The sequence below is a fragment of the Lontra canadensis genome, unplaced genomic scaffold, assembly GCF_010015895.1.
Source record: "Lontra canadensis isolate GAN:19392208 unplaced genomic scaffold, GSC_riverotter_1.0 scaffold67, whole genome shotgun sequence".
Taxonomy (NCBI): Eukaryota; Metazoa; Chordata; class Mammalia; order Carnivora; family Mustelidae; genus Lontra; species Lontra canadensis.
In genome coordinates, this window is record NW_022631061.1 from 11,527,916 (window position 1) to 11,672,094 (window position 144,179).

The window sequence follows — 144,179 nt, forward strand, 5'->3', positions numbered from 1 at the left end:
TCCCCTTAAACTTTTACTTCACTTGGCTTCCCCAAACCCCAATCTTGTTTTCCCTCCCACCCAACTGGCTGCTCCTGTGCTAGATAGTTCCTTCTCATCTTTCTGGCTCCTAAATGGTGAAGCGACCCGGGGCACAAGCCTGTTTCCTTCTCTATCTACATCACCCCATATGGGATGTCACCTGGGCCCAAGTCTTTTTTTTTTCTATCTTTATTGTCTCCTTCCCAGCTTCATCACCTGAGTCCCAGTCTCATTTCCAAGTTCCGACTGAATGTCTCCACTTCTGTATCCAACAGCCATGTCATATGACTAAACTCAGACTGCTGACCCGATCTGCTTCTTCCCCTCCTCGGGACAGCAGCTACTTCTATGAGTGGCTCAGCCAACAAAACACAAACCTGGGGGCACCTGGGTGGCTCAGTGGGTTAAAGCCTCTGCCTTCAGCTCAGGTCATGATCCCAGGGTCCTGGGATCAAGCCCCACATCGGGCTCCCTGCTCAGTGGGGAGCCTGTTTCCCCTCTCTCCCCTCGACTCTCTGCCTACTTGTGATCTCTCTGTCAGATAAATAAAAAAAAAACAAAAAACACAAACTTGGAGTCATCTTTGCCTTCCTTCTTTTTCATCCCACACCCAGTGCATCTGAAAGCGTGCCAACTCTGCCTTTAAAACAGATCCAGCATCAAGCACATCCGACCATCTCCACCATCTCTCCGAACTACTCTTCATGTGACCACTTCTGACGAGTCAGTCTAATTTCAACTCAGGAGCCAGAGGAACCCTTCTAAAATATAAATCTGATTTACTGCTGCTCAGTTCAAACCCTCTCCTGGTTTCTGAGCTGGGTCCTGGCAGATCCAAAGTCCTGATGATGGCCTAGAGAATCCTAGGTGACTCCCAGGAAGTCTCTGTCCCCAAATCCTACCCTTCTCCCAGGTCATCCCCCTCCAGCTCCTTTTCTCCTGCCTTAGTCTTCTCACTGTAGCCTCTCAGGGCTCTCTCAGTGCATTCCCCTGTCAAAGGCCAGTCCTCCGGGAGACTCTCCTTGCACACTTGATCTACATGAGCAGCCGGGACAGGCACACACTCACAGGCATCACAAGCACTCTCTTCCAGCACTCCACCTGGCTTTCCTGCATATTGTTTACCTCACCTGACATACTATGAATGTGTCTGCTGGTTGTTGTTGCTGTTTATGTCCTATCCTAGTCCATTATGAGTTACAGAAGAGCAGAGACATCGTATCCACAGCATCCAGAATAGAGACTGCCATAAAGAAAATTTTCAACAAAAACTTACTGAATGAATGAATGAACATACTGTACAGTTGAAATAACTGATGGTTGGAGAGTTTTCTTTTTAAAGATTTTATTTATTTACTTGATAGACAGAGACCACAAGTAGGCAGAGAGGCAGGCAGAGAGAGAGGAGGGGGAAGCAGGCTCCCCGCTGAGCAGAGAGCCCAATGTGGGGCTTGATCCCAAGGGGGATCATGACCTGAACTGAAGGCAGAGGCTTTAACCCACTGAGCCACCCAGGTGCCCCTGATGGTTGGAGAGTTTAAGTAATGTTCCCAAGTTCTCACAGTGGGTAAGGGGAAGAGCTGGTGTTCCAGCCCAGGTCTAACTCAGCCTCTCAGAAATCATGACACATAGGGCAAGCCTGACAAACCAAGCCTGGAGCCATTAAATACAAATGCTTGCAGATATCAAATAGCACATTCAAGGCCCAAAATAGTTACTTCCTGAGAGACTTCACCAAAGACACTACCTTAACAGACGGCACAGACAAGTGTCTCCTACCCGCCACTTCTGTGTCCTTTCAACATCAGAAAGTATGTCCTCACGTGATCCTTCTCTGAAATGCCTGGAATTAACCAAAGTAGACACAGCCCCTGCCCTTCGGAGGCTCCAAAATCTAGAACAAACACTGATGCACACAGGGCTGGTCTCATGAGCTGGCAACCACATGGTCTGATTTTAGAGGCTAGGAAAGCTTAGTCCAAAAATATCTACCCCTCCCAGATGCCACAGTGCCTGGAATTCCACCATTAGAGAGATATTTCTGGGAGCTTAAGCACTATCTCTGATTCTGAGTCACTCTGTTTTAGGTATATATATATTTTTTAAGACAGTACATAGTTGTGTTTGAGGTTTTTTTTTTTTTCCCATTCTGTGAGTTTATTTCTTTTAATAAATGAGTTGATCTCATTTACATTTATTATTATTATACATTTGGCATAATGCTATCATCTTAAATATTTGTTTCCCTTTTTGTGCTTCACTTTTATTTTCTTTGTTTTCTTTTACCATATAGTCTGAACTTTAATACTAACAGCGGTTACCTTTTCTAACTTAAATCAGATACTTAAATTTCTATTTCTCAATTTGCGCCAAAAATCAAATAGTATCTATTATCTCCCAATGAAGAAAGATGAGAAAACTAATGATTTTATCTTTCCTCCCATTTCCCTCCTGCCTCCCCAACACCTACCCTCCCAGTGAACATGAAATTTTGTATTATGTTATTGGATTTTCCCTTCCTTTCGGCTATATTATTATTGTTATTATTATTAATTATTTGGCATTTCGTAGTTGCCAGGAGGTGGGGGGTTGGGGAGGTTCTTTATGGACTTCTTTTAATGCAGTAACTTTCTGTAAGAGCCCAAGGGATCAGACAGACACCAGGATCTTTAGATGAAGGAAATGTTCAAATTACTTTTATTTATGTCGAAGGTGTTCCTACGTTGTGTGACAAGGAAGAGGGTGGGGAAAATACAAAAAGGGAAACTGGATGAGGATGGGGAAATACACAGAAGGCAAAGTCTGTCTACTTCTCTGTTTTGCCTTCTGTCGAACATATTAAAAAAAAAAAAATAGTGGAGATGAACTAAACCTGCCCACAGGGCACAGGGAGGCTGGTGCTTTTTGGGGGTAAAAGGGGACAGAGGTCAGCCACTGCTGAGCACACCATCAAGGCCTGGCACCCTGGGGATTGGCTGAGGAGAAGAGGGGGGCCTGCTGCACTTCCCAGGGAGTCCTACAGACCTGCTCCTTAACATCCCAGGCTTCGAGAACTCTCTTGGCTCCAAACCCTATCCCACACCACGTCACGTCCTGTCCATACTCTGTCTCTGGCCGGGCCGGCCTCTCCTTGCAGAGTGGGGCCCCGTACACAAAAGAATTGCCTCATGCTCATTCCAGGCTTGATTCTTTCTGAAACTGCCCTGGGTTTCTTTATCTCAGCCCCTTGTGAGAACACAGGAAACCCTGCTTCCCCAATCCTGAAATATCTGCCTCAGGAAGGAAGGTATATCGTCTTTCCAGGGCCTCTGTTTTGCCTGTGAACCAGTTTGATAGCCTGCTTTGTAAACGCGCTGCAAAAGCAAACCAATTCAGCTCTTCCTTGGAAATGGCATGTTCTAAAGATAATGCCCAAATCCATTTAAACAATGGGGGAAATGTTAGGTCATAAAGGCAGGTACGAACTTTTGCGCAAACTGGACTAAACACGATACTGAAGAGGTCCTTTTGTTGCTTTTAGTTAGCCTGGTTCCTTGGTTTGGGGATGGGGGGGGCGCGTACCAAGAACTGTTTAGGAGAAAAATCATTCATTTCTTCTTCACCATTCTTACAGAACTTAGGGAATAGTCTGTTAATTCACCTTCTATCAAGTCCGAATGAAATTCCTTTGTTATGCTTTATAAACACATACAAACCCTCAGCTAGCTCAACATTTTATAATCAATTTTTATAAACAAATAAACTAAGGCAAGACAGCTTAAAAGGTGACTATAACTGACTTAGAGAACTACCATGCTCACTATGAAAAGATGTCAGTTACAAATGTTTGTCAGAGATGAAGGGTAGGGTGGACCTAGGGATTGCCTCTTGGTCCCAGAATGCTGTTTCTATAAGCACAAACAGTATTTGTGCTTGACAATGATTTCTGGGCCATCACCCATGATTTCCAAGCTGGGCTCCAGTATTAATCACTTTCACATAAGCCACAGATGGCCTTTATTTCAGAACTGATTACAGACCCACCTTTCGGTGAAAAATCGTCAGTTAAGGCCTGGGGGCGGGGGATGGATATATATATATATATATCACTCTATCTTTAAGTCCCTAAATTCCAAGGCAATTTCTCCTTCTGTCTGTTCCTGAGGACCACGGCCGCAGAACTGAGGTGTTATTTGTATACCAAACAGTGCAGTGCAGCTAAAAAAAAATTAAAATTAAAAAAAAGGACAGGCGCTCCTTGCCTCCAGCCTCTGAAAGTTTCTCAATTCTTAAACGCTCTTCCTAGGAACAGGCTCCACGTTTTCCAGACGCCTTCCATGCCCGGCCCCCGCCTTGCGTTCTCCTCTTCCCCAGCGGCCTGGCCTGCTCCCTCCTGTTGCCCACCCAAGTGGTCCTGCCTCAAGTGTCCTCCAGCTCACACTGGGCCTCTCGAACGGCTCCCCGAGGATGTCCCCATTGAGGAGCATGAACAAAAAGAGCCTTTTACAGGATCTCCCAGGCGCAGCAAGAGCAAGGCAGGCTTTGAGGAACCTGCCAAGGAGGGCAAAGGCCTCGCTTTGAAAACGCTTCTCCAGTTTGCTGACTCGTGGGACTTGGCAAGCGCAGGGAACAGAGCTGCCGGGAAGAAAGCCCCTGGACCGGCCTCCCTGGCGGGCACCCCCTGCTCTTTTCATCAGGCCCCATGTGACGCCCGTGAGGGAGCCGGCGGCAGAGCCTGGTGAATGAAGACTGTGTCAGGGCCCCCTCCCCCGACTGCAGCCCATACGTCAGGACACACGCCTCCCGACTGCTAAGTAATGGCTGGGAAAAGGCCAGCACCCCGTCACGCAGAAGGCCCATCCATCCTGCAACTCTGGCCTTCTGATCGCTCGTCTTAGGCCCACCTGGCTGTCAGTTTCGTGTTTGTACAACCTGCTGGGGCCAGGCAAAGACAGGGAGCTGTCAGAATCAAGAAAGTGAGAAAAAGAAGTAGGAAAAATCCACCGACCACAGGAGACCGGTGTCCTTAGCACTGGCACAGCAGTAACGCCCCACAATTCAGCACAAGAAGTTCTCCGTGGCAGTCCAGATTGACTTGGGCTCTGGTCGACAGCAGCTTCTATGCTGTCACTCAGCTTTTCCATCTATAAAACAGGCCGAGAAGACACGGGCCCATGGGAAGGGCTCCATAAAGCCCCATTGTTCAATCGGTCGACAAACTACAAATCCAAATTTTAAATATTTCACCCACTGACCACCAGGGATGGGTGAAGCAGAGCAAAAACTCAGGGAAGGCCACCTCGCCCATCTGTTTACTTTGCCTGTCTGAGTCTAACGTGGCTTCAAGGGTCTGGTCTCACGCTGGATTCACAGTGGCCATGTCTCTTTCCGTGGCGGCCAAAGGAGGCACGGACCTACCTACCACAAAGGGCTGCTGTGAAAACGCAGATGCTCAAGAGCAAGGATCAAGGGCAAGTTCCCACACAGGAGGCAACCCAGGGCAGCCCCTTGCTGAGATTTTAGGAGCAAAAAGAAAAGGTGGTCACTTACAGAAGGCAAGAGCACACGTCAAAGCCTCTCTGTGGATCAAAAAAAAGGCGTACCATGCAGGTGGAAGTTACAAACATCCCCTCTGGGCAGACAAGTTCAGAAGGGGGTGCCTAGGTCGGCAATCCAGGTAGGACCTGGCATCTCTTTTCCCCAGGCGGGGGGTAGAGTGAGGGCAGCCCTGCCTGGAGGTCTGCCCCAGCTGGCCGTGCCTGTCTGGGCACCCTCACACACCCTCCCGGACCCAAGCTCCACTGCTAGAAAGGGAACGGTCAAGGTCACACCAGAGCTTCTCACAGGTGCAGGAAGGAACACCAAAGCCATCTTCTTGAGAAGTAAACAATGTTGCCTGATTTAGCTCTAATTTTTTTTCTGAATGGCTTTGAAGTGGCAGTTTCTAGAGAAACCCACCCCCATGCCCTTTAAAGGGGGACAGCAAGGACTCCAGCGTGTTGCAGACAGTTACGGAAGCCATGGCCAGACCGAGGAGCGCACAATGAGCGTGCAGTCAATGCACAGACGCACAGGTGAGCTAGTCCAGCCCTGGCCCCCTGGGAGCTGACAGTCCAGTGCCTTAGAGAGACTGGCAGTCATACACGGCAAAGGGAAGTAAAGAGGGGGGAAGTGCTGACAGCCATCCCAGACTGAACGATTCATTGATTTTAGGAGAACCAAAAAAGGCTTCGCAGGGGAGTTGGCGTGTGCTGATGGATGAGAGGCTTCCCAGGATGAGAACAGTCAGGTTAAGGGGAAAGCACAAGCGAAACCAGGAGCCAGGAGAGCTTGTGATGTGGCCAAAGCACGGGGTAGGTGGCTGGAAGCCAGGTGGGCCAACCTGGGAAAACTCTGAGAACAAGGAAGGGTCAGAACATTGCTGCCGTAAGAGAGGGAGGTAATATTCGACCCGTGTCTGAAGATAACTCTGACCAGACTGTAAAGACTAAAGATACTGAAATCATCTAGAAGACTCGCAATGACCAAGGAGGGAGGCTGAGGCATGATGGCCAGGCCAGTAAGGATGGAAAGGGGGATGTGGGGGTGGGGATAGGGACAAGGTGACTCTGTGGTCTCTCTACCTGATAGGCCAGAGGCTGGCAGTGGATAGTGAGCACAGGAGTGAGAGCAGGTTTGGAAGAACAGCCTGGATTCAGTTAAGGAGAATCCCAGTTTGAGAGCTAACAACTCAGTCTTGTAGAAGTGTGTAACAATTAAGGAGCCGTTTAGGTCATTTTAAAACTGAAAGGCAGGGGCACGTGGGTGGTACAGTCAGGTGCCCAACTCTTGGTTTCAGGGTTGCGGGATCGAGCCCCATGGCAGTTTCTGTGCTCAGCATGAGGTCTGCTTAAGACTCTCTCTCCACATCTCTCCCTCTCAAATAAATACATAAATCTTTTTAATAAGTACACAAATAAATAAATAAATAAATAAAACTGAAAGGCAAAAAGGCGCCTAGGTGGCTCTGTCGGTTAAGCATCCCATCCGACTCTTGATCTTAGCTCAGGCCTTGATCTCAGGCCAAGATCTCTGGGAACAGAGTCTACTTTAAAAAAAAAAAGAAGAAGAAAGAAAGAAAGAAAAAAAGAAAAGAAAAAACCCTGAAAGGCAAAGAGATTGCTTGTGAATTAGGGAGCTGCATGTAGGTCCCTGCCTCGTTCAGGTGGCTGTGGAAGTGACCAGGTCAGGGCAGTGGCTCTCAGGTACATCAGGATGGCCTGGGAGCACAAGGACAGCACAGTAGCCTTGACCTTGCCCCCAGTCATTATCCAGCTGCTGGTGTCGGTACATAGAGAGGGGAAATGGATTCCACCCTTAAAAAAATTAAAAGTTGAGGAGATTCCTTTCAACTTTTAACTTCTTTCTCATTAATTAACTAGAATATCTTCATCTGTTTACTTTTAGCCCAATAATCTCTTTAACTGATTAACTGAAGTTAATTCGCAGTGGCCAGCAGGAAGGTCAGAGAAATCGGCCTCAGGAGAGAGCATCTCAGATCACAAAGGCTATTTTGTCAGAGCTGAGAGTTGATGGAGAAACGCAGAGATAAAAATATCAGGAGTGCATGGCTAGGAAGATTGGCTGATCTGAGTGTAGTGGGCAAATTCAGCTCAGCAGTTGTGGGTGGTCACTAGAAAAGGCTGTAAGGAGCCAAAGTAGAAATAGGGGAGCCCTAGATCTTGTCGTCAGGGAAGGAGCACACAGCAGGGAGTCCTTCAGCTCCCAGATCAGGGGCTTCCTGCCAATCCCCAGAGCCGACCCCCAGATAAGGCCCGCTTGGGGTGGTGGGGCCAGGTGCTCCTGTCCCAGGCTGTCTCAGCAGAGGGCCCCTGAAGGCTTTGCTGCTGTTAACCTTTGAACCGGAGACCTGCATGACCTGTGCAGAATCATTTCAAAGTGGACCAAGACTTGCTAAATTATCACATAAAGAAAAGACAGCAAGGCACAACTGGAAAACAGAACAAACGCAAAAACCTTGAAATCCTACTGGTCACGGAAAAGGAATATCTCAACCCAAACAGGCTTGGAATCAAAGGCCAAGTTCTACAAAATTCCAAATATTGGCATTTAGTATAAAGTGTCATTTAGAAACAAATGACAAAAGAAAAACACATGCATCTTAAAAGCTGATTAGCTAAGGGCTAGGGAAAGAAAAAAAAAAAAGAGGCTCTATTTTCTTTTTATCTGGAACCCAGGTGAGGGGTGAACCCAACTGCCCTGATTCTAACATCTCTGACTATACAGGGAAGCTGACAACCGTCCCAGGGGCCCCCACTCTGCCGGTCACCTGGGCCCAGGTCTCAGGAGAATCAGTGCCCGCAAAGCCAGGCTTTTGGGGCCATGGAAATAAGGGTTTGGGAGTGAGCCAGACCCTCTCCCAGTTCTCTCAGCTCCCGGACTTCCCCTTCTTGGACAGGGTCCCAGCATAGGGTGCACAAGTCCCCAGAGCTCGAAAAATGGGGCTTCAAAAACCCACTGGGCAGGATTCAAATGGAAAGGAACCTAAGGCACACGGTGTTTGGCGTCCAGGGAGCCCTCCACCTGCGTGAGCCGGCTGCGTCTATGCGTAGCTGTGCCGTCAGACGGGCTAACCCAGGGGCAACGGCCCACAGGAGGCAGGCAGACATGCCCACCCACGCCGCCTCCGCTGGCCCACAAGCAGTCCCTGTGGCACAAGGCCCCAGCTCGGGCTCCCGATGGGAGGTGCTCAGGGCCCCGGGCAAACTTGAGAGCCTCTGAGCAGGCACGGGAAGTCACTCAAGAAAGCCACAGCCCCAGGCCACCGTGGGCTGAGCGGGCAGGCAGGCAGGGAGCCACGGAGAGAAGCAAGCGGCAAGGGTTTCTCAGTGCTCAGTGGTGAAGAACTGTGTCCTCCAGGGGAATGCTGGACAGCACCATCAGCGCCCACAGTGGCTCCCCTCCTGCCCACCACTGTCCTCCCGAGCCTCACCGGCCAGGGGCAGGGCACAGGCGGGGTGGGCTGCAGGGCACCTGCCTCCTTGGGGGGTGCGCACAGAAAACGCTGCCCCTGGCACTGCCCTGATACTAAGGAGATGAAATAAGACCCTTTTATTTTCAGAGATTTTGTGAGTGCCCTTGAACTGCTCCTGCTGCCTTTTTCGGCGGCTGTGCAACACTCACGGGCGCATGACAGAGGAAAGATGCAGAGGGACTTGCAAATGCAACGGTTTTGCTCACTGAGCCATGTTCACTGAGCTCCTACTACGTAGCAAAGATGCCCACATGGTAGACTCCGCTGTCTTCTCACCCCCTCCCCCTCCAGCCCCACCTGGGAAGGAGCCTGTGAAAACTCTTTTGTAGTCAATACAGTTATTATAAGGTGTGGTCCCCAGACACTGGCCTCTCTGTATTTTGACAGTATGACTTCCTGTGATATTACTGAGGCTCTCCTGTCGTCCCAGTAACAAATGCTGATACCTGGGTGGTTTTCTTTTTTCTTCTTCTCTCAACAAAGTGCTTGACATTTAATGCATCATCAAAAAGTTTCTGAGGTTTTGGGGCTAAAACTCTGCAAGCATTACTTCCTGTCCCGCCTGTAGCTCAGGTACCCGAGCAGCCCAGAGGCTCTGAAGGAGGGCTGTTGCTGTGCTATCGGCTTCAGCAGATGGTCTCAAAGATCTCAAAACCCATCCTGCCCTCAGTGAACCCTCTCAAAGCCTGAGCGGTGTGCTCCAGACTGGAAACCAAAAGGGCCACTGGGTCCTGTCCCTTAGGTCCAGGGTCCTTATGCAAGTCACTTAATCTCTCTGCTACTCAGGAGGGTAGAGTTGCAGAGTTGTGCAAAATGATCTCCAGGGAAGAGTCTGGCATCCAATTCCCTGGTGTCCAAGGACAGACTTGAACAGCTATAAGGTGATCTGCGGTAGAACCACACATGTTTCCTAGAGGTAGGAAGATGACATTGGTCTCTCTCAGAACGATCCTCACTGGCCCAGCACCGTGGGAATCTGCTGGACCCGCTCTGTAGAAGCTGCAGTCACATCGTTTATGTGACTCCTCATTCCTTCCACAGGACTCAGGGCGCCCATGCTCTTCATCGTCAGATCCAGTGCTAGGCTCAGGGATACAAGGTTGTAGACAGCAAAGCCCACAGCCTCTGGGAGGGCACGCAAACCAACAGCTACCCACGGGGTGGTGCTGGGAAGGGCTGAGGGCCCCAGCAAGGGAGCCCGGAATTATCCTGAGTGACTGGAGAGAGCGGCAGGGAGGGAAGGCTTCCCAGAGGAAACAACACTTGAGCTACTCAAGAGTTCAGCAGCGGTTGAGCAGGTAGACATTCCAGGCAAAGGCAGAAGAAGTGCCAAGGCCACAGCTCTAGTGTGGGGCACGGTGGGTAGTGCCACGCCGATCACTGGATCAGGCCATGGGGTACACGGGCAGGGCTGGACCCCAGGCCGAGGCTTCACCATCTGCTGAGCAGTGTGGCTCTTTCTTGCTTCTGGGTTTTAAGTGGGGAAGGGGTAGGGGGATCAGGGCACTGGTTTTGGGGGCCATCCAGACTTCACATGGAATCCCTGCCCTTACTAACGGTATAACCTCTGGTGAAATACTTCATCTGTCTCTGCCTCCATGGTCTCATCTGCAAAATGACATAATGATACCCATCCTCGGGCTATTGTGAGGAGGGCCGTGCAGAGCACAAGTGCCTCACGTGCAGTTCTAGCAGCTGGCTAAACAGAGAGATGAGGTCTCGATTTGGGCTTTCAGAATTCTCACTCCAGCACTATCTGGAAGAGGGATGCGAGGGAGCAAGACGGGTGGCCGGGCTGAATCCGATGGGCAAGCTACATACCACAGAGAAGAGGTGATTTGACAGGGAAAGAAGGGAGGAGTCAGGAAAGCATTCACAGGGAGGTGACCTAGGAAATGGGTCTTGTGGGAAGAAATGAAGAGAGAACAACACTGATGAGAACTGAAATCGTGACAGTTCAAGGTGTATAGAAGCAACGAGAACCATCCAGAGCCAGTGCGTCCACACGCGGGTGGAGGGACAGGGATGAAGGCTCTTGTGGCTCCACACTCAGGAGGCACACAGGACATGACTACTGTGTGTGTGTGTGTGTGTGTGTGTGTGTGTGTGTGGTGGGGGGGCAGGGCTGTCATGGTAAGTTGGGCCAGATCCTGTCCCAGTGAAGACCTCGCTTGGGTATGTGGAATGCATTCAGTAGGTAGCAAGGAAACTACTCCTTTATTAGAGTTATGTTTTTCTTGTCCACTGATCCACAAACAAGTTTTTGAGAAAGGAGGGAGGCAGCAGTAGAAGTCTTCCAACCACCCCTGGCTCTCCCGTGCTCCAGGGAAATGAACTGAATCTCATCATGCTCCCTTATAACCAAGGCAGAGTGTCCTCTGTCTCCCATACGTGCTGAAGTTAGTAAGAACAGCCGACTTGGCTCTGCCTGAAGTGCTTTCCCTGTCCTCACTCATTGGATCCTCATACTAGGAGCAATATTATTATTTTCCCACTTGATGGATAAGGAAACGAGACACCGAGCCATGAACCTAGCCAAGATCACCCAACTAGTAATGGGCCAATGGACAGTCCAGCACAGGAGCCTACAGAAAAAGGACCATTGGTTTCTCTGCTAGCACAGGAAAGGATCCCAGCCCACAAGTGACCAGTGGGCCCCTAAGGGAAGTCAGATTGCCACGCCAGGACTGTTTATCACCTCCAACCTACAGATGGGGAATAGGCATGAAGAACCATTTTCCCAGTAACTGGAACGGCCAAAAGCCCATTTCTCCCCCTGCGGCCCTAATACGTGGCAAGCCCTTTTCCCAACATGCACTCACTTTCTACCCAAGAACAGGCAGGCAGTTTCATCAGCACCCCTGCTTCCTGACCCATGGGGCTGAGAAACAACCCAGAAAGCGTGTGCCTCATGACAGCGCTCAAACCCGTACTTTGTGTCCCTCCCCTCCTCCATTCATAACCATAGGACATGTGACCAGGAGCAAGCCTCTTCTATTTTCAAGGGGGTAAGGGCCCAAGAACAGTGACCTCTCCCCTTTGTTTCCAACTGCCTGATCCTCTGGCAAATCCAACTTCTTCCCACAGTGCTAGGCAGATCTCAACTCTATCTAAGAAGCCCTCAGGATATTAGCTGTGGCAGCAAGGTACACCCCGGGAGGAAGCCAGACACATCCCATTGAAAACCTAACTCTGTCTAGGCGACCAACTTCCCCCAGGTCCCTGGGGGAGTCATTAAATGTCTGTATCTTCATTTCCTCCACGGTAGAAAAGGGGTAATAATTCTGACCTACCTCACCAGAGTGCTCTAAGTAGGAATAACTAATTAACGCTAGCGAAGCACTTTAAAAGTAAAAAGCACTTTGCAATAATTAACGTGGCTTCTGCTTTCATCTCCTGCAGCCTCATAAATAGAAGCGAGGTCCCAGATAGCTACAGATGGCAAGGAGCGTGCCCAGGCAGCGGCTTTCCCGAGGAGGTACAAGGGCGGACCTGTCAGGGCCATCAGAGTTGTCTCGGGGCCCCCAGCCACTGGAGACTGTTCCAAGCTGACAATTCTAAATCCATTTGCATCCACTTAGTTTTCTAGAGACGGAGGCCTTTTTCAGTTACGGCAAACAGCCATGAATGTGAAGCTCTGAGCAGGGAACGCAGGGCAGAAAGGATTGGGGAGTCTCTGGGGCTGCTGCCGACTTGTCTTGAAAAATCAAAATGAACTTTTTTCTTCAAAGGCTTTGCTTTGATTCATCATCATTATAAAAACAGTCAAGTCCTTGAGGTCTGCAGCTGCAGTGAGAGCATACAGAATGAGCTTTTCACGAGACACACACACACCCCCCCCCACACACACACCCCAATGCTCCAACATTTCTTCTAAGCAACAAGCAACAGGGGAGTCTGGCTTTGGAGCACAATTTTCACCTCCATTGGGCAAATTTTGCCAAACAGGGTGTTGCCCTCCCATAAAAGGTACATCCTTTATAAGAATGTTCATTATCTGGTGAGCAGCCTTACCTAAGGGAGAAGTTTCTTTAGTAACTGTGCAAAGGACTGGTCCCTGGAGGACTGTACCACTTCTGTGAGCTGTCACTATCACAAAGATGTCATCAACGCATCACGGAACTTGTTACAGATGGGGCTGGATGTTGCTAACTTGCTATATTAGTGTAACACCTCCAGTCCTGTGTGGTCAAAGAGCGTCTGTGGACTGGGCTGGGAATCACCATGCCTAGCACTATTACTTAGGGAAGGTAAGTTCTGATATCCAAGAAGCTGCCTTGGGATCTGGAATGCAAGCCATCTGTAAGGAGGAAACTACCCTGAAATATTAGACACTGTTTTCCCATTATTTCAGAGGTGAGGAATGTGGTTATCTTGAATTTCCTCTGGATAGACGGTGTTCCTTTTCTCCTGCTCCCCTGCTTCCTCTTTTCCTTCCTCCACGCCATTTTATTAGCTGATAAACCATCAGTGGGTCACATGGATGTCCCAGAAGGAAGTTAGGGATAAGCCCTACCAGAAAGGGGCTGAGAGCAGATGACGGGCGCCATGGTCCTGACTTGGGCACAGGGTAGACACAGAGAGGGGCAAGGCTAAGCGCAGGACAACACGGCATAAGCACCCCCCCCACGTCCCCCTCCCCTGCCCCAGTCAAGGGCTTGAGAGAGATACAAGGAGATAGAGAAAACCTTGAGGGGCCCTTCTGATAAGAAAGAGATAAGCAGACCCAGGGGAAGCCAGACTCTTGCAGAGACAGAAATGGGAAAGAACAACAGTGGACAAGATAAGTAGACAGTAAAATTACCCAATAGTTTTGTATTGGCTCCAGTGACAGGACAAAGTAGCTAGCATATACCAAAGGCATAAAACATGTGCTTGATGGTAAGGATGAAAAGGCCACCCCGCCCCCTCCTGTAGGGGAGGAGAGAGTTCCCTCCCCAGCTCTCAGGGAAGGAACTACCTCAAGACTCCCCTCACCCTGCATGCTGGTCCCAAGGGAGGGCTCCCAGATGGTAGCTCTGGGGGAAGGTGGCGTTCAGGCAGGGACGTCTCAAGGCTGGGCTCCAGAGCCGTGCACTGAATCTCCCTGTAGGGAGCTGTCCCTCCTCACATGGTGAAGGCCAGAACAGAGCAAGAGGCAGGAGAAGACACCTGTCTTCCACTCTCATTAGTTGTGTGCAGTGGGGAGGCTGGAGAGCACCCCTCATTCTCAACAGCGGAGGCCCTAGCCAGCCCGAATGCATGCAGCTATGGACAACAGGCCAGACTGTCCCTGGGCACATCAGCTGAAGATCAACTCTTTGGGGCATAAGAGAGAGCAGTAGCCAAGCTCTTTTCTTTTAAGACTAAAACAACAAAAAAGCGTAAGTGAATGTATATGACACCTTATTGTTATAGGCTCTGCATTAAGTCATTTTTACAGTCTTGTATGGGATGGGCTTCCTGGGGGTACCTGTGTGGCCACAGAGGACTCCACACAAAAGGCTACCATGCTTGGTTTCAGGCTCTGCCATCACCGCCTTTAGATTCTTACTCATTTTTTAACAAATAGATCCACGTTTTCATTGCGCGCTGGAGCCCGCGAACCAGGTAGCCAGTCCCAGTCCAGTGAGGGAAGAAAAACACAAGTAAAACATGACCGTTTTACAAACCAGAAGACTGAGGGTTGGGCAGGTCCAATGGCTCCTCTAACGTCACTCTGTTAGTAGGCAGCTCACGGCAGCTCCCAGGCATTTTAGCTCCCAAACTGGTATTTGCTCTGATTCCTCAATGCAGTGTGCACAGTGCTGAGCGCCTGCCCAACTCGTGATGATGACCTTCTGTAACTGCCCCCCACCTTCTGTGCAGATCCCTCAGCCCTGTCTTCATGACTCAAGATCACCATCCCCAGCCACAGCTGATGCCCAGGCTGGGCCATCGGTTTGTCTCTCCCAGGAGTCTGGAATTGGCACCCAGAGGGACAGCAGATGGGGGTCAGCAAAAAGGGGAGTCAGGGCAATACTTGGCACAGAGGACTGGCAGGCCCAGGCACAGGAAGATCATAGGAAACAATGTGCACCTTCTACTTTTCCCTGTCCGAACCCCTAGAGTGTAAATTCCCAGAGAGACACAGTCTAGAGGAAGGGCTCAGGTGCTACCATAAGGCCCGGCGATAGTCATCCAGGAAGCTTGGGGGAAAAGTGCCTCCTGTGACCCTACCAATGGCTGAAAACCTGTCACACCTGCTGGTCATTGCAGTGACTTGAGGACGGCAAGTAGTGGCTGGCAACATTTCTTATTCGTGCTGCTACTCTTGCTTAATATAGAAAAACAAATACAGCATTTACGATGTTCCAGGTGCTGTTGCGAGTATTGACAGATACCAACTCACTGACGCCTCCCCACAGCACTGTGAGCTAGGTATTATCATCATCATCCCCGTTGTGCACGCAAAGAGAAGTTATGTAACTTGTCTGAACTCACACAGCTGCTATGTGGATTTGAACCAGGATTTGAACCGCAAGGTCTGGCTGCAGAGTCTCAGTTCTTAGCCCTCTAACAAAAGCTGCCTCTTAGAAGTATTATTGTGGCCAGTCTGAGAGAAGCAAGGCCATGTGCAATTGCTATTTTTGAGTTCCGTTTTACCTTTTCAAGAGGCAGCCCCACAGAAGTCTTGGCTAACTGGAACCGATGAGGGCTTTGGGCAGTCAAAATGGACGTTGCCCAGACTACACACCACGGGGTTAATGAATACCGGGTCCCTCACTCTCTCTCCTGCTCTCTCTCTCTCTCGCTCACTCTCTCTCTCCCTGTCTCTCTGAGACACACACACACGTCCCAATAGGTTCTGTTGCCCATTTTCCAAGCACACAATAAATTAGAAGGAAATGAAAGTCCACGGAAAGCCAGCAAGCTGACAGTATTAAGAAAACATTACCATGAGCCCAGCAGTAAAAGAGACATGAAACATCGTAAAAGCAATCATAAACATTATAATGAATGGCAGCTGCACTTTACGTAAGAACATCCAAACAGCCCTAAACATTTTGACCCTCCATCCCAACCCCGTACACAAACAAATACCCTTTTCCCGGTGCGTAAGACATTCTCAGTGAGGTTATCTATGATTTGCACATGAAGGCATCCTGCTTCCAGGAACCATTGCGATGATTTTGCTATATTTGGCATACTATGCTTAAGAAGGCAGAGGACTATGTAATATATTTTAATATATTTTTTAAAGACAACTAAAATGTTTTGTTTTTTTTTTTTTTTTGATAGCTTAAGTAGGTAGACCAGGGAGCAGACATTTTTATTTCTTTGTTGTTCGGTTGGTTGGTTAGTCTGGGAGCAGGTGCTTGTCATTTTGGGTCTGCACTGTGCAGCAACATTTTTTTTCTCTCATCACCATTTAAAAGGTCATGTGCTCTATAGTTCCCCATGGTTCCCACCATTCCTTCTTCCAAATGAATTTTTATTTGAAGATAATTGTAGGTTCACATGCGATTGCACAGAACAGTGCAGAGAGATCCCACGTTCCTTTTCCCCCGTCTCCCCCAACAGTAATATCCTGCCAAACTCTAGTACCACAACACTACCAGGATATTGACATTGATGGAGACAAGATACTGACAGTTGAGTCACCACGAGTATCTTTCATGAACGCCAGCCCCAGCCCATCACCATCCCATCCCTGACCTCTTGGTAAACTCCCGTCTGTTCTCCATTCCTCTAATTTTGTCGTTAGTAGTGGTCCATGGTCTGGAAGGACCACAGTTACTGAAGGACGTATCCACCATTCTTTTTTCCTTTATACACAGATTGTTTTCCTCATTTACATGACCTGCCTCACCCTGTGGGCATCTGAACTTGTGACCTCTGGGGTAGAGTATCACCTGAGATCTTGAAAACTCAAGATACCGGTAATGACTAACTTCCTCTCTGCTTTGTCTATCCCATCCGTGGATTCTACAGGTCCACAAGTTTGATCCTGGGAAGGAAAAGTTCTCCAACACAGAGCTGGCTCTCATCTCTTACTCCTAGCTGGTATATGCTCAGGAAATGCAACACGGGAACCAATATAACCAGGACTATGGTTATATATGGTTATGAATATATAACCATATATGAATGAATATATGGTTATATATGGATATGAACTAAAAGAATCATCCTATAAAACTGAAAGACAAATATGGAATTCTTTAGCGACCTTGCTTTGTTTTTGCCTTCTGGTAGCTCCTCTCATGAGCATAGATAAGAAGGGTTAAATCCATTCCGAACTCTGAAGTTCCTTATTTGGTACCGTCCCACCTCTCCCGGAGCCCCTGTATGAAGTACTTCACTCTTTCTCAGTTAATTTCCACTTTTTCATCTGGTTAACTTCTGTAGCACATCTTTGTTTTCAATATCTCATTCTTATATGATGAAATATCTTAAATATCTCATTCTTATATGATGAAAGTTCTACTAGCTCTGAGATACTTAACAGCTCAAAGTGTCTCACAATATACGTTATTCAATAAATGTTTTTTGAGAACCGATTCTATGTCAGGACTATATTTAATGATTATATATGGCCTTTTCTCATAAAATAAATTAGTTAAGCCACTAACAGAGTTGAATTAGGGTCCACCAGAAATGTCAGGTCTTTCCCCAGCATCTCTTTCATAGCAAATGCTTTAAAATGTTCTTAATAGAATTGACACACTAGGATATCAATCAGAAATTGGAATACATGTAGTTTGGATCAGTTCACTCATCTACTAGCAGCAATAACCTTCTCTTTCTTCCATGATATACTTTCCTCTTACTCTTTTTACTTCTTTCCTTAATTTCTGAACCCTGGACTATTGCCAGTACCACCCTAAATGACGGCTACCATCCGTGTTGCTCACTCATCATTCCTTGACACCCACGGAAGACCTTTCGGTACACTGAGCACCAGGAATTAGAGCAAGAGCAGCCATTTCATTTGTCCCCACAACATAAGTGTGATGTAAAGTGAGCATGACTGCAAGGTAAGTATGACTTTCTGTGTTACAGATGAGGCACCAGATGTGCCTTTCTCTAAATCTCTGAACTGATAAGAGCAGGATTCAAACTCTGGCCTGTCTGATGTCAAAGCTTGCTCTCTGAGGACCTGGCCAGACCACTTTCCAGGCTTCAGGACCCCAGACCTTCATCCACCTCAACTGATAAGACAAATTCTTACCACTGATTTTTCTACAAGAGAAGAACTGGGTTTTGCTCCATCCTCCTTCCATTCACTAGGTTTCATTTCTTTAATGCTGCAGATCAGGTTTCCAAGAAACAGACTTCAGATGGAGACTTGGATCCACGAGGATTCCTAAGGAGTGCTCAGTGGATCGAGACCTGTGGAGAAGGAAAGGAAGTAGGGCTGAGTGAAGAGACATTGAATTTCAATATCATCAAAATCCAAGCCTCAGCTTACCCATGAGGGGGCCAGAAATGTCCCAGATTAGGTCAAGGGGGCCATGCCCATAACAGTCACTCATTGGGTGCAGACTGTCCCTGGAGGTAGGCATGAACTTGGCCCTGGAAAATCCCAGAGAGGGACTCCGTGAAAGCCGTCAGCCACCATCACTCATGGCAGCTGGGGCAGAGCCAGCTATCTGAGCAGCCACCCTGGAATCTTTACACACAACTCTGTCTCTAGTCTCCTTTTCAAACCTCTCACATCTCTTAGTAGATTTCCAGATTAGGTCTGAGGAGAAGGCCAAGCCAGTTTTGTGCATTTTTTCTGTGCTCTTTTTTCAGGGACACCAGTATTATTTTTTAATTTATTCTTTCCTTTTTCCCAATGAAGGTAACAAACTTTATCTCCATTGCCTTGGCTCCCCCGAGCACAAATGCAGAGGATAGCTTCCTGGTTCTTCAGTACCCTGCTGAAAGGGTGGTCCCAGGTGTCAAGTCCTGCTGCTGGAGCTCTGGGATCAGACTCTTTTCGTTGGCCTCAGCTGCCCTTTTCCTGAAACCTTTGCTTTCCATTCCAGCCTTCCACACCATCCCCAGCACTTGGCTCACCTGTGCTCCAGCCCTGGACTCTGACCCAGTTCTCCTCTGTGCCCCAATCTTGCCCTCTCAGATGCACTCTGCTCAACTCTTACTGCCCAGGTGATCTTTCTAGATGCAAACCTACCATGTGAATGCTCTGCCCATTGCTTCCAGGCTATGTGTTAAGTTCTGGACTCTCACATCCCACCTGATCCAGCCAACCTCCTCAGTTTCATTAAAAAAAAAAAAATGTATTTATTTATTGGAGAGAGAGAGAGAGCAAGAGCATGAGCAGGGGGAGGAGCAGAGGGAGAGGGAGAGAATCTCAAGCAAACTGGCCACCTAGCACGGAGCCTGATGTGGGGCTCGATCTTATAAACCGAGATCAGGACCTGAGCCAAAATCAAGAGTCAGAAGCTCAATCAACTGAGCCCCTCCTCAGTTTCTTTTTTTTTTTTCCTCCTCAGTTTCATTTGACAGCTCCTCTCCCCCTCCCTCCACTAAACACACACACATACACACACACACACACACACACACACACACACACACATATTCTAGCAATACTCAACTGTCTGTGGTTTTTCCTCATCCACCACATTATTCCTACCTACATGCCTTTTTGTACACTGTTCCTTCTGCCTGGAATCCTTCCTACACCAGGTTAATTCCTTCAAGACCCAGTTAAGGTGTTTTCTCCTCCAGGAAGTCTTCCCTATGACCAAGAGCTGGGCTAGAGTACCTGCCCTGACCCTCAGCCTTAGCCCCTCCCCTACCCCCCCTCCACCCCCATCCTCAGAAGTTATTAGCCATCACTGGCCTGTGAGACCCAGTGAACAGGTCAGAATGTCTCCTTTTCCATGCATGCCACAGAGTAGGAACTCAAGATAAGCTTGCTCAAATGAACAGATTAAACCCCTCCTCAGGGGGCGCCTGGGTGTCTCAGTGGGTTAAAGCCTCTGCCTTCGGCTCAGGTCATGATCCCAGGGTCCTGGGATTGAGCCCCACATCGGGCTCTCTGCTCAGCGGGGAGCCTGCTTCCTCCTCTCTCTCTGCCTGCCTCTCTGCCTACTTGTGATCTCTGTCTGTCAAATAAATAAATAATAAATAAATAAATAAACCCCTCCTCAGCATCTACATCATATATTTTCTTCATGTTCTACAACTCCTTGCTCCTCAAAGACTGCTTGTCCCAAATGCACTCATTTCTCTGTTTTTACAAGGCGATTATCAAGTGTAGGTTGTGCTCCACATTGAACAAAGTGGTGTTAGGAAAAAATCTGTGTTGTAAATGAAAATTTGGGGGGATTATTTGTCTTCATAAAAGGGGGTTAGCCTAGGTTTCTTTAGCTAGGAAGCTCCAAGCATCTACACAAAGAGCATATACATGACAGAATGCTGACTGCCAAACTATGAATGCTGATTACCTCAGGATTCGTTTACTTCCTTCTTTATTTTTTGTGGGACGGGGGAGGTTATTTATTTGAGAGAGAAAGAGAGAGAGAAACGTGGAAAGACAGCATGGACTGAGGGGCAGAGGGAGAGGGAGATAGAAAATCTCAAAACTTCCTGCTGAGTGTGGAGCCCCAAGCGGGGCTTGATCTCACTACCCTGAGATCATGACCTGAGAAAAACCACTATCAGACCCTTAACTAAATGAGCCACTGAGGCTCCCCTACCTTCTTCTTCATATTTATATATATTATTTGAATTTTACATAAATGATCATGTCTTATTACTGAAGAATCAGAAAGAATACAGAAATCCATGTTCATTGTGGAAGAAATAAGGAAAAAATAGTAAGCTTCTAGGTGATTTTTTTCTCTTTTAAAGAGATAAATAAATAGATAGAGTTATGAAAAAACAAACAAAACACTGCAAGTGCGTTCAACTCCAGGCTTATTAGCAAGAATAAATTGTACGTTTGTAGGACTTTATGCCAAATGCTTTTTTTATTGTGAAAACGTCTAATCATATTTTTTATTAACATAAAATGTATTATTCGTCTTGGCTGGATGTTCTTGTTGATCTTCTGGGGGAGGGCCCTGTTGCGGTGATTCTCAGGTGTCTTTGCCCGAGGCGGAATTGCACCACCCTTGCCAGGGGTCATGCTAAGTAATCTGCTTAGTTTTGCTCTCGGGAGCTTTTGTTCCCTGAATGCTTTCTGTACAGTTTGGCGGACGGGAATGAAAATGGCGGCCTCCCAATCTCTGGCCCAGAGAAGCCAAGAGCTCCAGGGCCCCACTCCTCAGTGCACCCTCAGAGAAAAGCCGTCAGTCCCTCCTGTGTCCCTGGTCTCGCTCGGGCCACGCTCTGTGCCCACCCGGCCTGTGACCGAGCGTTTCTATCTCTGGTGCATGGCCCTATTTGGAGTTGCCAAATGAATTTTGAATCATTCAATTTGGAAACGGTTTCTTTCTCTGTAGCTTCTGGAGGGTCCGTGTTTTAGAAACAGACTTTGATAGCAGGGCACTATTGTGACATTAAAGAGACAGACCACAGGCTGTGGAGCAAGTTCACGGTCGAGAGGCCTCAAATCCCAGTTCGCACCATAAACTAACTCTTGGCAAGTCAGTCAAGCTCCCTAAGCCTCCACTGCTTCAGTTGTAAAATGGGATAATCACGGCAACATCCACTTCACAGGCATCCAATAAAAAGAGGAAAACCAGACAATGTGTGTACATTTGCTTTAGAAAGTAAAAGAGTGAAGACACCATGTTAACACCAAGTGTTAGAAGGGTGGTGATTAATAATAATATTCAAATAGCAACCATTTCCCATCCCTTGGAGTCCCTGCCTGGTTCCTCTTCAGAAACAGCCACTTATGTGAGAGTCTCCTTCTCCCTTCTGCGATTCTCTCTGAGGGCTATTTTCCAATTTCACCAGGACCAACTCCCAGGCCATGATTTTTTGCCCAACCCTCCCTGAAATATTAACAACCCCCAGGACGACACTGAGAGTTCACAATGGTGGCCAAATATCATCAGCTGAAAAGGAGTCCTGAAACCACGTACTCCTGCCTAAGCATGTCCAGGTTGTCCTTTTTCATATTCGTTTTTTAGGGAAGAGTGTCTCAAAAATTAATTTAATGAAGCATTTGGTTGCCCAACCTGGAGAATCTTTTTCTTACCAAGTTTTAGGGCAGAAAGAGCCATACAGCTGACTGGCTTACATCATCTAATAGAGAAACTAAAATCACTGCTGCCTACGTTACAGGTAGGAGGCGAACTGTCTGGTCTCCATTAGCTTGCCGCATGATAGATGGTCAAGTACCTTGGGTTTACTCACACAGTCTGTGAGTGAAGGTGCTCAGGCCAGACCTAAAGTCTCCATACCAGAACTGCTTGACTCATTAGTATTTCTCTTTTTTTTCCCCCAGGAGCTAAAAGGAGGAAAAAGAAAGAAAAGAAAGGAAGAATGAAAGGAAGGAAGGAAGGAAGGAAGGAAGGAAGGAAGGAAGGAAGGAAGGAAACCTGTCTGTCAAGGACTAAGTAAGCACCATCTTTAAGCTGCTCCCCAGGACTTGATAGCAAATATTCCACTAAAAGAAGACTGGATTCCCAATTTGGCTTTCTTCTCTTTTCTTTTTTAATCTCTGACTTACATCCTCTAAAGCAACAATAGCATCTTTGTTTTGGGGGGGGTAATCAAGTTTTATTTTTATGGGTTGATAGCTATCTGGTAAGGCTAGGAGCAGAGGGCAGTCAAAGTTCATTAGTATCATGAAGTCAGGAGAATAGAACGATTGAGAGCTTAGGCTTTGGAGCCTGAAACATTTGGGTCCCTTCCCCAGCACAGCCACCATGCACCGTGTGAACACAGACTACTTACTTATCCTCTCACTGTCCCAGACTCCTCACCTGTGGAATGGAGCTAAGGACACCAGACTCGCAGAGTGCCATTGATTAAATGAGCTAATGAGCACAGAGTGCCAAGTGGAGAGTCCGTGCATGTCTGAGAGACCACAGAGGTTATTTATCAAATGTGACAATGAATTTAAACACATTCTGGAAATGCCTATACCTTTCTGAACTACAAAGCAAAGTGTGTAACATAAGTCATAACTTCTCACCGTAACAATGATCCAACGAACTAGTTTAAAAACAGGTAAGAGCAAAGTAGGGTCCATCGGCCTGAATAGTTGTTAGCTGGGTGCTCTGTGCTCACATTGGTTCTTTCGTAGAAGCTGGCCCACAATCCCACTGCATAAGAGGCTGAAAACCACAGTAGACTCACTCCTGCGACTCTAATTTTAAAGTTCATAAAGGCACTGCTATAGCTCCATGGTAGTCCCTGTCCAATCAACTAAAACTTCTTATGGAACTTTTGTTCACTTATCTGGTCCTTTGTCTTAAGATGTGCTCCCTTTTTCTCCGAACATGGGAGTCACGTCAGCTAGTCTTGCTGACCACCCTACAGAATAGCCCGTACCTTGTAATGTAAGAATGTTCTTCCCTAGTGGTACAAGCCATTAAAGTTTAAAGCACAGACTAGCATTAGTGTTTCTAGCTTTGGAAGAAGATAAAGCACTGACTTCATGGCCATTTGTTTCAGAATTTACTCACATTACAGCCCTGAAAACATTCCACTGTTTTGGCCCAACCAGCTTTCTTGAGGGAGGCGCATATGCTTTTACAGCAGAACCACTGTGCAAATTCTCAGGGTTAACCCAAGTACACTCTGGTTTGGGCAAGATTCCCAACAGCTGGTGCTACGGTCCCCAGATTAAGGGCCATTACTGTATCAGCCATCTTCGCCATCCATGCGGCAGTGGACCAATTTGGAAGGAGCCACTGGAGGGCTTTGTACTTAATAGATAGTTACAAGATTAGTAACAGAGAGTCGTAACCTTTACTGAATGCTCCAAGTACTTCTTCTCATCCAGAGACCCACGAGGCTGCCGACCTCGATGTGCTGAAAAGCAGAGTGAAGGGATAATAGATTTGTTATGAGACAGAAGGTCTTGGAGCTCACAGTTAACTTACTCCAAACATCCATCTTTGTTCCCAGTCCAAAATTCATTCACATAATTCAGCCAACACCAGCTTCCAAAGAATTAATGAGTAGCTGCCAGTCCCTGCTAGGTCATTCTTTGTCAGAACATAATTCCATAACCATCACCCCCCATTAAATTTACAAAACCCAAGGGGCGGTGGGGGGGCGTATCTTCTGTGCCTTTGTGTTTCAGTTCCTTGCACAAAGGGCTGGCAGAGAGCTAGCTCACGGTGCATGTTTGTGAGTGAGTCGTGGAAAGGTAAGCATCCTACCCCAGGGCTTTGTTTTCTGAGGAATCCCTGGTCTTTTGAGGAATGACCTTACAGCTCAGTCACACCGTGACTAGAGATGAATATTCAGCCTCACAAACACACACCCCCTTCCCTCACCCCGGGCCCTATTGTTTCCCTGTGCCAGAAGTCAAGGGCTGGGATGCAGGTTGCCTGGAATGCAAATCCCTGGAATTCCCAGCAAATGTTGATTCAGTGAGTAACAGTCAGACACTGGCTACCACTATCTGTCATCAGATAATATCCTTTTCCTCCCACTCACCAACTGGATTTTGAACCTGAAATACCCTTAGAAGGATATTTTCACTTCAGTTCGTAATCTGGCTTGCAATCTCAGCCAGGCAGGCAGGCGGGCAGGAAGCAAGGGTCACCACACACTCCTCCTGGCTTTGGGAGGCGAAGTGCAGGCCTCTCATGGTCAGGAACTTGCCAGCCGGCATCCACCCATCACAACAACATCCATCTCTCTAAAGGCCTTACTCACCAGCCAACTTCCTCTTAAGCCTATTATTGTGAGGTAGTCGGCTCTCCTTTGTTCCTGTGGGGTCGCCCAAGTGGGTGGCTATTTTCTACACGTCACAGAAAAAGCGCTTTGTTTTCTATGGTCCCGCATCTAGCTATATGACCTGGTAGGCCACTCTCTCTTCAGGGTGCTTTACGAATTTCTTTCCTGAACGTGCTTTCCAAATACCGTTCCCCAGTTTGGGGCAGCAGCTTTAGATTTCATATCAAAACTGTTCCACTATTGAAAGGCAAGCGTCCCCTTGCTCTCCAAGGACTCCTCACCCTTGGAATGGGCAGAATGGGAAGAAAGCTAGAGCGGGGTCCTCTGCACCGAGGGCCTAGAGCAGAAGCCCATCTTGCTGGGGTCTGGGGTCACACTGGATTCATTCCTCTTCATTAACTAGACTGCTAAGAATCCAAGAGTGTATCCATTACTTCTTTTCAATGATTTTATCTTCCTAATGCATTGTTGTTTTTATCATAATTTGAAATTTTTTGTTATCATTGGATATGCTACGTCATCAAGTATATACTGGATAGAACCATTTTGATGAGGGATTGATAAGAATTGAATCCTCAGAGTAAATTTTACAAATCTGTCCATCGGAATAGTTTATCATAGAATAGCTTCTGGTTCCTTCCGTTTAAAACCTTGTTTATCTCCTATCACCCACATATCTCAAGTTTCGGTGCCTTCAAGTCTATTTACATCGAATATTAGCTCAGTCATGGTGCTGGTTGAGTCAATACAATGGGCATTGGCAGTCTTTCTGGAAAATGGTCCTAAATAAAAGTGGCTAGAAATATATAGCTGTATACAGAAGTGACTGGGAACCTCATAGGTAAATCTCTCTAACCTGAACTGAACATTTACCTAACTCCACTTCATTTAACCTGATCCCAAAATGACTGCAGCCCCCAATTCAACAAGTTTAATGTAAGGAAGTCACACTGGAAAGAGGCAGAGGTCTTAACCAACTATAGTTCATTTATCTTAGATGTACAAATTTTACAAAAACATATGGCCATATGAATGAACCCCTTCCTAGGGCCGTCACACAGCTGTGAAAGTAAAGGGTTCTGAAGCTGAGGCTTGATTATCTTTATGTAAATCCATGCTGGTACCAACGAATCCCAGCAGATGCTGGGCGTGAGCAAGCAGGTCCATCATCTGGCACACACCAGCTGAATGAGCATCCCTGAAAGCTCACTACTGACATTCACAAATATCTAGATATGATACATACCCGTAAAGACCAGATTCTTGTTCAAGCTTGTTAAAAGCTCTGCTTTGCCATCCTTTTCTTGTGTTAAACAGTTCATCCTTGCCTTTAAACTCTCATTTTCTGTATTCCTAATCTTTCATTTTTTTATGCTACTGCAGCTTGATCTGATTATAGTAGATGTTTAAAAATATGTGTTGTATTAAAGGGCTTTATAAAAGTAGGCTCGCAGAACAACCTGTCTCCAAAAGAGGACATAAGAGTGGCTTGAAGTAAAAAGCAAAACATGTAGATTGGGCAAAGAAAGGTATAAAGCAAGAAATCGATGACCCCAGCCAACCGCATTATGGGAAGTCCTAGGAAACATTCACCAATCCATTTCCCACCCACAGATCAGGTCAGGAGCCAGACGTAAGTGTCACTTTATTGGGGTTTTCCTCTGCTGGAGTGTAAGTGTGTTGAGACAGGGTCTGTGCTCTTCATCTCATGCGTTCAGCCTGGTGAGAGAAGCTCCATTACTGGTGAATGGACACCCAGTTGAGCATGGGAAATGGTCCTTCTTTGTTGGTGATTAGGAGCCATTGGAAACTTTGGCAAGTGTGATTCTGGCAAAGGTGAAGCAGAGGAAATCAGATCAGAGAAATTCTGGAAGAGTATTGTTTATTAAGGAAACTCATTGTGGATGCATGCTGCAGGATGTGGGGGTGGGGGAAGGAAGTACAGCTGTAAACAGGACCAAACATCTGGGTTTTATTGTATAAAAGAAAGTATCCAAAAAGAGGGGCTAGAACCCAAAGTAGAGAAGGGAGCTGAGGGGCAGGAGGCAGGAAAGAGAGGTGTCAAGATGATGGGGACAAAGGGATCCCACAAAGCCAGTGGCTGAAGGGGTCCATAGGAGGTAGAGCCCTGCATCATTTCACACAAGCCTCTGGGCCCCTCATAGTAAAATGCTTACGTCATGGGCCACAATACCAACACAAGTGAATGAGTTTCTTGATGAGAAGGAGTGACATCATGAGAGAGACACTCTCCCACCTTCCCCTGGAAGGGGAAGTGAAGGTTGTCAGAGACACAAGGTGATGGGAGAGAAAGCAACACGTAGCACTTACGGATGGCGACAACAGGACTGGAATATTCAATGAGGCACGGATGGGTCACAAGAGGCATTCTGGCTCAGCCAAATTAATTAACACAACACAATTTCTTTCAGTCTTTCCTCTAACCACAAATTGTGCATTACTTTCTTCAGTGTTCTCCAGGATGACCATCCCCTCATTTCCATTGAGGTTTCCTATACTCGATATAATTACCGAATGGGTTAGAACCATGCTGAAAAGCAGTGAGGGAAGACACATCCTACTTTACTCCATTTTGAATTTGTAGTTTACTCGCATCTGATCTTTTCCTACCCTTCTACTCCAAAGTCCACAAGAGACCTTCCTTAGATGGGTGCATATTTTACTTAAGTGAAAACCTTGTGGTTATAACCTTTTAATTTCATCTTAATTAAATACATTCCCTTCCCTGATTAGCTAGGACTATTTCAAGTTTTAATGTAACTCTCCAAGGTGCCAAGTTTCCCACCTAACACAGTGTCACATGCAAACTGAGTGTCCACACTAAACAGTTATTCAGGTATAAGAAGCAGAAAGAAGGATCCTCATATCCTCTTAAATTAGCACTTTCCACTTTTTTTCTTTATGCCTATTTGATTCTTTGACCTCAACACAAAGTGAACGCAAATCTAGAAGGAGTGAGAGAGAAAGAGAAGTTCATTCTGGAAGCAAAAGACAGAGCCCTTTCTGTCTCATTAGCTGACAATAAATCCTGAAATGCCATTGCCATGTTGCCTGGTAACCTAGGAAATATTGTTCTGATTAAACAAAAAACTATCTGGAGTAAATTCACAATGAAATGGCTGACAAGTATTATATCATTCTGCATTCCACCATTAATGCATGAGTAGCAGACACTCTGGGACAGTTCACCCCCAAAAAAACAAAAACAAATATACTGACATCACCAAGAGGTAGTCTGAGGACCAGGGAAAAAAGTCTGGGTAAGTCTCATAATCTTTGGGGGGCTCAGGGGTTTTTTTATCTGCAAAACGAACAAGTGGAATTAATAGACTCTGACATTTCATGATTCAAAAGAAAGAGTAAAAAGGGAGAGTATGATACCAGTCACCTTCCTGAACTGTACCATTTATTATACTTGTGTAGGCCATGAACAATGATACACGGGTTTACAGGGTGAAAATCATCCATCTTACTTTAAAGAAAATCTGCAGTGAGGTTTCCTACAGACTATCGATGCCCTTATTATAAGAAACTTCCTTAATTTAGAAAGGCAGGGGGCGCCTGGGTGGCTCAGTGGGTTAAAGCCTCTGCCTTCTGCTCAGGTCATGATCCCAGGTCCTGGGATCGAGCCCCGCAACAGGCTCTCTGCTTAGCAGGGAGCCTGCTTCCTCCTCTCTCTCTCTCCACCTGCCTCTATGCCTACTTGTGATCTCTGTCTGTCAAATAAATAAATAAAAATAAAATCTTTAAAAAAAAAAAAAAAAAGAAAGGCAGATGCTCAGCATATGAAGACTGCTCATCTCATTAAGACAAAAATACCTCCTTGAAATTTCTTGAAGGCTATCATAGTGAGCAACCCCGGAGTCAAGGAGCCCTGGCAAATTTAAAGCAACTTGTCTACGGAAATCGCAAATGAATGAATTATAAAGCTATTCAACAAGAGAAGCGGCAGTTGAACACTGAAAACTGCAGCAACAAAGCTTTGCAGAGCATACCATGGCAAGTAAAAAGCAAACTCTGGGGTTCAAGTTCTAGCCCTGCCACTTACTGGTTGTGCTGCTGTTTAAACTCTCCACATCCCAGTTTATCCATCCATGTATAGGTAACACACAACCCTATTATGGTTACTGTAGGAGCAAAATGATTTAGCAGTGAGCTTAGCATAGTGGCTGACACGTAGTTAGCTGCCATTGTTATTTCTGGCGTGAGCCAGTTGATTGTTCATTGGAGCGCTGGAGCCAGATGGGCCTGGATTCAGAGCCCAGCTCCACTGATTATTAGAAATGGCCCTTTGGAGAAGCTTCTTAACCTCTCTAAGCCTCAACTACTTCACCTATGAGATGGGAATAATCATAAGCCACCTCATAGAGCTTTTGTGAGGATTATGGGACAGAATGCTTATGACAGGCACAGTACAATGTAGCTGCCACGAATCACTATGGTAAGAAGATTCATCAAGAAATTTCTCTGCAGTTTCTTCAGCTTCTCATTGTTGTTGTTGTCTTCCATGCCACCAAAAATAACAATGTTCAGTAGTCCCCTCTTCTCCATGGTTTCACTTCCTGTACTTTCAGTTACCCATGGTCAACTGAGGTCAACAAACAGATGATCCCCCTTCTGACATGTTGCCACACCTATCACCTCACTTCATCTCATCACAGAGGCATTTCATCATCTCACATCATCACAAGAAGAATAAGGATGAGTAAACTGCAATAAGAGATTTGGAAAGAAACCACACATTCATGTAGTTTTTATTACATTATATTGTTATAATTGTTCTATTTTATTTTTGTTGTTAATCTCTCACTGAATCCAATTTATAAATTAAACTTTATCCTAGGTGTGTGTATATATATATATATATATACATACATATATATATATATGAAAAAAACATAGTATATATAGGGTTTGGTACTGTCTGTGGTTTCAGGCATCCACTGTGGGTCTTGGAACATGTCCCCCATGAATAAGGGGGAACTACTGTATGCTAAGACCATTCAAGAAGGAAAAAACTCAACAAATGGATGCTTGGAAAATTGGGTATCTACATGGTAAAAAAAAAAAAAAAAGACACTGGACCCCCTCTTCACACCATATACAGAAATTAACCTAAAATGGATCAAAGACCTACGTATAAGAAGAAACCATAAAAGTTTTAGGAAAAAAACATAGGTATAAATCTTCATGGCCTTGGATTAAATAATAGTTCCTTAGCCATGGCGCCAAAAGCACAAGCAATAACAATAAAAAATAAACAAATTGGATATCATGAAAATCAACAAATTTTGCCAGTGAACTGACACTATCAGGAAGGTGAAAAAAACAACCCACAGATGAGAGAAAATCATTGCAACTCATACATCTACTAAGGCACTTGTATCCAGAATACATAAAGAACTTCTATAATTCAATAATAAAAAGACAACCCAATTAATAGATAAGGAAAGATTCTGAATAGACATTTCTGCAGAGGAGATGTACAAAAGATCAATGAGCACATGACAAGGTGCTCATCAGGGAAATGCAAATCAAAACCACAATGAGATATCACTTTATACCCACTAGAATGAATAGAATTAAATTAAAAGGTCAGGAACAACAACAAGTGTTGGCGAAGAGTAGAGAAATCAGAGATCTCGTCTACACCACTAGTGGGAATGTAAAATGCCAAAGCCACCTTGGAAAAAAGTCTGGCAGTTCCTCAAAGGGTAACATAAAGTTCCATATGACCCAGCAGTTCTACTCCTAGGTATAGACCCAAAAGAAATAAAAACATGGCCACACAAGAACCCGTACGCTAATGTTCGTAGCAACATCATTCATAATAGTCAAAAGTGGAAATGAGTGTCCATCAACTGATGAATGGAGAAAGAAAATGTGTCAAATCCATAAAATGGAATAGTATTTGACTATAAAAAGAAAAATACTGACAAATGCTACAGCATGGAACAAATTTGAATACCTTGAAAGAAGCCAGTTACAGAATACCTCAAGTTGTATAGATGGGCTCCCTATATAAGAAAAGTCCAGAATAGTGACAGGTCCATCAGTGGTGGAAAAGTGATCAGGGGTTTCCTAGATGCAGAGGCATGGAGGAAGGCAGTTAGGAAGAAATGGAGAGTGAACGCTAATGGGTATGAGCTTTCCTTTTCGTTGGTGAAATGTTCTAAAATTGATTGCAGTGATGGCTACATAATTGAATAGAGTAAAAACTACTGAACTGTACACTTCATATAGGTGAACTGTGTGGTGTTTGAATTTTATCTCAATAAAACTGTTATACAAAATAACAATGAAAGTTTCAGGAGCCTCCTCAGCTTGGAAGATGAAATCTGTAGCACTCCAGATGGGCCCCAGAGTCATGTTCCCGCAGAAACAGTAGGGTCTGTCAATGGAACAGTCTAGAAAGCCCCAGAGATAGAAAGCAGCTGGAGTAGACTCCAGAGCCAGTAGGGAATGCATGCAAATTCCCTACACCCCTTTCTTTCTTTAGTTTCAACGTCAGAAGTTCTGCAGAGATGCGGACCAACAGGACAACGGCCCTCTTCCCCACAGCAGAACAGAACTGGCTCATGCCGAAAATAAGAAGCTCATTTTCCTTGTTCACACCCAATCACATGAATCCCATCTACCTATAAGAACCCTCAGGAGAGAGACCATGAGGTAGACTGTGCTTTGGAGGATGTTGTTCCGAGGAGCTGGAACTAAGGAAGCCAGAGAATGAGCCCACTGATCAACAGTGTGCCTACTGGGAGGATTCTGTTGTGGTATTTGAAGTGGTGCCTCAAAAAGGGAGTCCTGAGGTTTTGAGTTCTTTAGATTAAAAAACATTGTCTTGGGGTGCCTGGGTGGCTCAGTGGGTTAAAGCCTCTGCCTTCAGCTCAGGTCATGATCTCAGGGTCCTGGGATCGAGCCCTGCATCGGGCTCTCTGCTCGGCAGGGAGCTTGCTTCTCCCTGTCTCTCTCTGCCTGCCTCTCTGCCTACTTGTGATCTCTGTCTGTCAAATAAATAAATAAAATCTTTAAAAAAAAAAAAAAAAAAACATTGTCTTCTGGGGCACCTGGGTGGCTCAGTCAGTTAGGCATCTGCCTTAGACTCAGGTCATGATCCCAGTGTGCTGGGATCAAGCCCTACATGGGGATCCCTGCTCAGCAGGGAGTCTGCTTCTACCTCTCCCTCTGCCCTTCCCCCCTGTTCATTCTCTCTCTCTCCCTTTCTCTCTCTCAGATAAATGGGTAAAATCTTAAAAAAAAAAAAAGCCAGGGCGCCTGGGTGGCTCAGTCATTAAAGTGTCTGCCTTTGGCTCGAGTTATGATCCCAGGGTCCTGGGTTCGAGGCCCGCAACAGGCTCCCTGCTCAATGGGAAGCCTGCTTCTCCCTCTCCCACTCCCCCTGCTTGTGCTTCCTCTCCCACTGTGTCTCTCCTTGTCAAATAAAAAAAAAATCTTAAAAAAAAATATTGTCTTTGCACACTAATATTGCAAATTCCTCCTAAGAACCTAGTACTTAAACTTTTTGGTGTATGAGATTATAGGGAAAGAATGCAAAAGTTATATTGCAGCAGAAAAATAAAGACTCGTGCAGAAATGAAAGTTTTAAAAAATCTTTTCATCCTTTTTGTTTCTCCTTGATTTAATCTTATTTCTTCTCCTTTCTTCCTTTGTCCCTCTTTCCCTCCTCTTCCTTCCCATCCATCACCTTGCTCTCCCTTCTCTAGTCACCAGATTCTTCAGTAAGAAGTTGGTGCCCATGTCACTACAGGAACTTTGAACTGCCTTTATGCCACTACCTATTGTGATACCTCAAAGCAATGAGCTTCAAGATAATTCTTGTTACTGGAATTCAATGCTGCTGCACAGTGATTGCTAGACAGACAAGTTGAGCCCAGCTTCTGTGGGTTTATGCTGTTTCCTTGGTTTTTAAAGCAGGAGAGGTGTATCCTAGACCCCAGGCCCAGATGTCTGACTGGTTATTTTCCAGGCCAGTATTCTTCATTTGCATATTTCTATTCCTTCTCAGGATCCTCCTCTGAAAACACAATAAGGCATTTCATTCTGCTAGGTCAGGGTCTGTGACAGACTGTATTTTCCAAAGACGGCCATGCCATACGTTCCACACGTACAATGTGATGTTGACACTTCCCAATAAGAGATGGGGTCTATGTTCCATCCCCCTGAACCTAAGTGGGTCTTTGTAACAATTCTTCCAATAGACTATGGCTATATGACATCTGAGGCTAGGTCATGAAAGGCAACACAGCTTCCATCCATCTCTCTTTCTCTTGGGACAAATACATTGGTATCCGTGAGCCACCATATAAGACGTCTGGCCCTCCAAAGCTGCTATGATGAAGAGACAATGTGGAGAGACCACACAGAAAGACTACATAGAGAGTAAGCTGCCCCAGGAGCCCCAACTGTTTGTCCCAGCCTCCCACTGTTTGAGTCTTCCCAGCCCAGGCACTAGAATGTGAATGAGTGAGCCTTCAAACGGTTCCAGCCTCCTACCTGCCCCACTCAACATAGAGTGGAATAGAAAAGGGATATCCTTGCCCAGACTGAAGATTTGTGATCAAAACCAATGTTCTTCTTGTTGTTTTTCAAGCCAGCAAGTTTCCTTTATGGAGGATCTTGGCACAGAATGTGTTACTATGATGCCTTCTCCTCTGTTACCATTAGGCAGAAGCTGCTCGCCATGGCTTCCATAGAACAGAGAGAAGCTTAAGCTAGCTCCTCTGAAATGCCTTCCAGAGTGGCATTCAAGGGACTACACATCTCCTTCCCGATGTCTCCAGCCAGAGGTACCTTCTGTCCATGAAAGGGAAAGGTCCAAATAGTATTCATGGCCTTTTCTATTTCTTTAAAAGGCAAAACCATTGGCAGTGGATGAATTTTCAAAACACAGAGTTAAATTAAATATAATAGATAAATATGGGAAAGAGTACACACAGCACACCATTTTTATAAAGCTCAAAACCAATAAAATAAAATAACATTTTATGGATACAAACAGATAGGGTAATATTCTGAGAAAAAGGCAAGGAAACAGTCAACGTGAAATTAAGGGCAGGGCAGGGGATGAGATCAGGCACACTGGTGTGACTGTCAGTGAGTAAGTGGTAAGTGGTAGGTTCAAGGGTGCTCATTTGACTGTTATGCTTCATAACTTACATGTACATTACCTATGTTCCTTTGTGTGTTAAGTACTGCATAAAGAACGCGATTTAAAAATGGATGTTAGGTTAATGTTTCCAATTCTAAAAAACAAGACACTTGGCATCATCCAGTGATTGTCCAGTCCTCCCCTCACTACACATTATGTCTCATGATTATTTATGTGCTCTTACCCCATTCACATGGTTCTGTCCAGTTTCCCATCCCGCTCCCCTCTGCCCAGAATCCTTGCTGTGGCCTCCTAATTGGCTCCCTGTCTGTTTCTTCCTCCCACCACACCCACGGCTTGTCCAGTAAGCCTTCTGAAAGCATAATTCTCATCCTGATTTCTGTATGTAGCTCAGTTCCCTTCCGTGACTCCTCGTGGCCCTTTCATTAAAATCTAGTGCCTGGCATCCGAGGCCCCTATAGTATCATTGCTTAATGCTCGGTAGGCTCCAGCAAGACCTTGCCATTCCCATTCATGCCACAGATCCCCCACCTTGGTGTCTTTGTCTTGTAGTTCTTCTGGCCTCTTTCCTATGTCTCCACACTTCCATCCTTGAAAATCTAGTTCCAACACCTCCACCATCATGAGGACTTTCCTGACCCACCCCTGGGACAGACATACACATGGCTGTTCCCATGTCTCAACTCTGCTAGGGCTCTAGGTGCTATCAAATGAGACATCGATCACTTTTTGCCTCACAGAACAAGTATGTTGGGTCTGTTCACTTCCCTTGTGAGACCACAGGTTCCTTTAGAGTAGAGACCATATCTGATTTGTTGTGTTTGCGTTGTTTTTGTTGTTGTTGCTTGTCCTCACATCTCCTTACAGATATCAAACATTCAATATTGTTGGAATGACTGTATCACAAAATGAATGAATTCCACATTAAGATCCCTCCTAGGCAAAATTATAAAGTGGAGAAAACTTATCTTTGGTGTCTCCAGCCTTCCTGCTCAGTTGTCCTCCCCTGCTAGGAGCTTATGTCCTCCCCATGGAGGTACCCAGAAACTTCACACCCACTGGTCCAAACAGAATCTTCCTTTAGAAGAAGACCTGATAAATTTGCGCACACTATGGTACAAATTACTGTGAAGCCTTCTGATGTTAATGCTCTTTTACTGAGAAGTCCTTGTTTTGTTAACAGAAGACAAAATCAAAGAATATATCTGCTCTGGGCTGAACAACATCTCCCAAAAATTCATGTCCCCCTAGAACCACAAATAGTGACCTTATTTGGAGATCTTTGCAGCTCTGATTGTTAAGATGAGGTAATTCTGGATTGTGTTGGGTCCTAAATCCAGTAACTGGTGTCCTGATTAGAAGTCCATGAGAGATACAGAGACAGAGGGAAGTCAGTCAAGTGAAGAAGCAGAAATGGGAGTGATGCAGCTACAAGGCAAGGAACATTACACAGTGCCAACCACCAAAAGCCAGGACAAGGGCCCTTTCTTAGAGCTTTCAGAGGGATCATAGTCCTGCCAACACCTTGATCTAAGACTTCTGGCCCCCAGAACCGTGAGGCCTCCATTTCTGTTGTTTTGACCCACGCAGGTGTGCAGCTAATTTGTTAACCCAGGAATCTAATACATCTGAAATGCCAGATGACCAGGCACCACCTCACCACTTAATACTCAGAGAAGGTATCAGTGGCCCAGGCGAGACCCACACCACCTAGTCTACCTGTCCCAACCATGGAGCTTGGCAAGGGAAAATGAGGAGCAATACTGAGGTGGGGGCAAACTCTTGGTCATCCTTACCGGCACCTTGCAAACATGTGAGGACAAGTGATATCCACATCTTTCTGCACTGGATGTATTCAGCTACCTGCTGGGTGGGCTGAGGCCAGAGTCAGGAGCATGGCCATGAAAACACCAGCTAATGCAGTGGCTATCAAACTCTTGGTGTCATTAATCCCTTAGAGAACACCCTATGATCTAAGGACCCTCTCCCGAGAAATACAGGCATGTATTCCCTAAAACTTGCAAAATGTTTCAGAAGTTTTGCAGGTTCCCAGGGATAAGAACCTTTGCTCTTCTAATACATACAACAATGATGTGGCTAAAGTGAACTTACAGAAGAACTGCACTTTCAACAATGGTGAGAAGTTTTGTTTCCATATATATGCATTGAACACAGGGTAGGAGGACACCAGGTCCTTGGCATTAGATAGATCTCGAGTCAAATGCCAGCACTCCCCTTCACTAAGATATCACCTAGCTTCTCTCAGCATCAGGTATCTTGTCTGGAAAGCGAGGGACAGCAACGCCTGTCTCCCAGGGCTACCATAGAAAGGAGGAAGTAGCATAATGTTAGTTACAGACTCCAGAGTGCCCTGGACATCCCCTTCACCAGGCTTCTCTCCCTTGTAATCATTTAAATAAGCAGTTGTTCAGTGGCTGTTGCCCCCGAGGGATTCTAAGCTTTGGGAGAGCTTCATTCACAGCTTCAGCCCAGGGGCTCTATAATTGTTGACAGGAGGACTATTTTGCTCAGCACAGTGCCCGATGCATGGTATAGGCTTAATAAATAATGGCTCCTATTAACATCCAACTCAAACTCATAAAACCAGGGAAGAATAGCTAGTCAACGAAAGGCTATCTGCTGAGACCTTCAACCTCAGAAATGTATTGAGAAAGTAAGTGGGAGAGGAACAAGTGTCATGTCCTCTGTTGCTATTCCCAAACAAAGAAGTAGGGGATTTAGAGACTCAGAGTTTACCACTCCCACAGACTACCAGGAAATGAACTTCTTTCCCTAGTTCTTTCTGGTCCACACAGCAGCTCTTAAAACTCAACATGATCTTCGAGTCTGAATGAACATGACACCAACTGCTGAGTGGGAGGAAATATCATCTGTGGCGAGAAGCCTAGCCCTTTCCCAAAAAGGTGTTACTTTTGATCTCCTTCAAGTATGATCAAGGTGGGTGAAGTGGTAGCTGTTGGAAGGCTGGGTGAGGTGTGGGTTGGCTGAGTCAGTGCTGGCCAGGTTCCCCTTGGGAAATTCCCATGGGGAGGGGAGCGGGTGGCAGTTGTCAGCTGGGAAATTAACCAGGTGTGACTTCAAGATCAATGGGGAGATTATACTCTGCCCGTGGAAAAGCCTGGGTCTAATTAATGGATGGACGCTGGAGTGGAAGTACGATCTTGTGTTTGAAATGAAATCCTTCACCTTGGCCGTCTTTGTCTCCCAATGATATTATTTCCTACCTCCCTAGCTCACAGGAATATGGTTAGGATAAATACAATGAAATGATAAACACATACTTTGAAAAGGTACTTGTGAAGTAGACAAATGAAAAATTATATAAAATAATTGAGTGGATTTTCATGTTGTGTTACTTTTATAAGCAAAAAAAGATTAGAATAAAAATACAACTGAAATATCTTATTGAAAATCTTCTGCTTAAAAATAAAAAATATTACTGTTGCTGTTAATGTTATTATTATTTGTCCCCACTTTGCACCAAGGAGCAGATTCCCTCATTTTAGAGAATGGAGCCCCAGCCAAGGAATCAGGATTGTTGGGTGATCCCTGTGGCCAACAGATCCCAAGGGAGCAAACAAATGTGAGAGGCCAACCCAACAGCAAAAAGATGTCTTAAGCTTCCTCCCGTATCTTCATGTTTAAAATAAACACACATTTCAAATTCTCAACCTTGGTCCAAAGCACAGACTGGAAAATACACCTGGATAAAAGGATTAAAGGGTGTAAGTTCAGGGTGATGTGGGGACCCTAGGGGAGAAATCTAGCAACAAGGACTCACTCCTTCCAGACACAGGTAAACTCCCAGGGTCAACTTATCCCACAACATGGCTCTTTGCCTTCTGGTTAAGTGACTGTAAGACAAAGGACAAGTTCCCAAGATGGGAGAAGGAGCAGCTTTACATTAATAATGACTTTCATTTTACCAGCCACCAACTATGCAATAGAGACATTCAATGCGCTATTTCTAACCCTCAAAACAAGTCCCAGTTTACAAATGAGATTGAGAGGGCACAGAAATTATATAGAAGATCATTCTCCTTATGAAGGGTGACTCAGGGTTAGAACCCAGGCCTTCTTGCTCTGTAGCTCACCCTTCCTTCAGCCGCGCTTGCAGCCACTTACAGGGAGACCCAGCACGCCTGGGAGACTGAGCATATGCAGATGGGGTCCAGCCGGGCATTTTTGCAGGCTGGGCTATGCCTCTTCTTTAAACTAGGACACTTACACTGCCAGAAGTCCAATATTGAACTGGACAGCCCCTTATTTAAGCTTCTAACCAGTAAGATGAAAATTTAAAAACCAGACCTGAAAAAAATTTTTTTTAACTTTTTATTATGGAAAAATTTCAAACACCCACAAAAGTCAAGAAAGTGGTAGAATTGAAACCCCTTGTCCCATGACCCGGCTCCAACTATCACCAACGTGTGGCCCTCTTTGTGTCATCCAGTCCTCTTACTTTCTGGAGTATTTTTAGCCATTCCCAGACCTTACGTTATAGTATCTGTGAATATTTCACTATTGATCTTAATACATAAAGATTTGAATTTAACATGACAACAGATCCTTATCACTCCTAAGCAAAGCAATAATTCCTTAACAGTGTTTCTTAATGTATTTGATTTTCCCCAAATGTCTCCAACATGTCTTTTTCGGTAAGTTAATGCATTCAGTCCCCACTTAACAAAATCTGGTTGCTCCAGTCCTATACAATTTCTTTTTTGTGAAAAAAAAATTTTTTTTTCATAGGTAAGGCAACATTACTGATGGGTGGTCAAAGACATCCCTTTCACAATGAGCTCAGGAAGAGAGACGCCCCACACACACTTCCCAACCCCCCCCCCCCCATCCCCCCCCCCCGCAAAGCAAAGCAAACCGCTTTGGATACATGCAGGGCACCGCACGTTGGCTGAAACGACTTCAGTGTTAGGAACTGATTCCCGTCTCCGCCGCAGGCACAGAGCAGGTTTTCATTGTACCGAACAGCACGGGGACGGACGAGGGAAACAGACTGTGCGTGGAGCGGGTGAGAAGTGAACTCCGAGACCCGCCTCAGGAGTCCATGCGGCTGCTCGGAAGTAAGAGAAGTGTTTCTTAAAAATAAATAAATGAATAAATAGATGCGGCACTCAGAGTAGCTGCAAACTCTCGGCTGGAATATGCAAATACTTTATAAACTGAAGACGAAGTTTGAGTCTCTCCTTCCTTTAGGAAAGAAGGCATGTGGTGAAGTCATTTTGTGTTTTGTCATTAACACAAGACAAAATGAGTAACAGATAAACAATATTTGCAATCCCTCGGGGCCTCCGTTTCTATAGCTTCAAAATGGTGGTGTTGAGGACAGGCATGGTGACCCTCAAAAGTCTCCTCTGACTAATCTTGGGTAGAAAGTAGAGTGCTAATGTCACCAGACACCCCCTTCAAGACAGGGGTACTCATTCCCCAGGCTGCCTGGAGTCTTGGCTGTTGCCGATTCCCAGCTGACTTCCTCCCCAGAAACTACTCTTGACCCGAGTTTGTATTTGTTTTCTAGGGTCCACCACCAATGACAATCATTGACTAGACGATGAAGAAGGTATGAAGGCCCAGGCCACAGCCCTTGGTGGGGAAAACTCTGAAGAGTCATCCTCTTTCATGATGGCCAAGAGCTCTGTTGCAACTGCATCACAGTCCGGCATCTCCTTCTGTCCGTTCCACCACCACCCTCCCCCACCTTGTCTCTAACAGGTTGTGTCCAAAGGAGCACACCAATAAACTTCCCCCATGCGGTTTCCAAGTCTGGTTCCTGGAAACAGACCTAGGATAGTATCTGTGATTCCATAACCTGCAGGTCATCAGCTGGGACCCTAGTGCCCCCTACCTGACTCCTAAACCCCAACTTTTATGTCTGGAGTGCAACTAATGACAGTCAGAAAGTAGGTGGTTCTCTTTTGAATACAAGAATTCTGAGGGAAAAAAACAAAAACAAAAACAAAAACTGAGAAAACCACACTCAGACCAAGTTAGCAGCCAAAATTCCTCAAGGGTTAGGTTATTTTCACAATCCTACACAGTTAAAACTGTCATCCACAGTTGTGAACTCAGAAAGAATGGTTAGAAAACTACTGGAAAATGATAAAGGCAACAATATTTCCATGTAATAATCAACACAGCAGCCTGGGTGAGCTTGGAAAATGAAAGTCAGGTCATGTCTTCCCCATGCTCAAAACCCTTCAATGGAAGTCATTCTTCCCATTTCACTCAGAGTATAATCCCAAATTCCTACCTTGGATTCTAGGCCCTAATATGCTGATTGCCTCTCTGACCTCATAACCTACCACTTTCTCCCTTACTCTCTGCAACAACTAACCCTGGCCTCCTTGCTATTGCCAGAACATTCCAAGCCCCCTCCACCTCAAGGATTTTGCCTTTGCAGTTCCTTCTTCCTGAAGTGCTCTTCTCCCAAATAGCTACGTGGTTCCACATGACCTCACTTCCTTCAGGTCTCTCATTAAATGTCACCTTATTAAGGATGCCTTCCTGCCTCTTCCATAGAAGGGTCTTCAAAATAGGTTACATGCCTCCAGAAACACAAAGTCTTTCCAAGGATTATCTAAGCACATACATAGTTTTAATGGAAGTGCCTCTAGCTCTACCTGCATCTTTTCCCAAACTGTTCAACTTGAATTTGACCAGGATCAAGGATCCTACAAATTCCTACACTCACCTCGTCCTTCATAATAAATCTTCCTCTCACTTTACAAAACAAATATTTACCTCTCCCTCATCCCAAATCTAATAGTGATGTGTTGCCCCCCACCCCACCCCCACCACCTGCAAAACTTCCCGGGTGTCATGCAAAGAACTATTTGAAATGTTGAGGTCGCGTTTGGGAAAGTGCATGACGCTGATGACTAAATAACATATCTTCTTGCAGTTCAGGTAGTTCTAATTCATTGCTTTCGACAAAATGGAAGGAGTTCCTAATAGAGTTATTCACTCTAGATATCTAAAAATAATTTTTGATGAAAGATCACCAAGCGATTTTTGGCATTTAACTCAGAAGAACTGAGTGACATTGCTCTAACAGAACCCTCCCACTCTTATCTACTTAGGTATGCAGACAAGATTTCTTAGCAATTACATCTATAAAAATAAAAAATAGTAACAGAATTGATGTCAACTCTTGTATCATTCAGCCACGAGTATTTGAACTAACTGATTTTGAAAGAAAGACAAAGTCTGTTTTATAACAAGATAAATTGAAAACAAAAATTTCTGCTTTTTCTTTATAAGAAAGTATTAAGATTTTAAGTAGTGGGTGGGGGGATGGGGAAATTGGGTGATGAGCATTAAGGTGGGCACTTGATGTAATGAGTACTGGGCATTATATGCAACTTATGAATCACTGAATTCTACCTCTGAAATTAAAAATACACTATATGTTAACTAAATTGAATTTAAGTTAAAAAAGATTTTTAAGCATAAAAATATGTTAAGATAAAATTCTGAGATAAAAATATAAGTTCAAAGAGAAAAAGAAATGAACTATTTCCAACAGTTAAAAATGAGCTTGTTTATGTAGTTTTGAAATGGATAATGGTAGATATCAAATTAATATGGTATTCAGATTCTAATAGATGTATATTTAAAGTTATATAATTAATTTTTTAATAAAAGTAGTACTTTTCCCAATATGCAGGGAGTTATATTGTTTATAACTACTAATAATAATATTTAGAAATCCATTTATGGGTATCTGGAAGGCTCAGTCAGCTAAGCATCAGACTCTTGATTTTGGCTCAGGTCATGATCTCAAAGTTAAGAGATCAAGCACCACATCATGCTCTGTGCTGGGCCTGGAGTCTGCTTAACATACTCTCTCCCTCTCCCTATGCCCCTCCCTCTTCTCTCTCAAAAAAAAAAAAAAAAGAAAGAAAGAAAGAAAGAAAGGAAAAGAAATCCATTTAAAAATAGTGAAAATCAACAGTACCCACCCTATGGACATGAAAAGGAATAAAGGAATATTATATACAATCTAGGCCAACAAATTTGATAACTTAGATGAAAAGGACCAATTCCTTGGAACATACAAGCTAACAAAACTCACACAAGGAGAAAGAGAGAATCCGAATCTATTTTAAAAACTCAGTAGGGGCACTTGAGTGGCTTGTGGGTAAAGCATCCAACTCTTGATTTCAGCTCAGGTCAGGATCTCAGGGTAATAAGATCAAGCCCTGAGAGGGGCTCTGTGCTCAGCACAGAGTCTGCTTGGGATTCTCTCTCTCCCTCTCCCTCTGCTCCTCCTCTCACTTTTGCATTCTCTCTCTCTCTCTCAAATAAATAAATAAAATCATTTTTTATTTTTTTAAAGCTTTTCTATTTTTTTAAATATTTTATTTATTTATTTGACAGAGAGATCATAAGTAGGCAGAGAGGCAGGCGGTGCAGGGGAGGGGGGGCAGAGAGCCTGCCGAGCAGAGAGCCCAATGTGGGACTCAATCCTAGGACCCTGGGATCATGACCTGAGCCAAAGGCAGAAGCTTAACTCATTAAGCCACCCAGGCACCCCTAAAATCTTTTTTACAATTGAATAAATAATCAATAAGCATTAGGCCCAAATGTTTCACTGGTAAATTCTATCAAACATTTAAGGAAGAAATATATCAATTCTGTACAATGTCCTCCAGAAAATAGAAGCAGAGGGAATCCTTCCTAACTCATTCTATGAGGCTAAGATTATCCCAATACCAAAGCCAAATAAAGATATTACAATAAAAGAAAAATATAGACCAATACCTCTCATGACCATAGGCATAAAAATCCTCAACAAAATGTTAGCAAATCAAAACCAACAATGTATAAAACGAATTATGTACCACTACCAAGTAGGATTTCTTCTAGATATGCAAGTCTGTTTCAGTATTCAAAAATCAATCAATGTAATCTACCACATCAAAAGATTACAAAAGTGGGGCTCCTGGGTGGCTCAGTCAGTTGAGTGTCCAACTCTTGGTTTCAGCTCAAGTCATGGTCTCAGGGTTGTGGGGTTGAGCCCCAGCTCAGACTCTGTGTTCAGCATGGGGTCTGCCTAAGATTCTCTGACTCTTCCTGTGCCCCTCTCCCTGCTCACATGGTCTCTCTCACTCTCTCTCACAAATAAATAAATAAAATCTTAAAAAAAAAAAGAACTACAGAAGAATTATTATATGATTTTATCAGTTGATGGAGCAAAAGTATTTGAGAAAATCCAACACTCTCAGCAAACTAGGAATAGAGAGAAAATTGCTCAACTTGATAAAGAGCATCTACAAAAATCCTGCAGCAATTATATTTAATGGTGAGAAACTAGACAATTTCTCCTTAAACTTGGGAACAAGGTGGGGCACCTGGGTGGCTCAGTCATTAAACATCTGCCTTCAGCTCAGGTCATGATCCTAGGGTCCTGGGATGGAGCCCCCCTGCTCAGCAAGAAGACTGCTTCTCCCTCCGCCACTCCTCCTGCTTGTGTTCCCTCTCCCGCTGGCTCTCTCTCTCTCTCTCTCTGTCAAATAAATAAATATAAATCTTTAAAAAAAAATTTTTTAAAAGATCGGGAACAAGGTGAGAATGTTCCCTTTCACCACTCATAATCAGCATTATACTAGAAGTCTTAAAAGATGCAATAAGATAGGAAAAAGGAAATAAAAGGTATACAGATTGTGAAGGAAGACATAGAACTTTGCAGATGACATGATTGTTTACATAGAAAAATCCCAAAGAAATGCCAAAAATTTCATAGAATTAATAATTGAATATAGCAAGGTTGTAGTACACAAGCTTAATATGGAAAAGTCATCTGTTTTCCTATTCTAGCAATTAGCAACTGGTATTAGAAGTCTTTAAGGGGCGCCTGGGTGGCTCAGCGGGTTAAAGCCTTTGCCTTCGGCTCAGGTCATGATGTCAGGGTCCTGGGATCGAGCCCCGCATCAGGCTCTCTGCTCAGTGGGGGGCCTGCTTCCTCCTCTCTCTCTGCCCGCCTCTCTGTCTACTTGTGATCTCTGTCTGTCAAATAAATAAGATCTTTAAAAAAAAAAAAAAAGAAGTCTTTAAAAAATGCCATCTACAAAAACACCAAAAATAAGAGAAACATTAAGTGTAAATTTAACAAACTATATGCAAGATCTATATGCAGAAAACTATAAAACTTTGATGAAAGAAATCAAAGATTAAGATCTTTCATGAATTGAAAGACTCTACATTATAAAGATGTCAGTTCTTCCCAAACTGATATGTGAGATTCAATGCAACCCCAACCAAAAACTCCAGCAAGTGTTTTTGTAGATATTGACAAAATGTTTCTAAAGATTATATGGAAAGGCAAAGACAGAATAGCCATCACAATATTAAAGAAAAAGAACAAATTTGGAAGACTCGCACTGATTCCAAGTCTTACAGTAAAGCCATAATAATGAAGACAGCATGGTATTGGCGAAAGAATAGATACATATATCAAAACAACAGAATATATAGCTCAGAAATAGACCAATACAAATATAACCAACAGACCTCTGAAAAAGAAGCAAAGGTAATCCAATGGAGAAATGTAAAATGCAAATGTGCAAAACTGCTAGAAGAAAACATAGGAGAAAATCTAGGTGATCTTGGATTTGGCAATGAATTTTTAGATAGATAACAAAAACATGATTGATGAAGGAAAAAAAATGAAAAACTGGATTTTATTTAAGTTAAAAACTGTGAAACACACTGTTAACAATATTGAAAGACAAGCCACCAACTGGGAGAACATATTTGAAAAATACATATTTGATAAAGGTCTTATAAGCAAATACACACAGAACTCAAAATTGGACAATTAAAACATGGGCAAAAAATCTGAACAGATATCTCATCAAGTAAGTATATAGATGGCAACTAAGCAAATAAAAATGTGCTAAACAATGTCATTAGAAAATCGCAAATTAAAACAAGATACCATTATACACTTATTAGGATGGCTAAAATTTTTTTTTAATCTGAAATGATTGATGAGGAGGTAGAGCAATAGGAACTCTTCATTCATTGCTGCTAAAAAATGCAAAATGGTGTGACCACTTTGAAAGACAGTTTGGTACTTTCTTACAAAACCAAACATACTCTTACCAAATAACCCAGAAATCACACTCCTACGTATTTACCAAACTGATTTGAAAACTTGTATCTACACAAAACGTGCATGTGAATGTATGTCTTCACAATTATCTGCATTCATAATTATCAAATTGTGTATTCAAAATACACAATTATATATATTCACAATTATCAGCTGTATTCACAATTATCAAAAACTAAAAACAGTGTGCCTGGCTGGATCAGTGAGTACAGCCTGCAACATTTTTTTTTTTAAGATTTTATTTATTTATTTGACAGAGATCACAAGTGGGCAGAGAGGCAGACAGAGAGAGGGGAAAGCAGGCTCCCCGCCGAGCAGAGAGCCCGATGTGGGGCTCGATCCCAGGACCCTGAGATCACGACCCAAGCCGAAGGCAGAGGCTTAACCCACTGAGCCACCCAGGTGCCCCCAGTCTGCAACTTTTGATCTCAGGGCTGTGAGTTCAATTTCCACATTGGGCCTAGAGCCCACTGGAAAAAGAAAAAAAAACCCTGAAAGCAACCAGGTTGTCCTTCAATAGGTGAATGTATGAACAAATTTTCACATATACATGCAATGGAATTTTATTCAGTGACAAAAAGAACTGAGCTATCAAATCACAAAAAGATATGGACAACTCATAAACATATATTCCTACATATACCAGTCTGAAAAAGACCAAACCAGCCTGGGTGGCTCAGTTGGTTAAGCGTCCAACTCTTGGTTTCAGCTCAGGTCATGATCTCAGGGCTGTGAGATCAAGCCCCATGCTGGGCTCGATGCCCAGGATGGAGCCTGCTTGGGATTCTCTCTCCTCCTCTCCCTCTGCCCCTCCCCACCCCTGCTCCTGAACGTACACTATCTCTTTCTCAAGAAAAAAAAAAAAAAAAGAAAGAAAGACAAAATTATAACAATGATAGAAAGATCAGTGGTTGCCAGTGATGCAGGTTAAGAGAAGTAGGATTGGTAGGTGATGCACAAGGGATTTTATCTTGGGGTGAGTGGTGAAACTATGGGTATGATACTTGTATCATGGGTAATATGGGTAATTGTGGACATATTACTACGCATTTACCAAAACCCACAGAGCGTAACAGCACAAACAGTGAGCCTTAATGTATGCAAACTTTAAAAACATCATTTAGGAGGTTGGGGGACAACAGAATGGAATACAGAATGTGACAAAACAATCTAACTGTACCATGAATGTATAAAATGACCTCATTGAAGGGGATGTGGGAAGATGTTGTTGTTCTAAGTAACTTTGGAAATGAATGGAATCTATAAGACTAAAGACTAAAGACAAAAGAAATTGCATAAAAGCACAGTACTCTAATGGTTAAAGTTGTTTCCCACAGGGGTAAAAGTTAACAAATTTGGTACTGCTATACATGTATACTATAACTAAACAACTAAGTAAATGAATGGTGGATGGTGGGAGACAGGTCTGTTAGAGTGGGAGGTTACAGACAAGCAAGGGGAGTGATACATGTGGTAATGGACTACAGCTGGAGATTTCAATAGGAATTCATGTTGGGTTTAATCTGGACATATATGGTTATATAGAGAATTGTTTATTGGTACGTTTATATACACTGACTAATATACACACATATATTTCCCTTCTCTATCACCTGAGAGAAGTAACGACATACAAGTACAGCAAGTGCCCAGATCCTGGCTTCATTTTTTTAAAAATTAAAGTATAACTGACAAATAAATTGTAAAATATTTAAAGTGTACAATGTAATGATTTGGTGTATATATATATATATATATATATATATATTCCCCCTCACTGAGCCAGTTAACAATTCCTCACACATTTTGTGTCCTTTTTTTCCATTGTGGTGAGAATATTTTTCTACTCACTCAGAGAATCTCAATTATATAATACAGGGCTATCGATTACAGTCACCATGTGATACATTAGATCCTCAGGCCATATTCATCTTATAACTGAATGTTTGTAATATTTTACCAAATTCTTCCTGTTTCCTCTAGCTCCCATCCCCTAGCAACCACTTTTCTACTCTCTGCTTCTGTGAGTTTGACTTTATTCAGCTTTTAAGATTCTACAGATAAGTGATACTATGCAGTATCTGCCTTTGGCTAATTTCACTTAGCATATGCCCTTCATGTTGTCACTAATAGCAGTGTTTCCTTCTATTTTAAGGTTGAATAATATTCCATTGTAATCATAAGAAAAAATTTTGTAGCTACATATGGTGACAGAAGTTAACTAGACTTATTGTGATCATTTTGCAATACATATAAATACCAAATCATTATGTTGTACATGTGAAACTAATGTTATATGTCAATCATACCACAGTAAAAACCCTTACCTTACACCATGCACAAAAATTAAAACTAAAAAAAACAGATCCAAGAGATAAATTTAAAGCTAAAATTGGGGTGCCTTGTTAAGCATCTGCCTCCCACTCAGGTCACAATCACGGGGTCCTGGGATCAAGTCTCTAGTCAGGTGCCCCATATCAGGCTCCCCGCTCAGCAGGAAGCCTGCTTCTCCCTCTCCCTCTGCCTGCCACTCTGTCTGTTTGTGCTCTCTCTTTGTTGAATAAATAAAATTTTAAAAAATAGATATATTAAAAAATAAAAGCTAAAACATTTAAAAGTTCTGAAAGAAAGCATAATAGAAAACCTACATAACCCTGGGGTAGGCAAAAATTTAGAAATCACACCAAAAATATGATCCATAAAAGAATTATTAAAGTTGACTTTATCAAAAATTAAAAATTTCTGTACTTCAAAAGACACCATTAAGGAAAAGAAAAGACAATCCTCAGTATGGGAGAAAATATTTGCAAATCATATTTCTGATGATGGATCTATATCCAGAATATATAAAGAACTTATAAAACTCAATAATGAGAAAAAGACCCAATTTTTTAAATTAGGCAAAAGATTTAAATACATATTTTGCCAAAGAAAATGTGCAAATGGCCAGTAAGCACTTGAAAAAAATGTTCAACATTGGAGAAACGCAAGTTAAAACCAAAATGAGAAAGCACGTTACATTCACAGAAATGGCTATAATCAAAATGAGAGATGGGGAACAAGGCAAAAGAAATGTTGGCAAGGGTGCGGAGAAACTGGAATTCATATACATTGCTAGTGGGAGTGTGAAATGGTACAACCATTTTGGAAAACTGTTGGACAGCTTCTCAAAAGAGTTGCTTAAAATTTTAAATATAAACTTATATGACCTAGCAATTCCATACTTAGGTGTCTGCCAAAGAGAAATTAAAACATATGTTCATAGAAAGACTTGTAAAAGAATGTTGATAGCAACATTATTCAAAATGGCCAAAGTACAAAAATTACCCAAATGTCTATAAGCTGGCAAAAGGATACACAAAATATGTTATATCCATACAATGGAACACCATTTGTCAAGAAAAAGGTTCATACTGCTAGGAGGTGCTACAAAATGGATAAACCTCAAAAACATTATTTTAAATGAAAGGAGCCAGATGCAAAAAGTTACCTATTGGGAGGAGCAAGATGGCAGAGGAGTAGGAGACCTAAATATCATTGGGTCCCAGGAATTCAGCTAGATAGTTATCAAAACATTCTGAACACCTACAAACTCAAGAGGAGACTGAAGAGAAGAAGCGCAGCAATTCTAGGAGCAGAAAAACGACCACTTTCTGGAAGGTAGGATGTGCAGAGAAGTGAATCCAAGGCAACATACAGAAAGAGAGACTGCGGTGGGAGGGGCTGGCTCCCGGCAAGCCATGGAGCAGCAGAGCACAAAATTGGAACTTTTAAAAGTGTGCTCCACTGAGGGACATCGCTCCAGAAGCTAAGCAGGGAGTGGAGCCCTTGCGGGGACAGATGTCTGAATGCAGAACTCCTAGGTACCACAGCGGGGAAACTGGCTACAGAGACAGAGCTGAGGAGTGACCTCTCAGCTTGGGGTTACCTTAAACCATGATCTGTGGCACAGTTGGGCACTACTCTTCGAGCAGGGACACCACAAGTGGCAGATGCGGGGAGACTTGCTCCTTCCTTCTCCAGGAGGAGTGGTACGGGAGTGCACGGCAGAAATCTGCTAGGTTTGGAGACTCCAAATGGGGCCGTCTGCCAGATACAGAAATGCTCCGTCACAGGCTGGGTGAGTTCGGAGTGCAGTCAGAGACCATGGAGATGGGAGGGATTGAAAGCTTTTCTCTGAGGGTGCACTGAGGAGTGTGGCCCCAGTTCTCGGCTCCTCCGGGCTGGAGATTTGGAGACCGCCATTTTCATTCCCTCCCTCCAAAGCTCTGTGGAAAGCATTCAGGGAACAAAAGCTACTGAGAGTGAACCCAAGCACATTGCTTAGCCAGGCCCCTGGCAAGGGTGGTGCAATTCCACCTCGGGCAAAGACATTTGAGAATTATGGCAACAGGCCTCTCCTACAGAAGATCAGCAAGAACACCCAGCCAAGTCCAAGCTCACTGATCAAGGAGAACAGCGGAACTTCAGAGCTAGGGGAAAGCAATGCATAAAATTCATGGCTGTTTTCCCATGATTCCTTAGTCTTTCAAACTTAAATTTTTTTAATTTCATTTTTTTCTTATTCTATTTTTTTCTCTTTACTATATTAACCTTTTTAATTATTTTATCTTATCAATATCTTTTTACAAAATCTTTTTAAATTTTCTTTCTTATAGTCATATTCTATCTCTTCATTGTATTAACCTTTTTTTTTTTTTTTTTTTTGTCTACATATATGTTTCTCTTTCTTTAAAATTTTGGGATATGGTTTCTTCTAACAGATCAAAATATACCCTAAATCTAGCACATGGTTTTGTTCTAGTCTCCAGCCTGATTAAATTCTTTCCTCTTTTTATTTCTTTTTTTCAACCTACTTCCTATCTTATCAATTCTTCTTTTAGAACTTTTTAAATGTTCATCTTTGCAGTCATATTCCATCCCTTCATTGTGTTTCCCTTATTTTTGTATATATATTTTTCATTCTTTAAAAATTTGGCAGGCAGTTTCTTCCAACAAACCAAAATACACCCAAAATAAGTGTGTAGCTCAGTTCTATTCACCAGTCTAATATATGTGTGTATATATATCATACATACATACACATATATGTATATGTACACATACACACATATATTTTTTTCCTCTCTTCTCCCCCCTCACCCCAGTTTCAGGTCTCTTCCAATTTGGTTAGTGTATATTTTTCTGGGGACCTTGCTACCCTTTTAGTATTTTGTTCTCTCATACATCTATTCTTATCTGGATAAAATAACAAGGCAGAAAAATCACCTCAAAAAAAGAACAAGAGGTAGTACCAATGGCTCAGGACTTAATCAATACAAACATTAGTAAGATGTCAGAATGACATTTATCAATGACAGAATGACAATTATCAAGGTGCTAGCTGGGCTCAGAAAAAGCATGTAAGATACTAGAGAAACCCTTTCTGGAGAAATAACTTCCTTTTCTGGAGAAATAAAAGAACTAAAATCTAACCAAGTTGAACAAAAAAGCTATAATGAGGTGCAATCAAAAACGGAGGCTCTTACTGCTAGGATAAATGAAATAGAAGAGAGAATTAGTAATATAAAAGACCAAATGATGGAGAATAAAGAAGCTGAGCAAAAGAGAGACAAACAACTACTGGACCACAAGGGGAGAATTCAAGAGATAAGTGATACCATAAGACAAAACAATATTAGAATAATTGGGATTCCAGAAGAAGATGAAAGAGAGAGAGGGGCAGAAGGTATATTGGAGCAAATTATAGCAGAGAATTTCCCTAATATGGCAAAGGGAACAAGCATCAAAATCCACAAGGCACAGAGAACCCCCTCAAAAATCAATAAAAATAGGTCAACATACCATCACCTAATAGTAAAACTTACAAGTCTCAGTGACAAAGATAAAATCCTGAAAGCAGCTTGCGACAAGAGGTCGGTAACATGCAATGGTAAAAATATTACATTGGCAGCAGACCTATCCACAGAGACCTGGCAGGCCAGAAAGAATCGGCATGATATATTCAGAGGACTAAATGAGAAAAATATGCAGCCAAGCATACTATATCTAGCTAGGCTGCCATTGAAAATAGAAGGAGAGATAAAAAGCTTCCAGGACAAAAAAAACTAAAAGAATTTGCAAACACCAAACCAGCCCTAAAGGAAATATTGAAAGGGGTCCTCTAAGCAAAGAGAGAGCCTAAAAGTAACAGACCAAAAAGGAACAGAAACAATATATAGTAACAGTCACCTTACATGCAATACAATGGCACTAAATTCATATCTTTAAATAGTTACCCTGAATGTAAATGGGCTAAATGCCCCATTGGAAAACACAGGGTATCAGAATGGATAAAAAAACAACACCCATCAACATGCTGTTGGCAAGAAACTCTTTTTATACCCAAACACACCTCCAGATTTAAGTGAGGGGGTGGAAAACAATTTACCATGTTAATGGACACCAAAAGAAAGCTGGATGGCAATCCTTATATCAAATAAATTAGATTTTAAGTTAAAGACTATAATAAGAGATGAAGAAGGACACTGTATCATACTTAAAGGGTCTGTCCAATAAGAAGATCTAACAATTTTAAATATCTATGCCCCTAACATGGGAGCAGCCAATTATATGAACCAATTAATAATAAAATCAAAGAAACACATTGACAATAATATAATAATAGTAGGGAATTTTAACACCACCACCCCCCATACTGAAATGGACAGATCATCTAAGCAAAAGATCGACAAGAATATAAAGGCTTTAAATGACATACTGGACCAGATGGACATCACAGATATATTCAGAACATTCTATCCCAAAGGAACAGAATACACATTCTTCTCTAGTGTAGAAGGAACATTCTCCAGAATAGATCACATCCTGGGCCACAAATCAGGTCTCCACCAGTACCAAAAGATCGGGATCATTCTCTGCATATTTTCAGACCACAATGCTTTGAAACTAGAAGTCAACCACAAGAAGAAAGTTGAAAGGAACTCAAATACATGGAGGATAAAGAGCATCCTACTAAAGAATGACTGAGTCAACCAGGAAATTAAAGAAAAAATTTAAAAAACTCATGGAAACAAATGAAAATGAAAACACAACTGTCCAAATCTTTGGGACACAGCAAAGGCAGTCCTGAGAGGAGAGCATAAAGCAATGCAAGCCTTTCTCAAGAAACAAGAAAGGTCTCAAGTACACAACCTAACCCTACACCTAACGGAGCTGGAGAAAGAACAGCAAAGAAAGCCTAAAACCAGCAGAAGAAGAAAAATAATAAAGAACAGAGCAGAAATCAATGAAATAGAAACCAAAAGAACAGTAGAGCAAATCAATGAAATTAGGAGCTGGTTCTTTGAAAGAATTAATAAGATTGATAACCCCCTGGTCAGACTTATCAAAAAGAAAAGAGAAAGGACCCAAATTAATAAAATCATGAAAGGAAGAGGAAAGATCACAACCAACACCAAAGAAATACAAACAATTATAAGAACATACCATGTGCAACTATAAGCCAGCAAATTTGACAATCTGGAAAAAATGAATGCATTCCAAGAGACATACAAACTACCAAAACTGAACCAGGAAGAAATAGTAGAAGACCTAAACAGACCCATAGCCAGCAGGAAAATTGAAGCAGTCATCAAAAATCTCCCAACAAACAAAAGCTCAGGGCCAGATGGTTTCCCAGGGTAATTCTACCGAACATTTAAAGAAGAATTAATACCTATTCTCCTGAAACTGTTCCAAAAAATAGAAATGGAAGGAAAACTGCCAAACTCATTTTATGAGGCCAGTATTAGCTTGATCCCAAAACCAGACAAAGACACCACCAAAAAGAAGAATTACAGACCAATATCCTTGATGAACATGGATGCAAAAATTCTCACCAAAATACTAGCCAATAGGATCCAACAGTACATTAAAAGGATTATTCACCATGACCAAATGGGATTTATTCCTGGGCTGCAAGTTTGGTTCAACATCCACAAATTAACCAATGTGATACAATACATTAATAAAAGAAAGAACAAGAATCATATGATACTCTCAATAGATGCTGGAAAAGCATTTGACAAAGTACAGCATCCTTTCTTGGTCAAAACTCTTCAAAGTGTAGGGATAAAGGGTACAAACCTCAATATCATCAAAGCCATCTATGAAAAGCCCATAGCGAATATTATTCTCAATGTAGAAAAACTGAGAACTTTCACCCTAAGGCCAGGAACATGGCAGGGCTGTCCACTATCATGATTGCTATTCAACATAGTACTAGAAGTCCTAGCCTCAGCAATCAGACAACAAAAAGAAATAAAAGGCACCTGAACTGGCAAAGAAGAAGTCAAACCCTCACTCTCTGCAGATGATATGATACTTTATGTGGAAAACCCAAAAGACTATACTCCAAAACTGCTAGAACTCATACAGGAATTCTGTAAAGTGTCAGGATATAAAATCAATGCAGAAATCAGTTGCATTTCTATACACCAATAGCAAGACAGAAGAAAGAGAAATTAAGGAGTCGATCCCATTTACAATGGCACCCAAAACAATAGGATACCTAGGAATAAACCTAACCAAAGAAGCAAAGAATCTGTACTCAAAAAACTATTGAATACTCATGAAAGAAATGAGGAAGACACAAAGAAATGGAAAAATGTTCCATGCTCATGGATTGGAAGAAAAATATTGTGAAAGTGTCTATGCTACCTAAAGCAATCTACACATTTAATGCAATCCCTATCAAAATACCATCAATGTTTCTCAAAGAAATGAAACAAATAATCCTAAAATTTACATGGAACCAGAAAAGACCTCGAATAGCCAGAGGAATATTGAAAAAGAAAGCCAAAGTTGGTGGCATCACAATCCTGGACTTCAAGCTCTATTACAAAGCTGTCATCGTCAAGACAGCATGGTACTGGCACAAAAACAGACACATAGATCAATGGAACAGAATAGAGAGCCCAGACATGGACCCTCAACTCTATGGTCAACTAATCTTCGACAAAGCAGGAAAGAATGTCCAATGGAAAAAAAGACCGTCTCTTCAACAAATGGTGTTGGGAAAATTGGACAGCCGCATGCAGAAGAATGAAACTGGACCATTTCCTTACACCACATACAAAAATAGACTCAAAATGGATGAAGGACCTCAATGTGAGACAGGAATCCATAAAAATCCTTGAGGAGAACACAGGCAGCAACCTCTTCGACCTCAGCCGCCACAACTTCTTCCTAGAAACATCACCAAAGACAAGGAAAGCAAGGGCAAAAATGAACTATTGGGATTTCATCAAGATCAAAAGCTTTTGCACAGCAAAGGAAACAGTCAACAAAACCAAAAGACAACCAACAGAATGGGAGAAAGATATTTGCAAAGGACATATCAGATAAAGGGCTAGTAGCCAAATTCTATAAAGAAGTTATCAAACTCAACACCCAAAGAACAAATAATCCAATCAAGAAATGGGTAGAAGACATGAACAGACATTTCTGCAAAGAAGACATCCAAATAGCCAACAGACACATGAAAAAGTGCTCCACATCACTCGGCATCAGGGAAATACCAATCAAAACCACAGTGAACTACCATCTCACACCAGTCAGAATGGCTAAATTTAACAAGTCAGGAAACGACAGATGTTGGCAAGGATGCAGAGGGAGGGGAACCCTCCTACACTGTTGGTGAGAATGCAAACTGGTGCAGCCACTCTGGAAAACAGTATGGAGGTTCCTCAGAAAGTTGAAAATAGAGCTACCTATGACCCAACAATTGCTCTACTGGTATTTACCCCAAAGATACAAATGTAGTGATCTGAAGGGGCACGTGCACCCGAATGTTTATAGCAGCAATGTCCACAATAGCCAAACTATGGAAAGAACTTAGATGTCCATCAACAGATGAATGGATAAAGAAGATGTGAGATACACACACACACACACACACACACACACACACACACACACACAATGGAATACTATGCAGCCATCAAAAAAGTAATCTTGCCATTTGCAACGATGAGGATGGAACTAGAGGGTATTATGCTAAGCAAAAGAAGTCAATCAGAGAAAGACAATTATCATGTGATCTCTCTGATATGAGGAATCTGAGAGGCAGGGCAGGGGGCCATGGGGTGAGGGGAGGGGAAAAAATGAAACAAGATAGAATCAGGAGGGAGACAAACCATAAGAGAGACACTCAATCTCAGGAAATAAACTGAAGGTGCCTGGGGATGGGGGAGGAGGCCTAGGGTTATGGACATTGGGGAGGGTATGTGCTATGGTGAGTGCTGTGAAATGTGTAAGACTGATGATTCACAGATTTATACCCCTGGGGCAAATAATACATTATATGTTAATTTAAAAAATACCCAAATGCCAGCAAAATATAGCATTTATATATCTGATGTTTAAATTTACCCCTCTAACTTCTAGGAGTTTACTATTGTTTCTTTGAGCTAGTTTATTATGGAATGGATCAACATGGAGAAATTAGGAAAAGAAATGGAGAACAAAGAACAGAACACTCTCTGTTGCCACCAGTTTTCCCTCTCTGTATTAACGAAGCAATAAAATCCAGTGTGGAAGAAATGAAAAAAAATTACCTATTGATGATTCTGTTCATATGGAATGTCCAGGTGAGAACAATCTATAAAGCCAGAAAGCAAAATCATGTTTGAGTGGACCGGGGGAGGGGGGGCGGGTAAGTGCAAACTAGTACAAAGAATCCTTTGGGGGTGATAAAAAAAAAAAAGTTCAAAATTGGATTTTAGTGGTGGTTGTACAATTCTATAAATTTCCTAAAAATTATGTAATTGTACACTTAAAATGGGTGAATTTATGATATGTAAATTATACATCAATGAAGCTGTTAAAAAAAGGATGACCTAAAAATGAAATTTTAAAAAGCAAATAAACTCAAATTTGTATGTTTTAGTAGAGTAATCACACAGAGATGATTTCCAAGTGACTTTAAAATTCTGTGATATTATTGTATATTCCTTAGTAGAACATCCTGAAAAGGAAAACAAGCAAAGGACAACTTGAACTAATGATGTACTGTATGGTGACTAACATTTAAAAAAAAGTTGCACTCTTGGGGCACAGTCAGAAGAGCATGCAACTCTTGATTGCAAGGTCGTGAGTTCAAGTCCTCTGTTGGGTGTATAGATTACATAAAAAATTAAATAAACTTTTTTTAAAAAGTTTAAACTGTTTTTTAGTAAGCATTGTTTGTAATAGTGTTGGTATTGTTCTAAGATAGCAATTTGGGCTGATAAAGCAAATAAATGATTATATTGTTATAAAATTGACCCTTGAACAATGCTGGGGTTAGGGGTCTGAGCACCTGAAGAGTCAAAAATCCATGTATAACTTTTGACTCCCCCAAAAGTTAGCTACTAATAACCTACTGTTGACCAGAAGCCTTACCGATAACATGAACATTATCACATATTTTGTATATGTATTGTATACTGTGTTCTTACAATAAAGAAGGCTAGAGAAAAGAAAATGTTATTAAGAAAAACATAAGGAAGAGAAAATACATTTTCAGTACTGTACCGTATCCCCAAAAAAGCCACATGTAAGTGGACCTGCATATTTCAAAACTGTGTTTTTCAGCGTCTGCTGTAGTTGAAAATGAGAATTGTCAGTGGAGGAAGGAGATACAAATGCATAATCAATTAGGTCAAATAAAAAAAAAATCTTGTGGTCCTGAGTTTAAATTGGAATTAATGATGTATTTTACCTCAAGCCTTTTTTTCTAGCTTCTTCCACTAAAAATCCTAGTGAAAAATAACCTGTTCAGTAGTAATGAGTTTCCTAGCACCCAGACTATGGTCTCTGCATATAAAAAAGTTTCCACTTTAAAGAACAAGTACTCTTTGAAGAAATGACTGATTCCAGATCTGTGGCACAAAATGTACCAGAGGACCCCAAAATTTTTGTCATACCACAAAGAAAAGAAGCTACCAAAAACGACTAAGTTGTGTCCAAAAGAAGGAAGTGCCAAGTTGATTAGATTCCAACTGGCCACGTGGAATGACTGAGTATTAAAGAGGACAATATCCACACCATAAACGGAAACACTTCCAGTGCATCTGAATCTCTGACTTCATAATTAGACATTAAAAAAACAAACAAAACTCAATGGTTGCTTTGGAGTCTGCTGGCGAATCAACCCATTATTTTGAAAAATTGTAAATATTATGGAGGGCACGTATTGCATGGAGCACTGGGTGTGGTACATAAACAATGAATTTTGGAACACTGAAAAAAAATAAAAATTTTTAAAAATTTAACAAAATTCATGTTAATCCATTAAAATTCATAAGAATTTTAAAAAAAGAAAAACAGTAAATAAAGCAAAGGATGAGGCATTTATGCTGCTTTCATATTTGAATTCAAACTTAGGATACCAAGCGGTTTAAGAGGGCAAGGTTATCTTACAGAAGCCTTCTAGGTAATAAAGGAGAAGGAAAATGAAATGAGCAAACCATCATTTTGTAGTTGTAATGAAATAAGGGATTTAGGCAATAATTATCAAGGGTTGCTAAAATCAAGAAAAAAGATAATCACACACCATGACGTTCCATTGGAAGGATACTACACCACCTATAATGTCACCTTGCTAAAAAGAGAAATGGAACCTGAATCTCAGTGAGTCTCCAAACCCAACGTACAGGAAGTACAGGGGGAGGTGAACATTTATGTTAAATGATGTGTTTTAAGTCTCTTTTCATGTATAGGTATTGTCCAGCAGCCCAAATGCCTTATTTTCTGTTTTCAATTTTTTTTTTTTTTGCAATCACAACATAGGAGCCCTAATAAAATTATGACTCAAACAAACCATTAAGAATGTATGCTTTAAGACTGGACTGTGCTCATGTTTGCACAACTGTCTACATTCACTGAAGATCAAGCTGTACATTTACGATCAGTGAAGTTTATAGTTTGTAAATTATCCCCCAATAAAACTGAAAAAAAAGTGTGTCAGATGTCAGGAAAATAAGAACGCTAATGGATAATAAACAATTATTGTTGATTTTTTTAAGGCATGATAATCAGATTGTGGTTTTTTGGTTTTTTTTTTAAAGAGCCCTTATCGTTTAGAGATTAATACTGAAGTATTTACAGATCCAGAGAATTGGAAGCATCGCTTTCAGAATACTCTGCTGTGGGGTGAATGGGGGCTGTACATGTTACAGCTGGGTAGTAAGCACGTGGGGCCATTATACTAGTGTACATTTGTGCCTGGTAGAAATGTTCTATTATAAAAAGACTGAGGTATAAAAGGATGATTTGACAAAGAGAAACAGTGAGCATGAGAGTCTCTTAATGAATCAGTGCTCTGTTGCTTAATTATTTCTTCTCTTTCCACCTTTGATATTAATGCAAATACCTTGTGGCAATGGATGGCATATAAAAGATAACACTGTAACTCAAGTCCCACATCTTCAAAACTATATGAAGTGTGGGACTGCTGCCTCCCACCCCAGGGATGTCGCAACAAGAATGGAAACCAACCGCCAATGTGTGGGTTTGACCCCACGAGGGGAGCCGCGCGGCTGAGCAATGATATGATCATGGTTTCGTCGTGGTTTACAAGCCTCCCGGTGCCACACACAGATGTCCTATTATCTACCAGAGTCTAGCTGGTGAAGTAAGAGCCCCAGACCCAAAAAATGCATTCTTTTTAAATATTTTACATCATCTCACAGAAGTCGGAGCGTACATGTCCAGGAGTAACATCTCAGCAGGAAGATTCTGAGTAGAGGTGAGCTTTCCCTGCCAAATTTGGTAAACCAGCCCTGCGGAGTCCAAAGCTCTCAACACAGCCCTGCATAATGGCTGCTTGTTGGTTTATACAGTTTGTTCCATCCCAACCCCCGTTTTTCCCTGAATCCTGGATTATGTGTTCCAGAATCATCAGTCCAGGAGAAACGTTAGGGGATGGCATTCCGTGTAGAAGACCACTGTTAAAGTCCTAAGTCATCTTCACGGGCCAGGAGTGCAGAAGGCATGGCCCTGGCTGGGTTATACCTGTCAGGTGTGTAATGGGCTTTTCCATATCTTTTTTTTTAAGATTTTATTTATTTATTTGCCAGGAAGAGAGAGAGAAGACAAGCAGGGGGAGCAGCAGGCAGAGGGAGAAGCAGGCTCCCCAGTGAGCGAGAAGCTGGATGCGGGACTCGATCCCAGGACCCTCTGAGATCATGACCTGAGCCAAAAGCAGACGCTTCACCGACTGAGCCACCCAGACACCCCTGCTTTTCCATATCCAAATATGAGCATCCAGTCACGTGCCCTTGACACTCGGCTTAGGAAAACCTTGAACGGTCTGTCTAGATTGGTCTGAGTTGGACAGCACACCATGGTGGTAAAGAACATGGCCTTGTAGGTAGACCAGCTCTGCTCGACAAGCTGGAGTCAATTCTTAAAACTTTTCTAATCCTCAGACTCCTCATCAGGAAAATAGAAATAAAACCCCTTCCTCTCAGGACTGACACAGGGGTTAAATGAGATAATGCAGGGAATGCTTTGAGCACGGTGGTGGCACAGAAGACATGTTCACCAAAGCCACTCACCATGACGCTTTCTAGCACTGAGACTTGTGGGGGTCTGAACTGGAGGTGGGCCTTGCAGCCTGTTTCACTGGGGGGGAAAAAAATTGAAAATAAAGCACTTGGGCTGCTGGCCGACCTGGCAGGGCACATGGCTGATGAACAGGTTTTTCCAAGGATGATTCTGCAAAGGCAAAGCTGTTGAAAAGGCTTCCAAGGTCAGCGGCAGTCCCTCGGAGCCCACACCACCCACCCCATTGGGCTCCAGAGTGAGGCTGGTGGTGGAGAGAAGGCACACTGGCCCAGGGAGTCAGACAGACCTGTGTGTATCCCTGGTCCCCTCCCTGGAGATGAAGATGCAAACATCCACCTGGATGAGAGGGAGGGTGAGAGGGAAGCCCCACGGGAGGGACGGCAGGAGCTAAGAGGCCATCCTCCATGCCCCGCGCCAGGCGGGTGGCTTACAAGCACCATGTTATGTAAGCCTCACAACAATCCTGAAAAGAAGGCATTACTTTTTATCCTGTTTCGTCAGGGAGGAAAGAAGGGCTCAGGTCGGTGAAGGTGCCTGCCCAGGGTTACATAACTGTTAGGCGAAAGAGCCAGTATTTGACACTGACTCTCAGAACAGATTCCAACCCTCCAACCATTCCTTTCTACCTTCTCATTCAGCTCCCCACTTTGGACGCAGAAAGGCATAATATCTTAGGTGTCCCCTAACCCCTGTGGTTTCATGACCCTCTATCACAGTTACAGAGAGGAGGGGGTAGTGGGACCAGGCTAACCCCCATCCCTAGCTTTGCTACCAGCTCTCCAAGCAGGACCTAGCTGTACTGCATACAGTGAGACCAAGTAAAAGCATCACCCTCTCCCTACATACACACACATACCCCAAGATCAAGGGGATATTTATTTGGCATCTAGGGACCAACTCCTGGAAGAAAAAATATGGCAATCCATTTAAAGTCCTTTTTTTTTTTTTTTCAGAAAATTAATTAACAGAAGGGCTGCTCTCTCAGCAGAGTTTCTAGAACCGAATATGCAGAGATGAGAGTTTCCCTGAGTACTCGCTTTCTCATTGCTTGAATTCTTTAAAGCTCATGTTCTGGCCTCAAGTCTGCAGATATAAAAGTCACGCCATGCCTGACAGACGTCACACTGCTACACTTTGGAGCTGCTGACAGACCATTCAAACAGAAGCAGAGCCAAATACCCCCTCCACCAGCACCGCCCTGCTCCCAAAAATCACGTTATGGTTTCCATGACATGTGGCCATAAAGTCCCATTTGAGCTTGTCGTCCCAAGGAGCCATGCGACTGCAGACACCTTCCCGGGCAGCACTTGCCTCTTCCCTTGGGGACACAGCATCTCAGCAGAATGGCCACAGTCACTCACTAAAATGAGTCAGAAGTTCCCCAAGTCTCCGGACACCTCTTGGGAGCAAAGGGAAAGGGACAGCAAACAGGCCCAGCAGGGGCTGTCAAGCCATGACAGAAGATTCCAGCACGTTTCTCTGGAGGAGACTTCATGCCGAAATCCCAACCTTACACAGACCTGGGGAAAGCAGCTCCAGAGACAGCATGTCCCCCAGGAGTGACAGGAATGGAACCAAGCACCACACAACCCTGTAGGACACTTCAGGCATCCAACCACCCCACAGAGGTTTCCCCGCCACCCTGGGCCCAGAGACCCCGACATGCCGACAAGCCGGTTTTCAGAGTGCGGAAGAGTCCGACAAGGAGATTATTTTCATTCTGAGCAGGCAAGGTTCCAGGTCACGCAAGGAATCTTGCTTGTACCATAGGGGAGAGACACAGTTAGGACACTAACTGTTTACCCCTAGCTATCGTGCACATATACTGATTTTTAACGATAATTATAGACACGCAGAAGAGTTATAAAAATAATACAAAGAGTTTTTGCTCACATTTCATCCAACTTCCCCCAGTGTTAACACCTATATAGCTGCTGTACAACAGTCCAAACCAGGAAGTTAACACTGGTACAATACTATTACCTAAACTACAGGGGTGTTTTGGATTTTTTTTCCCACCAGTGTCCTTTTCTCTGTAACGAGATCCAATCTAGGATCCCTCACTGCATTCAGTTATCAAGTCTCCTTACTCTCCCCAAATCTGTGATGTGAGCTGGACACTTTGAGAGACGGACTGATCAAGTATTTTATAGAATGTCTCTTAACTTGGGTTGGTCTGAGGTTGTTCATTCTCAGCAAAAATACCACAGACAGGATGTGTCTTCTCAGGACATCACATCAGCAAGTGCATGGTGATGCTGGGTCTTACTACCGTTGATGTTGACCTTGATCACTTGGCCAAGGAGGCACCTGCCAGAGTTCTCCACTCTGGTCTCATTATGTACCCCTTTCACAGTTGGAAAATACATGGGAGAACAGACCTGTACTCCTGGGGCTAATACATTATATGTTAATTTTTAAAAAATTGAAAAGAAAATATGTGGGGGAGATACTTTGAGGCTATGCAGATATTCTGTTTCTCCTTAAACTTTCGCTCTCTAATTTACCATTCATCAGTGGATCTTCCTGCAACAATCATTACTCGGATACTCTAATGGTGACATTTACTTCCCTCATCCCGTCTGTATTTATTCATTAGAACTTTTCTGTAAAGAAAGCTTGTCTCTCCTCCTCACGTACTTATTTCATTTACACTTCTCAGTATTAATTGCAGAGTATTTGTTCTATTTAAAATTAATATTAAATTATACTATGTATTACATCACAGAATATATAGTTATACTCTTCTATCATTGTAGATTTTATATTATACAGGAATTAAATTATATTAAATATAAATACTACCATTACTTATTTTGTTGCTCAGATCGTTCTAGCTTTGGCTGCTGGGAGCCTTGTGTTGCAATGATTTGCTTAACTGAATTACAAGCTTTTGAAGGTAAGAATCATGTCTTACTGGTTGTTTGTTCCCATAGCCTTCAACACAATGCCACAAATATAGTGGATCTTACTACTTAATATTTACACACATTTCAGTTTTTAAAGTGTTTTCAGATCTATTATCTTGATTGTTACATTGTTAGAAGGATGTATGCATGAATAATGACCAGGGTAATTCATGAGTGGCTTCAGTGTATATCCCAAAGAGGCACCTAAGTTGAACTCACTTAGGAATTCAATTCTTATCTATCTTCCCTCAGTTGAGTCTAGAGCCTCCATCAGGCAAAATACTTGGTTATTTTAGCTATGTCTAATTGCCACTTTTTTTTTTAAGTTTCTGATTTTTATATAGTTGACTTTTTTTCAGAGTGAGACAGTACATGACGGGAGTAGGGGCAGAAGGAGAGGGAGAGAAAGAATCTTCAGCAGACTCTGAGATCATGACCTGAGTCCAAATCAAAAGTTAGACGCTTAACTGACTGAGCCACCGAGGTGCCCCTAGTTGCCACTTTTGACTCAGCCTGATTATGCATAGGACTCTGATGGGTAGATCTTAGGTTGTTTTGGTTTGTGTGTTTGTGTTTCAGACCAAGCTGAATTTCCCTTGCCTCTCCTCTGGCCTGGACAGTGCTGTTCTATTATTGTACACTGAGGTAGCTGTCTGACGTGAACAGCACCCTTGGGGCTCCTGGGTGGCTCAGTTGCTGAAGCATCTATCTTCAGCTCAGATCATGATCCCAGGGTTCTGGGATCGAGCCCAGCATCAGGCTCTCTGAGCCTGCCTCTCCCTCTCCATCCGCCCCCCTGCCACCCCAACTTGTGTGCTCTCTCTCTTGAATAAATAAATAGAATCTTTCTTTAAAAATAAAATAAAATAATGAAGTGAACAGCATCCTCTTAATGTGGTTCTCATTCGTTGAGCAAAAGCTTCTGGAGTATAATGCCCAGCCGTGAGCACCTGGCCTCATTCTGTAAGACTGCAGCTCAGATCCTCGTGGACAGGCTAACATGAAACATGGCGGTTGCTACATACTTGCTATGCTCTCTTGGAATGAGCTGCAAGGTGGAGACTTGGAGTGGCTTCAGATGGAAAAACAGTATTTCCAGTTATTTGAAGTAGGAAGGCTGAGAAAGACTAGGGGGGGCACTCTTGGTCTCACAGGCTGTATCAGAGGGGGACAGTCATGAAACGCCAGTGAGTCCCTCCTCCAGGAGGAGCCAAGAGGACCTGCTCAAGTGCACCACTTCACACCTGAGCCGGAAGAAAAGTATCGGGTAAACTATTGTGTGTAAGTAGGGTGTCCATATGACATACCCAAACCAGAACACTTCTGAAAGTGAAAGAGAATACTATTATTAACTACCAGAGGCCAACAAGTAGAAGTTGAAGCTGTCCTGAGAAAACTGGGATGAATAATCATTCTGTATAAAACAGAATCCCTAGCTTAAAACAATGGAGACTGGGGATGCCTGGGTGGCTCAGTCAGTTAAGCATCTGACTCTTGATTTCAGCTCAGGTCATGATCTCGGGGTCATGAGATCGAGCCCGGCAACAAGGTCTGCCCTGGGTGTGGAGCCTGCTTGAGATTCTCTCTCACCCTCTTCCTCTGCCTCTCCCCCAGTTCCCCTCTTAAAAAAAAAAAAAAAAAAAAAAGAGAGAGGAAGAAAAACAAAACGAAACAGTGGAGACTGGTAAACTTTTACTGAACATATGTGTATCTTCAGGAAAGACCACAGCAATCCTTGGTTGAGGTTTTAAGGGAAAATAAATTGTTTCATAACTGAGTTAAATGTCCAAAGGGATGGCAACCTGGTTGGGTGTGCACAAGCTATATTTGTGGAAGGGCATCAAGGGCTAGGAAGCACAAGGAGGCACAAGCTGCTTAAGAGACAAAAATCATCCCCCTCCTCCAATCAAGACAGAGTGCAAACCTCAGCCTATGCCCTAGGTGAATGGTATGTCTCCTGGCAAAATGGACTGCTCTGTAGCACAAGCTCATTCGTCTTTCAAATCTTGACCACTTTCTTCTTTCAAGTCAAAGTCAATTTTAAGTATTCGGTTTAATAATTTCCTTCAAACATCTCATCACTTAGGTCATTTCCTTTTAAAAGACATGAAGCCACAAGGATGGAAAAATGGGGACTCTCATCAGGGAGGGTATGTTCTCTGGGATGTTGCTCTCCTATGTTTATTTGGAAGCAAGCAGTCACAAACTCCACTACCTACCCAAGTTGTCTCCATGTGGTCTGTAGTGGGAAACACCTCTTTGGCAACAAGTCACAATCTGGTATTATTTTTCCTATTCTACCAAGGAGGAAATGGAGCCTTTGTCAGGGTGGTATGACTTGGTTAAACTTCTGGCTTGAGTCAGTAAGCAGCCAGAGTTGGGATTATGCGTGCTGGAACCACAGTCTTTCACCTTTCATGGGGATAGTCAACATCCTGTTATAGGAGTGTTTATCCTGAGGTCTTATTTTTTCCACGCAGGGAAAGGCATTTCATGGTATCAATCTTCTCAACCTAAAAAGTTAAAAGAGGAGGGAAGCCTTCCACATATCCATAGTGGAAGCAATGGCCTACAAGAAACCCACAGGGAAGATCAGGGATGATAAAATAAATTCATTATCTTATGGTGAAAGCCATGAGGATCTATGAGTAATCATTTCCACCTCGGAGTATCTGATGAGTGACCTACATTGAATACTTAGGTTAGAACCTGCCCCGAAAAGTGCTCAGCAGACAGTGATTATTATTGCTGTTGCTGTAAATACTAATAAGCAACAACTTCAGACTAACGCTGTGGGGAGAACTTAAAACGGGTGGTACAAAGCAGGTTAGCGATCTGCTGAAATCAATGATGTCCTGGGAACTATTCAAGGTAAAGTCCATAGGGCGCCCAAATAGTTGTTATAGGGAGGTCGCTTCATAGAAGTTTTCAGCTAATGAATTTAAAAGAAATGATAGACTTTCCTCATTTTATAACCCGTAATAAAATAATCATGACAACAATGATCATCGGTGGCTGCTAAAATCATAAGAAAGAGACACAAACGTTGTGTACTTCTCTTCCTATGTATTCACAGAACACTATGATACACTCTTTACAAAAAATGAACATAGATATGATCATAGCTCGAGATCTAACCAGTAATTTTCAGGACATCTAGGGGATGAGAAATAGGCTAAATGATCCCATGAAGATACAATCTGAAATCCCAATCGTGGGGTAGTCTACAAGACCAATGACCCAGTTTCTTCAACAGAGTGCAAAAAAAGAAAAAAGGCAAGATATATAGATTAAGAAAGACTCTTAGAGACGTATGAAAATAGCAATACAGAATGTCATTTGGATTCTAATTTGAATAAACAAACTCTAAGGAAAAGTTAGAAAATAATAGAAAATTTTAACATTGTGTTCACTGGATCCTTAATAATATTAAGATTTTCTTACTCCTTATGTGTGATAATGGTATTATGATTATATTTTTGTTGTTGTTTTTGTTCTTGATCCTATAGATAAACAAAAAAAAAAACGGTTAGATGAAAACATAAGAGAACACAGGGGTGGATAAAGATTTCTTGGTGAAAACACAGAAAGCACAAATCTTAAAGGAAAAATGTTAACAAAGTGGACTTAAAAGTACTATTTATCAAAAGACACTGTCAAGAAAATTGATAGCACATTGGGAGGATATATGTGCAACACCTAGATCTGAAAAGATAGATAAGACAAACAGAACAACACCCGTATCTTGTACCCACAATATATAAAAACTTCCAAAACTCAATAATAAAAAGACAAACAACCCAATAAAAAAAATGAGTAAAATACTTGAATAGACACTTCATGAAAGAGGATGTACAAATGGCCAATAAGCCTATGAGAAGGGGTTCAACAACATTAATCACCAGAGAAATGCAAATTAAAATCATAATGAGATACCACTATGAGCAACAGAAGGGCTAAAATTAAGAAGATGAAAAATGCTAAATTTTGGAGAGGATATGGAACAACCAGAACTCTCAAACATTGCTGGTGGGAGTATAAAATGGGACAACCACTTTGGGAAGCCATTCAGCATTTTCTTAAAAAGGTAAATATACCTATGACTCTGCAATCCCAATCCTAGGTATTTACTCAAGAGAAATAAAACTGTATGTACACACACACAAACACAAACACACAAACCTTGGATAGGACTGTTTATAGCAGTTTTATTCATACTAATCAAAAGCTGAAAACAGCACAGGTATCCATCAACAGAAGAATGGATCAACCAACTCACCTATCTATTCAATGAAATACTACTCAAAAATAGAGGGGTCAAACCACTAATACAAGCAATGACATGGCCGAATCGCAAAAATAGTACACCAGAGGAAGCCAGGAGTTCAGAACTATGATCTCATTATATGAAATTCTCAAATAGGCAAAAATAACCAGTAGCAATAAAAATCAGATCAGTGGTTGCTTCTCAACACAAGGAACTGACTGAGGAGGGCACGAAGGGACAGGATGCTAAAAATGTGATTTACCTTGAGATGGAGTTTCCAAACTCACTGAATGATACACTTGCGTTCTGAGGGTCTGAACGTATGTAAGTTCTACGTGTCAATAAAAATATTTTAACACTTGAAAGGATTCTTCTCTATATAATTATACAGATAAACCTTTTAAGCAGGTGATATCACGTGCTATATGGAGTTTCTTCAAAATAATCCAGAGTGAAGGGTGGGTATATATAAAACAAGTCTGGTCATGAGTTGATAACTGTTCAACCCAGGGGATGAGGACATGCAGGACCACTGTACTTTCTATTCTCCCTGCTTTTGTGTAGGTCGGAAATTTTCCACGATAAAGAGTGGGGAGAGTGAGGGACCCAGCGAGAGAGTTGACGGGAGGGAAGGCCCAACACTGAGATCTGTATCAACAGTGCCGAGGACATCTCTGAACCCCAACTTGGCTCAGTTGCAGATATTCTGTCATGTCATCCAAAAAGGTCAAGTTGAACTGGGTAAGATTCTTTTTGTAACCAAGATTTACATCCTACTTTGGGGGACACTTTTCAAACAAAAGAAAAAATCCAGGCAGCCATAGGGGTAGCGACTTCCTGTGATCCAGAACGTTCCCTTGTGTGGAACAGAGCTCAGCCTGAGGACACCACCCAAATGAGGTGTCAATGCGTTATCACAACTGAGTGTCTGACCCTCCCCAGGGCAGTTCGCACTGTGGCTGTTGCTCCTCACCAGGGCTTTGGAACAGAGGCTCCCCACCCTGGAGCTGCGGCAGGCTTGGCCGGGGAGCAAGGAGACACTTGCCCAGCCTGGGCCACAGAGGTCTGTATGGTAAGCTCATCTCAGCCAGAACAACCGGGTCCAGCTTACGTTCCTTCAAAGATTTTGCAAGATGAGTTCCTTCTCTCCTACAGCTTTATTATTATTACTATTTTTTTTTTTTAAGCCTCATTTCCAATGGAAAACAGATCCTTCACAGGCTGGGTTATTTTCCTCAGACCTGGAAGCATTTAGCTCAGCCTTGTGGTCACTCTGAATCAAATCGGCTGTGTTTCCAGGTCTGCCTCTTGGCTCAAGCTGCTTAAAAGCCACTCCACAGCATTATTCAGAGATTGAGCCTCGTGCTGGTGAGAAGCCAAACCAAGCCTCAACTCGTAAGCACCTGGAGGACAGGGGTCCGGTCTAGTCAGCCTACTTACTCAGCACTCACCAGCATGGTAGGCAGAGAAAAGCCTTTGATGGCTGACAGAAATTTTGGAATTTCAGGGTCAGTTACGGGCCCGGGATTTATCTGATCCAAGTAGCCTATTTTTAAGATTTTATTTATTTATTTGAGTGAGAAAGAAAGAGAGAGAGAGAGAGAGAGGGAGAAACAGCATGAGAGAGGAAAGGGTCCGAGGGAGAAGCAGGCTCGCTGCAGAGCCGGGAGCCTGATGTGGGACTCGATCCCTGGACCCTGGGATCATGAGCCGAAGGTAGTCACCCAACCAACTGAGCCACCCAGGCGCCCCCCAAGTAGCCTATTTTTAAAGAATACTTCATGATATCTTTCTGGTTGAGCAAACCTCCCTCCACAGCTGAAGAGAGTAGGAGACGTGGAGCCTCAGGAGGGTGGCTGACGGGTCTACCCCTGTCCTGTTGACCACACAGGGTACCCCTAGCCCTCTGCAGAAGGCCTGGGACACAACAGGTGCTCAGTAGACATTTAATCATTGGACGGATGAATGAATGGCAGTTAATGTTATTAGTACCTCCATAGACCCGGGTGGGGGTGGGGGGGGTGGTTCTCAAACATCACCGTTCATAAAAATCACCCAGAATAGTAAAAATGCGAATATTTCAGCCACTGTAACTCCTATTGCAGATTCCGAGCCTGAAGGTCTCGGAGGAGCCCTGGAAGGGGCATGTCTACAGATTCCCCCCAAATAATCTTATTGTGCACAGTGAGTAACTCCTACTTTGAGGTTCCCTCAGGTCTCCAGTAACACAAGTCCCCTGCCCAGGGGACATTTTCCCCTAGTCTGTGGTCCACCTAGAGTGGGTTTGCTCTGCTCTCTTTATTTAGTTTTGTTTTCAAGTAATCTCTACACCCAACATGGAGACTCGAACTCGAACTGATCAAGAGTTGCACACTCTACTGACTGAGCCAGCCTGGTACTGTTCTGCTCTTTTTAATTCAAAGGGAAGAGGAGGACCTTACATCAGCAGATGCTTGGGATCCTTTGAGGGAGGGCATTACAAATGCTAAGCGCTACCGAACTCACGAAACCTTCTGAACAGGAGGTCTTTACTAATAACCCATGCACTTTTCTTAATTATAGTTTTCCCTCACAAGTCTTAGAACTGTCCTGGAAAAAAAAATATGGTCTCATTTCACCAAGAAATAACTCAATTCCAGCACCTTCCTTGTGTAGGTCAGTGACTAGCCCTGCTGCTTTCAAACATTTCACATTTGGGACTTTTATACTCAGAAATCGAGGAAGGCCTCCCCTGTCACTCAAGTTGAGGCACAGGTACCCTGCAGCTCTCTTCCCAAGCAGGAACAATTGAAACAAAGGCACACTTCATTCCAAGACACTTGGGTCAACCAGCATCTCTGGGATCCATAGCTGATTCAAACTTTTTTTTGCTGTCAAATACATTAAGAAATTCTAACCCCAGAGGGAGTATCATTGTCCATAATAAAGACTGAATTTTCATTCACTCAATTCCTATCAGTTTCTCCAACACTCAGATCCAGGAGGGGGGATGATGGCTGGGTTTGGAGCCAACTCTTTGAGCAAAGGAAGGTAAACTCAGACTCCAAAAGTATTACACAACAGAATGCCCAGTCCTGGAAACATTCTGAAGCCTTTTTTTAGTTCCCCAGAAATGACAAAGGAAATTATTTACTCCAGGAAGGTTTGCAGATTGGTGTGGCTGTGAGATCCAAGAATGCATTTTTCTTATGTCTTCCTCCCTATCCCTACTCCTGCCAGTAACCAAGTGACAGCAGAATTATTGCTAGTCATCTATTTTTTTAATCATGTGATTTTCTTACAAAAGACAAGGACAATTGTTGTTTCCAAAAAAAAAAAAAAAAAAAAAAAAAGGCACATGATGGTTACATGAGATTTCATACAGCTGTTAAATGCTTCCAGCCTGTCCTAGCCAGGGTTTTGAAAATTATTCATGCTTTTAACGGAGTATCAATTATTCCAGACAGAAAACAGAGTCAGAAGGGAACTGGAACCTTAGATAACACTAATTTAAAGTATAGCCCATAGGGCTTGAAGAATTTTGAGATCTCCTAAGATACATTTAAAGGGATAAATGACATTTTCTATTCAGGTTATGTCTTATAACAGCTTCAACAGTATTTCTAAACAAAATGGCCAGACCTCAGGAAATGTCTCCTTTTTACCAAGTCCTGGGTTTGGTAGGTGTGGTGAACTGAAGTAGGAAAAACTTCTTGTTTTTCAAAGGAGAAAATCACCTCCCTTTCAAAATATATTACTTCAAGAAATATTTGAAGACTTCAAATTAATTTCAAAATAATATTCTTAAAAATCAGGATGCAAAAGTCCACGTATTTTATCTAATTCCACTTGGGAGGGGGAGAAGTGGAGGCCACCAATGCCACAGCAACACTTTTTAAGACAAAAATTACAAATGACAGCGTTTACGTCTTCTTCAGGGGAGGTTCTATGAAAACACATCAGCAACTAAGGCTGAACAGTTGCCCGCCCCCCTGCCACCCCAACCTGTTTTCTAAACTGACATGGGATTGGCACAACCCGTAGCTACAGACACGCAGCTTCCCTTCCCGGGGTGGTGGTAAGCGGATGCACGGGCATTATGTCCTTAATGGCAACTTCGGAGGTAGGTGATTAAACACAAGGAACCGGCTCTGTCCCCTGAGCCCAGAGAAAAGCCATATGGAAAGTCAGGGTTTTGCAACCCATAGGGACCACCGGCTGGAAAGAAGGCCGATGATCTCTTATAGATATTTCATCATAGGTCCTTTCCCCTCTCCCGTCTTTTTGAGCTTTTCCTTGGTTGAAGAAAGCAAATAGCAGTTCCAGACCTGTCAAAATACCTTGGGCCTCTTGGTCTGCTTTTAATTTGTTGGAATGTTGGCAGACGCACACTGGCTCACCAAAGAATGCCTTTGGCTGTGTCTGGTGGTCAAGTGTACCGGCCAGTTGCTTTCGGCTCCCTGGGAGCTTGGTGGTGACCCAAGTGAGTCAGGCCTGGCTCCGAACTTCTTTTTAAGATGGCTACGGGGCTGCCTTGGACTACGAAGGATGATTATTACTTAGCTAGAGCTCATCACAGCCACACTTGTGTATGGGGAAAGAGCCCTGAAACTCAGCTAACCCACCTGTTCAAGTAAACCCTCTGAGGGGAGGCTGGGGTGGGGCTGAACGGTAGGGAAGGCTTTGAGCTGTACCTCGATTAAGGAAAGGAGAAAGACACTCCCCCCCAAAACAAATGGTCCAGCAGATGAAAAGGCTGGAAAGAAGGCTGGAAAGGACGTCATATGCCTGGGATTACACTACGACCCTCCAGCCCAAGGCAGCTTCTTCCAGGAGGCCCTCAGTGCGCTCACCCACTGGAGCTCTGAGTACATCCATTGTGAAGGGAGGACTCCGGGAAGCAGAAACCGAACAGCAGTTATTCATGGGTATAGTGAACATGTAATTAACCACCCAAACCTGAAACCTTTGGAGTGATTAGAGCAACAGTAACAATTATGCCGGGCACAAGTTGCCCAAGCCTGTCTTGGGCAAACTAGAATGTTTGGTCACCCCAATTTCTGGAGCCCTTTCTGTGTGCCAGGCGTTGTGAGGGGGTCTTGACTTGGGTCATTTAATTCCCCTGCTCACTCCAGTAAGTAGGTCCCTAAGTGACACACCTTGAGTCAAAAGCAGAACTGGCATCCTTTTGCATTCCACTTCCAACTCCAGAAACTTTTTCTTCCACCAGCAAGTTTCAAAGCCTCTGTTGATGCTTAAGGGCATCCAGCTACCCTCCTGTGTGCCCTTCCTGGCCACTGATAACCAGCTGCCACGTGCCTCCTGGTTTCTTCCCCAAATTAAAGGCTTTGGCACTTGAATTTGAGACTTCCTCTGCACCCCAGGTGTTGCTGCTGTCCCTTTCGTTGGCTCTGAAGTAAGTCTAATGTGCATGCCCCATGCAACTGCCAGGCCTCACCTTCCCCTGACCTCAACCCCCCTAGGGCCCGTACCTCACAGCAGCTCAGTCACCCAGTGCCCCGACCACACCCTGGGCCTTGCCACCACTTCCTGTTCTGTCTGCCCTATTCCCACTCTACCTGTTTGTTCTAGATCACCCAAACTGCCAGTCCTCTAGTGTCTTCATTACACTGTCAATATTTAACCTGCTCTTCGGATGCCTGGATATACAGAAGTTTATTCTGAATTTACTGCCATGAAGGATGTGTAGCATACAATTTACAAACGAGAGAATACACCATACTCTCCTGTGTAAATTCTGTCAGGCCAACTGATTCTCACAAGATGCTTTCGTTGACTTCCGCCCAACTCTTTCATCTGGTGCCAACACAGGACAGCAATCAAGCCCGGATTAGATGAGTGGACTTGCATCTCAACAGACTCTTCTCAATAAATGTATTTTCCCAGTCAATTTAACTGATACGATTTACTGTTAAACTATTTCTTACCCCCATTCAAATTACATGCATTCAACTGAAACTGTTCGGCTTCAGCAGAGCGGTAGCACGCCAGGCAACGGTATTCCCACCAGACAGACACGGGCCACATACACACCTCAAGGGCAGACAAGAGTACAATGTAGTACATTAGGACAAAACTCATTAGTGATGAGTTTTGAGCATTTACTATTCTTGTTTTTCTTAATATAACTTACTTACGACTAAGTTTATTTAATTGTAAATGATGATGGTCTTCAAAATCAGCTCTCAACGGGGTGCCTCGGTGACTCAGTCAGTTGAGCATCTTACTCTTGATTTTGGCTCAGGTCATGATCTCTGGGCCTGGACCCTGCTTAAGATTCTCTTTCCCCCTCTCCCTCTGCCCCTCCCCCCACCCCCTCTCCTGAAAAGAAAAAGAAAAAAAAATCAGCTTTCAAAATCCCTGCAAATTTAAGCACCACTTCTCATGAACTGGAGGGTCGGGCTCTAATACCTCACTGTGGCCTCCACAACATTGGGCTTTCCCCTGCTCCCCTCTCCCTATCACACAGGATGGTCTGAAAAGAACACATGGAATTGGCTTCCTCCACGGTCTACTGGGAAAACATGACTGGAGTGAAGTTAAGGTCAAGCAGCCTAAAAGGTCTCTCAATTTTCTTAGTATGGGTACATGGGAATCTTCTTGAAGACCAGTATCACTAGTTTGTATTGGGCACTTAACAGGTTTACAATTTACTACTTACCAAGTGCTTCCTTCTCAAGTTACCAAGGAAAGAAAGGCCTACCGACTCCCTTGGGAGTATGGATCTGGCCAACTGTCCGCACCCACCCTGCTTGAAAGATGGAAGAGTGCAACTAAGAATGCAGAGCGAAGATAGAAAGGAACCAAGTGGCTCTCCCACTCATCCTGCAGGAATCGCTGACTGTCCAAAAGCCCCATTAAGGAAACACATCCCCAAAGCCTACTATTACCTACACTGACACCAACTTACATGTACAAGGTCTCTCTCCCCGACACAGGAAGCCATCTCCAGACATTACCTCATCCCCTAATCCTCGCATCAAACCTGGGAGGCAGGTAGTAGAAGGTAGCCTCCACTTTGCTTATCTGTGGGGCAATCACTTCACAGGCATCAGAACAGATCACACTCTTCAAGCCTACTGAGCGTCCCCGACACCAATGGGGAGCTCCGCTCTCATTCTGCAACTGAGCACTGAAGTGCAGGACAGACCTCCCTTTTGCCCCAACGCATCAGAGAGAAAACTCCAGCTTAAAATGCTCCCCTGTGAGCCCTACTCCAAGCAGCGGTCTGAACAAAGGTCATCTCCACGGGCCAGCCATTTTCCTATGGTTACAACCCCAAACATGTTTGCACAAACTCTAGCAGTACAGGTGCCCAACATGGTTCCCAGGCTACCATCCACAACTTGTGAGTTCTCTGCGAATTCTGAAAAACTGGCTGGTGGGCGACTGGAGCTCATGGAAGGAATGAGAAGTAAAGAATGAGTAGCTGAGCTCGCAAAGTTGCCCTCTTTCTTCCTGGAGGATATAAATCCTTATTTTCCACCAGTGGTTTCTGGTGCAAACAAGACTTGCACTTTTGGAAGGCAGAAAGATGGCAAAGGTACTAATGCCAAGACATTTCACTTGGCCTTTGAGTTCACAGTGGACTGGGAGGCTGGGGTAGGGGAGAAGACTGCATCCCGCCACCAATCAGTTAAGAAAAGTTGGCCCCAATCTCCTTTCCTAGAACAGACACGTCTTCTCAGTGTGGAGCCTCCCCCTTTCACAAGCATACTGCCAAAGCCAGGCGTCCGCACCACCAGCCACCTGCAGTAACTAGCAGTTCTCTTGAACTTCTGGATGCCTGTGCCACTTTGTACCTTCCTCCAAAGGACCCAGACACCTTCAGCTCACACCACACCTGTCCTCATTTCACATCTGGTTTCTGATGTATCACCCACCGCCAATGGGACTCCCTGCCTTCTTTCTTCTCTCACACCACCAAACATTATCTTCCTTTCCATTCCACAGAAATATCATTTTCCAGTTTAAGGAAATGGAAAAACATCCTAGATTCCATGTACGTAATTTATCACAGTGTAAACTTTTAAAAAAGATTTATTTAGGGGTGCCTGGGTGGCTTAGTCAGGTAAGTGGCTGGCTGCCTTTGGCTAAGGTCATGATCCCAGGGTCCTGGGATCGAGCCCCATGTCGGGGAGCCTGCTTTCTCCCTTTCCCTCTGCCTGCCACTCTGCTTACTGGTGCTATGTCAAATAAAATCTAAATAAATAAACAAAAATAAAGATTTTATTTAGAGAGAAAGAGAGCAAGGAAAAGAGTAGACGGGAAGGGTGAAGGAGGGGGAAAGACTCTCCAGCAGACTCTGCCCTGAGTGCAGAGCCTGACCCCACGACCCTGAGATGATGACCTGAGCCGAAACCAAGAATCAGATGCTTCACTGACTGAACCATCCAGGTGCCTCCATCAGTGTTCTACACCAAAATAATACAAGAGCAAATTGGAGTAAGACACCTGGCATGACCACACCCTCATTGTGGAGGTCATGGCCCTACTGGGCTACAGGCTCACAGAATAATGAGCACTAAAAGATCAAAGCTCAATGTGCATGCGATGTGTCTACTTCGGAGACTGCCACTTAGTGCGATACAGGTCTCAGAGCCGTCCTCCGCCTACCCAACCCCTCCAACCAGCATGCCTTTAATGAGCCCATCACTGTTGGGGGCCAGCTCAAATACCAGACAAGAGCTGACGCAGAGCCCTTCAGAGCGGCAGGTCCACTGGTCAGGAAACAATCCTAGGTACGCCTCCTGGTTCTACCGTCAGCAGTCTGCTCGCAGAGGGAATGGGGTACGGCCCAAGAAGTTTCTCCTTTCACCTTAAGCACCAAGCTCCAGCCCTGGGCTGTCAGGGAATCTTCCTGCTGCCCTGCATCCTCTCACTAAGTGATGCTAGAACTTGGGAACTGGTCTCCATAAATGACACGAGAGGCAGGATTCTGTGTATACGCACGGAGGGTTAGGAGAGGAAACTGCTGGCTTGAGTTCTGACGGTATGATCAGGGCACTTCTCTGCATTTGGGCTAAATCAGTTTTCAAAGTGATCTCTGTGGGAGCCCCAGGGTCTGGGAGTAAATGCTTTTTATCTGTTCTACATTCCGACCTTTCTGGCTATCATGTTTTGAAGGGTTCTATTTGCTAGAAGCAAGGAAAACCAACCAACCAAACCTGAAAGCTGGACTGACCTTCTGGTGCCTAAAACATTATAAACATTAGAATAACCTATCTCCTTGTTGCTACTCTAACTCATTCGTTCACTTGCCTTGTAAATGAGTCAGGAGCAAGGAGATGGCGCTTTGTCCTGGTTTCAAAATTGTAACTGTATTAGTCTAGCTCATTCCTCAGGCATTTTCTGAATAAAACAATCATATAAACCTCCAGTCTGTGGCCACTTCAAGGACACAATCCTCCGCCTTCAGCAAGGGGTGCGAAGTAGGAACAGGAGCCACATGTGGCCCCAGAAAGCCACTGCTCGCTCCACACCAGCTAACGTCTGCTCGGTGCCCTCCCAGCCAGGACCCTTCTAATTTACCCTTTTACCTTTAGCACACTCTGTTTCGACACGAGATTTAATATGCCTAGGAATTACTATACAAAATGTAGTTTCAGACATTCCAAAGACAAAGTACTCCAGGGCCACTGATTATCAAGAATTTTTACTTGTTTGACTCTCGGGGCTTCAACTCTTACAGGGACGATTTCCCTGCTGGCATCCCCTCACCCCAGCCCCCACACCAAGGAAATACCAGATTTGAAGACACCATGGCACTGGGACTCACAAGGTTTAACTCAAGCAAAACAAACAAAAAACAAACAAACAAAAACAACAAAAACCCACTAATAACAGAGCTTATTCTGCACAATTAGTAAAGAAAGACACCAAACCATTTAAACATAATTTATGTACATTTATGGCTTTATACAATAATAGCAAAGATTGTTCTTGTGTCTGTAAGTACATCAGCATCATCAGGCACTTCTCAGAGAGTCTCAGAACAGGAACATGGAATCCACACTGTTACTGAACTCGAGTAGTGAAATGCAGGAGGGCGTGGCCACATCCTGACGGTCTCCTCTGGCCACCTGGCCACCATGCCAGGCTGTGCGCACCGCCCTCGAGGAGGAGGCCAAGAGTAATGCAAGGCTGTTTTGTTTGCATAAACCACATAGCATTTTTTAATGAATGATTACTCCCAAACCAAAACCACAAGAGAAACTTCTCATTTAGAAGTCAGTTATAAATTAAGCACTCTTAAGAGCTGAATGTGAGAATTTCAAGTAAGTCTGGGGGAGGGAAAGGGGTGTTGGTGACATATACCCAGCAGTTGTTGAACAAGTCCAAATTGTATAACTTTTGGAAACTTTTTTTTCTTTCCCATTTTAAGTGTCCTCCTCTTATTGGTACGTTCCATTGATTTACTGCCCACTGGGATACAACATTTGCTAATTAATTTAGACTGTCAGTTTGTTGAAGCAGAATTTTGCAAGTAATGCGTCTATTACCTAAATATATTCCATACGTCTATATTACGGAAACAATACTTTATATTTAAAATATCAGAATAGCTCTATAATACAATATGCTTTTAATAACAGTACAAACCAGAGGAAATAAATCAAACAAGGCTGCATAGGTGATATCATTTGCACATTTCACAAAGCAATCATGTACAATAACTGATATACTAATTACTCCAGAAAGTCAGTATTCGTACAGAAAAAGAATTACCAGAGGTCACATAATGTTTGTTTTCAAAATAGACAAGGTGCCTTTCACTGGACTTCACTGTACCCCAGAGAGATACCCAAGACTCATGTCAGAATCTCAACACAAAGAAAAAATTGGAAGGAAGGAAAAAAAGATATTTACATAGACTCAGGAGGAAGAAACATCTTTTTAAAAGTTACTCTAGGATGTAATAAGATTTTAAGAGTGATTTCAGCTGTAGTTGCCTCTTTAATGAACAAATGGGGGACTCTAAGGCTCGTTGTATGAGGGCACAAGAGGAGGAAAGAAGGTGGACACAGCAACAGGATTGGGAACCCAAGGACTCTGGCACCAACAAGTTCTATCACATATGCAGAAGGCACTGCTTAGAGGAATGATGGTTTCCAAAACCAGACATATTTTGGAGTGGCCAACGGTGAAGATGGCTGGAGAGGAGGTTATTCAATGAATTTTCAAAATAGCAGAAGTCACAGTGGGAAGCTTACAATAGAGCTGGCGTCCTATAGGAAATCTTTCAGGAACAATTGTGTTCTTGTTAAACATGTAGGAAAAACCAAGCCAACAGATCTGCAATTCACATGCAAGACAAAGCAAGTGAGATCCAGGCTAAGTACACAGAAAGAAATCAGAGCCCTCTCAAAATTGCAAGAACACTTTTGTACACCTGCTCCTTTTATTGTGCTGATTAAGGGCATTCCACATGACTTGAAAATACTGATGGGATGCAAAGCCAATTAACCTGGTCTGTCAGTTATAGGTAACTGCAAAATATTAAAACATAATGACACAGAATTATAGCTGAGGTTGCTAAAGGCTAAAGAAATTCCCCAATTTCTAACTTACACTAAGAGCCTTGAAAATAAATTCAAGAACAACTTACAGCTGGTTTGTCGGGTTTTCCAATTAACTGCCCCAATTTTTTTAACAAGCTCTAGTCCCTTTGGTAGCCATCTGCACTCAGGGACACGAAGTGTTCTGCACATCAGTAAAGTCCTATTTTAAATTTTCCTCCTTCTACCTAAATTTCCACAGTGTGCTACGTAATCTGCAGGACAGAAGGGAGGGAGGGATAAAGTGTGTGAGTCTTAACATAATCCTTAGAGGCAGAGCTACAAAACCACCTCCACCTACACCAAAATAAAAGCACAGAAGGATGAGGGGAAACATTTGCTAAAGCTCAGCACAGAAAGGTTAGGTTGACCCCAACTCCCAGTTCTGAGAGAGGAATATGAGCACGGTTTTAGAAGCAAGACTCCCTTTTTGAGCCACAGACATCATCACGAGGCCCCTCGGGAGCAACTGAAGGAACACAGCACACAGGCATCTATCAGAGGACTCAATGCTCTGCATGCACTTAGTTCACGGGAAGACAGGAGCAGATGGGAGTTTTTTCAAATACATACATTAAAAAAAATGTATTAAGTTCTCCTAGACATGAAACGCAAAATGTCTGTAACTATACATCGCCCTCCTGCCAAAACAGAGCCCAAAACGTTGAGTATGCAAGTACTAATTACAATGATTTTAAGATTAGTCAGAAACACCGCGTAGCATCCCGAAGTGTACAAACCAGTTAAACATGTATAAAATTAGTACTAATCCAGTTAGAAATACAAAATGAAAATTATGGTTGCTGCCTCAAATATCTGGGATTCCACAAATTTACAAGCAGACTATGTAACAAAGTAGACTCTAGTTTTAAGAAAACATTACAGTTCAATATCTATTCCAAAATGATCTCAAGTCCCAACGATAACATCAAAAATCATTTATCTGGAAATCAGAACCATTTAAATGTTTGTACAAATTTGCAAATAACAAAATAAACAAACAAAAAAAATAGAAAAGACCTGTACAAGGCTGGCATTTAATCTACCCCCCCCCCAAAAAAAGGTGTTTGACAAGTCCATGAATTCAGCAGACTGATAACAGGCTATCGGTTCTCATGTGAATTGTGTGGCTGTGTGAACAGGCCCAAAGCTATTCCACGGAGGCCCAGGATGGAGAGCTTGGTTCTCTGTGGTTCATCTGTTCAGCGGAACACAGGTAGTACAAACGAAAGTCTAACTTATCAAAGACATGAGACCATCACAGTATTACAAAAAGAGTATAAACTTTCCTTGGACCAAATGGATATATTAAAAACAAAACAAAACAAAACAAAACAAAAAACCAAAAAACACACAAATACAATTCTGTGGCTACTGCTTATGTACAAAACTTGAAAGCACACCAGGATTCAAATGTCTTTTCTGCAATTATATGGTGTAGTGAGTTTGGCACTTCATTGTAATGAAATTTCCAATGGCACAGTCCTTATCTACAGCAGCACAGAACCTGCAAACATTGGGCAGACATCCTGTACAGGAAAAGTGTCTTCGCTGCCAAGTCTGACGAAAGGAAAAAAGAAACTTTTTTTTTTTTTTTTTAAATCAAGAAATGAAAAGGAGGGGTGAAGGACATCTTTGGACTGCTTCTCTCAGTTCCTGCTGTCAGACACTCTGAAGTACTTTTAAGTGTAGCCTAGAAAAAACACACAATGAAAATACAGCCAAATTAAAATCAATTCAATTTAACATATTAGAGTGACAGACATGCTTGGGGGTGAGGGGAAGCTAGAGCTTTCTCAACAGCTCCAACATCATTCGGGGCGGGGGGGGGGGCATTCAACTTAAGAAAAAACTGCAGTAGTTGATTTGTATCAAACATATTCACTTACGGAAGAGCTACTAAAAAGATGCAGCCATCTAACTGTCAGAAGAAAATCTTTAAAGCAGTCAAAGGAAGCTTCCTTATGCTTTAAAAAAAAAATTTATGAGCTGTAAAAAGGGCAAAGAGCGCATGATAAAAGATGCTTCTCTACAAGGAACAGCCAGCTGACATCAGAGGCGGCTCAACTGTGGAAGATACACGGCAAGTTACTGTGTTCCTCTCTTTTAAGCTCTGGCTTCAGAAGGTCTTTTGATAGTGGGGTGATCTTACCTGTTCATAACTCACTCTTAGCCTGACACCCAGCTATGTGTCGTCGTCTTGACGCTGTGTGGGAAGCTTTGGTTGGGCAACACATTATCAAAGTTAAAATCCAAAGTATCTCCATCCATGAGGTCGTTCCGAATGATGGACTCCATGTCACAGTCCAAGCGCTCAATAAACATGCCGTCCAAGTCACTGGGGAGCTTCTCCTGGTGGAGAATGCCCATCCTGCCATAACCGTTGCAGCTGCTCATGGAGGAGTAGGCCCCCAGGGTGTTCATTTGCATGGGGTGGGACAGAGGCACTGGTAGAGCTGTCTTCACTGGGGCTAAACGGTTCATACCCGAGGTGTGGGGCATGGTGTTGACCGTGTGGGGCAAGGCACGCCCATTAACTGCAGATGTTGGCTGGCTATGTCCAGGGTGGGTGTGGGAGCTGGGGTTCATCATTTTGTTATGAGATGCCTGGCTGCCATATGTTGACATGACCGAATTAGGGCCCATCAACACATTCTGACCAAGGACCCGGCTGTTGGGTTGGGCGACCCCAGGATCAACTGCTGTCATAATGTCATTATGGGGAGGAGAGTCAGAAGTAAGCAACTCCTTCAAGAGTCCCGGCGCACAGTTATACTGATTCATACCTCCATAGCTCGATTTGTTGTCCTGAAGTGTTTGCATAGGCATTTGGGGCAAAGGGCTCATGCTGGACTGGCCGTATGTATATTTTTGGTAGTTTGGGCTGGGTGAATTCAGACTGGTGTTTGGCGGTGCAAATGAGTAGCATGGTGTCTGCTGCATCATGGTGCCAGGTGAAGACTGGGTGGAAACAGTTAATGGCGTTGGTGATGAGAGAAGGTTGAGATTATCCAAAAGATTTTCCATATTTTCAGGATTGCTTATCTCAGACAGACTCGGTAGAGTAGACGCCATCTTTGCAGCAGATGGCGGGTACACCATAGAATGCACATCCCCATCTCCAAGATCATCCTGTTCGGTCATAATGGGAGAAAGTCTTCCACTAATAGTACTAGCATTTGAGCTAGTTCGAGGGCGAAATGTACTCCAGTTATCAAAGTCATCGTTGCTGTGAGAGCCAGGGCTCGCGGGCCACTTAGAAAACTGAGATCCTGGGCTGTCCCCAGCACCCTCCTGGCCAGACTGGAGGGATGCTTTCTTCTTAGCAGCCCGCCCCCGGCTCTTAGCAAATTTACTGTTGTTGTCCATGGAAGCAGCTCTTCTCCGGGGGGATTTTCCACTCTTGCCTCCCTCTGGATTGAGCATCCACCAAGAACTTTTTCCAGTTCCTTCATTCTGCACACGAATGAACTTGCTGTGTAGGGACAGATTATGGCGAATTGAATTCTGTAAAGCAAAACATTACGTTAGAAACACAATACTTCTCCAGTTGGAATACCTATTATTCAGTATAGGTAGACAAGTAAGACAAGTAAAAAAAAAATTTTAAGTGTGTGGTACAGATTTCAATCCGTACAATCATATGGGCTCTGAACTTCACTATAAAAGCTCAAACCAGTACAAGAAAAACAGTATCTTATCTTAAAAACAGCATGTGCATCTTACTGTAATGAGGGGACAAAATTAAATAAGCACTATTATAGGCATCTTTTATATAGCTATATTTTATAAGGCAATTACACGAACTGGTTTTAAAGCCACTTAAGTTTCTGCTTGGCTACAATGCTATGCAAACAGCACTCTGTAACTAAGTGCTATCAAAAACCCTTCCCGTTCTATCGCCCCTAAAACTACTGCCAGTTCTCTTCAGACTGCACATATGCCATTTACACAAGTGAGAAGTTTTATATTACTGGGCCCACATGATTATGGAAAAGAAAGAAGTGAAGCAGGGTATATTCTTAGTTAAGAATTAAAAGCCTGAAAACTAGTGAGACCTAAATTCTTTTCTACTTTTCAAGTCCATTAGGCAAATATAGGTGAACATAAGACAAACAGGATCGTATTTCTTATTTTAGAAAGTTGAACTGCCAAAAAGGGGGAGAATTTAAATTCCAGTGTTGTTCACCACCCCCCTCCTCCCCAAAACAACCAGGAGTACATGCCAACTAACTGAACGTCAGTCACTGCATCGGAGGTTAAGCTCTGTCCAAAAAGACCCACTGGGTCAGGAAGAAGAAGCGTTGGCAGTACAAAGCGCCATGCTTCAGCCGCTAAGTACAGGGGCTCCATGGTTAAATCGTGCCAGGGGTATGCCTAACACAATTAGTAAAGAAAATCAACTTGACTTTGGGAGACTGCTTGGCCCCTAGATGTCTTAGGCTTATCTATAAAACAGAGATAAATAATAAACCCATTTAGGGCTATGCGAGAGATTGAATGACAGAGTTTATAAAATGTCCAATGGTGTCTGGCACATGGTAAGCAGTCCCCAAGAAGTAGGTACCAGATCCCAACTTTGGGGGCTCAAGGATATTGCCAATCTGAACCCTGCTCCCCTCTTCCAATTCACTGGGAGTGTGGGTTGGAGCTTAGTGGTAAGGCAAGCATACACCCACAACTCCAAACATACAGGAAGCCAGAGACCTTCTCAAGCCTGGGCAAAAGCAGCAAAGCCAGGATGCAAACAATAAAGCCCCAATCTGATTCCTCTAATGGATGCGTGGTAAGACTGCCAGCACCTGGCGAGCCCCTGGGACATATGGAAAAGGAACAATGGGTTCCAAAGGAAGGACTCCAAGGGTCTCCTGTCCCTTTGTCTTGTGGCTTTTTGTTCCCCATATAGAACAGGGCACACAGCAGACCCTTCCTAGATGCTCATTCAGCAGCCTCTGTCATCAGGGCCCTGAGCCCAGGTCCAGGAGGATTCTGGGGGTCCTAGACACCTGGGAGCAGGGCCTTGTGCATGACTTCCAAGCCTTCCCTGGCACCCTCTGCCAACCGGGAACAAGGCTTAGCAGACTGAGCCCCCTGGACCTCTTGTGGCCCCTCTCCCCGACCACAAGAAGGCTCTGGGCTGGGTCGTGGTCAGCTGGGGATGCAGCCACAATGTCCACATCCTTCTGCCACCCATGTGGGATGTAGATGCTTGAGTGCCCATCGCTGTGCCTGAAAGCCTTTGCACAGCAGGACGAGGCAAGGCTTCAACAAAAACGATGAATTCAAGTTCTTTCTTATTAAAAAGAAACTGGAAACAGAAAAGAAAAATAAGTCTCCCTTTCTAAAAAGAGATGCGAAAGTCTGAGTAGAGTAAGGCCAGACAGCCAGGGCTGAGAAATCCCTATTTCAAAACGCCCTCTGACCCTCTGTACTACATTCCACCCAAGAATTGCAACAGAGCAGCGAGATGACAAGCCCTTCTGCCAGGGCGTACCATGAGTGTGGGGCAGACACGGGGCTTCTGGGCTGGACGCCGGGGTAGGTGTGCAAGTGGGTGGCAGCCAGTCTCTTTTGTTCTCTAGATTTTCCCCTTCCTTCCCATCTCCTGACCTATCCCCAACTCCAGACAAGCTCCGAGGAAGACTTTAAGTACATAAGAACCCCTAAAAGAGGCCAAGGACTACATTTATACAATGGTCTATTTTTTTTTTAAAGATTTTATTTATTTATTTGACAGACAGTGATCACAAGTAGGCAGAGAGGCAGGCAGAGAGAGAGGAAGGGAAGCAGGTCCCCGGCTGAGCAGAGAGCCCTATGCGGGGCTCAATCCCAGAATCCTGGGATCATGACCTGAGCCGAAGGCAGAGGCTTTAACCCACTGAGCCACCCAGGCGCCCCTCTACAATGGTCTGTTTTACTCCCAAAGAGTCTCCAAACCCTACAGAGGTATCTTAAACACACACACCTATGTATGCTCCAAGAGCCACAGCCTCATCTCCGGGGCCCACTAACACCAGCACACCAAGTTCTAAATCCGTCCTGAAGGAAGCAGGGCCAGGGGTGGGAGTGGGGGTGTAGACCTGGAAGGGAGCCAAGCGCTCCGCCCCTGTGACATGTTCTATAGGGTGGAAGTCTGGACGTTTGCACAATATTCCATCATGACTATCTTGTTCTTGGAACACAACAGACACACAGATAAGCCACACGAAATCTCTGGAGGAGAGGAAGCTTGACTCCTGTCCTTGTCACATTTAGTTAATGATAAAGAGGGAAGATCCTCCCAGATAATGGCTTCCTGGCTGTCTGCACTGCCTGAGAGGGTGGTGCAGCTCTCCAACACACAGGATAATTACATCAGGTCATTGGGACTGCAATTAGGGGACATTTTTAACAAGACTGCAGAATGTGAAATGATGAAATCTTTAAAAAGTTTAGAAAACATTCAACTAACGCAGGTGGGACATACACTAACTCCTACGAAGACTCAGACCTACTTCCCCCCGCCAAAAAGGGGTTCCACAGCAATCCCCTACTTATCAAAAACATCACGCTCCATATTTTTCTAAGAGGACATTTCAGGTCGCTCTTTGAGTAACAGAGCTGTCTTCGAACTTTGCCAACAATTAGAAAATTTTTTTTTCCAAACAGGAAAAGGTTTGCTGTGCAGGGCTTGTTACAAAAATTCCTGTTTTTCATGCAGCCAGCGGGGCTCTGGTGGAGGGGGCGGGGGCGGCCAGTAGGTAAAGCTTGTAAAATGTGTGCTGCTATTAACAGTATTATGTCTGCAGATCCCTGTGGGACACAGCCATGGCTGCGGGAACCATGGTGCTGCTGTGAACCACGCAGCACAGCCACACATGACTGCCTGTGCTTGGAGCTACTACTCAGCTCTTGGTGAATGGAACAGTACCCGAGGAATGAGGCAGGCTGTGCAAGACAGAAAACTCGGGCACTGCAAGCCACTTACCCAAATCCTGAGTTTTTACATGATGCCATTCGGGTCCCCCCGCTCCCCAAAAAAAGACACATCAGCAAATTTCCTCTCCACTAGCTGTATTTCCCTGCAGCCTGGGCTTTTTACTAATGCTGAGCTGGATTTCCTCTGCACATACCCTCTCCGCAGCCTGCTTCCCCAGACTGCGCCCCCAAGTAAGGCAGAACGTTCTTCTTGGGAAGTCCCACCTGAGACCTGAGGAACGCAGTGGGTCATGTCGGGGGCAGGAGCAGCTGCACAAGGTATGCATTCACTGTTCATCCTGCTTCTGACTCCCAGGGGCTCGATTTCATGAGCTCTATGGATTCCAAGCTGCTTAAAGGCCAAGGGCTGAAGGACGGTTTTATTTCCTAACCTGAAAGCTCCTAGAAGATGCTCTGTGCATGTGCACGCACAATACACACGCTCTGCACACAAGACAAACTCAATGTATGTCTGTTGACAGTCGTCCCAAACCCATCACAGGGAAGACGTAATGTCTTACACATTTTTACCGATCTGTCCATGCACCGATTCATGGCAAATAACATTTGTTGGGACCTATGTTGTGCTAGGTGCAAGGAAGGGTAAGAGAAGGCATTAGGCAGAGTCTGCCCTCTAGGTGTTTTATGATCTATGATCTACCTGGGGCAAGAACAAGTCCACCTGAACAGCCACTTGGGACAAAAAATGATGCACAAACAACTGTCCAGGTGCACGGACATTGTCCTGCCAATGGTCACCACCACCCAACCTCCTCCAACTGCTCTCTCAGCCCAAATGTCCCTCTCTTCTGGAACCATCCCATTCTAAGGCTCTCTGACACCAGACCTTGTTTACTCACCACAATTACGATTCTGCTATGTGTGGTCCCTTGAGGGAGGGCCTGGCTCCCCACTACACTGTAAGCTGCATGAGCTCGGACCCTGGTCTGTCTTCTCATACACTGTATCCTCACAGCTCCATCACCAAGAGGCACTCAAGTATCTGCTGAATGGATTAATAGGTTCTGCGTTTACAGGGTTGTTGTGGAGATCAAATGAGATAACACATGTAAAGTGCCTACCTCAATCAGTGTTAGCTGCCGTTATTATTAGGATAATGGTACCTACAAAATTATACGTCTGTGTTTTGAAGACTTATCTGTATTATAACCATTGGTCTTATTTATGATCATACCTTGCACTGTTGCCACTAACATAAGACTTTTACATGTAAGGTACTGGAAAAATAGACCAATCTGGGGTAAGAGCTAAGACGTTTTCTCTGTGCACTAGATGGTATCTCGAGTGCTGTGGACAGGTGTTAATAAGGAAGGAATTCAGATACCAAAGCTGATCCATTACTACCCTTGCCAGCAAGTGTCATGAGAACCCTGAAGTCTTCTCAAAGGTGTGGACACCGAGCCTTGCATGTGGGCATCACACACGGCTGTGGGCTTGCCACGCTCTGGGCTAAGCCAGTGTATGATGGGGTAGCAGTGGCAGGGATTACACGGGCCACAGGCCACAGTCCACAGACCACACTCTGGTATCTCCTCGGGGATGGTTCTGACTGAGCGCTGCTGGTCCTCTGCCTCCCTGGCTGGAATTAAGCTAGGCTCTGAGGCTGGCCCCTAGAGACCCTGAGGACACAGGACAGGAATTGCCCCTCTTTAGGATGCTCCCAACCCTCTGTCTAAACAGTGATCAGAGAGTCACTGAAGCACAAGCAAGAAGAAATCTTCACACCTTTCATTTACTTCTAAGTTTTTTATTCATTTTAAATCTATAATTGCAACTATGTTACATAATGTATGCAATGTATTGTACTACAAATTAATAAATGGAACATTGGAGAGCGTATGTGATTTTTACAAAAACATTTAGACACTCCTAGTGTATTATAGTAGGCTTCTAGTCTACCAGAAGCCTGAACAAAGAAAATCTAGGGAGCACACCAGCCCCAGAGTCAAGTCTAGCAAACTGTTTGGCCCCCCAGACCTGGGTTGAAGAAACGGTCTAGTCTAGCCCTTGGTCTACGTCCCCCCACGGCCCCTGCCCTGCCCTGGGCTCCTTCCTGACCACTTCTCTGTACCCTAGACCCTCATCATCCTGAATTCTGCCGTCTGACTTAGGCTGGCTCCATTTAGCCTATCCAATGGTGTATGTGGAGACCATCACCTCTTGGCCATGGCTCTTGCCATCACTCTACTTTTTTTCCTGCTTGGCAGTTCTAAGACTACTCTGGTCTTTGTGTTTAACCAAAAAAAAAAATAAATAAATAAAACAAAACCATCAACTTAAGTTGGCCTTCATACTTTATGTCTGAATTTTACTTTATACACAACTGCTTTTAAAACCTCATCTGGGGGCGCCTGGGTGTGGCTCAGTGGGTTAAGCCTCTGCCTTCAGCTCAGGTCATGATCTCAGGGTCCTGGGATTCATCGGGCTCTCTGCTCAGCAGGGAGCCTGCTACCCACCCCCAACTGCCTGCCTCTCTGCCTACTTGTGCTCGCGCTCTCTCTCTCTCTGTCAAATAAATAAATAAAATCTTAAAAAAAAAAAGTCCTCATCTGATCCCATACTTGGAAGATCGTTATCAGGCAGATATTACTGAACCTGTTTCAGAAATGGGAAAACTGAGGCTCAGAAAATGAACTGTCCAAACAGGATTCAGACCAAGGTTTCACGAGTATGCGTGCAGCACTGCTGCCAGCTAGAAAACCCACCTCCTTGGCTCCTCCATCAGTAAGAAGAAGCAAAAGAACATACTTAAGACTAAGGTTATATGAATGCATCTTGAGAGAGTGGAAATAATTCTGCTTACAAAGACTAGTTTACAAAACTAATTTTCTGCCTCACTGGATAATGAATTTACAAACTATGATTTGCTTTAATTCTAAAGGGTTACGCTTAATGGTGGAAAAGCATAGCAGCTAAGTGTGAACTTCAGGTACCAGCAGCACCCTGGGGAAAGTGTGTGTAAGGAGGCTGTGGGGACCCCCAGGAAAATGGAAGGCCCCAGCGGCCCCTGCAGCCTGGAACTGCCCATCACCCTGCCACAGGGCGGGTGTGAGCAACAGTCACCAAGTCAAACAAAAAGAACTTCAAACTAAGACACTGGAACACATGACTAAATGAACTTGTTGTTCTAGAAATTCTAGAAATTCTTTCAAAATGCTAGACAAACGAGATTTTTCCAAAAGCATTTTATCTGATTTCTGTGAACTCTGCCAGTGCATGTAATTGTTCTGTAGACTCCCAGCGTGGACTTGCCTCCCTCCTCCTGCTTCCTCTTTTACACCATCTCTTCCTGCACTTCTACGAGTGAAAACAAACTAAGGAGAAAGTCGGAATAATCTGTATTCAACAGAGTTCCCATTAGAGTTGCTAATAAAACAACTTTGTAAAATAATCCATTCTGCCTGCAAACAGAGGGAAAACATGTGACCGTTTGCCAACTGTTCTTTTTACAAGTGATGTCAATAGACACGCTATCAATAGCCAGCATATAGATTCGACTTTGAAAAGTGTTGTAATAAAAGATCTGCTGTGAATAGCTAATCTACATGCTTACACATTAGGCTCCAGCAGCATTCAGCTCTTCTTCCAAAAGGCTGCTATCACTGCCCAGGAACCTATCCTTCTTGCCTGGACACCAATGATCCCCCGGGGTCTGCACTGAGAAGGACTCAGGCGTCTCCAGTGAGCCCAGGGCTGTAAAGAAAGGACTCACAGCCTCATAGTATTTGCAAACTAGAAGGCACTGGGAAGGTCATCCGGCCTAACATCCCCATTTCACATTAGGGAAAAGAGAGTTCGGAAAGATTAAACTGCAGATGAAAAATTTATGAGTGTTCACTTAAAAAAAGCAGAAGCACACGGGGCTTTACTCCGAGAAGAAATGTAGAATAAGTATGAAGAACGTGCACCGTCCTTCCGCTAGCCAAGCCAATTCTTAGCTATAGATTCTCAAATGGCTACAGATACACATTTAGCTCTAAACAGCTTTCTCTGACTCAAATCATTCCAAAGAAGGAAAATATGACTACATTAGAGAACCTCCAGCAAAAAAAAGCATGTGGGAGATAATGCTCTCATGTAAAACAACACCAAAAAGACAAATGTAAGAACTCATGAGCATCCTGAGAAGTTTCACGTTTGCGGGGAAGCACACAGAGAGGCAGAACCCAGGGTCAGGCTGACTACCGGTCCACTCTGAGTGAGTGCCTTGATCTCGCTAAGCCTCAGTCTCAGTCTTGCCATTTGTGAAACAGTGATTACACAGGATTGTCACACAGGATGCTTAGGGACTGAACAGCAGCATGTGTATAGAATGCACTTAGTGCACCCCTGGACACAAAGCTGAGGAAATAAAGGTTGGATATTTTGTGATAGGAAGCAAAGGGATATATAAACAGGAATTTTAAAGCTATCGTGAATGGTTACAACTTGATTAAAAACCATTCATCACAAACTTCCTGTTTAACAGGCTGCCAGCCTTCCTCAGACTTGTTTCCATGTTCTCACAACTGAACTATAATCCTTCTCTTACAGAAAAATTGTTTTCACCCCTTAAGATTTTAAATGCAAAAATGTGATTCCTTAAATAGTGTGTTCTGTTGGCTTTTTGGATAACCTATGTCAGAACACATGTGTGCCCATGGGGTTGTTCAAGAAGGAGACAGACCAGCCGACTGATGACAGATTATATTCAGGAGGGCAATTATTAGAACAGTGCTCTTTCTCGTTTCTTCTCACAGTGGTCACTCACCACTATTCACTTTGCTGAGAAGAAACCCTATAACCCCTTCAGAGGTGGTAGATTTCACAAACACACTGCAGGACAAAATATCTGTAAAAAGGTAAGCTACAAGTGAATGGGACCAGAGTACTAGTAAACAATGAGGGAAGACAGGCACTCCCAGCCTTGAAGGAAGGAAAAGAAGAAACCCTGCAATACCGAAAACAGATGACCATCGGCGGATGTAAGACGACACTTGCCTGATCTTTGACAAGCTCTCATATTAGTCAAAAGCCTAAATATTTCAGAATAACATGCCAGCGAATAACCTCAATGGTTTAGGATTCAAGAACAAATCTTCAGGGGTGCCTGGGTGGCTCAGTGGGTTAAAGCCTCTGCCTTCGGCTCAGGTCATGATCCCAGGACCCTGGGATGGAGCCCCACATTGGGCTCTCCGCTCAGCAGGGATCCTACTTCCTCCTCTCTCTCTGCCTGCCTCTCTGCCTACTTGTGATCTCTATCTGTCAAATAAATAAATAAAATCTTAAAAAAAAAAACAGGTCTTCAGGGATAGAACGGAAAATTTACTTAATGATAACAAAACTCTCACAAGCTTTGATTTTTCGGAAGGTCATAATCAAAAAGAAGCAAGTGCTTCCCCTTGCTGTGTCCTACAGCAAAACCCCATATCAAAGAAAGTTACTGTCTTAGGAAGAAAGGGTAAAGCCCTTAATTTTCAGAACGTGAAAGGAAAGTCTTTCCTGTACCATTTAACGCCCATGTCCTACATACTATCAGAAACTAGGAACCCCAAAATACAAAACTCCAAAAAAATCCAGGTAAGATTGAAACCTTAGCTATAGCTATAGATACAAGCATCTTTCCTCATGTTCCAGATCATGGGGTGTTTATCTTAATCACTCTCCCTCTAGGACTTCCATAAAAGTTGCTAATGTGGACCCCTGTTTTAAGTCTAGAAAACAGAAACTACCTCAGGCTGTCATACACTTAGGCCAGATCACCACAAAATCTAACAAGGCCACTCTCAAGTGAGTGTCATCAACCCTGGCTAATTAGGTCCCAGTGGTGGACAGAGAGAGACTAAATTTCATTTAGCTAGAATTCTCTTAAACGTGTGTGTGTGTGTGTGTGTTTAACGGATCTGTAGGCTAACTAAGGATTTCAACATGGAGCTTGTTTCTCTTGGGATTAATTTCGTTTCTGCGCAGTGTGTAGGCATACCTGGCAACCCTTTAACCCACCTCCTTCCTCAGGGAGACATACAGACCAGGCTCTGCCAAGTCCACAGCAGAGAGCTTCAACTCCCCACCCTGCCCATTTAGGTGACCTAAGGAGCCCATCCTTTCTGAAACTTTTCTATTTTCAAGATTGGTCTCTGAGCACAGTGTGGAGCCCAACCAGGGGCTCAGTCTAATGACCCTGAGATCATGACCTGAGCAGAAATCTAGAGTCAGGTGCTTAACTGACTGAGCCATCCAGGTGCTCCTGAAACTCCGATTTAATTGTTCTGCTCAGAATATGGACTTCTTGCTGCTGCTGCCTATGACTGCCTCAGACACATAAGGCTGCACCACAGCATAATGTTAAGAGGAAATTCATTTGTTGCTGAAGTGATCCTGCTGTTTCCTAATTAAACTTTTTGTCCACTTTGTAGGCCATACCATTTTTCTCATCCTTGATGGCTCTACAAATGCTCTGCTTTACAACGCAATTAACTACCTCTGTATTTGGCTACCAGAGTAAGGTAAAATAAAAACAAAGAACACTTCAGAAGTTATTTTTTTCTGATGAATAACACAGATTAGGCATAAAATGAAAATAGCACAAACAGTTTGATCAATTTTCAAGTTTTCTAAAGTTATTAAAGGACCAAAGTGAACATTAAAATATATTGTTGAGGTTAGTGACGAGTCCATCCAATCTGTTCATGTTAGGTGAAATGTTTATTCTGGTTATGTGCCCCAACTCTTGGCAAGAGCCGGTGAAAAACTTTATGAACTGAATATAAATTCAAAGGCAAGAACACTGAAACTTTGATAGATTAAAATCTCTAGAATAGGGGCACCTGGGTGGCTCAGTCAGTTAAGTGTCTGCCTTCACCTCAGATCATGATCTCAGGATCCTGGGATCGAGCCCTACATCAGGCTCCCTGCTCGGTGGGAAGCCCACTTCTCCCTCTTCCTGCCGCTCCCTCTGCTTCTGCTCTGTCAAATAAATAAATAAAATCTTCTAAAATAAAATAAAATCTCTAGAACATCCCATCCATAGAATACACAATCTAGAATTGTTTTTTACCTAAATATGTTCACTGCCTGGAAAATCTAGGGAAAAATGAATCCACTGAATGCATAATCTATCTACCCAAGAACTGCTACTCTTAGTGCACAGAATTTAGAAGTATGAAGTCAAAGTGTCTTTTTTCTATTTTGGAACTCAAATATCACAAATCCAGATTACAGAAAGAATGGAAAGAAACTACAAAAATATAATATTCTGAATTATATATTATCTGCAAAATAAAGTTTCCTTAGTTATATAGAATCTTGAAAATAGCTTGCTTGCCCAATACTCTGGCTAAGGGGCCTAAAGCAACAACGAGTTGTGAATGCTAAGCATACATTATTTTTTGTTTGGGGCCACCTCCCAAAAACTCTTGTCCCAAATCAAATAGCTATTTAAAAAAAAAAAAAATTACCAGCTGACTTAATACCAAAACCTAATAGCAAAACCATTTAGACCCTTCTGCTTCATGATAAAATAAAATCTCCCCTGCCATGGGGGCCTGGGCCCAAGCCAGGGCTGTTTCCAAGCATCCTGTAGATATCCGGATCCAATTCAGCAAGCAGACCAAATGCTGCATAACAGCCCTATTCTCCACACCTTCTTTCCAACCAACTGAGGCTCCTTCAGCACCACCAGGAGTCCAAAAGAACCCCCAAATGTTTCAGAAATGCAGCCTTCATTGTTACCTAAAGGCCTACAAATATCATAATCTTCAAGGCCTCCCACAATGTGTCCACCCCAAAACCACACCTGCCCACCAGCACAGATCCTCTAACCACCTCTCAAACAGCATTTGTACACAGGGCTCTCCAGGCAATATGGTACTGTGCTTACTTGTAAGACTGGCTTTCTTCCCCATCGTAAGCACCCGTGCCATGAGCAGCAGTTGCCTCACCCCTGCATAGTCATGGACACTCCACCAGAAGTTAAGTGCATTTAAGGTTAGTGGTGCCCACTGGATCTGTAACCTGTCAGGTCTCAGGTCAAGATGAAGGTCAATCCTGGGAGAAGTCCTGGGAGAAAGGACTTGGCCAAGATCATCCTTGGGTTCAGGGGATGCTGGAAGACCCTAGCCTTCAAGTTGAGTCTGCCCTGGAAACAGATTTAGATGACCTGAGGACATCCCACTATGAATCCTTTGTGTTTCATAGTCTTCGAGCTCAGCTGCAGGGCTAGGCAGGTCCATATTCCAGAGAGAGGAGAGAAATCCAGGCAAGACAAAAAGGATCCCAAACCACCTGAGGACCCCCACCTGAGCAATCAGCAAACCTTTACATCTGCAAAGTTTTCTTTGCATTAAATTTTTTACTCTAATGCTGCACTTTCAACTCATGTCCTCTTTGGAAACATGAACACTGCAGCTAAGAATTAAAAGTACAAGACTGTGTTTATAAATCTCCAAAGACAAAAACCTCACAGCTACTTTTAGTAGTAATAAATATCATGTTTAGGAAAGGCATTATCTTTTAAAATGCACTAACTACACATAATGCTCATTTGTTGTTTTTAGCTGAAAAAGCAAAGGGAGAATTTTGTACAGTTAGCTCTATCTTAAACACTTAAAGAGAAACCAGCAAAGGAAAATGAATAAATGAACCACTTCCTAGGATGATTAAAACCAATGGAAAATTAAAACTTCTCACCTGAGCCCAAAGTTGGTGATATACCTTAAACTTCTCTTTGGAACTCATTGCTCCCTGTTCTCAGTCTGAACTCCCTCCAAACGGAACTGTGAATAGCAACCATCATGCCTGGAATCTTGCACACAGTACAAATGCTTTGCATCTCTCCCAAGCTACTGCACTTAAGGATATTAAGCCATAGCTAGGATCTATACCACAATTTATTTATGTAGTATATTCAGGGATGCCCTTTCCTCCACTTAATCTTTAAGAATTATGTATTTGCCAATAAGATTCAGTATTAAGGGTCTTCCCATAGGGCAGGTCCTGTAACTCGGTCCAAGTTAGGTCACGGACTCCAAAAGTTGATCTGACATGACAGGTCAGATGGTGCCCCAGGGCCTCCCCACCATATCACCCAAAGGAGCACTGTGATGACTGAGCACATGTTTGGAAACCATGAAGAATATTCAAAATGTAAGATACTAACAACTTCCACCGCACGAGAGAATTCTTCTGTAACTTGATATTCCGGAACAGAAGTAATAAGGTTTTCTAGAAGTTGTCACTCCTGTTATCACAGATTATCTAACTACAAGCAGTGACATCGATCTAAGAGACAGCTTCAGCATGTCACCTCCTCTCAAAGTCACTCTGCTCTAAACCAATGTCAGTCTCTTTGGTATTAATTTTTTATTACTGAGAAAAGCAATTCAGTGAAATTCTCTTTTTTAAAATGTTTTATTTGTCAGAGAGAGAGAGAGAGAGGGAAGTGTGCATGTGGGGGGACGGGGCAGAGGGAAAAGCAGGCCACCCACCAAGCAAGGAGCCTGGTGCAGGACCCTGGGATCATGACCTGATCTAAAGGCAGACACTTAACTGCCTGAGCCACCCAGCGTCCCAATTAAGTCAAATTCTGACAACCTAGTTAAGGTTGTAATGGATAGCTTAGAATTGTTACTGAATTGAACAAAATTTGAAATAATCATTCTTCAGTGCAACCCTAGCCCCAGAAGATAAAGATTTCATCTTAACCATTTTTAAAGTCCACAATACATTTCTATTAAAGAATTCATGGAGAGAGACACCAATATATTGGATAACCATTTCAGTCCTCAAAGTAGCTATAAATTAAGCCAGAGTATCATACAATTTTAGAAAACCTAATTTTCTAGATTGGGTTATATGTGTGTTAGCGCACACACACACCTGACTGTTCTAAAAAGACCATAGGATGAATGAGGGTTGGAATAGAACATGCTCAGTCAATCCCAGCCCACTGTCGGGGGGGTGGGGGGTGGGGGGGCACCGTGTACCAAGAAGGAAGGATCTCACAGGACCTGATGTCAGTCATTATTACTGGAATACAAACAAAAGATAAAATTTTACCTTTGTTTTGAAATTGGGAAATCCATCCAAAATTAATCAAGAAATTGAGCAAAGCCTAGTTGAAATCAGTCTAATGCAAAGCATTTTAATCTACTGATAATCTCAGAAATTAATTTATTTACATTCACATTTCAGTTTGAAACTTGGCCAAACTAAAAAGCAACCAATGGAATTTTCATTCAACACAATGTTCTATTGAGCACCTACTGCATACCAAGTCCTATGGAAACAACAAAGTAACATGAGCTTTCCTGTTTCCTGTATATGTATATGTGTATAGTATGTGTATGTGTATGTATATGTGTGTATGGATATATGGGCGACAACACAACGAAGGAGGATTCGGATTGCTGAATAAGGGAAAGGGTTTCTTAATATGAGGGCAGAGCATGAATCAAAGTTGACAGCATACTGTGTGGTAGCTAAGAACATGTGTTCTAAAACCAGAAACCTGGACTCAATCCAGTTGCCACCATATACCGCATGTGGACTCCTATGCAAGTAACACGCATCTTACAGTATTTATCTTATTGATTCACTGTACTGAATGTTCAGTATGTGCAAAGTGCCCAATAAATATCAGCTAAGTAATATTTTTGAGAAAAAATATCTTAAAGCACTAACAGAACATGTCTAGAGAAGTCAGAAGAATGAGTTCAAACACAGAAAGAGGGGAAAATGGTGGGAAATTACTTTTAAAAAAGACTAGGAGCAGGACACGATACGGCTCAGTCGTTAGGCATCTGCCTTCGGCTCAGGTCATGATCCCAAGGTCCTCCGATGGAGCCCCACGTCCAGCTCCCTGCTCAGAAGGAAGCTTGCTTCTCCCTCCCCCACTCCCCTTGCTTCTGTTCCCTCTCTCGCTGTGTCTCTCTGTCAAATAAGTAAGTAAAATCTTTAAAAAAAGAAAAACAAAAAACTAAGAGCCAGGAGCTTGTTGTATTGCATCCAACATTTAATAAAGAGCAGACAAAAGATCAGAATAAAGTATGACGTGGAACCTGGAGTAAAGTACCAACCTACCTCCCTACAAGATGGTGGGAGGGAAGAGTCTGTCCTGCTTGGAAAGTAGAGGCTTCTTTGTCCAAAAACGTAAATATGTGTGGGTGCCCGTATTTTTATGTGCATATACACTTTTGTTGCTAAGCAGAAGCCTCTCAGGGAGGTGCTATTTCGGCACCATTCTTCCCCACCCCAAGAGGTGTCCATGGTTCCACCCGCTAAGGGGACATGGCCACAGCTCTCATGGAGAGACCTGTGCACAGAGCCAGCCTCACAGCTGTCATCCTTGGGACCCAATCTATCGGAAAATGATGGAGTTTTACACTCAAGCAGCTGTGTGGCTTTTGTCTCATGACTTGAATGCTACCTGGTTGTTCTGGAACTCATGGCATAATCTCTGATTTTTTTCCTAGTCACAGGAGGGCAAGATCCGGGGGGCAGGAACATTTGTTTTCAAAACAAATTTTAAAACTCTCCCCTCGTGAAATCCAGTGTGTTTTCATACTTTCATCCATCGTTCACAACATTTGGCATTCAAATTCCATTCTCACTTTTTCAAAGATTTATTTTTGTTTCTTGAGGTCATTGTCTGGGCTCAACCATAACATCTTTCAGTTGTTTTGAACTGCTAAAGGGAAATTAAAGGAAATAATGCCCTACAATGTAACCACAAACTGTTTGACATAAACATGGATAAAGCTACAACAAATTATTCATTAGTTAAGTCAGTGTTCTGGTGCGGGTACATGAAATCCAGGGCTCAAAATGGCCCACTACAGCTGACCACAGTGATGGGACAGTAAGCCCAGATGGCATCTGGCTCCCCAACTGTCCCCCACACAACACTCCCTCCCACCCTCATGGAAGGCACCACACACGCACAAAGGAAAGAGGTCTAAATTGGGGAACTTATTATTTACTAGCTGATTATCCCGTCAGAATTTGGTTGTAAAAGCACGTGATGGTGGGCATAAACCCTGCCACCCTGGGCCAACCCCACAGACTTTTTCTTCTTCCACGACAAAGATGCCCAAGCCTCTACCTGCTTCCTGCCTCCTTTCCTTTCTGTCCCAAAGTAAATTAGTGCCACCCAATTTGCAATCAGGTTGACAAGTCACAACGTCACTAGCAAACAAAGAAACAGCAGCAGACAGTGGAAATATTTTATCAAATGTAGGTCACACAGTGTCTTGCGTTCTCTCATCACTTTTCCAGAGGGACAGCTAAAGACCACTTGCTGGGAGGAAGATCACACCTTAAGTTGTTAACTTTCCCATCTACCTCGCAGCACCTTCTCCCAGTCAGTCCTCCTACTGGATCATTTTACTATCCACACCAAAACAAAACCAAACAAAACACCTGCAATTAATTCAGAGTTTCTATTTTCTGATTTAAAAATACTAGTGTACTATATAACTTTTGATCTACACTCAATTCCTGGAACAGTTTAGGATGAAAGCAGATTCTCTGCTATTAGAAAGGAAACAGAAAAGGGGGGGGAAATCAGGGGCGCCTGGGTGGCTCAGTGGGTTAATAAGCCTCTGCCTTCAGCTCAGGTCATGATCTCAGGGTCCTGGGATAGAGTCCTGCATTCCCACGTTGGGCTCTCTGCTCAGCAGGGAGTCTGCTTCCCACCCTCCCCGCCCTCCCCGCCCCCACCTCTCTGCCTACTTGTGATCTCTGTCAAATAAATGAATAAATAAAATATTTAAAGAAAAAAGTCAAGTGTGATATCCAAGATCAGTTCTAAGAAGCTGGACTTGCTTCCTTGGTCTGAGATTTCAATGCAAAATAATCCATCATTTCTCTCTGGTTGGAACAATTCACTTCAAAATAAAGGAGTTTTGTTAGAAGTTCTGCTTCTGCTGAAGGGAAGGAGCAAAGCTGATTAATGAGATGTCTGTAAAATCTGCCACTTGCACCTTTGTCATCACCCCCAACATTAGCCAATCTAGTAAGAGTAACAAGTGCAAAGTTGACTATTAAATATTAAAGAAAGCTGGGGGTAGGTGTGTTGATGCAGTTGGCTTCATACGGGGAATGTGCCTTGTCAAACGTGTGCCAAGATGCAGCAGCACGCTGTTCTGGGTCCAGATATCTTCCTTAAGTCCGTCCTTGCCAACAGTGCAGCTGTCAGGCAGGTTACAGTTCATGGATCTTTACCTGACAACCCAGACAACTGGTCCCAGAATGCTGATCCCGTTGATTAAGAACCCTCCTCCGTGAAGCTCCTCCGGAACTGCTGACCAGGACGTGATCACAAGGATTCCCCGTGGCCAGCCTCCTACTCCACCCCCAGGGCAGTCTTCACTCCCCACCATCATCCCCAATCACTGCCCATGTAATAGCATCCCCTGGATTTTCCCTCCAGGTCCCTGCAGATTAAATTTTCCTCTAACCACTGAGGTCTCCTGGCACACTTCTAAATAAGCCCAGGACCGAGAAGCACCTTCACAGTACAGTGAAGCATCCTGAACATGAGCTCCAAACAACCATGATTCCTCTCAAGGTGAAAAGAGCTCACTGAGGACATACAGTCTGGACATGTGGTCACAAAAATTCTTCACACTAATACACAAAGCAAATCAAAAAACACCCTCCAGTACACTTTTTGTTTGGTAGATGCAGTAACACAAACCATGCCCTACACATACATACATACACACACAAACACACACACACACACACACACAACCACCCCCACTCCAATGATTCTTGACAGACTCTGCTGTGAAACCGATGTTTAGTGGCACACACTTTGAAAAATGCTGCCCCAATGGCAAGACAGTGGTGAAAAGGAAGACCTAAGTCTAACTCTGTCTTTGTATGTAGCACTTTGGACACATTTTATATCCTGTGTGTCTTAGCTTTCTTGTCTACAAAGTGGAAAAAATAATGCTTTTCCTAACTGCCTTTCATAACTATCCATTATGAAAAGGCATAATGGATACCACTGCTTCAAAAAGCATAAACCAAGTACTACGCCATTTGTGAGATTTTAGGATTGTGCCCAGGGCAGAAGGGGACACTAATATGAAGCTGGAGAGCTGCCTCCAAACTTCCTACCAAAGAACCAGCTCTCCCAGTTACCCTGGAAAGCCCAGGTGCACTGTGAACCATACCTCTTATTCTTGGAGGAATGAAGGAGACACTGACTGTCCAACCAGGTCAGACTGCTCTGTATGAAGCGGGTCTTCCATAGACCCCTCCCCCAAATATCACACAGTTAACAGCAACAGTGTCTTCAAAATACACAAGGCAGTGGCGCCTGGGTGACTCAGTTGGTTGAGTGTCTGCCTTTGGCTCAGGTCATGGTCAGGTCCATTAATAAAAACTTTTAAAAAATACACAAGGCAGCGGGTGCCTGGGTGGCTCAGTGGTTTAAGCCGCTGCATTCGGCTCAGGTCATGATCTCAGGGTCCTGGGATCGAGTCCCACATCGGGCTCTCTGCTCAGCAGGGAGCCTGCTTCCCTCCCTCTCTCTCTGCCTGCCTCTCTATCTACCTGTGATCTCTCTCTGCCAAATAAATGAAATCTTAAAAAAAAAAAAAAAACACACAAGGCAGACCTACCAGGGAAGAAGAATGGGCCCACTTTCATTTCATTTCCAAATCTCTTCCATCTCCCTAAATGCTTTTGTGAGAGGAAGAGACAGACAAGACACGGGAAGCAGAAGAGAAAGGAAGAGGAAACATGGGAGGACTGTAGCAGGCTGATTTGCTTGGAAGACAGCTGAATGAAACAAAGAATCCTGAGAGTTCTCCTGGATCAGGAAAACACTCTTTTGGCAGTGACACCATTCCTCACACTGTAAGAACTCTGATGTGAGCAGAGGGGAACAGAACCTGCACACGGTCTCTCCTATGAGCACAGCGAGTAGCAGAACTAGTGTCAAACCAGACTGGGCAAAATTAGCGACTAGAATTGGAAAGTCTGCATACAACATTTGACAAAGAATGTCAATTATGACGTCCCTGAAACCTCTAGTGCATGCTTTTATTAGAATCTGTAGCTAATACAAATGGTGCTCTTCATTGCATTACATAAGATCTGCCTCGTCAATTACTTCTTTTACAAGATATTTTAATGAATATAATGATTTTGTCTCTGGATGGGCAAGGTTACAGGGATTTTCACTTTCTAGTTTACCTTTACATGTTATCATTTTTGCCACTGTTAAAAGAAAGAGCCTGTATAACTTTTATAATCGGAATAAAGCTATTTCCTTTGGAGGGTGGGAATGGAGGACAAATAAAATACTTAGGCCTATTCTTTCAGGCATTCATTAAAAAAATAAAAATAACATGTTAACACCGATTTCCTATCAAGTGCCAGGACCTGTATCAATGTGATAAACACACACACACACACACACACACATACACTCTCTCTCTCTTACATAATCAAATAAAATGAAGTTCACAAACCATATCCTAAGATTTTTGTTTTTCCAGGAAACAATAGTTCTTTCCTTAAGCAGGAAGCGGAAAAAACAATACTGTTACACAAAACTGGTAGGGTACAGTGGTTGAGGAACATGGGCTTGTTATCAGACAAACCTGGATTCTAACCCAGTCTTGGGACTTAGCACATGCGTGACCTTGGCTGAGTCACTTAACCTCTCCATGCTTCAAAGGCCTCATCTGCAAAGTGGGCATAATACTTGCCACTACAACACAGGTTTTTATAAAGATTAAAATTACATAATCGCACAAAGCACTTGTAAGTACAAAATGTCAAGTAAATGTCTAGTCTCTGACTACAGGCAAAGGCTACACTTCATCTGACCTCACGTTACCTCCCCGAACAAATTCGAAAAGCACCCAGTGCTGATTTGTTCTTTTAGGCAAAACACATCCAGGGTACTGGGTCTTAATGTTTATCCAACCATTATTAGCAGTAGCAACAAAAGATGCTGCCATTTCAAGGTGAAAGTCATCCAGGGCACAATCAAGCATAGTAAGTTCAGCCAGAAGTTCAAACACACATGGCTTCAAAACAGCCTCTCCTGGGGGCGCCTGGGTGGCTCAGTAGGTTAAAGCCTCTGCCTTCGGCTCAGGTCATGGTCTCAGGGTCCTGGGATCGAGCCCCACATCGGGCTCTCTGCTCAGTAGGGAGCCTGCTTCCTCCTCTCTCTGCCTGCCTCTCTGCCTACTTGTGATCTGTCTGTCAAATAAATAAATTAATTAAAACAAACAAAAAAAACAGCCTCTCCTGCACCTCTTAGTGCTCATGCACACAGAGCGAGTGCTTCAGTTAGGGAGACATGGGCCTTCCTGCGTTAAGGCCAGGAGAGCATATTGGGAGAAATAACAAGAATGACAACATTAAACCAAATGCTAGGGCACTTTCTTGGAGAATACAAAAATACAGAAGAGGGTTTAGGCTCTCCACTGAAAAGTGTAGCCGGATTGGTGATCCCTTCCCTTATTTTAGACAGACCCTGAAGAGACACTGCTTGAAGGCAAAGAGGTGCACAAAAATAGAGCCCAACAGCCTTCCCGCTTGTTGCTGAAACGCATTCCTCCACCTTTGAAAAGATACTCATGAGAGCTTGCAGAGGGCTGCCCTCAAAGGAGAGTACAAACTGCGTTTAAATTGGGAAACCAGCTGCTCCTTGATCAGTCATCCTTTTATCAACAACAGAACTTTAATTAGCCCCCATCTGCTTCCTGTTTTATGCCGCAAATCTTAACTTTCACCTGTTTGGACCAAACTGCAGTATCTATACCCACAGTAAATAAAAGCAATTAAATTTTCATACAACATGCAATTAATTCTCATTAAGCTCATATTGGGTTATTCAAAATAGTGCATAATTCAAATCAACTATTTTCCCATAAATAACAATGTTCTATACTAAAAATTCAACAGAAACTCTCTCCCACCCACATCTTCTTGAATTTTTTCCATTAAGAAGGTTTTCAAGCTGTCTGGCTTCAATTTCCTGATTTTACTGTTAAGTATGCGGTCATGTCAGGTCATGTAACAACAATGGATAAATCTTAAAAACATAATGCTGACTTTAAAAAAATCAAGTTGCAGAATGATACCTATGTTAACTGACAACATTTATGTAAACGTAGGGAGGGGGAGGCAGCAATGGCCATTACTCTATAGGGTAGATGGACCTGCATGGATCAGCCCAGCCAGGAGGCAGACTTATTAAAGGAAAGGGACCCTCCAACGCAAGAAGACTTAGGCAAGATGACTGACATTTATTTAAACCTGGCAGGGTCACGTGGGTACTAATTATGTTAGCCTCTGTGCTTTCCTATATGTTTAAAATGGCTTAGGGGTGCCTGGGTTGCTCTGTGGGTTAAAAGCCTCTGCCTTTGGCTCAGGTCATGATCCCAGGGTCCTGGGATCAAGACCCACATCTGGGCTCTCTGCTCAGCGGGGGAACCTGCTTCCCTTCCTCTCTCTCTGCCTGCCTCTCTGCCTACTTGTGATCGCTGTCAAATAAATAAAGTCTTTAAAATAAATAAATAAATAAAATAGTTCATAAAGTTTTAAGATCAAGACAAATGGAGGATGGCCAGTAGCCAGCAAGGGAAGGAGAGCTGACCCCTGTACTTTCTTGGCCCCACCCCACAGGCACACATCCATCTGACTGCTGGGGTTTGAAAAGCTCCCCAAATGATTCTCATGCCATCCCCAAACTCATCCCTTGAGAAAGGCTGAGTAACAATCCACTCTCAAGGGCAGGGACGCTGCTCATTAATCTCGAAACTACCCACACTCACCTATCTTATTCGGTACCTGAGATGTAAATATTATCTGAATAAATCAACAGATAAGCAGAAGACGATTCTTTGTCCTATTATCTAGCTCAATAACCAAGCACATTAAGTCAATTTTCCTCTCCTGAAGGAGTCTGAACAGAAGAGTAGTTATCACTCCAAACCAATAATCAGAATCTTCTAGAAAGCATGCTGAAAACAGAAACACTTAAACCTCTTGGCTCAGGGGCTAGGATTCAATAGGTAATGAATGAAACAGGACCAGGAACCTGTATTAAAATATTCACCAGGTTTGAAAACAAATGGACTAGCTTAATGGTCAACCTTCCTTTCAGTTCTGATATTCTAAGAAAATAACCCAACTGTGTTATTTCATATAAATTCTGATTCAATAGCAAAAGGATGAAATCCCAGATATTCTTATTAAGTATCTTGTATGATAGGCGAGTTTGAGAAATGTGGTGTTAGTGGTACTGTGGGTCACTAACACCAAATAATAAAAGGTTATTTATGAGTATGATGTTATTTAATGATTAAGAAAAGATGTTTAAAAGTATAATTATATAGTTATGGATAAAAGCCAGTTAATTCTGAGATCAATTTTTAAATCATCATTGTTTTTCAGAAAGAAAAACAGAAGCATCGTTAGTGAATGAGGACGTGTCAACCTCACCTTTCAACTTCCTGGAATTTTCCTCCCCCGCTTTCCCCTTTAATATTTCCCTTGGACACACACACAGCCAACTTCACAATGGAGTCCTTACAAGATCATTGCTCCAGATACCAGTAGGCCAGTCAGGGACTCGGTGGGAGGAATGTGACTGCAGCCTGACCACCCCGGTTTTAACAGCTCCTGCTTTGCAGAGAAAGGGTAATGATTTCTTATCAAACACTGGTAACAGCTAAAATTCCTTTACATTGACAACAACCTGGGTGACTCCAGGGTGAAGGTGGACTTCACATGTGCTCTGAGGAAATGAAGAGCGGAACGTACTTTTCATGGGATCAAAGGTTCTGCAGACAACTGAGCATCAGTCAAAAAAGCCTGATTTAGGTTAATGCAGAAGAGGAGCACAAAACCCCACCCAGCCAAGTGGATCCAAACCAACTGCCAGTTTTCAAGGACTGAATGCAAAATCTAAATAATAAGGATGTCCAGATAAGTATAAAACTATCCTGGCACATCAGGGCTCAAATCACATCAAACAGCTTCTGGGGTCTTTCACTTAGTGCATCATTTTAACTAGTTCCATGTTTGAGACCAATCCAAAGATGCACTACTTTTCTTAATGCACCCCAAATCCTTTCCGTGTGCACCCAGTGAGTCATGAACTCCCTCCTCCTTGCTTCATGCCTGTAGGCCAGTCTTCCACATACAGATGCACCCACCTCTTCTCCCCTAACTCCACCTCCGCTGCCATGACATGAAGGTCTTAAAAGAATAAATGTGGGAAAGCCCTCAGGCCAAAAACTCTGGATCACAATCCATAAAGCAGTAAAATCAATTTTGAGGACTGAGGCCAGCATTTTTTAAAATTAGTAAAACAGAGCATATCTCACTCAAAAGGGCAAGTACAGTACTATTTTGTAAAACTCTTGTATCATATGTGTGCACATGTACACTGAGTCATAATATGAAGTGGATTTCTTACTACACATCGGGCTGGGGGAAAAACTTTGAGAAAGCCACAGAACAGAAAAAAAGTACTACTTTCTGGAGGACATGTTTTCCCACTCTAGAGAAGGCTTACTGACAAAGCCCAGTCAAATGGTAGAATAGCTACGCCAGGGCTTCTGGCAATGTCCTATAATCTTCAGCGAGCTCCCACTCTCCACAGGCAACAGAAGGGTCCTCTTCTCAGTGGCCCACAAGGCCAATATGCTCCTTTCCCCCTGGAACAAGGAATGGGAAAGGGCTGTGTAGTACCATGCTGGACAGTTTTTAAGCAAGTAACTTCTGAGCAACTTATGTTCCTATCAAAAGAAGGAACAGGGCATGTTAAAACCGTCATAGAGTGCAATTTTAAAGTACTATTACTTAAGCCTTTCATCTCTCCCTCCATCTTTTCTCTGGGTGGGTGCAGCACAAGGAAACCATGGCTCAGGCAAGTGAGGGAAAAAATGAAATTTGGATTATGTTTACAGCCAAGGGAAGGAGGAAAGGAGACACGCTGAACAATCCTCTACTGGAAACACTGCTAAAGTGTTTTTAAACTGAAGATTATACCACCACTTAAGATATTTTTTTCTCCACTATTTTGCCCAGCATATTATAAAACTGCATCTAGGACTGAAATAGCAGATTGCCTCAAGAGCAAATGACAATATTTGTACCAGAAATGTTGGCAACCAGTGGCACAGATGGGTTTGTGCACAGCAATCTTCAAACTGGGGCTCTAAGAATAACTCCACCTACTGCACCAATGCTAAACTGCTGAATCCAAAAAGTCAGAAGGGCTCATTATTCCATATTTTCCCACCACCTCCTTCTGAAAGGCACGTGTACCTGCCTGACCTCCTCTGCCTGGGAAAGGCACAAAACGCGGAAGAAAAGGAGAGAGAAGACCAGTGGGAGAAGTTCCCCAGGCACCAACCATACTCAGATGGTCAATGATCCAAGACGCAAGACACAAAAAGGATGGTAAAACCCAAATAAGCCAATTATTTACATGAATAGTTTTTATCTTCCCCTTCAAATACAGAAATAATAAATAAATAAATAAATAAAGATTTATCCAAGTTTCATCTTCTCTCCAGGGTTTGGTACCTTCGTAAAATAAAAAGTCATTTTTGTTAAAAGACAAACGCAAGAACTGAGGGAGAACCTGGCACCACCCATAATAATTACTAGGATGTTCCCAAAGGCTGTCAGTCAACACCCACAGCACAGCTCAGGAGATGAAAACCCAATCTCCTTCAAGTGCTCGAAGGAAACAGACACCTTTAAACAAAGGAGCTGGCACTTCCACATCTGCTCTTACCAACTGCCCACTGAGATGTGCTGCTGTTCCCCTGTTCCTCTGCAATTTCTACCAAATGGTCGAGAAAGGCAAATTAACAAAAGTCTTCACTTAAGGAGACATTAATTACGAAGCTCACCCAATTTAGAGTGTTGTTTTAGGCATGCACAGTATCCTTTGCCTGCCTTTGAAAACCGCTAGCAGTTTGGTAATGGAAATTGGTCTCCGCCTCTGCACAGACCATAGGGTCGTCCATTAGAAAATCAATGTACAAACTGTTTCATGATATAACAGTGCTTTCTAAACTACCTTCAAATTACATAATGCAGACTACAGAATACTACATTTATGCTCCATATCCCCATATCTCCTGTGGTATACACAGAAAGCCTATAATCTCACAGATTAAATTCAAGGAACAGAAGTTTAGGGGTTTGGGCAAACAGAATCCCACATTTAAATAATTTAACCCTAAAGAAGCTGAGAAAGGAGGATTAAGGTAGGCTGGCCCGTCTCCTCCCCCCCAACCTTTCCTCTCCAGCTGATCACAGTGTGTTCCTAGGACAGGTTCTGGCTGTAATTCCCTGAACCACACTTCTCAGCAAAGTCAGGTGAATCTGGAGAACAGAGCTCTTTCATTACCACCCCTGATCCACCTGATCTGAATAAGCCAAGTGATGTCACAAGTGAAACTAAATTCCCTACCAACCTGTCACCTTCCACTGAGTTAGCTAATTAAAACAAGGGTGTTAAACCCCCTACAATCGCCAAATGCTCACAGAATCCCAAAATCCATCCCCCCCACACACACAAACCACAGCCAACATTAACCTTTGGAATACATCTTCATCCTTCTATATGAATGAGTGGATAAGACTGAGGTCAAGGGGGGAAAGGATTTACTCCCAAGCCAAAAAAAAAAATCACCCTAAGACACCCCCCCACACACACTTTAAAAAGGGCTGGGAAGCAATATGATGATTTCCCTTTTACCCTCCTAATCTCCTAAGCCACACTGGTAGAAGGTACCAGCCTGATCAGGGTGGTCTTCAACCAAATTGTGTCTAAAGAATTCCGAATGAGCAGCTATGGAAGCTTCCTTGGTAGAATAAAGGGCCGGTCCTTCAGAGTCAACAAGAAGATAGTGACTCAGAAGTGCCACTGGTGTATCCACAGGACAGTAAAGGTAGATCATCAAGCAATGACTGTTAGGGTGTTCAACACTAAAAGAAACCTCATACACTTCCATCTATTCTCACAAACCGTTCAATCTAATTCTCATCAATTCTAAACAAAAAGAGACGGGCATGAAATTTACATTTTCTCCCCAAACAAGGCCTTCCCCACCAATGACATGGAATTTTAAAAAGAAAAAAAGAGAGAGAGAGAGAGAGAGAGAGAAAAAGAAAAACTCACATAAACACAACCAGCATTATTTTTAGAAAATTCATTTCCATTTCAATTTACTTAAAATGTGAAACTTCCCAATAAGAGAAATATTTAATTGTCCCTAAAACCGGAAGTTGCTGCAAAATAAAATACAGTATTATCAGAGCAAGTTCGAGGATCTGTGTTATAAAATATTTGGTCTTTGTTACTCTCTCAGCATTCAATTGTGAAAGGAAAACATGTTCTAGTTTGGTTAACTAACCACTAACATAAATAATGAACGTTTCTGCCTCCTAAATAAGTCAGAAGAGGTTAACAGAGAACCCTTGGAATCTATTCGTTTCAGAGCGCATTTTGAAGCCATGCCAGTAACTCTGTCTGGAAGTTCAGAAGAGGAAATGTGCTTCTGTAGGTCAACAGCAGGACCGTCTTCAGGAGTCCCATTGTTCCTGTGTGTGGGGAGCTCAGCTGTTCGGGGCTGCCGTGAGCTGAGACAGGAAGAGGTGTCAGACTTCTGGGGCCAGCCACTAGAGCATGACTGCACAAGGCCCGAAGCAGCAGAGGTTTGAGGGGGGCTTGGAAACAGCAATGTGAGGACCTAAGGACTAGAATCTGAAGAGCTACAGAAGTCTTACTCTTTTGCCATAACTTGCAATCAAGAAGTTTTAGCAGAAGTCTGCAATTTCGTCCTACAGCAGCCTGTCTCCTATCTCTCTGGAGTGTTTACGGCCCTTACCCAACTCCTCCCAGTAAAAACAGTATTATCTTAGGACCCCTAAGGCATGCCTGAAAACATAACAGAGAGATTCAGAAGTCATCAATTCCGTCCAAGAATGACTATTCCAGCACACTGACAAAGAGAAGTCCACTTAGAGAAAAAAAAACCTATTTTCATAAAACAAGGAATTGGATTAGACCAGTAACATCTAACAACATCTAAGCCAAATGATGCAAACCAAACACCATGGGAGGAATTCATACCACAACTTAAATACCACGAACAGGGAAATCCTCTCCTTGCTGAGACTCTTGGGTCCCTTCTTACATAATGAATCCTGGCGTTACCGTTCCTCAAATAGCTTTCTTTCCAAAATGCCCATTATCCAAAGGCCCACTCCTTCCAGAGTTAAACTAACTCAAGTTTTAGAGAAGCGTTCATCTGTCAAGGGTGCAAAATGGAAACAGACATTTCCTTCAGCCTGCTTTCAAGGCGACACAGCTGGGAAGAAGTGTAAGAGAGGATACTGTGCAGGCAGCCAAGAAATCCTACTCTGCCTGGTGTCATTAACCAGACTGGCAACCTTGGGCATAATGTGCCTTAGCCTCTCTGCTACTCAGAGTATCCCTCGAGTAAACAGATGGCCTCCCAAGACCCTCAACTCCTGTAAAAGTCAGTCTAAAAAAAATGGGCCCCCACTTTAGTAATCCCACCCAGTCTGAGGAAACAGAGGGAGGGACCTAAGAACACTCTACAGGATGGATACTAACTATCCCCAGCGGTAGCCCAGCAAGAATTATGTCAACTCAGATCCAGAACGAGTGACATCTAAGATGAACCAAACACAGCACAAATCCAGAAAATCAACAGATAAAAAGGTTAGCTTTCCATCTCCACAGCACAGGTCATCCAGCAGTCTCAAAGTCCAGAACTTGCTCCGATGGCTCAGACTTGCTGGGAGCAGAGGCACGATGAGGAAGTAGAGATACGCTGAAATGTCATTCCAGTTTCAGTAACATACCAAGAGCTGCACTGATGCCTTCTGCGCAGTCTTCTTCCAGAAAATCAAATTGCTTGGGAAAGGGGATGAACTTAATTTAAGTAAACATTTCACATGGCACCTGACAATTTTTCATTTAACATTCCATTTTATATACTGGCCAGCAAAATCCTCTTCTACCTGATGTCTACAGTCCGCTTCCTTTCATCCCTTTCTGATTTTTAAGGTGGGAAGTATTGCCTAAAACACAAGGCACAGGTTCTGCAAGACCTCTGGAGGTCCAGAGCATGATTAATGGATATAAGATGAGCAGAGGCCAAGAGGACTAGCAGTCTCGAACTGAAATGGCAAGATTCACCAGAATCCATCATTTCTGCTCTGCCAACTGAGAAATAAGGAGGCCCTTCTGCCAACAACTGAGGAGGAAGGGGGGAGCTCTGAGAAATCCAAGAGGGAATGCACACTTCGGAAGAAGGAACGGTGGCACCTTGCTGCTGAAGGACAGCAGTGACTTAAGACTGTTTCCTCGTGCTTCCCTCCTTCCAGACACAGAGCACCAGAACTAGGTCCAGACATGGTCCACACAGACAGCAGCTCAGGGACAAGGAAAGCCCAACAAAAGAAGAAACCATCAATGGCAAGGAGCTTCAGCCAAACAGCAATTCTGAGAAACTGAAGCTCCAGAGACAGCTGGGAATGGAGGGAGTGACTAGTAGGTTAGTGCGCAAGGTAGCCCAAGGCCCAGAACAGGAATCCCAGTGCTGTCCTTACCCAGCAGGCCAACCAGGTGCCGGAAAGGACAAAAAGGAGAGCGGAGGCTGCCAGAGGAAGCACCCAATGGGTCCCATGAACAGAGAAAGTGTAAAACCATTCAAGGCCAGTCATTTTGTAATTTTACTACTGTTTTATTTTTGCCAACCCTTATTTCCTCATGGTGTGTGCTGTATTTGATTGGATAACTGGATGAAAAGTCAGGAAATAGTTTCTTTTCCTTCCTTGGGGCGCAAGAAGAACTGCAGCTCTCAAGGCCAACCTGCAGAGATACAGAGTCACTACTGAGCGACATCACACAGGGGACAGCCTCTGAGACGCCCTCAGGCTCTCCTCGTGATATTCAGACCCTCTGTCATCTCCTCTCCTCCAGGCGCTCAGCTGAGCTAGGCCCCAGATTCCTGACCACACAGAAACTGAAACAAAGACTGTGTGTTGCTTAGCTTTGCTAAGTTTCAGAATATGCTGTTATTCAGTAATTGACAGCAAAAATATCCCATTTCATTGAAGCCTTCAATATAAAATTAAGCAACTGAAATTACAATTTCCTTAAGTACAAAGCAAACAACTCAATAGCAGCTACTCTCATCTTTGGGCTCAAAAACTTCATGAGGGTGCAGGATCCTGAGAGAATGACATCGTAGTCAAGAGCAGATATACTATGTTTTTTTCTTTTTACTATGTTTTTTCTTAATATTTACTTCTGATAGGGCACATGAATGGCACAGTTAAGCATCTGACTCTTGGTTTGGGCTTAGGTCATGATCTCAGTATCCTGGGATCGAGCCCCATGCTGGGCTCTGCACTCAGCATGCAGTCTGCTTAAGACTCTCTCTCACAGGCGCCTGGGTGACTCTGTAGGTTAAGCGTCCCCCTTCGGGTCTACTTCTCCCCAGCTCATGCTCTCTCTCTCTCAAATAAATTTTAAAAATCTTAAAAATATATATTTGTGAAGAAGAAATCTATGTATGTGGTTCAAGATTTGAAAGAAGACCTCACCATTTCAGGTCTCTGCATAAATGTACCCCAATTAAGGCCATCCTCAAATCCAGGGTTGCCCCAAACCCCACTTTCCTTAACATTTTTTTTTAGTAGGCTCCACGCCCACCGTGGAACCCACCATGGGGCTTGAACTCACAACCATGAGATCAAGATATGAGCTGAGATCAAGAGACAGACACTTAACCAACTGAACCACCCAGATGCCCCACTTGCATAATTTTTTCCAAAGCACTTACCACCATAATATACTTCACATTATACTTATCTAATCATTATCTATCTCTCCTGCTGGGATTGTAACTCCACATGGGTATGAATTTTATGAGTGCTGTGCACTGCTCGGTCACCAGCTCCCGGGCTATGTGTTATAGTACACAGTGACTCCATGAATAAGGTGGTATGGCGGGAAAAGTCTCTGCATATTCTTGACAAGGTCACTGATGTAGGAATTCATATATGATACTAAATTTAAAATACTTTTCATCTTGCATGTGTTACTTTTTACCTCTTTGAGAGCTCCAACAGAAACAGGACTTTTCTTCAAAAACACTGTATCTTGCCCTTGTATATCTCAGAATGAAGACACGTGATAATGAAGGCCTTTTCCTTCAATGACTTTTGTGAAATTCTACTTTTGATAAGAAGTTCCAATGCATATTTTATGTTAAGTCAAAATCATTACAGATATTTCAAAGTGTGGCTGCATCATCTTTCCAATCACTGTATTGTTTTAGTATGGGGGAAAAAAAAAAACTTTAAAATTTCAAGTAACAAGAGAGGTTATACTCTACTTGCTTCAGCGGTACATATACTAATAGTGGAACGATACAGAGAAGATTAACACGGCCCCGTGCAAGGATAACACATAAATTCATGAAGTGTGCCCTATGGGAAAAGGTACAATTTATAGTAAATTAAATGCACAGATCTTTTTTTTTTTTTTTAAGATTTTATTTATTTATTTGACAGAGAGAGATCACAAGTAGACAGAGAGGCAGGCAGAGAGAGGAGGAAGCAGGCTTCCCGCTGAGCAGAGAGCCCGATGCGGGGCTCGATCCCAGGACCCTGGGATCATGACCTGAGCCGAAGGCAGAGGCTTTAACCCACTGAGCCACCCAGGCGCCCCTAAATGCACAGATCTTAACAGACGATTCAGTTTGACAACTGCATACCCCGTGGCCCACCAGCCCAATCAAGAAGAGGACACTTCTGTCACTCCTGAATGTTTCCTTTGGTTCTTTTCCTGTTGATCCAGCATTCTGCCAACTCCACTCCTCCAACAATGGCACCCTTGATTATGATTTTATTCACCATAGCTTATTTTCACAGTTCTAGAATGGCACATAAATGGTCACATACTTTAAAAACAAAAAACAAAGCTGCACAAAAATGGTTATATTTAAAAAAAACAAAACAAAACAGGGTTAACACCACTAAAAAACAAAACCCAAGAGGTTGTGCACACCACTGTAATATGGCTGGTGTTACTCAATCTCTCTTCCTCCTCATCCCATCCCCACAAGCTGCTAGTTATGTATCTCCTGGGGGATGCACATAACTTAAAACTAGAGCAAAGACGATTCAAAATTCTTGGTTGCTATAGGTCAATAAATAAGTTAACACTTTACAAGTAGATTAAATGAAATAAATGATTAGGCATGCTGAATACTCACAGACTGACGTCTTCATCCAACAATGCTACATACATCTTACTCTTCCAAGTTGGAGACACCATAATGTGCAATGCCCATCTTATTTAAATCTCATGCTATTCTCACCTCCTTCTCCAAAAGCTCTCAGATGACTCAAAACCAAACAAATTAATTTGAGAACCTGTGTACCTAGTCCTCTGGGGGTGGGGTGGGGGAGAGAGACAGACCATCAAAACTCAGGATACAGATAAAGTTCTTCCTGTCCACAATTTGCTTAGTGAATCAGGCCTACTCCTTAGCTTTCAAGGAGTAATCTTAAATTTTGAAAAGCAACGGATCAATCCATATTTCACAGATCCAGAACAAAGAACATACACTTTTTGAACAGCAGTGAAAGCAAGGCAGAAGAATGCCTGGATTTCTACATGCCTCAGAATATTTTCTGAATGGCTCCAATCCGACAGCTAGAACTGTAACATCAGCTGAGCTCTGCCTGGTTTGTGAGCTCCTGAAGGACTAAAACTCTGCCTTACCCTTGTGCATCCTTCTGCAGGACTCAACAGAGTCAGGAAACCAAACCTTTCATCACCAGAAAGAATCTACAAGTTACTTTCTCTTGTTTTCCAGTCTCAATAACCCCAATTCCCATTTCCCAGTCCCTTTTACTACATTACAGTGATGGTGTGCCCCTACTGTCCTGCCATGAAGTATTAAAGGAGTACACAGGGGGCATTTCTGGGTCTCACACTATTAAACATAATTAAAAGGTACATAGCTTATGATATTACCAATCTAATAAGCAATAATTCCACAGCCTACACAACAATTATGTATATAAAACTGAACACTGCTAAAATATCAACTATGCCTCAAGAATAGAAGGAAGCATTTTGAATAAGACTATTTAAAAACCTAAGATCCAAGGAGGAGGAGTACGGAATCGAGTCACACATATAAGACAATAATTAGAAAACAGTTCACTTCCAGGGTCTTAAGTGCCAGTTTACAATCATTCCAAGATGTTACTGTTTTCTCCTTATGTAATGTTAAAAGAGCTTAGCAAGATAATTATACATGTTGTAAAGAAAAGCTTTTACCACTGTAGAATGTGCTTAAAAAATATTGTAAGTTTCAGGCACCTGGGTGGCTCAGTTGGTTAAGTGTCCAACTCTTTTTTTGCAGCTCAGGTCATGATCTCAGGGTGCTTGGATCTAGCCCCGTGGAACTCCGCGCTGAGCATGGAGCCTGATTAAGATTCTCTCTCTCTCTCCCTACTCCTCCCCCATCTTAAAAAAATATTTCAAGTTCAAATTTGAACCTGGTAATAAGTAATACAAACTACTGGACATTCCCACCTATGAGCTGTTTCTGTTTATACCACAAGTAAAGAAACGGGAAATTTTTTGTTATTTGCTTCTCCCCCCCACCCAGATTTATAGATTTATTATATAAAGAATCCTCTGGCTTCCAGTAAAATCTACCACAATATAACAAAAATGCAGGCCTTTGGATCCTTCTGACATCCTTCTTTGCTCCTTAATTAGATGTTTCATTGGCTTTCAAGTGAAACTCAACTACTGGCTCTGAGATCATTTACATTTACTTAGACATTTTAAGCTGCCCTGTCACCATTATAGAGCACTGCCTAATGAGGTCCCCTTAGACAAGGGCTGGCTTGACAACAACCCACAGCTAATCCTAAAATGATCCAAGATTTCCTACTTTCTCTGAATTTAAAAAACTTAAGTGAGCCTCCTCCCTAAAAATAGGAGGGGGAGAGGTATTATTTCATAAAGGGGTGCTTCTGCTTGAAGCACTCCGAGAGAACTGGACAATCATCAAGCGGAGACTTAATATGAATTCAAATAAATTCACAAGTTAACTCTGAGTCCTTGAACATGGAATCTCCCTCCTCCTTGACAGTACAAAAAAACACATACTGTTCACTTCTAGGCTATTCTGGAGTTTAAGGAGATGTGTTAGCAGGAAGAGCCTAGCAGAAGGCAGGGCAGTAGGGGTGGAGAAGGAAGGTAAGAGAAGAAAGAAGAGGTGTCAGAAGCTCAGGCAGATGTGGCCATAGGTCATGAAGAGCTGGCTGGAGAGGGTAAAAATGGGCTGGTGAGGCTCTCCGGAGTGTAGGAATCCAAACACCTTCACTGTGGGGGTGAGGAAACTGAGGCCCTGGTCACAAAGGCAGTAAGTGACAGGAGTCAGGCCCAGGTCAACTGCTGAGAGGGCAGGATGCATAGACAATAAGCCAAGAGGTGGGAGCCCAGAGAAAAGATGTGCTGCTGGAGGAGCAAGCGGGATACGATGAGTGGTTACCAGCTTCCCTCTTGAGTGGGATGGTCAGGAGATATTATGTCTGTAATTTGGTTGAGATTTGTATACTCTCAAGAGGCCAAGATTAACTCTTCTCCCCCCAAATAAAGAAACACCCTACTAGCTTTACATTACAAACAGAATACAAAGACAGTATAGAAAAACTGAGATTAAGAGGTTTAATAAATAATTCAGACTATGCTAGAAATGGCAAGATGCCCCTTGATGCTAAACAGCCAAACATGACATTTCTATTCTTTAGGGCTCTAAAATACAAAATTTTATCCTTGAAATGAACTTTGTAGAGAAGAAGAAAGCTTCCATTCAGTAAGCTTAACCATTAACTTGGAGGGGGTTGAGTACCATAAAAACCAGTGCTTCTCATACTTGAACATTTATAGGAATCACCCAGATCTTGTCAAAAGGCAGACTGATTCAGTATGCCTGGGATCAAGCCTTAGATTCTAACAAGCTCCCTGGTGATGCTGATGCCATCAACCCAATCCATGAACCATACTTCAAGTATCAAGGCATAAAAAACATGAAGTATGAAAGTCACATTTCAATATTTATGTCACAACTTGGTCTGCTAGCTACAAAACAGTGACATTTTTCTTTCCTTTTTTTTTTTTTATATCAACATATAGTGTATTATTAGCCCCAGGGGTACAGGTCTGTGAATCGCCAGGTTTATACTTCACAGCACTCCCCAGAGCACATACCCTCCCCAATGTCCATAACCCCACCACCCTCTCCCTACCCCCAACCCCCAGGCAACCCTCAGTTTGTTTTGTGAGATTAAGAGTCTCTTATGGTTTGTCTACCACCCAATCCCATCTTGTTTCATTTATTCCTTTCCTACACCCCAAACCTCCTACGTTGCCTCTCAACTTCCTCATATCAGGGAGATCATATGATAATTGTCTTTCTCTGATTGACTTATTTTGCTTAGCATAATACCCTCTAGTCCCATCCACGTCGTCACAAATGGCAAGATTTCATTTCTTTTGATGGCTGCATAGTATTCCATGGTGTATATATGCCACATCTTCTTTATCCATTCATCTGTTGATGGACATCTAGGATCTTTCCATAGTTTGGCTATTGTGGACATTGCTGCTATAAACATTCGGGTGCACGTGCCCCTTCGGATCACTACATTTGTATCTTTAGGGTAAATAACCAGTAGTGCTATTGCTGGGTCATACGATAGCTCTATTTTCAACTTTTTGAGGAACCTCCATGCTGTTTTCCAGAGTGGTTGCACCAGCTTGCATTCTCACCACAGTGTAGGAAGGTTCCCCCAAAACACTGACATTTGAGTTCTCCTTTTGGTGACTGATTGGGTCTGTAGAAACGTGAACATAATTTTTCAGAGGGGAGGAAGGAGTCTCAGTCCAATTAAGTATAAAAGCAGTGTGATTATTTAATATAACAGAATTTGCTCTGGGCTCAGTGGGGAATAACACAGTCTATGTGTTTTGTCATACAACAAAGGGACAGTAAATGTTGATAGTTATGGAATCTGATTTAAGTCCTCTTGAGTGGCCAAATGGACCTACTGTTCATTTGCATGAAAGCGCATCTTTCCTTACAGAAAAGAAAATAACACCCATTTGATCTCAAATGGGTACTGTTGTTTTCCAGGAGTCCTGAGTCTTTCATTCTGACAGCCCAGCCGCCTGGGTCAAGACAATGGAGCTGGGTTGTTCTAATCCAGGTACAAAATTATTAACAGTATTACCATTTCTGTCCCTGGTCTCATGGTGCCTTAGTGAAAACATAAGCCTTCCAAAGACTACCCTCAAGTCTTTGTGGGCTAATCCATATTTGAGGAATAAAATTTTAAAACCTAGCCTTAGGAAGCAAGGTGGCTTTCTTTAGAGATCTTTACTCAAATGCCTGTCGGTTGCAAGTAATATGACCTTAGATAAATTATTTAACCCTTCTGTTTCTTCCACTATAAAATGAGGACAATAGATCACGTACTTTGAGCTCCTTAGCAGCTCAGGGGCTGGCTCACTGAGGTTCAAGGGCAGGATTATCACTGTTAGGGTCAGGGCCACCTTCTTCAACTGAACCAACCAATTCCAATTCACATGGTGCTAAATATACACACACATCACTGGTGGGCTCTGTTCTCAGCTGGCTTACATTCTAAGCCAACAACACATGAAGTCACACTCACTTCTTAAATATCACATAGTTCTTGATTTCTTCATAATCTCCTAAGCACTACGGTATTCAGGAAAGAAAGTTTGCAATACACACAACCGTTCTCTTCACTGTCCCCAATGCCATCTCACTAATCCTCCTCTGTCTTCCTTCATGTTAGCCTCATTCTATCTGAAGACAGCACAGCATCCCAAAATACTCCAGATCTCCACCAGCACAGTGTAAGCAGGAATGGGTTGCCTTTTTTCTGCCAATTTTGTACTGATCACATGGGGAGGACTAATTACACAAAGCAAAACCCTGGAAGACCATTATTTACAAATATGTGTGTGAGATTAAAACTTTAAGTCCAGTCTTCCGTACATTATTATCTCAATCAATCCTAACAATAACCCTGTGTATTTAGGAACACTATTCTTATTATTACAGAAAGATCTCACAGAGTTTAATGTAAGAGACAAGTTCATGGCCACCCAGTCTTTCTGTATTTCTTAGTCTCTAAGACAGAGATCTCCCCAGTAAGAAGGTGGCAGGGAGGTGAACCACCTTTGTTACTGGAACCATCTACATAATTCAATTACATCTGATTCTGACAGAGACCACTGGAGCCCACTTTTATCATTGTGAGCTGCATCCCTCTAAGTTATCAGGGTCTGTAAACCACAGCCCACCACGTGGAGGCCCTTAATCATAGTTTAAACAGGTCTCCTGGGCGCCTTGGTGGCTCAGTCAGTTAAGCATCTGCCTTCCACTCAAGTCATGATCCTGGAGTCCTGGGATCAAGCCCCCCCTCATGCTCATCGGGCTCCCTGCTGGGTGGGGAGCCTGCTTCTCCCTCTGCCCTCCCTCTGCTTGTGATCTCTGTGTCAAGTAAGTAAATAAAATCTTTTTTTTAATATATTTTTTTAAGATTTTATTTATTCATTTGACAGAGAGAGGTCACAAGTAGGCAGAGAGGCAGGCAGAGAGAGAAGGGAAGCAGGCTCCCCGCTGAGCTGAGAGCCTGTGGGGCTTGATCCCAGGATCCCAGGACCTGAGTCGAAGGCAGAGGCTTAACCCACGGAGCCACTCAGGCGCCCCCTTTAAAAAACTTTTAAACAAAGTCTCCTGTGTCAGACTGTAAATGGCAATGCTGTATCAAGGTTGAAGCCAAAACCCTGGTAATGGGTCCTGCCCTATAAAGAACCTTCCCTTGAGCATGCATCAGTCCCTTCTGCCAATTCAGGGATGAAAAGAAACAGCCAGCCTTGGAGCACTCACATGCATCCTGAGGATCGGGGAGGACCCTGTTCACCAGTGTGAAATCTCCCCTCTCTCCCTCTCCTCTCAAGCGCTCTGCCCACACACCCTTCTTGTGCTGAGAAGGCCTCTCAAAAGTATTAGAGATGTGCTACAAAATCTTCATTAAGTAATTTAATAATGTGTACATCTGGTACCTCAGTCCCAAACAGAAAGGAATGTGTCCAAGAGCCAGCAGGCAGAGCCACGTTCTTCCTGTTACCCTGTAACAGCAGGCAGGTTAGCAGCGGGTTGGCAGGCGCTGCTCTGGGGACAAGTCCTCTGACAGCACTGCTTTCCCAACATCAAAGGGTTGGAGCTCATCTTCAATTTGTAACTTGGATTTTTCTCAAATCAGAGCCTGACAGATGTTGAAGTCTGACAGGGTATAGAATCATCCTCTACTGAGTCAAGACTATGATAAGCCAGAGGGAACAATGGAATAAAAGATGTCCCAATTCAGAGAAGGGGAATGGAAATTTACCCGCCATAAGAGGGAAACACAAAGCAGTGAAACTGGCTCTTTAAATGGCATACCGCAGAGTGGTGGTGATTTTGTCAAGTATTGTTCATGGAATATGGTGACAAATGGGGAAGGACTGTGTCTTGCCAGTGGTATTTAGTTCAGTTTTTCTGGTTTTTTAATTTTATTTTTAAGGAGGGGCAGTCACAAATGATTCCAAGTTATTTTTCAATTTCTTTCCCTAAAAGTTCTGATTGAATTCATGACCGTTTCAGCTAATACAACATTATTTTCAAGAGGGAACAAAAACAAATTGATGAAATAAATAGTTTGGCCCACTAGTATGAAAAAAAATTCACTTGACATTAAAACTTTAAAAGAGTTAGTACTTTCTTGAATGGGTTCTTTCAGGAATATTTACACAAATATGGCTCACCCGGTCACTACCCACCCAAACTGGTGGGGCGGTTTTCATGACCTAAGTTCTAAGTTGTTCTTGCTTTGCCCTCCATAATGTCACTCATTACCTGCTATTCAAAGTGTGGTCCAGAGACCCACAGCAGCACCTGAAAGCTGGTTGCAAATGCACGACCTTAGGCTTCGCCTCAGACCTAATGAGTCAGAACCTACATTTGTACACGATCCCCAGGCGATTCGTACACACTGAAGTTTGCTAACCACCATCTTGCAAGACATTTATTATTTAAAAATCAGTTAAGCCCATTTTAACAGCTCTCCTAAGAAAGTCTTCCCTACATTGAGCTATAATATGCCTTCCCCAAAGTCCAATTTATGCTTCCCTAAGTAATAAGAATACTCAGGAAAATAAAAGTTAAGTTTGCATAAAATACTTTTAAAACAAAACCAAAATGCTTCTTTTGATGTGTGCAATGTTTTTGGGGGGAAAGAAACATTAAAACTATTGCAAGTGTTCCATAACACACCACACTTGCCACTATTTCTATTGACCACCAAAAGTGTATGCTAAAAAATACAAGCAGGTATTCACATTAAATCAACAGTATCAACTAAGCAATAAATATGGCAATAAAAGATTCAAGTGAAGAAAAGAATACAAAAAAAAGGTCTTCAAGGTCAAATTATTTGCAAATTAGTCTTGTTGGGGAATAGCTGTTCCACAATTCAGAAGGAGAAAAACAACCGTGGAACTGCAGCATGGGTAATTTTCCCTATGTGCCAGTCTCTATGCCTGGCATTTTAAACCCATTATCTAATTTAAGCCCATCACAGCCCACAGAAGGTGGGCACTGTTCTAGTCTGTTTCACTGAGGTTTAATTTACATTAAGCCAAGAGCTGATACCTGCTGGGTACAGCTATACGAATACAGAATACACCTTCCTGAGCCTGACTTCTTCCAGTGAACAGTTTCAGACAAATCAGCGTGGACAAGGAAAAGGGCATGTCTGGCTAGGAGTGGAGAATGAGTAACTAAAACTGTAGGGGACAGGTGAGTATCTTACAGCATGGAAGGTGGGCTGGTAGAAGAGTCTGTAAGAAAGGAAGCTGGAAAGCTGGGCCTTTCAGATGGTGAGGAGCCTGGAACGCCAGCAGAGTGTCTGAAGGTGTTTGAGATAAATGATATAATTAAAGTGACATATAAAGAAATCTGTTCTGGTAGCCAGTCCAGGGTAGAGTGAAGAAGAAGGAAACTGGAGGTAGCAAGCCCAGTGTAGAGGTCCAGAGAGGAGATGGTGAGCACCACTGGGAAGAAGAGAGACAAAACCCCAAGAGAGTTTCATCCTGACACTTGACAGAGCGGCTGCAGTTGACAGGAGGAGTTGTTTTCCAGAGCTCCAGGATGAGACTCTTGAAAGAATGATGGTAAGTGCGACTCAAAATATAATGTAGGCAGTAGGGGAAACTGGTTTCAGGGAGTAAGGGGAGTTCAACACCAGCTGGCTGAAAAATCAGACTAAAGCTCGGGACAAAGATGGAAAGATGCAGATACAGGAGAATACAGGAGGTGAGCAAGACAGCAAAAACTAAATGGATCTCCAGAAACCATGTGTTTGTTCTCACCTGGCTAAACCCGGTGAGGAGAGAAACCACAGGACTGAACAAGGAAAAGGAGTCTTGCAAAAAAGGGCGGAGGACAGGGTGGGAACTAGATAAAAACGGAAAGATGGAAGCATAAATTTAGCAACAATTCCTGCAATAGGCATTCAATTTAAAGACACTTTTTCTCAAGTACAACCACTGTAAATGCTGAAACAGGCTCTCCAAGAAAACCCTAGGTACTTCAGAAGCTTCATTAACTCTTTCTAGCATCTTCAAGGTATTACTTTGCAAATTACTGTCTGGGTATGCTAAACTTAGTAAATTATTGTTTGGGTAGACTAAACAGCAGCCTAGTACTCTGAAAGAGTTAATGGAGCTTCCAAACTGTCTAATTTACTCCTAAGGTACTGTTCATATTTAACACTGTAGCTCAATTTGCATATCACCAATGATGATTAAAAGGCAATCCATGAAACCAAGTATTCAAATTTCTGACCAAATCAAACAGACCCAATATTTTATTTAGACTTCCTAATCATAACAAAGTCTAGATAATTTTTTTAATGATTTTATTTATTTATTTGAGAGAGTGTGACAGAGGGAGAGCACAAGCAGGGGGAGGGGCAGAGAGAGAGGGAGAAGCAGACTCCCCGCTAAGCAGGAAGCCCTGTTCGGGGCTTGATCCCAGGACCACAGGACCCCAGGACCTGGAGATCATGACCTGAGCTGAAGGCAGCCGCTTAACCAAATGAGCCACCCAGGTGCCCCACAAATTCTAGATGATTAACAACCAATCAAACAGTGATCCTTCTTCAAGAAATCCGCTACAAATAAAAACTAAAAAAGAAAATCCAAGATCAATGCCTGCACAGAAACAATGCCTGAAAACATGAGCCTGAGCCATATCCAGTCTGTGTATAAAATTATCCCACAGGCACTAATTATAACACAATCCCCCCTCTGTTTGCCTGCTCTGCACTCATCTCCCCCTTCACCAGACTCTAACTTCTAAATGACAAATAAATTGGTTTGCTAAAGCCCAGACTTTAGGAGATATTGAATAAGAATCCCTATGATGAGGCATGCTTCTTTTCTGTTTATTTAGCTGTTGACTTGAAGCTAATTTTTACTTGCTCAAGCCACTTCCAGTCACGCTGCCAATGATATTTTACATTATTCCCTCAATGAACTTACTCTATTAATCAAAAGCAAGTTGGCAAGTTTTATACACGGCATTAAGCAGTGATTTTTAAAAGACAATGCACAGAAAGCAGAAGCATTAGCTAAAACATTCAGGTGTTATTAAAGAAATAAAGCACTCTTATTTTTCAAATTTTCTTTAAATCATTTTTATAATTATAAATAAAAATTTAAAGCCAAATTTGTTCTCATCAAGTCTCCAAGCAAATCTGAACAAATTAATCTTCTGAACTGCCCAATACATTAAACACAGATACTTCACTATAACCCCATTTCAGAATACTTATTAAAATTCTCAGTGATTAAATGGCTTTTTTTGGTCAGACTGGCACTTTTTGGCGTACGTTTTATAAGATGTTACTCGTGCTATGTTGTTCTTTTGAAAACGATAAAGCAATAACTAACTACATCTTTGTACAAGCACAGTTTTTATCATTAACATCTTGACTTGAGGGGCCCCTGGGAGGCTCAGATGGTTAAATGTCTGCCTTCAGCTCAGGTCATGACCCCATGTCCTGGGATAGAGCCCTGCATCCCCCTCCTGGGCTCCTTGCTCAGTGGGGAGTCCTTTTCTCCCTCTCCTTCTCCCCCACAGCTCATGTGGGCACATTCTCAAGTGAATAAAAAATTTTTTTAAAAATCCTGACTAAATACCTTGAAATGGACATATCATCAAAGATCCTCAGTTCAGACCTATTATGTAATCCAAAAAACAAACAAACTGTAAGGTTTATGGTTAAAAAAAATAAGGTGGGTGCCTGGCTGGCTCAGCCCACAGAGCATGCAACTCCTGATCTCAGGGTTATGAATTCAAGTCCCACATAGGGTGCAGAGATCACTTAAAAATAAAATCATTAAAAAAAAAAAAAAAAGGTAACTGGAACTCTATGGAAGTCCATTTTTTTAAAGATTTTATTTATTTGTCAGAGAGAGAGAAAGCATGCACAAGTAGGGGGAGCAGCAGGCAGAAGGGAAGCAGGTTCCCTACGGAGCAAGGAATCCAATGCAGGGCTCGATCCCAGCACCCTGGGATCCTGACCTGAGCTGAAGGCAGACACTTAACCAACTGAGCCACCCAGACATCCCTGGAAGAACATATGTTGTTAATTAAATTATATATATAAAATTTCAAGTGAACAGGCACTGGTTGAAATCACACACAGAAAAACTCATGTAAATTTTCACAAAAGACAAGCATTCTGGTTTTATTTTCAGTTCCATCATCATAGGAACAAATTAAGATAAAAACAATTTTTTAAACTAGCTTCAGATTTAATAAAGAACTTACATCTAGGATTAGTGAAGGAACTGGGAAGTAAACAACCAAGGGACAGTGGATCTATTTTCTGGTATTTAAACTAGTCATCTGCAAAAAAAATTAGGCCTGCTGTGCAATTGAAAAATTCTCAAAAGAAATAGGTTCATAAGATTAAAAAAAAGCTCTCAAAGGAAATATGAAAAACCCTCCTCCTTTTTCCCCCCAGTCTCTTATGAGGACAAGAAAAAAAGTTTAAGTTCAAAGCATAAAATTCATTAATACAGATCTCTTGGGGTTCAATGAGAAGAATATGGGAAGATGCATAATAAATGTACATGTTTAATATGAGAGAATGAAATTCACAGAAGCAATATAAAAGATTATTTCAAATACCAACAGAGAGGTATTTACCTTCAACTGATATTACAGTTTTTAAAACCCATGTTTCTCTAGACAAAATCATTTAGAGGGGCATCCGGCTGCCTCAGTTGATAAGAGTACGAGACTCTTGATCTTGGGGTTGTGAGTTCAAACCCCACGCTGGTCCTACAGTTACTTTAAAAAATATAAAAATAGGGCCCCTGAGTGGCTTAGTCAGTTATGCAACTGCCTTCCGCTTAGGTCATGATCCCAGGGTCCGGGGATTGAGTCCTGACAGGCTCCCAGCCTACTAGGGAATCTTCTTCTCCCTCTCCCCCTCCCCCTGCTCGTGTGCTCATGCGCTCGCTCTCTGTCTCTCAAATAAAATCTTTCCAAAAAATAAAAATAAATTTTAAAAAAATCACTGAAAATTAAAAAAGCAAAACAAAACAAAAAAAACTTGTTACTTTAATTTCATCCCAACCCAATACATCCTATCTAGCAGGCATGATTTACCATTTCTGGCCAGTAACTGCCAATCATTTTAAGGCTTTTCCAGGATTTGTACCAGAGATTAACAGCATATTCTTTTGAGCTGACACATGTAAGATAGTCCCAAATGCAATACAAAACAGCATACTACCAACTACCAAACCATACTACCAAGCCTGTCAACTTGATGAGCACAATTTTCTGCATGTTACTCATACTACCATAAAATCGGCGCAGAGTTCAAGGTTCCGATCTAGAGGCAATTTTGTGTGGGATGAGTAAGGGATGAATGTGAACACAACACACACACTCAACTCACCCACTCACTGTCTTAGTCACTCAACAGCTACACCACTGTTAGGGCCATCTCCTTGGTCATTTAACTGAAGGTCCTGCTAATAATCTTTCAAGTCTCTTTCAATTTACTATGCCTATGCCTTTTATTTGCATTTTACTTCTCTCAGCACATCTTAAAAGATAAATCTACCATTTTAACACACGGTGATAAGGAGAAACAAGACATATCACAAAGTAGGTTAGATGTGGCTTTTTGGTAGTTTGTGTTTTTTGTTTTTTTAAGATTTATTTATGGGGGAGGGGGGCAAGAATACACAAGCAGGAGGATGGGCAGAGAGAGAACCTCAAGTAGTCTCCCTGAAGAGTACAGAGCCAAACATGGGGCTTGATCTCATGACCCTGAGATCATGACCGGAGCTAAAACCACAAGTCAGACACTCAACCCAATGATCCACTCAAGCATCCCAGTAGTTGATATTCTTAGTAACACTGACCCTTAGGTCAAAACATGTCTGTTATCCAATCAAATCCAAACTAGATCAAAACCCTCCGTGGTCAATTAATCCCTCCCACAAAAAAAAAGTACAGAATTTTTTTAAATGAATATAGGATTTAAACATTTAACTTAAAAATACACATGTAAAAGTGCTTGAGATAAAGTTAAAAAACAAAACAACAACAACAACAAAATGTTTCTTTGAGGCAAGGTCCTATGGTTGGATTTCTAGTCTTTCTTATCAATCTATAATGCACTGTCAGCAAAGACTTGCATTTTTTATTTCTCTGAAGTGGAGAAGGAAATCTGCCCCTAGCATAGCAATCTAACTACAGAACTCTTCATGCTTTCCCCCCAATCTTTTATAGGGTCTGATCACACCTAACTTAACAGCAACTTAAGTCTTCCCAAAATGTTCAATTTAGTTTTCCTAAAAACCATTATTTCATTCGTATTTAATGGGTTCATTCAATAATTTTTATTAATTGGGGAAACAAGTAAAACTGCACAAACATGTCTGAAAAAGCACAACAAAGTTTCAAAAGAAAATCAACTAGCTCAAGCAGTAAGAGGTTTTATGGGGAGGGAATGGAGAGCATGGGTTTACATGCGTACGGAGGAAGTGAAAGCCAACTCCAACTAGAGGAGCTTCTAACAGTAGATGCTGGTGTGGCCACCAAGACATACCCTAAACACTTTTGTGCCAAACGGGGATAAAAAGGTGTTTTGTTTTGTTTTTTAATGTCTGATTTAGATTTAAACTGATAGAATTAGCCTGAATTGTTTCGAGCTCGAGTATTTAAAAAACAACAACAACAAAACAAAACAAAACAAAACTTGCCACCCAAGAAGCACTTTATATGAACACTTTTTAAGTGTGTAAGAGTTGCATGTTACTTGTTCCTGCAAGTCCACCTTCTGGAAAATCTGAACAGTGGTACTGTGTGTGTGTGTGTGTGTGTGTGCACGCGTGTGCACGTACATGCTAGTTCATGTGCACCTATGACCACATGTAACTCCCAATATTTCATAATTACCTTGACCAGATAATTTTTTTCTAATTCTCCTAAACTTTGGAATACATAGTATTTTCCGTATGTGGTTCTCTTCATGTGTTTACCCTCCTAGATGTTCTACCTATCTCTATTAGAACTGAGTCAGATGCTTTCAGCCCAGTGTCAGAGCAGTACTAGGCAAGGACACCAAGCCACCAGCATCAGCATCAATGAAAGGGGAGACACACAACCCATACTGCAGATGACTGAAAGGTGAGGCTAATCATCAGAGCCCTTTCCTGCAGGAAAGTTTCTCTGAAAATGTCCTAACAGGCAATATGGCTCTAAACCAGACAGCTCTGTATTTGTTCACATATTTGTAAATATTACTGCCATCCCTAAATACAGTTCTATGTGGAAGAATAAACCACAAGACACTGGGTTAAAATAGTATTTTTTTCCCCCAGACAGACACCGAAAGTGTATGTATTTAACATTATAGAGAGTTAACCAGCTCTATGTTTAATTCCTCCTAAAATCCAACTCGTTCCTCTTTGACAGAAATTCTTTCCTTCTAAACTGCTTCACGAATGCAAATTTTGCTATGAATAATCACATTTGTTAAATGCCATAGAAACCTGAATTCTTTGTTTCCAGAATTTAAAAACTGGTACATATTTTGTGATTCACTAAAAAAAACAACAAATAATACTGGGTAGCGCTGTTCCTCACTGTTTACTCAAAAAAATATGATTTAACATTTTCTAAAACTTTGAAGTTTCTAACAGCAAAAGAAAGGGCATTCCTAGGAAAACTAATTATGCTCAGTTATGTTAAAGTCCTTTAAAAAAAAAAAGATTTTATTTATTTATTTGAGAGAGAGAGAGAAAAGGAGAACACGAGTGGGAGGGGAGGGTCAAAGGGAGAGGGAGAAGCAGACTCCCCACTGAGTAGGGAACCCAAAGCAGGGCTCAATCCCAGCACCCTGAGATCAAGACTGAGCCAAAGCCAGATGCTTAACCGACTGAGCCACCCATGCGCCCCTATGTTAAAGTCCTTTCAAGTGTGCTTTCAGATTAACAAAACTGCAACTTATTCAAAATGCATGCATGCCAAGCACACACACACACTTTTGATTAACTGTAATCCAGTCCTTTTTCTCAGCCTGCAAAACCACATGCTGTAGAAAAAGTCAATATTAAAAGAACTAAAACAGAAAAATACTCTTAAAATCCACCACTTAATCATATCATTTTATTCCCTTATCAAGGAATAAGTGGGTAACTTCCAGGATATTTTGAGGTAAATTTCAATCTGTCTGTAGATGCTGCATTACAATTCTACGAAGTCCAGAGTGTCACAGCTAGTTCTTAAAACTAATAGTAACTGAGCCTCTGCCTTGGGCTCAGGTCATGATCTCAGGGTCCTGGGATGGAGCCCTGTGTCTGGCTCCCTGCTTAGTGGGGAGCCTGCTTCTCTCTCTGTCCCTCCCCCCTGCTTGTGCCCTCTCTCTCTCTCTCAAATAAATAAAGAAAAAATCTAGGGGCGCCTGGGTGGCTCAGGGGTTAAGCCTCTACCTTCGGCTCAGGTCATGATCTCCGGGTCCTGGGATCAAGCTCTGCATCAGGCTCTCTGCTCAGCGGGGAACCTGCTTCCACCTTTCTGCCTGCCTCTCTGCCTGCTTGTAAGCTCGCACGCTCTCTCTCTCTCCGTCAAATAAAAAATTAAACCTTGGGGCGCCTGAGTGGCTCAGTGGGTTAAAGCCTCTGCCTTCGGCTCAGGTCTTGATCTAGGGGTCCTGGGATCCAGCCCCGCAACGGGCTCTCTGCTCAGCAGGGAGCCTGCTTCCCTCTCTCTCTCTGCCTGCCTCTCTGCCTACTTGTGATCTCTCTCTGTCAAATAAATAAATAAAATATTTAAAAAAAAATTAAATTAAATCTTTAAAATAAGAAGAAAAAAGAAAAAATCTAAAACTTTAACAGTATTATTGTCAACAATACACATATGAAGAATACCCTCCCCAAAACGCCCTACTCTCAAATAGAAATGATGGGGACATGGCCCTTACTTTTCCTGCCTCATCTCTAGTATACCCAATTCCAACTACAGTGCACTTCTCAATAACCTTATCACTCTCATCCTCTACCACAAGCATCCCTTTGGTCACGCCCGCTCCTACTACCCAGGATTTCCTCCTTTCTGGCCCAAATATTGCCTCAGCCTGTTGAAATTCTACCCTTACTTCAGCACCCATTTAAGAGGGGGAGGGCAGTACTTTTCCTGGTGCTTCCACCCGACATGACCTTTCCAGTCCCTGAAGCCCCATGGCATTCCCTTTTACATTTCTCTCTAGTCACATGCCCACCATACCTGCAGGCCAGTAGCTACAGGAGCCCTGACCAGTGGTTAGCCTCTCATGGAAGAGGCTGTGTCATCACTAACATCACAGAGGGAAGGGACACCACTGGTGATCAGTGAAGACACAGGGCTAGCAATGCAACCAACTAATGTGGAAAGATACCACAAATTATACCAATAATACTGCCAACACTAACCACTAAAAGATGCCTCTTGTATCAGCTGACAAGTGTTTAAAGCTAGTTGAGCATGAACCTAATAATCTAGAAGAGATACATGATAAATAATAAAAATATCAATAATAAAAAATAAAAATATCAACAAATCTGAAACAGAAAAAAGATACCCTGACACAATAATACAGTGGAACTGACTGAAAGGCATGTCTACTTAACCAAAATACTACAAAAACAACTTTTCCAAATGTCTGATAGCAAGATAAAGCAAAGTAAAAACTGAAGATCAAAAAAAAAAAAAAAAAAATCCATTACTCTAGTACCAAGGTGGTTTCAAACATACCAAGTTGACAATTTACCAAAGTGAGGTTTTATCATCCTTCAATACTGAGACTATACCACACCCATCCTGTCACCTGAAGCTAACTTAAAACAGACTATTTTAAGAACTAGTAATATTTCAGAATAGTACACTAGCTACTGACAACTTACGAAAAAGGGGTTTTAAATGACTGCACATTGTGTGTTCTGTGTTTTAGAAGGGCAGGGCTATGAAATGGCTGTTCATCCCGAACTACCTGCGTCAGGTGTCCACCCGGTCCCTCCACTCTCCTCAGACATACTATCATCTGAGGGTCCTGTGTCACCACCATCCAACTTCGCTGCTATTCCCCACTTTCTAAAATCTGATCACATCCTGACCCTGCTTAAAACCCCTTCGTGCCTTTCTTTTCAGATTAGAAAGGTGAAGATCAAGGTACAGGTACCACCAGGTAAAGATCAAGTTCATGCAAGGTTCTCAGATCTGACCCTGCCTGCCTCTCTGCAGCCTTGTCTCACCCTCCTGACTTTGCATGGGCCACCAAAACATACTGTGAGATTTTGTGCTTCCCAGAAGCTCTCTGTAAACCCCTCAAGTTTCTTCTGAGTGAGGTCTCTTTGCTCCTCCTGACCAGAGGTCACTGCTGCCTCTGGCCATGTCTCTCCCTGTGCTTTGTCCAGGCCTCTGCTACAGAAAGAGGCACATGGTACAGAAAGTCTCAACACCTGGGAAACTGCAGGACAGGGACTGCTTCCTTCTCCTGCATCCTCAGTACTTAACAAAATACTGCAGACACAACAAGAAATCAAAGAGTGTATGTGTCCACATCAGTGTTGCAATCTTGGACTACTTAACACCACAAATCCCCAGAGGTAAACAACTAAACAGGAGCACCAGAAAACCCTGATTATTCTTGGAAACACTTTTAAGATATAATTCCATGAGTTTCCTATTTGGGGCTTCTTACAACCTTCATTTGTTCCAATGTGCTCTACTACATATCAGGCACTGTACTAGGCACTATGAGTGAATGATAAAGTAAACAGCACTGTCTCCACTCTCAGGGAGTTTAGATCCTACTGGGGCCTTCTACAGCCCCAAATACGGCATACAGCAGTCACTATTCCACACTACTTAGTACAATACACACAAAATGATCAATCCCCACACATTTAATCCTTTTATTCTTGTCCGCTACTGAACTTCCTTTGGCCATAAAATCGTAACTGTTGCTCTTGAGTGTTTCCTAAAGCTTGGCACCTTTCCAATACCTGGCAACAAGGGTGGACTGGAGGTGACAATAAATGAAACCTGCACGTACAGATAAGAGAATGGAATCTAAACCCTCCTGGTAGAAGAACTACAGAGACAGAATAGCCCAACATCTTCGTTTTACAGAACAAACGGCCCAAGGCAGAGACAATTTCAAGAACTGCCTAGGGTCCTCCAACAGGTAAATGGCTAAACCAGATTTAGAATCCAAATCTCTAAATCTCAGCTCACCCCTTACCTGATAGTAACATGTCCTCTGCGATGTGTTAAATTCAGTCCACAGTCACATGAAAACCTAACTGGTATTTCTTGGAGCATGGGAATTGGTAAAAGCCAAAGACAACAAGGTAGCACCATATAATCTCATAACCAAATGCTTCCTCAGCTGCTAACGTTTTTAGCATTTGTGGTAAATAGAATTGTTGATCCCAATTGTTCCCATGTGGCTATTTCTATGGCCTCTTGCTGGCTGAAGTACATTTCCCCACTCCTTGATTTTCAGACTTGGCCATGACTTATTTTGGCCAGTGGGGATGGTAGTGAACCTGGCACCAACAGGCTTGAAACGATTTGCACAGTAAGGTTCCCTCCCTCTCCTGAGCATCTATCATCATCTTGAGAGGACCTTATCCCAGAGTTACTGACCTTCCAGTCTGGGCCTCAAAGTGAGAAACAGAGCAGCCCCAGGCAACTGCATATACATGAACAAGAAATAAATGCTTGGCAGGTGCGTACCACAGAGATTTTGAGGTGGTTTGTTATGCAGAAAAAGATGCCTGATACACTGTCTTATCCATCAAGTCAAAAATGCATACTTACAGTAACCTGTCAGGGCTATATCCCCTTAGAATATCAGCTTGCTGTTAAAGTAGCAATTACTTTACTCTTTTTTATTTCCATTTTACTAATTCCTCAGGGCCATCTTTTATTTGAATTACCTGCAGAAAGAACAGGTCTCCAAATTAATAGTGTCATCTCCAGATGTTTTATGGATTCTTAAGGTAGGCATTGTGAGAGTGGGGGAAAACATTCTGTCAGTATCACCTCATAAAATGTCTTCTTTCCCCTTCAAAGCAGTAAGATTTATCACCATCACAGCTAATTTATTAAAAATAATTCTCAGCTCATATGATAGGAAGGGAGTACATGCATCTTTCAGCACAGGTACTTAAAGACTTTTAAAAGGCTGCTTTAAAACCCTCAACTACGATTAATGTTAAAATACACTGAATTAATTCTGGTATTTTTAAAGGGCCTCCAAATCAGGGTAATATTAAACGATAAGGCCCATGTAAATGTCCTTCAATGTAGCCATCTCTTATTCCAGCACATAGTTCAATGTTGTTAAAACTACTACAGCTTAATTAATTATAGTTATCATCTGTAATTTTTGAAGCTGAGTAGACTTGAAATAAGACTACATTTTGACCCACAGAACACTCTGTATCATCTGGAGGGTAAAATACCAAACCAGAAACCTACTGCTGATTCCTCCTTCTGGTTGCCATGACAAGGTTAATGTGTCACCTCTCTTTGTTCTTCTGTATACAAAATGAGGACATACTTCCCTTCGAAAGGACGTAACTTCCAAGTTCATCCAACAGTATACACTGTATTATATGCCTGGACTATGTACAGAATTACACATGAGTCCAGGCACCTGTGAGTCCATTCATGTAATAGCACAAAAAAATACAGGTTTGGGTGTGCCTGGGTGGCTCAGCAGGTTAAGCCTCTGCCTTCGGCTCAGGTCATGATCTCAGGGTCCTGGGACCAATCTCCGCGTTGGGGAGCCCGCTCCCCCCGCCCTCTGCCTGCCTCTCTGCCTCCTTGTGACCTCTGTCAAATAAATAAATAAAATCTTAAAAAAAAAAATACAAGTTTGAAGGCATCTTTTTTTTTTTTAAATGCCAAAAGAATTGGTGCTCTCCTTTAAAAAAAAAAATGAAGTCTATTGTGGACTACAGATGGTTCATTAAAATTTGGCCAGGAAAACCAAGTTAAACACTGCTCCCCATTTCTGAATCAAGACCAGGAAAATGGCAGGGTCTTCATGAAAGACTATTTACTTACATATATTCAAACTGATGAAGATATTCTTCAGGGGGTGGGGGAAATCCCTCGAAGCCAAATTTCTTAACACGGAGCAAAACTCAAGGGATGTAGTAACTGGGGGGCAACAAACAACATACACTTTCTTTTAAGCTAACCTCTCACTGAAATTTAGCATTACTTGCAATGCAACATAGTATTAGCAGTTCCTGTGACTTTGGCACCAATGGAAGTTTGGTATCTCCACATTAGAATTGTTATCAAAAATTCAAAATATTTACTTGTAATGAGTTACCTCAGAATTACAATGACTCACCAAAAGATCCTGTTATTTTAATATACTGATAAAGAAACACATCTACTGCCCTACAATAAATGTACCCATTATAACTGGCTTTTTTCACAATCACTTGTGCTGCACCCTGGGCCCCAACTCTGACTTTCCAGTCCTTATTAACTAAGGATATCCTGAATGCGGAGAGAGATGAGCACACTGAAGGAAGGGAGAGGAGAGAACAACGTGTGTGTGTGTGTGTGTGTGTGTGTGTAAAACAGTGAAATTAAAAAAGGGTAATTATGATGAGGCATCTGTCTATTTGGCACCATCTAAAATCAGCAAGCAATAATTGTACAACAAGGGGGTGTTTAGTGTGTGAGGTTTAGGACATTGTGCCAGAAAACCTAAAGCATCCAAGTTGTAAAACATTGTAATAAGCAGGTAATCCTAGGCCCAGCGTCCAAGTTTCTGCCCTAACCTGTTCCTCATGATTATGATTTTAAAACATCCCAATGTCAGCAGGTTCACTGTGAGTCAGACCTGAAATAATAAATGGCTTATTTTCCATCCTGATGGAGGAAATACATCATGGCTCATTGTGGCTCACTTCACTGAGGCTGTTTTTACAGGAAAATATAAAAATAACTAAGTCATTCTGCCTTACCATTTTTATTTTAGTTTTATTAACAAAGCTCTATACTACAATCCACTTTAAAAAGAAAAAGCATGTTTTCCACATAAGCTATAAAAACAATACTTTGCAAACATCTAGAAGGAAAAATAATATAAACACCCAGAAAGAAAATTAAATTTTTGACCAACAAACACCCTGGTGGGCCAAGATAACCAATCAAATGCATTCGCTTTTATCAAGATAAAGTGCTGCTTATTTAAACTGTCAACCACATGATAATGCTGTTAAAAGATGACCAAAAAATTTCACCACCACTTGTTAAGGTTGCCAGGTTTGATAAAACTACATTTATGTATACACAAATATATACATACATTCCAGAACCCAAAGTCTTGGCTACCACAACCTCCCAACTAAAGTCAGGGGGAAAGGGACACCTTTGCCATAATAAATGCTTATCCAATGACATCTACACTGCATACAAAACCGTAAGACCATCATGTCTGCAGATAAAATAACTACAGTGAGTGAGCGGGGCATTCTAGAACAGTGAGTTTGTCCCATCCTGCTACTTAAATTCATTCCATGGGAACCTTATGGGTTCTAGAGACCACTGATGATAACACTTCAGAATGCAATCTTGTTTGTTACCCAAAATGGTAGCCAATATTAGATACATACGTACTTCATGATACGACAAATTTAGAATTATATATGGCTCTCAGTGCATAATACATTTGAATAAAAGAATCCACAGCTTTGCTGACTGTTCACATTAAGAGACTTAAGCCATCATTCCATCTCTTTTTTTTTTTTAATGCTTTTTATTTGACAGAGAGAGAGTGAGAGAGGGAACACGAGCAGGAGAGTGGGGGCGGTGTGGAGGTGCAGAGGGAGAAGCGGGCTTCCTGCTGAACAGGGAGCCCGATATGGGGCTGGATTCCAGGACCCCAGGAGCACGACCCAAGCCGAAGGCACACGCTTAACATCTGAGCCACCCAGATGTCCCTTGAAAGGTGCTAAGAGAGAGAAAAACCTGCCAATGTTCCTACTGCCTTACCTGTTCATTCCCTTCTCACCTGACTCTCCTTATGTCCCTAACCATGAATGGAGGAATGAGGAAAGGCAAACAGCAGAAGGCCCATTTTGGAGTGTTGTTCTCATTTTCAAGAGTTTTAAAAGGCACAAACTATGCTCTCTCATAAGCCCTGTTATCTCACTCCTATCGCAGCCTAGTATTACCAATACAAAAATCAAGAACTAGGGGACTAAACTTTGCCCTGCCTACCTGCAGGAATTACCAAGGACAGAGACAACAGATTCGTAGAGGCCTGGCCAAGAACTGCACTGCAGAGTTCCCACTCTTCATCCTGCATTTTCTAGCAGTCACACTGTGGAGGCCTCGAGTCTCATCCACAAAATCTAGGCTTCACCACCTCTCGCATGCGGTTCTATAAAGATCAAATGAGACAGAGCAGTGCAGGTGCACAGCGCACAGCAGATACTGAAATATTAAGGGAACGTGCCATTAATGTTAATGGGTGTCTATGAGTCTGCGAAATTAAGTATGAGGATGACACCTCAGGGTTTCAACCTTAAAAAATAGAAGGGATTTTGATATATATGTGCGTGTGTTACACATACAAACACACACAAATACATACACAAGAGCAAGAATACCCAAGACTTCTTTTAAAAACAAAGCTCACCCCACAATTTCTGCGGCCAAGGTATTTTAAAGTCCTAGGCACAAAAATTTCTTGTTTTTTTAAAGTCAGTTCCATTACTGGCATCAAGTGGTCTAGAATTTTAATGGCAACATCTTCAAGAGGAAATGATCCACAAACTCTGCTTTCCCATACTTCTTTCCTCAGCAACATGAAGTCAAAGAAGTAAACTTTTACCAGCCACAATTTTAAGAAACCCGCCCGATTGATCCCAAGTACCTGAACTCTGGGATCTTTGTTAAAACAAACACCTAATGCACATAAACTCTTATGTCTCCATCAGGATGATCAGTAGGTCAGTGAAACACAGCAAAGTCAAAAGTGTCCTCCTTTTGGCAGGAAGGGGCCTGTGTGTTGGGGGCAGGGTGTGAGGAACAAATGGCTAGAAGCAGTAAGAGACAGTGAAAAGGTCAGTGGCCTGTCACCTCACTCTTCCTTAGGCACATAAGGATGTGACACAGTTACATGTGGTTTGCAAGAGGCCTCCTCCCTTTACAAGCTGCTTCGCCAACCCATCCCCAATCTAAATCAATTTTTATTTTCAGTTTGGTGTTTAAAAAAAAAAAAAGGATTACCACACACAGAGGGACTTTAAGTCTGAGACTTTAATCACATCAAAGTCTGGAACTTCAAAGTTGTAGTTCCCACAGCAACAGCAACTCTGCTCCCATCTGCAATTCGAGTGTTACTGTATATGGTAGTCTCTCTGATTTAAGACCTTGATATGTGTGTGGGCAATGCGGCCAAGTCACAGGCACTATGAATTTGAATTTCCTGGCTCTCACTTGGCTGAGTTTAGTGGGTGATTATGGCGTGTTAGCATCTGCATTTAAAGCAGGTCCCCAAAGAGGAAGCACATTCAGGTCACTTGAACAAACATGAGTGTGGGCCACACCAGAACTATCTGCCTGACCGCCTGGTAGCCCCCCTTTTTCAGTTCTGCAGTCTTCCTCAGAGCCCAGTGACCAGGACCTCCAGGATGGCACTCACAGCATTTCAAGCTGCACCCTAATGGCTGGCACCATTAAATGGCTCATTTTTGTAAGAGTCTGTGAAGAGCTTTAGCAGACAGAAGAGAAAGCAAATCAAAGCCCCTCTCTGAAGTGGGGGGGGGTGGGGGACAAAAACAAAAACAAAAAAATCCTAGCACCCAACCCAGCACTTGACCAACTGGTAGTTACCTTTCCTCTACCATGTAACACAGTGGTTTCCAAAGGTATTTTCCAACAATCTAGTTCCTGATTTCAGTGGCCACTCTGTTTCAGGAATAAGAACAAAATTCAATACGGAGACGAATATTGGAAAAGTCCCCGGGAACTGACTTAGCGTCAGTGGTTGGTTACGTGTGTATGCGCCCAGCCATACCAGGATGCTTCTGAATACCAAACCGAGGGCTGTATACTTAGGCTCTACTGTCCCCACCTCCTCCAGTGGCTGAAATTCTGAGGCTAGACACCTCTACCCATCAGAATATGTGCTGACCAGCAGCTAAGGCTACTTTAGAAAGACGAGAGCACTGCTAGGAATGTGGCCCTCCATTTCAAAGCACAATCCTGAGGCAGGATGGCAGCACGTGTAGTTTATCTGAAAATGCTACCAAGAGAACGGCCTACGTGACTCAAGGTCACTGGAATTGTAAAAGACTTAAAAACACAGTCAGGTCCCCCTCACTTTTCTAAAACTAAGGCACAGACGGCTCCTGAGAACAAATCTTCACGTAGAGGGTTTTGTTACTGAGAATGATGCTAGAGATTTCCAGTGCAGTGCACTCAGTGGAAGACCCACGCCCTAGGCCCGGGAGAGGAGGACTACAAAGCACAGTAACAGCCCGCTTCACGGAGGCAGCCTTCCAGCAGAAAACGTTTAGACTATTTGGACAAACATGAACCAGAAAGTCAGGGCAGAAAGGAAAGAACGAAAACCAACTACTAACCTACAAAGCACAAAGACCTTCTCAGACCGTCATCTGGAGCTTGCTTAAACTTTGTATGAAGTAAGATCAGTTATTTAACACTGTTTATACAGGTTCTCCTGAGAACCTCATTCCTTGCTAATTTGACAACCAGTTTTAAGGAGTGAGGGATCAATCAATGCACAAGTGAAGAGGGGTTTCAAAAGCTCCAGAAAGCATTAGGACACAACACAAAATAAGTGGATGTTCCCAAAGACCACCCCAATCCTCCCCAGTAAGACAGAAGGCACAGTGAACTTGGAGGTACAGAAAAAGGTATATTCATGCAACAAACAGTTGCAAACACCTACTATGTGCCAGGTTCAAAGGAATGAGCATAACAGAAAATGCTTGTCTTCGTGGCATCTGGCTCTAGAGGGGAGACAGACAAGCAGAATACATGCAGTGGGTCACGTGACAATACATACCACCATGAAAAATAGAGTAGAGAGGAGAATGCTGGGGAATACCTGGAGAAGAGCATTACAAACAGAGGCAAAGGATGGTGCCAAAGCCCTAGGGGCAGGAAGATGCCAGTCTGCAAGGAGGTCAATGTGATCAGAAGCTTACCATGGAGAGCGAAAGGAGGTCAGAGAAATGACTGCGGGATCAGGCCATGGGAGCCTTACAGGCCACTGGAGGAATCCAGGCTGACCAGAGGCAAAGACAGAGGCAGGAAACCAGTTAGGAGACACAGCAAGAAACCAGTGAGAAATCATACGGCTTGGACCAAGGGCCAGGGATAGAGGAGGTGAGACGTGGGAAGGAAATTTGAACACTCTGAAGTTAGAGAGAGCAGAATTTGCTGATAAAATCGCACATGGGATGGAGAGGGAAAGGAAAAAGGTCTTTTTGAATTCAAAAGTATTATCTGGAATATTTACTTGAATGGAACACAAATATCTTTAGTAGACCACACTGAGCTCTCTCAGAAGAGATGGAAATACTAATTGATAGAAATAAGAATCAAAACAGGTACCTTTAGAAAGTTCTTAAGAAGGAAAGCAGTCTTGAGGATGAGACAATGTAGGTCTAATGAAGAGACAGGGAAACAGTATTTCAGATGAAGAGGCTCAAGAGAGAGCAGAACATATGGGTTAGGACAAGAGGTCTGTCCGTAAAATCTAAGCAGGAGCAGCAGAAAGGGCACTTCGTAATAGAGAGACACCCGATGTACAAAAAGCCTGTGATCAGGAATGTTATTTACTGTAAGAGGTAAGTGTTAGAAGCTATCACAGGAATGGAACCAACCTGAAATGCAGAGGGGAGAGATGAAGCTTTGTTTCTGTGCTGAAGGACAGAAGAGACCAGTGAGTTAGGGTGGATGCAAAGGCAAAAAGAAGCACAATAAAATTAAGACCTAAAAAAGACCCAAGGAATTCAAAGAATAAACTGGCAGTACTTGGTAGTCTGGATGGGGGTGGTGGGGGGCAGGTATGTGGAAAAAGTAGCAACTAACCCCCAGTTCAAACTGCAATTACCTGGTAGTGGTTGGTTGCTTGATACAGGAAACACAAGACAAATTCTGAGTTTTTCAGGTGTTCTTTTTCCAAGTTACATCCCTTCTGCTCTAGAACCCTAACACACAAATACATACAATGACATCCCTTACCCACCTTGCTGAATCCAAATAATTTTCAATTAAAAAGAAAAAACTAAACAGATTAAAATATTATACAAAAATATTCATCTTTACGTGGATACTTTAATTAGAATTTCTGCATGGAATCCAAATGGGATAATAGGAAGAGAAAGTGTATTTTAGGGAACCAACTATCCCTAATGAATAAGGGAACTGGAAAAGGTGAAAGGTTTTAAAAAATATTTACCACAAAAAGATGTGGTCTGACATCACCGCAGACCACAGAATCTTCTGACAGAAAAGAAGACCAAATAACATGTCCTCGGTATGTAAGGGCCAGGTGGGAAATACAGTCCAAGCTAGTAGAGACATGGAGCCCCAGCACACAAGCCTCAAGAGGCCAGCATCTCTGCGATCCTAACATATTTGGATGAAGGAACAAAAAATATCTATCAAATGAGTTGTTAGGAGGAAAAGAAATCACGATCTGAGGGTGCCTGGGTGGCTCAGTGGGTTGGGCCTCTGCCTTCGGCTCAGGTCATGATCTCAGCATCCTGGGATCAATCCCTCCATCAGGCTCTCTGCCTGGCAGGAGCCTGCTTTCCCTTCTCTCTCTGCCTGCTGCTCTGCCTACTTGTGATCTCTCCCTCTTTGCCAAATAAATAAATAAAATCTTTAAAAAAAAAGAAAAGAAGAAAGAAAGAAATCACGATCTAAAAACAGAAAGAGACACGTTAACAATGTTGAATAAGAAGAAAGCAAAACCAAAGAGTATTTAATTTTTAATTTCAGATTTTCTAAAGCAAGGAAAGCATGAGTAGACTACACCACACACGGCACAACATGGCACGACAAAGGAGGTGTACTATATGTGAAAATATCTGGAGAGAATGGAAACTAGAGTGTAAGCCTAAGATTATCATGAATAAGAAACGAAGAGGTCAAGTCCTCTCACACACTTTGGACCACTGAACAAATAATTGCCACTTCAGCCCCATCCTTTCATTGACAAAACAGAAACCAACAAGTAACAACGCCTGTCAAAATGATATTATCCACATCCCCAAACATTCCTTCCAGACCAGTTCAAGATTTAAGAACTTTAAAAATACACATGTAAATACCAATTCATAATAAAATAAACACTTCATTTTTCTAAGCTCCCAAGAGCTGTGTTCCATGTTGTGGGATTATGTTATGGTGGGTGATTCTATTCAAATGGATGATAAAGGCAGAGAGAGGAGTACTTTCATTTTATTGAAGACCAGAACTACAAAACTGAAGGTAGTACAATACTAGAAACTAAGAGCCTTGGAGACAGACAGATCTGGATTTGATCCCAGCCTGTCCTTTCTATTAACTGCATTATTACCTGAATTATTTAAGCCTTGATTTCCACTTTAAAGAAGGGGAATATCAACATCATCTACTTTGTATGGCTGGAGTAAGAATTAGAACTACTTACGCCCTTACCAACTAGTACAAAAGAAGTACCAAATAAAAAGCAGCTATCTCATTAGCTCATCTATGGCTTAAGCTCCATTTTTTTTTTTAAGATTTTATTTATTTATTTAATAGAGACACAGTGAGAGAGGGAACACAAGCAGGGGGAGTGGGAGAGGGAGGAGCAGACTTCCTGCTGAGCAGGGAGCCCGATGTGGGGCTGGATCCCAGGACCCCAGGAGCATGACCCAAGTGGATGGCACGCTGAACGACTGAACCACCCAGGTGCCCCATTAAGCTCAATTTTTATTTCTATCAGCATTCCAGCAGTAGAAAGCAGTACAAAACTGGGGTTCTTTCAAATCCTTAAAACCCTAAAGTACTCTGTATATAACTGAGGTTCCTCAAAAGAGATCTGATGTATTAATATTATTCTTCAGTATTATGTAATTATTTATATGCAGTATTTTAAAAGATTTGTATCCTAACTAACGAGCTTGACACTTCTCTCTTAGGTACAGACTATATTTCATTAAAGACTTCTTCATTCTAAAATTAAAATCTCAAATTTCACAGTTGTGGAAAAAGCTGTACTTACAAAGGGGGTGTGTGGACACCTGGGTGACTCAGTTGGTTGGGCAACTGCCTTCAGCTCAGGTCATGATCCCAGAGTCCTGGGTTCAAGTCCCAAGTTGGGTTCCCCCTGCTCTGCAGGGACCCTGCTTCTTCTCCTTCTCCCTCTGCCTGCCACTCCCCCTGCTTGTGCTCGCGTGCGTGCACGCTCTCTCTCTCTCTCTCTCTGTCAAATAAAAAAAATCTTTAAGAATAACTAAATAAAAAATTAAAAAATAAAGGGGGGTTTTATTTAAAAAACAAAAAAATTTCTGATTCAAATGACCAAGCCTCAACATGACACCATGCGATATCACTCCTGGATACCAGCTCACCCATGGAGTTTCTTTCTTTTCTGGCAAAAGGCAATCTGCCTTTCTCAAATCCAAGATTTATCTCCACAAAAGTAACCAAACTTTCTGCCAATTCCACATAATTCCACTATTCCCTAAGCCCATTTCCACAACTACAAAACAGGGTTAACAGCAGGTAGTTATTTTAGTGTTGTTTAATGATTAAATAAAATAATATACACGAAGTACCTAGTGACAGATAAAGCAATTTAAAAAAAAAAAAAAAGTTAGCTTGGGACGCCTGGGTGGCTCAGTCGGTTAAGTGTCTGCCTTCAGCTCAGGTCAAGATGCTGGGGTCCTGGGATTGAGTCTCACATCGAGCTCCCTGCTCAGCAGGTAGCCTGCTTCTCCCTCTGCCTGCTCTGCCTGCTGCTCCCCCTGCTTGTGCCATCTCTCTGACAAATAAATAAAATCTTAAAAAAAAAAAAAGTTAGCTCTTTTATTATTTACTGAAATATTTCAATCCTTAAAAAAATATTTTTTTAAGATTCTATTTATTTATTTGTCAGAGAAAAAGAGCACAAGCACGGGGATTGGCAGGTAGAGGGAGAAGCAGGCTCCCTGCTGAGCAAGGACGTGGGTAGGACTTGATGCCAGGACCCTGGGATCATAACCGGAACCGAAGGCAGACGCTTAACTAACTGAGACACCCACCCAGGCGTCTGAAAAATTCCAATCCTTTAAAAATTATTTCCCAATTTACTCCTATCCTGCCCATTCCCCAAGAATTACTAGAGCTGTAACTAAGCATGGAGGAGGAAGAGTGCTCTACTCATTACTAACCTTCACACAGGAGAAGACCCACTAGGGCACTCCCTGCTTCCAGGCTCAGACTTGGGAGATTTAAGCCTATGCCAATCATTTTATTTGGCTTTAAGTATGCTAATGGTTAACACATTCACACGAATTCTCAGCTGAAAGAATACCTTTTATCAAAAGTCCTACTAAATCAAAACAAACCTCATTTGCATTCACCTTTCCTTTAATCCTCCAATGGGAAAGTTAAAAAAACAAACAAACAAACAATGAAATGTAGGTAAAGGGGAAGAGAACAATGAAGATGGTAAACTGACTTCTGAAAAACTACACAATCATACTGAAATACATTTTTCTATCAAAAACATGACCATAAAACATTAATCTATTGGTAGGCCACTCTGTGAACACAGGCTTTTTAAAGTGATCCTGGGAAACACCTGGGGCATTAGTTCTTACTGCTGCTGACTCTTACTAATAAACCTTTTCTTATTCCATGTGTATACCTCTGTGTATCACATGATAACCCAGAAGGCAGACCAGCAAACTTGACAAGAAGTAAAATGACACAAGCAAGAAAACCAACAACAGAATTAAATTACACTGGCAAGTATTTAGAATGCTGGGTTAAAAATCAAGATGATAAAATTAAAAAAAAATCAAGATGAAATTGAAAGTTCAACAGAATTATAAAACAAAGATGTGAGAAAAAGAAACACTTGCTGACTGCAAGCTTCAACCGAACCATCAGTTAGGTTCTGTTAGGGTCTTTGGCTGCATTAATCAAAGGAAGATCACAGGAAATTAAAGTCCCACTGTGCTCAAAACTAACCACATCATAGCCAGAGGATAGGTGAACTCTTGACTGGCACACTCCAAGAAGGACACTGGTAAACGAGAGTGCATCTCATAAAAGGAATGGAGGCCAACAGTGCAAACTATGGTCAAAAAAGCCCTCATTTCTGCAGATAAACAGGGACTAAGTGACTTCTGCAGGAGAGGCTGAAAGGAGATATGCCTGATAGTGCCGTCAACAGAAAGCAGAACAGCAGAGTTATCAAAGCTACTGGCAAAAAAATCAAAAACACAAGAAACAGTAAGTGTTGGTGAAGATAGGGGAAAAAAAAAAAAAGAACCCCGCTGCACAGCTGGTGGGAGTGCACACCAGTACAGCCACCATGGAAAGCTGTGTGGAGGATCCTCAGAAAGTTAAAAGTAAAACTACCCTACAATCCAGCAATCATACCACCAGGCATTTACCCCCAAAAATACAAAAACACTCATTCAAAGGGATACATACACCCGTATGTTTATTGCAGCATTATTTACAATAGCCAAACTATGGAAGCAGCCCAAGTGCCCAATGAAAGCTGAACGGCTAAAGATGTTTAAGTCTATAATGGCATATTACTCAGCCATCAAAAAGAATGGTATCAGGACGCCTGTGTAGCTCAGTGGGTTAAGCCTCTGCCTCCAGCTCAGGTCATGATTTCAAGGTCCTGGGATCGAGCCCCGCATCGGGCTCTCTGCTTGGTAGAGAGCCTGCTTCCCTTCCTCTCTCTCTCTCTGCCTTCCTCTTTGCCTACTTGTGTTCTCTGTCAAATAAATAAATAAAATCTTAAATATATATATATATATATATATATATATATATATATATATATATTTAAAGTGCAAATTAAAAGAAAAATGTGGCTCATGGTAGAGATGTTACATAGATAGCAACCTTCCCTACTGCCACCTGAAGACATCACATGTTCACTTTTAAGAGCAATCCAGGACAGTATGGATTATCAGCTCTATTTTATATATGCTGAAACTGAAACAAGAGAGTTTAAATGAGGGCACCTGGGATCTGGGTGGAAAGCTTTTTTCATCTTTACTACTCTCTATTTTAGAAAATACCTGTTGGAAGGAAGGAAGGAAGGAAGGAAGGAGAAAAGAAAGAGCAAATACCTGTTCTAAGAAATATAAATCCTCCCCCAACTTACGATGGGGTTACATCCTGATTAAACCCTCTGTAAATTGAAAATATCCTAAGTTGAGGGGCGCCTGGGTGGCTCAGTTGATAAGCATCTGCCTTTGGCTCAGGTCATGATCCCAGGATCCTGTTCAGGTTCCCTGTTCAGTGGGGAGCCTGCTTCTCCCTCTCCCACTTCCCTTGCTTGTGTTCCCTCTCACTGTCTCTCTGTGTGTCAAATAAAATCTTTAAAAAAAAAAAAAAGAAAAGTAAAGTAAATATCCTAAGCCGAAAATGCATTTACACACCCAGCCTACAAACATCACAGTTTAGCCTTGCCTACCTTAAATGCACTCAGAACATGGACATTAGGCTACAGCTGGGCGAAATCATCTAACATAAAGCTTATCTTAAAACAAAGTGTTGAATATCTCGTGTAGTTTATTGAATACTGTACTGAAAGTGAAAAAGAGTGGTCATATGGGTACAGATGACTTTAAGTGTATCTATTGTTTACCCCCGTCATCATGTGCCTGACTGGAGGTGTTGCTGCCCAGCTGGGAAAGGATCCAAATTCAAAATTCAAAGTATGGGTTTCTACTGAATGTGTGGCTTCTGCACCACTGTAAAGTTGGAAAATCGTTTAGGT

The 144,179-nt window shown here is 42.9% G+C and overlaps 1 protein-coding gene and 1 non-coding gene across 2 annotated transcripts; one reads left to right on the top strand and one right to left on the bottom strand.

The window, feature by feature from the left end:
• Nucleotides 1-76,773: 76,773 nt before the first annotated feature.
• On the bottom strand, nucleotides 76,774-112,782 carry FOXO1 (forkhead box O1). The gene is made up of 4 exons (XM_032879952.1): nucleotides 112,721-112,782; nucleotides 112,220-112,337; nucleotides 80,602-81,956; nucleotides 76,774-80,142 (listed from the first exon to the last, which is right to left on the bottom strand). The coding sequence occupies exons 1-3, from the start codon at nucleotides 112,780-112,782 to the stop codon at nucleotides 80,619-80,621; spliced, it is 1,518 nt and encodes a 505-aa protein (XP_032735843.1). The 3' UTR covers nucleotides 76,774-80,142; nucleotides 80,602-80,618.
• LOC116880749 lies at nucleotides 111,835-111,940 on the top strand. Its single transcript, XR_004385264.1, has one exon. It is a non-coding gene; the product is annotated as a U6 spliceosomal RNA (small nuclear RNA).
• Nucleotides 112,783-144,179: the final 31,397 nt, after the last annotated feature.

Excerpts from the sequence above, each read along its gene's own strand:
- FOXO1 (XM_032879952.1), bottom strand. The coding sequence starts at position 112,782 with ATGGTGTCTCCAACTTGGAAGAGTAAGATGTATGTAGCATTGTTGGAT. Across the intron at positions 112,338-112,720 it reads TTGGATGAAGACGTCAGTCT|GGTGCCATTGTTGGAGGAGT; the intron begins GTGAGTATTCAG and ends ATCATAATCAAG. Across the intron at positions 81,957-112,219 it reads TTGGGCTGGTGGGCCACGGG|AATTCAATTCGCCATAATCT; the intron begins GTATGCAGTTGT and ends TTTGCTTTACAG.